Here is a 129,690-nt window from a genome sequence, read left to right on the forward strand (position 1 = left end):
TTTGTACCTTTGTCTTACTTTATGAATGAAAACATGCATCTGTTTAAAGTGTGTATGTGTACACACAAAGGATGAAAGAAAACTAGTAAAAATCTTTTGAAACTGAAAAAGTGAATGATTATGCTGTAAACTTGGCAAACTGGAGGATTATAGTTAAAATATCATTTTTTCTGTCGTTCAAGTTGTCAAACTTTTTAATGACTGGAATCTTTTCAGATGACCAAACTGCATGTTTTTTTGTAACAAAACAATAAATCATTTTAGGTTGTTTTTTTTTTTTGTAACTGTAGGATAACAGACTATAAGTATTTCCTGATTGCTGTAATAATAAATGCAAGGAGGTGTATCTTGATAAAGATGGGAAGATTTGATTTATGATACTATGAAAGCTGGTTTCTTACATAAGTTTTATGTACACACGCCAACACATTTCTTCATATACAACACATATAATGAATAACATGTATCAAAATATGCACCTTTTCTATGAACAGTGACTGTGATCTATGAAAAAAAAAACACCCAGCATGATGTATCTGAATATAAAACAGAAAATATGTCCTGATCAATGTAATTGAAGCTTATTTATGCTGAAATAAGTTATGAAATATGAAGTATTAAAAGTTTAAAACTGTGAGCTTGCCTCTATATTCATTCTTATTTTCACTCAAGACTTTTCACTCAAACTGTGCTTAAAAGCGTGCCAAAAAAAAAAAGAGAAGATTTTTTATTGAACTGTTAAGTATATTTCTTTATTGTCTTTTGCAGATATTTTCATTTTGATAAGTGTATAACTTGATCTATGCAAGAATTTAAAATTTTATGTTTTAAGGCTTTTAGACGTCGGAGAAATTGAAGACCTTTAATAAAAATAGGTTTTTTATGCCACCGCAGCATCTGCGATGCGGTGGCATATAGCGATTCACCTGTGTGTTTGTTTGTGTGTGTGTGTGTGTGTGTGTGTGTGTGTTATATAGATTATATAGTGAACTTAAAAAATCTTCTTGTGAAAAACCACTAGTCCAATTTCAACCAAACTTGGCAGGATTGTTCCTTGGGTGAAGGGCTTCCAAAGTTGTTCAAAGAATTTCATTCCATGCAGAAATCTGGTTGCCATGGCAACCCAAAGGAATTATAAGAATAAAATTTAAAAAAATCTTCTTGTGAAGACCCAAAAGGCCTAGAGCTTAGATATTTTGCATAAGGCATTGTCTGGTAGACCTCTAACAAGATTGTTCAAATTATAGCCCTGGGGTCAAAATTGGCCCCGCCCCGGGGGTCATTGATTTTCACTATGTACATATAGTAAAAACTTAAAATACCTTCTTGTAAAAAACCCAAAAGGCCTAGAGCTTAGATATTTTGCATAAGGCATCATCTGGTAGACCCTTACCAAGATTTGTTCAAATTAAGCCCTTGGGTCAAAATCGGCCCCGCCCCGGGTCATTGATTTTCACTATATGTACATATAGTAAAAACTTAAAACACCTTCTTGTAAAAAGACCCAAAAGGCTTAGAGCTTAGATATTTTGCATGAAATATTGTGTTGTAAAACTCTTTAGCAAGATTGTTCAAATTATAGCCCTGGGGTCAAAATTGCCCCCGCCCTGGGGGTCATTTGATTTCAATATATACATATAGTAAAAAAATCAAAAAAATCTTATTGTCTGAAGGTACAAGGCTTAGAGCTTTAATATTTGTTAAATAATATTTCATCTAAAAGGTACTCTACCAAAGTTGTTCAAATTTTGCCTCTTGTGTCAAAATTAGCCCCGCCCCTGGGAGCCATAGGTTTATCCTATATGTATATAGTTAAAACTTAAAAAAATCATCTTCTTTATATTTACAAAGGATAAAGTTAATATATTACACATGAAACATTGTGTAGTGAACCTCTAGCAAGATTGTTCAAATTATAGCCCTGGGGTCAAAATTGGTTCCGCCCCCGGGGGTCATTGATTTTCATTATGTACATATAGTGGAAAAAAAAAATTTTGTTTGAAGGTTCAAGGCATAGAGCTTTGATGTTTGATATATAATATCATTTATAGGTCCTCTACCAAAGTTGTTCAAATGTCAAAAATTGGCCCTGCCCGGGGGCAGTGATTCTCATTATGTACACGTAGTAAAAACAGAAAATAAAACAAATGTTTTCTGAATGGGAGAAAGCTATAGCTTAGATATTGGTGGACCTGTATCAAGATTGTTATTAAACCCTTGGGTCAAAATTATGCCTTGCCCAAGGGGACAGTGACCTACTTTCTTGTCCTTTGATGTACAACAATGACATTTTGACCATGTGCACAGTTTTAGTTGTAAAATTGAACTTTGACCTAGATTTTGATGATGTGACCTACTTTCTTGTCCTTTGATGTACAGCTATGAAATTTGAACCATGCGGTGGCATAGCATTTTTCTCAAATGCAATCTTGTTTTAATATGTCAAAATAAAAGATTGTTTCCACTGAAAGATTTTTAAGAAGAAAGTTATATTATTACATGTATTACTAAAAAGACCAGAATAAAGTGGAAATGGTATTGTCAATTAAATGAGCCTTGCTTAATCATTCTTACACAAATTAATCAATTAAAATATCTAGGTATACAGGTACCTACTTTCACACATTCATTCCTTTATTTTTATGGCCTTTTTATCAATAATAATATAATTTTCTTCTTTATGTTCTATCATGGGAAACAATTAGTCATTTTGACAGATTTAAAACCTACTTTTTCTTCCGGTCAATGATTTTACTGCAGTTTTACTCCATTTTTACTCATGGGGAACCTGATTCTGGTCACTGATTTGTATTCATACACCACTTTTGATCTATTATCTACATTGAACTTTGTGAAATGAGCTGTCAAAAATTTAATATCTCCCTCATTGAAAAACTTTATCTTTATCCAAAGTGAAACGTTTCCATTATTTCGGTATTTTGGGTTATTTGATGGTGGCGAATACCCGAGCCTGTGTCAAGTGTGAAATTTGAGTAAGGCCATAAATTTTTATATTGTTTGTTTTTCGGTAAAAATGAGGTCATTTGCCTTATTCTTTATACGTTATATATCTAAATCATACGATGTCTGTAGAGTGTATTGGGTTAACGTACATGTATGATTTAAGGTAAATAATTGACATAGAAAAGTCACTTCATATAAAAAAGATAGAACCCAAGCTGTTTTTTTTATACAAAAGAGAAAAAAAGAAAGAAAACTTTTTTTCTTTTAAAGGACAACATCAGCTTGTGATTTTTATATAAAAAAAAGAAAGAAAAAGTTCATATTTTTTAAGGAGAACATGAGCTTCAAGTTTTAAAGTCTGTATGATTAAAGTTTGTTGGTTTCTTATAGTGAGTGTTTTTGTTTTAAAGGATAAATTATTGTGCTCTAAATTTACCTGACAGCTTGAGAAATGTTATAAGAAAAAGTCTGGAAAATGGTTCAAAGTTGAAATCAGATTAAAGATTTTTTTTTTTTTTTTTTTGCTTGCATGGGTGATAAAATCATTTTTTCCCCAGTATCATGATTCATCTTTAGTCTTTGATTTATTATCTGTTATCCTTTTATATGGAAATTGGGAAAAAATTTCAAACCGTTACATATGTCAGGGGTTGAATTTAATGTTCAGTAAAAAATGAAAAACTCGTGTATTTTTTATTAAACTTTGAAATTTGTGAGTGCAGAATATAGAAGAAAATAAAGAATAAATTGATTATCAATTGCTTTCTCTGCTAGTTAAACCAGAAAGTTACCAAGATTTATATGACCTAACCACATTAGAAACTCAAAGGAAAAACAAACAAACATAAACCAGTAAAAGAATAATAGGATAAACAATCTTGAAATATTGCTCAAAGACCCATCCTTGGACTAGATGTAACTCCGACCTTTCTTCTTAAACCCCATCAACATTTAACCAGACATAAAAGAATGCTGACAGGAAGATTGGTATAATATATGTATCATGTGTTTCAATCATGTCTAATTAAGACTAATCAGTGGGCACCTGTTTTTATTTCCATACAGCAAACTTTGTTCAACAAGGTTCAAATGGAATCATTTTTCACCTAGTTTGTCTACACTGCAACTTTATAACTTGTTCATTTTTCTGTGTGAAGATTATTACACAGAGTAAATTACATATATAGATGTTTGATAATAAAGATGGTGTGTGTGATATGATCAGTAAGGTATGGCAGTAAAATTTTCACCACCCTTGTGAATAGGGACTAGGTCAGCCAAAATATGGAAGTGGCTTTAGTTATGAAATTCTGTAAGAAGGGGTAGAAAGTCATGTATAAAAGGGGGGGGGGGGGCGCAAGTCATGGCAACAGCCAAAGTCTGCCATATTGTAAATTTTGGCACCATTATTGGGAAAAAATCTACGGATTAACAGTATGACTTGGTCCATGTACTTTATTGAAAAAAAGTAAGATAGTTTGGTTTGATACTTAAATAAAGCCACACTATTCTGTTAATTTAGAATACTTAATAATTACTAGGTTCTTATGTCAGTTCAGTGATGTTTTTTATTTACATCAAAATATAATAAATTATATGTTGTTGGCAATATTTAACATTCCTCCTGCTGATTTTATCACCCTCACAATATATTGAACAAATTCTCTCTTGAAAAAACAAATGTTTATTTGCCTTGAACTACTGACTGTCACTACTATTTTAAAATAACATTTTGACATGATAAAAGTAACACCCCACCAAATCATATTTTTCTTACACTCAACAAAGCCATTGACTGGTGGTTTTTTTAGCTCGACTATACGAAGTATATGGAGAGCTGTCCTACTCGCCTTGGCGTCGGCGTCCGCGTCCAGATTTCAGATTAAAGTTTTGGTGCAGTAAAATATTTTTCACTATAACTTTGTCATTTCTTAAGGTATCAACTTTAAACTTCAAATATATGTTCCTTATCATCAACCACATCTTATGTGACAAGGTTCATAACTCTAGCACCAATATTTTCAGATTTATCTCCCCTTGAACTTAGAATTTTCCTTAAAAAATACTATTTTTTACTGTAACTTCTTTATTTCTTAAGGGATCACCCTCATACTTCAAATAAATGTACCTTATCATCATCCCCATCTTATGTGACAAGGTTCATAACTCTAGCACCAATATTTTTAAGATTTATCTCCCCTTGAACTTAGAATTTTCCTTAAAAAAAATATTTTTTACTGTTACTTCTTTATTTCTTAGGGGATCACCCTCATACTTCAAATATATGTACCTTATCATCATCCCCATCTTATGTGACAAGTTTCGTAACTCTAACACAAATAATTTCAGATTTATCTCCCCTTGAACTTAGAATTTTCCTTAAAAAAATATTATTTTTTACTGTAACTTATTTATTTCTAAAGGTATCAACTTCATACTTCAAATATATGTACCTTATTATCATCCATATCTTATGTGACAAGGTTCATAACTCTAGCACCAATATTGCAAGAATTATCTCCCCATAAACTTAGATTTTTTTACTAGAAAAATGTTATTTTTTACTATAACTTTTTTAGTTTTAAAGGTATCTACTTCAAACTTCAAATACTTATTCCTTATCATCAATTACATTTTATGTGACAATGTTCTTAACTCTTGAAGCAATTTTCACAGATTTATCTCTCTTTGAACTTAGGATTTTCTTTAAGAAATATTATAACTTCTTTACTTTTTAAGGTATCTACTTCAAACTTCAAATATATATTTCTTATCATGACACACATGTTGTGTGACAAGGTTCATAACTCTAGCGTGACTATTTCTAGAATTATTTCCCTTGATCTTGGAATTTATGTTAACAAATGTTATTTTTTTTACTATAACTTAATACATATTAACACATAATTGATTTTTCTTTCATAGTTTTGTCCTCCTTACTGCGTCCAGTATTTTATTAGTCGAGCTTGGCTGTCTCCTGTGACAGCTCTTGTTTACTTACTTGGGAAGAGACCTTACCCTCTTGATTTTGGTAAGTTCAGAGTTTTTGGGAAAACTGAATGATTCTAAAGAAATTTTTTATTCTGTTACCTTTTGTAGGCCTCTGCTACCTTTGTAGACCTCTGTTACATTTTGTAGGGCTCTGTTACCTTTTTAGGCCTCTTTTTGTAGTGCTCTGTTACCTTTTGAAGGCCACTGTTATAAAAGGTTAAAAATCATTGATTGACTGATACAAATATTAAATGTGTAATTTCTTGTGTTTTACAGGACTGGGTGACAGCTACAGATATAAGAATTGTGCTAACACGTATGAACACATTTGGTGACGAGATCTTTGGAGATCCCCGTGTATTGAGATCATATTTCTACGCTGTCGATGACTTGGCAGTAGGAGCAAAGTAAGATTTTAATATAATGTCTTAAAGCTACAAGTCATGCCTGCAGATGAATTAACGTATTTTAAAAATATAAAACATCTTAATGATGGTTCAGTGTAGAACTAAAACTGGTTGATAATAAATCACCTTAAACAGCACTGGTGTTGATGTAATGATGTGTTTCTTCTTTTACCTCTGATTAAGGAAATAACATGTAAAGAGTTTATGAAATCATCAAATGTAAATAAATGTGACCATTCTTTGCATGCTTAACCTTTAGAAAAGATAATGGTAAAATGGATTTTTTCATAATCAAGTTTCTTCTAGGTTACTTAAAGATTTATGATTTTTGTGTCGCCTTGAAAAGGTGACATATAGGGGTTACTTTTGTCGGCGGCGTCGGCGGCGTCTGTGTTGGCGGCGGCGTCGTCGTTGTCGGCGTCCCCTAAAGCTTGTCCGGAGCATAACTCAGTCACTATAAGTCTGATTGACTTCAAACTTGGTATGCATGCTCCTTTCAATAACCCGAAGTGCAGTGCACAAGAACCAGTACTCTGCAGTTCTTATGTTTTGAGTTATTGCCCTTTTTTAATTTTCATACTTTAATTTTGTCCGGGCCATTTCTCCTAATGTATAAAAGCCATGGACTTGAAACTTCATAGGATGATAGGTCTCATTAAGAAGAAGTGCAGTGCACAAGAACAGGTACTCTGCATTTCTTATTTTTTGAGTTATTGCCCTTTGTTTATTTTCATACTTTAATTTTGTCCGGGCCATTTCTACTTAAGTATAAAAGCTATGGACTTGAAACTTCATAGGATGATAGATCTCATGAAGAAAAAGTGCAGTGCATAAGAACTGATACTCTGCATTTCTTATTTTTTGAGTTATTGCCCTTTGTTGATTTTCTTACTTTATTTTTGTCCTGGCCATTTCTCCTCAAGTATGAAAGCTATGGACTTGAAACATCATAGAATGATAGATCTTATTGATAAGAAGTGCAGTGCACAGAAACTGCTGCTCTGCACTTATTATTTTTTTAGTTATTGCCCTTTGTTATTTTTCATATTTCATTTTTGTCCTGGCCATTTCTCCTAAACTACATTGTTCACAAGGCGACACATCCGACTCGCGGAGTTCTAGTTTTACCATATAATTATTTGACACTTTAAAATGTCATTTTTTAGGGTAGACTTACTCAAATCATTTCAGTATAATTTTTCTATATTGAACATTTTTCTAAATTACCAATAAAAAAGAAAAAAAAAGAAAAGAAGTATAAATGTGGAGAGATATGCTGCTTAAATGAAATAGTATTGCAATTGTTTGATGCAGTCTCCCCTGGAAAACATTTTGTCAGAAGCCTTGTAAGTTGTTATGTGGCTATATAAGAAATGTCCATTATCTACCTTTATAAAGCTGATTAACACATGTATATAACTTCAGACATAACTTTTTAATATCTAGTTGTTTATTCCTCTAGTCAAAAACATTTAAATATGATCTTCATTGTTTTTATCTTCTTTTTTGTGTGTTTTTGCATGGAGAATCATTTGAAATTTAGTTAAGAAATATAAAATATGCAGTAACATTGTAGTGTTTTAAATCTGTTGAATGTAGAACATATCTGCATAAATTATCCGTTAAAAATGATTGAAAATGTAAATAAGTTACATGATACTTTGAAAGATACATAATTAATTAAAGTAAACTTTGTAAAAATGTAATGAATTTATTTTGCTATGGTGTAAAGATTTAAATACAAGAATAATTGTCTATAACCAGGCTAGAGGCCTATCTTTCCCTGAAACACTGGTTAAAGTTTTATTTGCTACTCTTGTATGTATAATTATATCTCATCAATCACTGAAGGTATTGGCTTGTTACTGCACACATTTATTTTAGACCATAGTAGGTCATTTTCCAAAGCCTCTAGCATAGATTTTTACAGAATTATGGTCCTTGTGAACTTAAAGAACTTCAATATTCATGTTTTAGAATTTTAATTGAAGGTCTCTTTCCAAGGCCCTTTGTGAAATTCCTTCATTACTTTCCGTGACTCTAGAAATATCATGTATTTGGTATGAAAATTTCCTAATTCCATCATTACCTAGGCTTTTGCTTTACCATCAAGCTTGAGAATAGACAACTTAACTCTTGTTATTTGCCTATCCTCTTTCTCAAAAGTTATAAATATGTGTATATATACAATTGAATAAATAAGATAATATATATATGCTTAATTATATAGTTTGAATCAGAACAACTTCAAGCAGGTATAGGAGGGTAAAGTTTCCAGTATTTGTTGAATCATTATAATGATATGAGCCGTGTCATGACAAAACCAACATAATGGGTTTGTGACGAGCATGGATCCAGACCGGCCTGCGCATCCGCGCAGTCTGATCAGGATCCATGCTGTTGGCTATCAGTTTCTCTACTTGTTTTAGGGTTTGTAAGCGAACAGCATGGATCCTGATCTGGTCTGGATCCATGCTGGTCACAAACGCATTATGTTGTATTTGTCGTGACACTTCTCATATGATTTTATTTTTTCAGATGTAAATGTAATGGTCACGCAAGCAGTTGTGAGATAGCACCTAACCGAGAGCTGATTTGTGAGTGTGAGCACAACACCACCGGTCCTGATTGTAACATTTGTAAACCATTCTTCAATGATCGCCCCTGGGCCCGAGCCACAGAGGAAGAACCTGGGGAATGTAGACGTTAGTATTTGAAATTTAAATAAAATTATTTTTAAAAAATTATAAAGAAAAATGAAATTTAAATATGGCTTAAAAAGTTGAATGTTTAATGTAATTTTTCTCCAAACATAATTGAAAAGATAATATTTTGTTGATAAATGTTTTAAAAGAAATTTTCTTGTCAGAATATTGTGAGCTGTTACTGTTTTATCTCCTATGCTATTATACTATATTTGTGGCTTTAGGCCAAGATTACATACATGTATATTACATAGCTTGTTTTTTGACATTCTGATGTAACTTGATTTATTGTTGATATATTATATAAATGTGACAATATTGCTGGTATTTGCTTTCCTTGTATCATACATTACATGCAATATTTCCCAAGGTATGCAAACTGCTTTAAATTTAGGTCAGTGTAATTAATAAAGCTAGCATTAATTGTGTCAATTTGCATGCACATGTATTACCTTGGCATTAAATTTGCATATTGTAATAAATTAGCTACTAAGTTAATTGAATTGATTTATCCAACATTTGAAATAGTCCAATTCCCATGTTAAAGGATATTATGATAAAAACTTTGTAAAGTATTTTGATTTACACCTATTTTCACATATTTCATGGTCAAGTTTTTGTATTTTAATATGTTTAAGTTTTCAAAGGTAAAGTATTTTGATTATATTCTCTATTTTCACATATATTCAGCGTGTGACTGTAATGGTATGAGTGAGGAATGTTACTTTGACGAGGATCTGTACCGTGAGACAGGACACGGAGGTCACTGTACTAACTGTCGTGATAATCGTGGAGGTATACATTGTGAGGAGTGTCTACCGAACCACTACATAGAGCAAAGGACCAATAGGTGTACCGCCTGTAACTGTGACCCTACTGGTATGTTACTGGTATATTTGCTGAACATTTTGATTTGTCATCTTCTGATGATCTCCTCCTTTGAAATAAAACTTTTCTTATAATTTTTGGTCAGTAGTGGAGTTTATGTTCAACAGCATTATATTCAGAAAATAGATTATTAAATTCTTGGTATATTTTAATATGGCAGTAACGTTTGCTGCCACGTTTTAAAAGTTATGAGCTGGTCATTTTTAATAACAGAAAACTAAAACAAATGGAAATAGTGAAAAACTTCCATTTACTGAGTGCATAGAGAACTCTGTTTATTGTATAAGGTATTTGCTATGTATTATTACTATGTATAAGCCATGTTTAGCTTATAATGCAGGTTTGTTTAGAATTCCCTGCACATTTGTGTAAACATTGCGGATTGCTCTATAATTACTAACTGACAGGTGCTTTATATACATAAACATTATATTGTAATATTTATTTTCACTGTATGTAAATATACCTTCAAACTTATAGCTAAATGCAGCTTTGTTTTCCTATGTTTTGGAAAAGAGCACCCTTAAGTATGTAAAGTGGTCTTTTTTGTTGTGATTTGTGTTTTACAGATTATAACACAAAAATTTCTTTTTCACTGACCATCTGTCAAAAAAAAAGACCACAATTTATGTTTTATGTTATAGACATTCCATGAAGGTTTGATTGAATTAATGTATCTATAAATTTGCATCCAAAAATGATAATAAAAAAATTGCTCCCTTTTAGGAACTGAATTTAGCAAATATGCATATATTGTATATTACTGTTTTATGTTTAAATATTAACAGGGTCAGAAGATTTACAGTGTAATGACCAGGGTCAGTGTCAATGTAAGCCTGGAGTTACTGGTCAAAGATGTGACCGGTGTGAGGATAATTATTATGATTTTGGTATCTATGGTTGCAGGTAAACATATTCAATTCATTTATTTAACGATTACAGACAAGGAAATAGTTAGAGAACGATTATTTCAACAGAAAAAGAAGTTACCTAGTTTATTGAAAATATTATAAGATATTAATAATTTGATATTTTTATTTACATTTACAATCAAGTACATCAAATAGTATGTATTATTATGTATCTAAATACAGTCATTTTTTGTGTGTAAAAGGTACAATTAGATCAAGCCAGACATTTCAGTATTTCTTACTACATATGATATTGCCCTGGTCGTGAATGAAAAATGTTGCATTTCCACGGAATACCAAGGTTTATAGCAACACTGCTTAACATACTTTACTTCAGTAATGTAACTAATCAGATTAACACACTTGTGCTAACTGTTGTATTTCCTTTTTGAATCCTTTACAAAATACTGTGTAGTTCATATAGAATTAGTCGGTGCAAAGTTTAAGTTATCAAAAGGTTAATGTCTCTTTAGAAACAGTTGTAACAGTTTAAAAATGTTAACAAAACTGTAATAAGGGAAAAAGTTGTATTTGTATGTTTACATTTTACTTCTGACCTCTAAATTGGCTTAATTGGTATTATTAAGATCTGAAATTCGGTACTTTCTTATATATATGCATTTAATTTTTGTTTCTCGTATAAGTAGTCTTTTCTTTTTCATCCTTTACCTGGCTTCATGTGTAATGCTGACTTGCCCAGTTATGTATTTGGAAAAGTCTGTAGTGATTCAAATTTGAGCATATTACTGTTTAGAGACCTATCAGACTATATGAACGTGCAGAGTCCTGTCCTCTGTCCTGCATTGTTGACATAGACATGTTATTTTTGATTCAAGTTTTCAGATTATTTATTATATTTAATTAACATTTTAATTTGTCTGACAGACCATGTGGCTGTGTGATGGAAGGTAGTCTTGACAACCAACCAAGATGTGACTCTGACACTGGTGCTTGTCTCTGTAAACAGTTTGTAGAGGGACAGAACTGTGATAGGTAAGTGGTATATACCTCTTGTTAAATGATTATAGCTGGAGGATTGTGGTTGTATTACTATGGCTACAGGATTGTGGCTAGAGGCTTATAGCTGGAGGATTGGGGCAATGTTTTGAAAGTATAATTATCATGGTTCTTTGCATGAATTTAAAGTTACATTGTTGTAAGTGATAAAGCACTGCTGAATAATTTTTATGCATATTACAATATAATGATTTGCAGTAGCAGGCATTAATTGCGACAGTAGGAAGAGATTTTACCGTCCACTGGTAGTTTTTGCACCGTTTATGTAATAATCTTACAAAAATTGATGTTTTTTTAAAGTTCTAAGTCTTTAATTAATATTAAATAAGTATCAATATGGATAACACTTAAAAAAAAGGAAACAGAAATTGCTGAATTTTATCATTTTTCAATTCATAAATGTGTTTAAGAAGATTCTATTTTTTTACCAATCATGAAATGTCTATGGATATCATCTACTCATTGATTTATGTGAATTGATTGAAAAGTTTTGATATGATTGCTAAAGAGGGGAAAAAATTAAACAATTAAGCCATCAGATATTTTTATATTTATTTATGATATAAATAGCTGTCTCCTTGATTGATACTTTTATGTAGATGATATAAATAACTATCTCCTTTACCAGTTCTAGACATTCTCTAAATGGTAACTTATACTTGAAGTACATAAAAGTATTTCATTTCAAGTGACCACTTCAGATAAGTATCTATATAGGACAGGATTGAATAGCATCTATTCAATATCCACTTGACAAGGAATATGTTGTTAATGTATTTGTTCACCAATGGGTTCATTGAAAACACTCAAGAAATGATTGGGTGCTTGTATCTATTGCTAGCCTCTATTGAAATAAAATTGACATTTTTTTACCTTTAGTTACATTCTTTAGGGTGAAAAAAATTTAAAAAAATATTTACCAAATCTCATGTTAACAAATTTAATCAGATAAAACTGATGGTTATCAAGTATAACAGAATTTTTATAGAAAATGCTGGAAAACACATTTTTTTTTCTTTTGGTATTGAATAGTATCTGGCCATTTTACTTTGTATCTATGAACAAACCATTGTCAAGCTTCTGTAGTGATACGGTATTTCTTTGGTTTGATCATGGTAACTTGCAAGTATTGCAAAGTCTATGCAGTGTCTTTATTTCTCAAAATGTTATGTCATCTTGTCTATGTATGATGTTTTGTTTACTTATAATTCCTGAATTGCTTTTGATTTTCTACAGTCAAAGATTTTCAATTCAATAATAGAAAAAAAGCCTTTTAGACACTATATGTTAAATTGTTAATTGCTTTTTTAGATTTACGTATATATTTAATAACTCAGACACTTTTATCAAGGTAAAATACATGTTTTTTTTCTGCAGATCACTTAAATTTTTGTATATTTATTTATGTGATTTACTCTTTATTTGAATGTTAAAATGTTCCAGAATTAGCCGTTTGACTTTCAAAAGATCACTTAAGATACCCTCTCCACTAGGGCCACTCAATTTGTCAACCTGCCTCCTAATTTAATCTGTTTTAAAATTAATGTAAAACATTGCTATTATCTATATATTAAGCATGGTGTGTATATTTCAGATGTAAGCCTGGATATTTTGGTTTAGAGAAGGAGAACCCCTATGGTTGTATCTCATGTTTCTGCTATGGTCATTCTTCTATCTGTACTAATGCTACAGGATACTTCCCTAGACCCATACATACAGATTTTGAAACTGGTAACGTTATGAGTAATTCATGTAAAACATAACTGTATATTTAAAGACCCATTATGCCTCACAAATGCTGTCATTTTTTTATTTCTCAAAATCTTGTTATTTTTGGTATCTTGTTAAGTTTTCTTATGTTGTTAAATATCTAACATGCTCTTCATCCATAATAAGAACATTTTTCAGCGCATGTTTGACATTTCTGAGGCATAGTGTGCCTTTAATAAGCTTGTTTTGATAATAGATTAGAATATTCGGCTGATTAAATTTCTAAATTTATTAGTGTAAATCACAAAGTTTTCTGCAGACTTGTTGAAATCAGAGTGCTTTTCTTGCCTCTTAGAGCTTTGTTGATCTTGAAGATTTAACGTTTTGAAAAATATTAGCATTATCTTGTAGCTACACATTCTGTAATTTGAAAATCTACATTAGAAACATGCAGTATTATAATGGAATGTATGTGGGATAATTGAGCTTAGAGATTTAATTTAACCACTTAGTAGTCATTTTGTTTTTGTTTAACAGGAAAGCAAGGATGGACTGGAATAGACAGAGGTAACAATGAGATACAGACACAGTATAACGGCATACTACAAAACCTGGGTGTTTCAGCACCTGACGGGATTGACATGGTCTATTTTAATGCTCCAGGTATATATTTATTTTCATTTTATATCATAATCTACACAATTTAGCGTGATAGACTTGTCTTGGTATATAAATTTCAGATCTCCTCATTGTAACCTTAAGGGTTTTGGTTTTGTTTTTGCTTTCATATAAAAAAAAAATAGCCATTGAGTCTCTTTTAAAATTGCAGGGACATCAAGGCTTTTTTGGCTCTATGCTGGTAACATTATGTAACACTTGAGCTACTGGAATTTAAAGTATTTGATTTTGCCATAAATAAATTGCCAGGTACAAGAGCATGAAAGAAATATATAGTAGCTTAAGGGTTTCAAAAACTCTTGTGCTTGAATGATTAATTAATATTTACAAATTTTGTTGATATTGGTAAGATTTCCAGTGCAAGGAAAACATGTTTAAACAAAACAATCAGGTTGAATCTAATACTTTTAAAATTTATAATTGATATTTCAGCACGTTATTTGGGTGATCAGAGGTTCAGTTACAACCAGTTTCTGTCCTACAAGCTTAGAATAGGAGAGGAAGTCAGTGCCACACCTTCCATTGTTGACATCATTATCGAGGGAGCGGGGCAGAGAATCTCTGCACCATTCTATTCCCAAGGCAACCCCACACCAGGACTGGAGTCTGCTGAGTACAGGTTCCGTTTAAATGAGCACCCTGATTACCGCTGGTACCCACAACTTAAGTCCGAGCCTTTCCTGACAATCCTGGCTAATATCACAGCCATCAAGATTAGAGCTACCTACAGTAAAGGAGGTATGTCATCTTTTGTTTGGTAACATCGTATATCAAGATTATAGACATATTACCTGTGAAACATTTGTTAAAGTATTCCTTTTGTACCAATTTTATTTGCTATTCTCATCTTAGAATTTCAGCGATGCTTAGCAAATGTTTGAATAATCATCATTAAGTAAGTTGTAGGTTCTTATTGAGGTTCAGGGGGTTGCCAGTTGTCTGTATAACAAAGTGCTGTTTTCTTTAAGTATTTAAATTTCGTGTTCCATTTAGTTACAAAAAAATATATGTTTTGCATGTCTGTATTGTAATTTATATTTTGTTTTTATTATGTTTATTTATTTCATGGCAAGTAATTATATGTTTCTCAAATATTCTCATGTACAGGGGTAGGATTTGTGGATGATATACATCTAGACACTGCCAGGCGAGGGTTTAATGGTGAAGAGGAGGCGTCCTGGGTGGAGTCCTGTACCTGCCCAGAGGGTTATGTTGGCCAGTTCTGTGAATCTTGTGCCCCAGGCTTCAAGCGTGATCCTCCAAATGGTGGACCATTCTCATCCTGTGTACCATGTGAATGTAACGGACATTCTGATCAGTGTGATGCGAATCAGGTAAGATTATTTTGTTTGACTAGGGGTAAAAATAACTCATTGTTACCAGCTTTTTTGAATGGGGGTACACAGGGAAATAGTCTTGATAATTATTACTAGCATAGATATAGGGCATGGTTCAATAAAATATTTGGTTTGGGTTATTCTGCCTTCTGAAAATATTAGATAGTATTGTCTGTATTAGATTGATTTGAATCATACTATATGGATTATTTAGTTAGAGTGTAAATTTTGTATACTACACTGAAACAATATGGCTAAAGATAAAGTTTGTATTTTCCGTATATAAAGTACAGTTGGTGTTATTAAAAAAAAAGATATGCAAAAGTTAATTTTAAGAAACATTTCTCAGAAATAATTGTTGGAAAATTGCATGTTCTGTATGCAACACTTTAGACAGACTGAGTAAAAACTTTGAAACTTTTTCAATGTTGGTTCATTATTTACAGAGTAATTCCTCTGGAAAAAAAAACAAATGAGCAAATGATCTGAAATTTTGCACACAAGTTATTTGTCTAGATCTGCATCAAATCGAACATTAATCTCGAAAAGTTTTTTCCAGTTCTGTCATGTCAAAAAACCTCAGTGAAGTATTGGGAATTAAAAGTGTAGACTATATATTCTATAAGACATAATGAACAGCTGGGCATATTTATACATTGTTAAATTTGATATGTTATAGGCATTTTTTCTTCTCATTTCCCCTTAAAAAAACATGATGATAAATTTATAAAGAACATGTATTACTTGCATAGTAATTGTTTAAAATTTTCAAACTTACACAGGCCGATGTATTTGTAATGACAACACTGTTGGAGATTTCTGTGAGAGATGTGCTGTAGGTTTCTATGGAGATGCCAGGGAAGGGACGACAGATGATTGCCAGCCATGCCCGTGTCCTGGTCAGGGGCCATGTGTACAGTTACAGGGTGGTGAGATAGTCTGTACGGCTTGTGAAGAAGGATATGGAGGTAAGGACAGTATTTACATGCTGTATTTTGTACTGACTGGATTTGTGTGTTATATGTTAGACCTCCATGGAATAGAGGTTTAAGTTATTACCTTTGAATCAGTGTAAAATGCTTTGAATCTACAAGAAAGCTTATAATAGATTGATGGTTCTACTTTAGTTTTCCTTTCTTTGCTTTTATCTTTGATATAATCTCAAGACTTATATCATGTTTTTTGCTATTGTCAGTGAAGTGCTGGTTAGTTCCCATTTGACTCAATGTTTATATCATTGAAAACAGATCTCTGCTGCCTTCCCCAAAAAGAAAAACAAGGCTTAAAATAAATGTACATACAAAGTTATATTCTGATTATACATCTAATTTATTTACTTATTTTATTTTATAGGAAATCTTTGTGATATATGTTTGGATGGTTTCTATGGAGACCCTAAAGGTTGGTACGGTGCAGAGAGACCTTGTGAAAGATGTCAGTGTAATGGCAACATTGATCCCAATGCTGTTGGAAATTGTAACAGGTATGAACCAGTAATCTTCTCAAATACTTGAAAGTTAAAACTTAGAGCTGTGCAGAATTTGAGATAATGCATCTACATGTACCCCCCCCTCCCAAATAAAAAAATATGGATATTTTTTTGTTAAGTCATTTGTAATAGAACTTTTAGAAAGTAATATGATACCAATGGTTCATGTTATAAACGTGATAATCTGTATTATGAAAACTGCTTCATGTAAACATGTAAACAAGACATATTTATATATACAGATAGGGGAAATTGCTCTGTTCTTATATGAACCCGGTTTTCCAAATTTTATTAAAACTTACAATGGGGAATGTTGGCAGGTGGTTCGGATCTTTATTGTGAGGAAGCTATCAAGCTAGCTTACGAAAACGTTAGTGGTTCTACTCAGTTGCCCATTTGCACCTGAAATAATGCATAGAAGGGCACTTAAAGTCTTTCTCCACTAGTAAAGCTGGAAAGTGGCCACATTACCTATACTGTGTTGGTGCAACATTAAACCCAAAATTATTATTTTTTATGGTCTGGTTGAAAATATGGCGAACAAGTCTGGTATTGCATGTGAAAGAATGATGTTGAATATTTCAGAACAACTGGAGAATGTAGAAAGTGTATATACAGTACAGCAGGATTTTACTGTGATAAATGTTTACCTAATTACTATGGTGATGCCCTAGCTGATGAGAAGGGAGATTGTCAAGGTGAGAACTAATATTACTAAGCTGATTTTATTAATTGATTTACTCTCACATTAGTTACTTGTTATTAGAAGGTAATTTAACTACTCAGTTATATTTAAACTTGTATAATTTAATGTAAATTTATATCCGACTATCAATTAATCAGTACCTGAATTTATCATGATGTCTAGGTTTTGGTGACTTAAAGGTCCATTGGGCTGGATGCTTTTAATACTTTTAAATTTTTGTATATTTGTAACATATTAATAAAATATTTACTTACTTATTGTTGAGTATTTGGCTTTCATTTCATTTGGAACTTCAGATGAAGCTCAATTTATTATTCACTAATGGTATGATATTGTTTATTTGTTTCCAGCATGTAGCTGTTACCCTTCTGGCACCCTCACTGCTGGTGTCATCTCCTGTAACCCAGCAACAGGTGACTGTCCATGTCAGCCGAATGTTAGAGGGAGACAGTGTAATGAATGTGAGGAAGGTTATTGGAACCTCGACAGTGGACAAGGTATGTTGATATAGAAAACCTATCTCCAGAGTATTTACTATTAGGGGGAGAGATGGCCAAGTTGTTAAGGTGTCTGCCTCTCAACTTGGGGATAGTGGGTTTTAGTCCTACTCAGAATGCGATCAAGATTCCTTATATGACACCAGTACTGGTCAGTTCCTGGAAGTGAACTCCAAAGTGACTAATATAAGTTGCAAGAACTAGTTTCATAATCAAGCTAAAATAAATATGTTTTAACTAAGAGTATTTTACTGTTTAAAGTGGGGGTAGAGGGCGGAGTATAACAATCTGTGACAAAGTGTTTGATTCAATTACTATCATATTTATTCTAATTATTAGTTGCGAAAAGCACTATTTTCTTATAGTAGCATAAGAATTTACGTCGTTGGAATCCTATCCCAGCAATTCTTCTTCTAGGAGTAACTTTTCATAAACTGTATAATAGATTTGGTATTGGACAATTCTAATGTAAAACAAATGGGAGAAAAAACAATTGACAGCTTTAGATCACATGGCACTCAAATATTTTATATCATATAGATCTCACTACATGTAGTAAGTAATGTTTTATAACAATATTGATATAGTGTCTTTATTATGTTGTTATATTATCATATTGATTCAGGTTGTGAGGCATGTAACTGTGATCCTGAAGGTTCTCTCAACAACACCTGTAATCTCCTCACTGGACAGTGTGAGTGTAAACCAGGAGTGACTGGCAGAATGTGTGACCAGTGTCAGAGATTTTACTACGGATTCTCAATAGTAGGATGTACAGGTTAGCATGACAACATACTTTATACAATCCTACCCACCCCTAACCCCTTATCTAACCAAAACTCCTCTTATTCCCATCCACAACTTTTTACCTAATCCACATTTTCAACTCCTTACCAAAGCCCCAGCTCAACCCCTTACCTTACTCCCACTTCCAACTCCTTGCCTAACACCAGCCCCGAAGCCTTTTATTTTTTGCTTTATTTTGAAAGTTCAAGTAGAACTTTATGTATTGCAATAAGAAATGTACTCTTATAAGTGTAGTATCATTATTGTGTGTATTAAACATTGGCAAGTAGATATCAAGTGCTGTAGGATAATGATAATAAAATTATAATGTAAGTGTTGTAAAACAAAATCAAAATTTCATTTAGAGTAAATAAATATTATAAATGACTGAAACAGAGGATGTTGGTTTTTTTCATGTGCTTGAAATAATAATGTATATGCCATATGACCATATCAGTTATATACTGTTTTTAATTTTTTTTTATAGAAACAGCAACTTGATACACATACTTGTAATTCATTACCTGTTACTATTTATGACCTCTTGCTATGACTTTATGTCTTTTCACCATAATTCATTACCTGTTACTATTTATGACCTCTTACTATGAATTTATGTATTTTCACCATGCAGCGTGTAATTGTGACCCGGAGGGATCATTGGACATGCAGTGTGACCAGTATGGTAACTGTCCTTGTGTTGCTGGTGTCGAGGGTAAACGATGTGATAGATGTATGGAAAACAAATATAACATCACCGCCGGATGTATTGGTATGTATCATATACATTTGAGCCGCATCACGCCAAAACCAACGTTATGCATTTGTGACCAGCATGGATCCAGACCAGCCTGCGCATCCAGTTGGTTTTGTCGTGATGCGGGTCATTTAATGTCAGCTGTTAATGTATGTGAGTGGTTGTCTTATGGTTATAATTTCTGTTTCTCATCCAAATTGTAACGTTCACTTGTGGCTAAGGGGTCCCCTTAATAGTTGAAGCATCAGAATTGCATCCACCATTTATCCAAGAGTGAGGGTAATGGCACCTGGGGTTTATGCATCTTTTTAGCTCTATCAGGTGGGGTGGTTTTGACCCCTTGTGTTGTTTTGAAAATTGTAACACCTGAGGTTAGCCAAAATCATCTTTCCTGTTTCATCACCATATGACCTAAACTGTTGGTGCATGGTAAAATCAAACAAAATAAAACAGAGTTTAACGGTTTGAGTGTTATTTTGGTCCCAACAATGTTTTCTATATATCAGAAGTACTTGTTTGTCCCAGGAAGGGATGTTTAGAGAGTGATGCAAATAAGCTTCTACTCTCATAATATTTGTGGAAAATTAAATATGTTTCAACAAAATTCATGTAATAGACTTAATATTTGAATTTAGAAATATCTGTGGGTAAAAAATGCCTGTTAGTGAGTTTAATGGAGTCAGTTTTTGACATGATTTCATGGTCCAATATGTCACAGGGTGAGAAAATGTGTAAACTGACTGGGATTCAAACCCGGGATCCTTGCAAATGCTGTTACATGGCTCTACCAACTGAACTATCCAGCCGCTTACATATATTCTCCATTTTATAGAGAACAGTTCTAAACCATTTTAAATATAATGATTTAAATTTTTGCATTTATCAGTGTTTCCATTTGGATTTTTGCAATTTTTCGTATGATTTAACAAATACATTATTCTTGTTTCCGCAGATTGCCCACCATGCTACAGCTTGGTTCAGGAGAGAGTCAACATTCACCGTGGAAAGTTACGAGAATTGAACAATTTAATTTTGAACATTGGCAATGATCCTACAGCATTTAATGACACACAATTCCTAACTCAGCTTACGCAAGTCAATGACTCTGTCAATGTTCTCTTGGATGAGGCCAGAGGGGCTACAAGTAAGTGTATTCTACCTAGAAGTTGAATAAAGCATTGGTTTTAGCCACTAGCTAAACGTGTCTGATATAGAATTCGATTTGGGATTTTAAATTTCTTTGATGTGATAAAGGCATATAACCTTCTGAAGAAAGTTTGTGACTTTCACCAGGTGCTATAGTACCGATGAAAGATTGAAAGTTTAAATACCAGCAGAGACATTGATTTTGTTTTTAGTTTAATAATGAAACAGAAGAATATGAATACACAATAACTGAGATTCTAAAAGTCTTGTGGTTGAATAAGGATATTAAATACATAAGAAGGTATTCCCTTCCACAAAGACTGCCTTTTAAGGTATACAGAATACTTTCATAAGAGTTTTTATCACATACCCTTGTGAGTTTTGCTAGTCTATAAAAATGTAACTGCACGGTCTTGCATTTATTATGACATGACGTCATTTGCATTATACAAACATGTAAAGGCGTGCTGTTAGCGATATACAATAGGTGCATCAATGATAGATGATTCTTTTCTCAATGATAGATGATTCTTTTTCACTTTAAACAGTCTTTATTTTGTAATGTGTTAAATAGAATATTATATTATATTTGTGTAGGTTCATTACAGAATTTACTGAACTTGTTGAGTAGAAAAATATTTTGATAGCAAGAGGCTTGCGTAATATAATTTTACTCAACTTGTTAAATATACTTAGAATTGTACCTACACTCCTTCGATATCCTCTGTTACTACCTAAAATTGGTCTTATCTATGTGAGATGTGTTAAATTCTAAACCTGAGTTATATTACAGGTGATAATGGCACTATGGGTCAGCAATTACAGACATTGAAAGACAATATCTTAGAAATGTTGAACCGATGTGGTCAGATTACCAAAAATATCCTGACCGCCGGAGAAACTGCCCAGAGCAGCAATGACGATATAATGAAGGCTGAGGAAGCTATATCAAGGTCAGTACTGGTGCATTCACACCAGGGATATATGTCTGTCAGACGTGGGATTTCTGATATTGTGACCACTTCTTAATAGAGGCCACACTTTTCATTTTCCTAAGTAAATAATTGTGCAAGTTGATATTATTTGAGAGGTTTTATATCAATTATTTGAGAGGTTTTGTGTCACCTAAACTTGATATTCTCATAGCTTGTGTTTTATAAATAAGTTTGGCTATATATGGCTTTATATGATAAAGTGTCCTTTGTTCCAGCATAATAAAATCTTCAATTTTGATATGAATATTCTACCAGGTCAATTGAGTTGATTGTCTTCTTTGGATATAGAAAAATGAGCAATGTTTAGCTGAATTCAAATTATACATTCAAGAGAAATGGTGGATTTATTGATTTTTCTATTATCAAAACCTTTTAAAGTTTAAAATTAAATATATAAATAATGAAATTAACAAATTTTTTTACAGTTTACCGGTATATAGTATGTAAATATTAAAATTTATATTTAAAAAAAAAAGTCTACTAGTATATATTTGATGTATCTGCTATAACTAAAAGGAATTTAAACTAATGTAATGAATAATGCCGGAAAATCAGATATAGTCTTAGTTTCAGTAAAATTTTCATTTGTTAAAGCTGATTGAGATGTACAAATATTGATACATAATTACATGTTGTTTATAATGTAATTTGATTATAATGTAAACTTAAAGGGCAGAGACGGCATTGAAGGCAGCAGAGAATTATATCGATACAGAGGGTCAGGCAGCCTTACAGCGTGCTAAAGATGCTCTCAAAAACTTTGGTCAGCAGTCCGCTCAGATGACAGAAATTGCTACAGAATCTAAAGAGCTGTCTATGAGGTATAATTTGTTAAGTTTTACTTGAATTATTAAGCAGTTGATTCATATCTTGTTTTTAAAAATTGTGTTGCTAAATATCTTGTGACTTAAGATCTGATTTGATACTTGAGTGGTTTTGGCTGCTCTGGTTAAGATGGGAGTAATACAGGTTGCTCAGACTTGATTTGTTCAGGTTGCACTGTGAATAACTGTCCGGTATTTACTGTGGTTACAAATACTGTCAAGAAATTTGGATTCTTTTGTTGGAAAGCTAGCCAACTATCACATAGAAAGTCTATGTTCATCGTCTGGTGCCAGTTTGTGTCTGAAATATGTCTTAACATGTCAAGAAGGCTTAAAAAGTGCTCTATCATATTTGTCTTTAAATGAATAAATGCCGAAAAATCTAACACTGTTCTTTGATGTTATTTACTTAGGTATTAAATGAATATATGCTGCAAAATTTAATACCATTTATGTGATTTAAATAGATAATTAAGCAAAATTTTGGGACCATTAGACTTAAATGAAGAAATCTGATGTTTTCAGTCAACGGAGCTCTTTCAGAATCATAATGTTGTCAATTCATATTCTTATAAAATGTCGTAGTTTTCCAAAAAGCTGGTCATCTTGAATCCTTTAGGAAAAGTCATAGTAATATTCTTGTTTATTTGGTAAACAGGCAATTGGAGGAAGCTAAGAGAATTGAGATGATGTCTAAGAAAGCCATGGAAACTTCCAATGAGGCTCTCCGACTTGCCATGGAGACCTTACAGATGCCAGCAAATATTCAGCAAGATATCCGTGACATCAGACTCCGGTATGTTAGTAAATTAATATAATGCACTGATACAAAAGTTATGTTTTCAATCATTTTTTACTGCACCATATATAGTTGAAGCTCTGACCTCCTAAACTTGCATATACTTGCAGATTTTACCTCACAAAATATTTTCTATAGAGCGTAAAGTTGCAGATTTTACCTCACAACATTTTTTTTTATAGAGCATATAGTTGCGGATTTTACCTCACAAAATTTTCCACGGAGCCTATAGTTGCAAGTTTTACCTCACAGAAATTTTCTATTGAGCATAAAGTTGCACATTTTACCTCCCAAACTTTTCCACGGAGCATATAGTTGAAGGTTCGAAGTCATATAATCTTTTCCTTGGATCTATAGTTGCAGGTTTTCATCACAAAATCTCTTCCATGAAGCATATAGTAGTAAGTTACATGACAAAACAACTATTTTTGTGCCCCCACGTTAGTGGCGGGCATTTAGATTTACCCTTGTCCGTCCGTCCGTCCTTCCGTCCGTCCGTCCGTTCACATTTGTGTCGCACGTAACTCACAAAGTATTTGATCTAGAGTCATGAAACTTTACAGGAATGTTGATCAGCATGTGTAGTTGTGCACCTGGGTATTTTGGTCTGGATATTTTTAGTATTTTCAGAGTTATTGCCCTTGATTTAGTAAAATTGTGCAATTTTCAACTTGTGTCGCAAGTAACTCAAAAAGTATTTGACCTACAGTTATGAAACTTTACAGGAATGTTGATCAGCATGTGTAGTTGTGCACCTGGGTATTTTCGTCTGGATATTTTTAGTATTTTCAGAGTTATTGCCCTTGACTGAGTAAAATTTTGCAATTTTCAACTTGTGTCGCATGTAACTCAAAAAGTACTTGACCTAGAGTCATGAAACTTTACAGGAATGTTGATCAGCATGTGTAGTTGTGCACCTGGGTATTTTCGTGTGCATATTTTTAGTATTTTTAGAGTTATTGCCCTTGACTTAGTAAAATTTTGCAATTTTCAACTTGTGTCGCACATAACTCAAAAAGTATTTGACCTAGAGTCATGAAACTTTACAGAAATGTTGATCAGCATGTGTAGTTGTGCACCTGACCTGGGTATTTTTGTCTGGATATTTTTAGTATTTTCAGAGTTATTGCCCTTGACTGAGTAAAATTTGGCAATTTTCAACATGTGTTGCACATAACTCAAAAAGTATTTGACCTAGAGTCATGTAACTTTACAGGAATATCAGGGTTTTTTTCCAGTATTTTGGGAACATGACCCATACCCTTGAGATTGGGAATTTTAGCGGCATTTTGCCCAAAATTGGGAAAAAAAACCACAACATTTTCAAGTTTTCTGAGGCAATATATTCCTTTTCTAATATTATAGGATTTAGTTCACAAAAGTAGGTCTCTGATTTTCAAATTTTTGAACTGTGTTATTGTATGGTGTTTTGACTTTACACCTCCTGGATGTTTCACCCCTGGATGTTTCACCCTCAAAACCCTGGTGTTTTCATCACCACTTTTTAAATTTGATAAATATATGAAATAAATACCATTATGGGTTAATATTATATATAATATAACACATACTTGCAAACAATTACATTCATGAAGAAGATTTTTTTGACATAAATATAGTGAAATTTCCCTGGGAAAATAATTATAAATATGAGTTCTGAAAGAATTATCAGCTATAAGTCTACATGTATATATTATTTCATTTTTTTTTTGTTATCCAAAAATTAAATACCATAAAAATATTGATTAAATAAAATATGTTTTTATATAACAGATAAGAACAATTAGAAGTGTGAAACAATTTTGAATAAAGCATTATAAACACAGGTTTATTAATTACTAAATTAGCACCTTTAGAAGTGTGTAACTAATAGTTCTTTTTAGTTTTTATAAAATAGGAAATAAAATTATATGATGAAAATAACAGTGTTTATTTTAATGTTATGTTATTGTATTGTGCATACATTGTAGATATAGTAATTGACTCTGAATAAAATTTAGTAAATCTTATCATTTTGTTTTTATCTGTTTTTCATACATTGATACATATTTGGTAAATTTTATTTGAACAAGAATGTCATTTTTAAATAAAATTTCTTAATTATAAATTTCAAAAAACAAATATTCTCTCAATGTCTATCATGCAAATTTATATGATAATGAGTTATCTGTCATCTGTAGCTGAAAAAAACTCGCACAATTTGCAACAATACCAAACTTTTGCACCACTAAAAAACAACAATGCATACTTCAACTCGTATTTGTTGGAATTTAATAACATTTGATCATTGACAGGGACAACTGTATCTGATTTAAACTCGTCGCTAGAACTTTTAAAACCCCGAGAAGGAACATCATTGTGGTAACTCACGGTCACCGTTGAAGGATTTCCCATTAGTACTTGCAGTTTCATTCGCCGTTACCGTTTCAGAAGTACAACTCTTTTCCGAGAGAGTCGCTTGCGTAAACATTAAATCATTTTTTTTTTGTTTTTATCAGTGCTTTTTTAACGTGTGAAACATTTTGATTTACTTTCACTTTCGAAGGTCGTAGGTATCGTAAGACGCTCGATAAACTTATACTAAGAAATCAAGCGTCTACTTAACACGTGGGTTGTTTAGACGCCGGCTATTTGCTTAATTTTACGTTCCCCCAAAGATCGATTTTTAAAATTTTTTTTTTTAAGTTTTCGTTTTGGAATTTTTGTATCAAAATTGGGAAAAAAACATACTATTTTCAATTGGGAATATGACCGAATAACGGCTATAAAATCGGCCAAAAAAAACCCCTGGGAATATTGATCAGCATGTGCAGTTGTGCACCAGATATTTTCGTCTGGATTTATTTAGTATTTTTAGAGTTATTGCCCTTCACTTAGAAAATTTTTGCAATTTTCAACTTGTGTCGCAAGTTTCTCAAAAAGGATTTGACATAGTCAATAAACCTTATGGGCAGGTTGCTCAGCATATTTTAGATTTGCACCTAGGGTTTCGCTTGTGGATTTATCCAGTATTTGTAGAGTTATTTCCCTTGACTTAGTAAAAAGATTGATAGAACAGTGTCGCGGTGGGGGCACCCGTGTCCTAAGGACACATTTCTAGTTTTAAATGAAATATTAAATGGAGGTATGTTTATCATCATCCTCAATTAGTGAATAATTGGGATACTGTCATATGATCAGAGAAGTGTCATGGTATAACAAGATTTTCCCCCCTCTGTCATTGTAGAGCTGATGAAGCTGAGAGGAAGTATGATCGAACCAAGTTCTTTGCTGAGAAAGCATTGAACATGTCTATGGAGGCATACAAGGAAGCTTTAGATCTGTACTCACAGGCCACCTCTCTACAGCTGCCAGCTGTCAATGTCAATGAACTCCTGGATGAGTCTAACAGGATCAAAGAGGAGGTAAGTAATTTTCATTAACAGGTTTTTAAGGAAAATTGTTATGTTTGGTTTAAACATATTTATTTAAGCTTGATTGCGAAACAAGTTCTTGCAACTTATATTGCGAACTTATATTTATCACTTTCAAGTCCACTTCCTGGAAACAACCAGTATTTTTAAGAAGAAACATGGTCGTGACTCAAGTAGGGCTTGAACCCATGATCTCTTGGTTGAGAGTCAGACACCTTAACCACTAGGCCATCGCTCCCATTAATTGGTGTGTGAAGGCCATTGTCATGGAATTTTTTGTCATGTTAAAAAAATTGTTACATAAAAATTAGTTTTATGCTTCCAAATTTATATAATGTAACATAGTTTCAAAATTTTGATATAGTGTACCTCTGCTTAATTTGTATATGTTACACAAAATTCGGAAAAAAAAATTAACTCCGAGATAAGCTTCTCTTTGCTTATTATGTGTAATATTTCACATACTAAAAAGTGGTTTATAAAGGTTAGCTTTGTCTAGTAGAAGATGAGTAATGTTAAAAACAAGAGACCTAATAATTGTCAATTACAAACATTTTTAGTCAAATTGCATTATGGTTTGCTTTATCAAAGACAATAGATATCTAAAAACTCTGGTATGTATAGAACTATTGTCTATAAATAATTTTACAGGCAGCAGAAATTAAGCGTGATGCTATGGAATTAATTGCCAAGAATGAAGATTTATTGAAAGAGGTGGTTGACCAGAGACAGACAGCACAGGACTTACTTGATAGTGGAATTAAACATCAACAGGTACACTTTCTGTTCCTTTAGATGTTTGTAAACTTTAGTTGCACTATAAACAACTTAAAAATTTTGTGAAGTTTACTTCTCTAACATACTTATGCATAACATGCAAACATGTCATTGAACATCAACAGGTGGTTTGAAAAGTATTTTGTACAACTTTTTGGTATAACTTAATGATGGTGACTTGTATAACATATAAGTTAATGTTAATTCTGATCTCTAGAAAATAATAAGGAGAATATCTCATTTACTTTTTAGTTTAGTGGCTTGAGTTTTGCAGGGAATTTTACCTTCTTACCATGTCTTATGAAACACCTTTGAAGATGTCATGAGTGAAAGTGAGTTTGAGTTAATACAACACTGGCACCAGAAGCCTAATGGTTCAGGTTACAAACTTTGAAACACTTAATGTTTAGGTTTAAATCCTTGCTAGAGGCTTTAAGTTCATCCAATATAGAAGATATCCAGTTTGCTGATGTAAGGAAAATGTTTCTACTAAGGTACACGCTCATGCATGGAGGGGGCACATATGATCTTCCTTCAGCAGTTTAAACTAGAAAAATCAAAAGTTGTCATGTCATCTTTACTGTGTCAGTTTGATTAAAAATCCCCCTCAAGTACCTTCCCAACACCTCCCATTCCAAGTCCCCCGCCCCCCTAAAAAATAAAAAGTTTAAGAAATAAATATAACAGGTATTTATATAATTTTTTTTCTCCTTCACAGAGGCAGATGGATTATTAGCAGATGTAGACAGTGCCAGAGCTAAGGCAAGAAATGCTGTTGAAATGGGGGAGAGAACTTTGAAAGAAGCTAATGAAACTCTGCAAACTCTTCTAGGTAAAACATTTTTTGTTCATTTTATTAGTCTTTTGATCATCGTATAATGACGTGTGAAAAATATAACCCTGTAGTATCTTTAATTCTATAATTAAAAAGTTGATAGCAGTTGACCGTAAATCAGATGACAATTATAGTAGACGACGATTATTTAGCAGTATAAGGGTTGAAATGGTTTGAAATAGCTATATTCTTAAATTAGCATCATTAACAATTAGTACGTCCTTTAATAACACAGATTACATAATAAGCCTACAGCAATTTAATACAATTTGAAAACCCCCTTACCATTATAATACGTTAGTCGTTATTACTGTAGACGAAACAGGTCATAATGCAGGACACATATCGTAGCAGGTGAGTGAAATATTCTGCGGTTTTTATTTCTGCGGTCATGAAACTGACCGCAGAAAACGCAGAAATAAAGTCACCGCAGAAAAAACCACTTATACGGTATAACAGGTATTTATATAATTTTTTTTCCCTTCACAGAGAGCAGATGGATTATTAGCAGATGTAGACAGTGCCAGAGCTAAGGCAAGAAATGCTGTTGAAATGGGGGAGAGAACTTTGAAAGAAGCTAATGAAACTCTGCAAACTCTTCTAGGTAAAACATTTTTTGTTCATTTTATTAGTCTGCTTCAAATTTTGACAATTTTTTGCTTTACTTTCTGTGTGAGCTGCAACTAACCTATAGAAACTTTAACCTTTCTGGCAGTAGTCATTAGTTTAGTGATCTGGAGCCAACATGGCTCTGTTTGAAACCTTTATTCTGCTTATATTGGGTTTCCATGGCTGAGTGGTTAAAGCACTTGACTTAAGACCAAATGCTTCTCATGCATTTATCTTTGGATTCTTTCATGTGAGAAAGCTATTTTAGGGAACAACAGCGGTTCTACTCATGTATCTGAAATAATGCACATAGAGGCACGAGAGGTCTTCCTCCATCAGTAAAGCTGGAAAGTCGCCTTATGACCTTATATTGTGTTGGTGCAAGGTAAAACCCATTAAAAAAAAATAGAAAATAAAACATTCTGCGTAATAATTGTCATCATTTTTAGAAGGAATATTATGGGTTTAAGTCATGTAAGTCATTAATTTTATACTTGTTAGTTTGTAGGTTTAGACAGACTGTAGAAACTCTTGTCAAAGAAATAGTTTCCAATGTATGTTATAAGATAAGAAGTTAATAGAACTTATTAAAGTTAAATATACTTGTACATAATGTATATACAAAACTTTCACTTCCAGGATTTAACCAGGTGGTTCAGGACAGTCGAGGTAAAGCTGAGGAGGCCCTGAAGGAGGTTCCAGAGATTGAGGCCCTCATACAGGAGGCGGAGGATCGCACACAAGACGCTCGTGATGCCCTCAGTGGCGCTGAGAGCGATGCAAATGAGGCATTGAGTATTGCAGAGGAGGCTGAACGTGTGGCTCAGGGAGCCTCCGATGTAAGTGAATGATATTTGTGATTGTGTTTGTGAGTTGTAAAAAACTTAAGGATATACTATGCTTATCTTTGGGTAAAAAAATACTTTTTTTTGCAAGATTTAATTGAATTCTAGGAAATTATTTCTGAATTTGTCTTTTTTGATAACTATATTACGAAGGCTGAATTCCCTATTACTTGTCTAGTTCATTTGGTCCTTCAGTAAAAAAAAAACTTGGGTCTGAATTTCTTATTCTTTCTTAAGAGTGTCATGTAACCAAAGCAACAAAAACAGGATTTAAAAAAAAATAGGTCTTAGTGTCCTGTCCAGTATTACAAGTTTACACATAATGAAGTCAACAAAAACTTAAATGAATGGAAAATTGTGGGTGAAATAAAAATTATATATATATATAATTTCTAACTACTTGTGCTAAGAAGGACATACTGCAGTTGTTTTACCTGTATTAAACTGTTATTTTTGACATATTTTCAGGAGGCAAGCAGGATTCGTCAAGATGCACGCAGAACAAAAACAAAAGCAGAGGATCTTAAAGATCAAGCTGATCTCCTAGCTGATGATGTAAATGAATCAGAGGAACAAGTTAACAATCTCAAAATAGAGGCTGACAATGATAAAACATTGGCAGAAAATGTAAATATAACCTGTTACTGTATAATGGATATGTTGTTTCAATATCTTGTGGGTATAGGTGGAGGGGATGAGGATTGGGCCGCATTTTAACGGGTATTGTACATTGCTTGACTAAATACCTTGCAAACTGCTTCATTCATCTGGGGATATTTACAACACAAGCCAGTTTGCCATTATGCATGAAGCATAACTCTTTGGTATTCTTGTCATTTTGATTTACTTGAATTGGCATTTAAATATAGACATAGATTTGCCTTTAAAAATTGAATTATTCTGCTTGAAATATTTAATTAGGTTGCCTTTAAATATTGACTTATATTGCCTTTAAATATTGACTTATATTGCCTTTAAAAATGTACTTAGAGAGCCTTTAAATATTGACTTATATTGGTTTTAAATATTGACTTAAATTGCCAACTTGGACTTCTATTGCCTGTAAGTTTGTGACTTATGTTGGTTTTAAATATTGACTTAAATTGCCAACTTGGACTTCTATTGCCTGTAAGTTTGTGACTTATGTTGGTTTTAAATATTGACTTAAATTGCCAACTTGGACTTCTATTGCCTGTAGGTTTTGACTTATATTGCCTTTAAATATTGTTACAGGCTTTGCAGCAAGCTGGACAAGCTAAACAGACAGCTAAGGACGCTGCTGACAAAGTTGCTGATGCTCTTGCCAAGGTTGAAAACATCAGTAGCATTCTAGGTATGTGAGTTATAATGTTTCAGAAAAAAAATACCATTTTGTATAAATGTATCTTATCCAAATATGTGTATTTAAACCTTTACTGAACTTTGCGGGTGCCAACTCATGCCTGAAATAATGCACAAAATGTCAATCTGAAGTCTTCCTCTGCCAGTAAAGATTGAAAGTCGCGATTTGACCTATACTGTGTTGGTGTGACATAAAACACAACAAAAAGAGAAATCTTTTAATTTTACTACATTGTATGTGTTTCGATCTAATTATTGGTCAGATGAAAAATGTAATCTTATTTCTATAGTGAAAGCAATTTAATTTTATTGATTATTGTCATAGAATTTACATACTTACTGTTTACCAGAAACAGTGTTAATCTGTTAAAACTTACTTTAATTATTTATCTTACTTGATTGAAAAAAAATGAAACCTATATTCCTAACAGCTACATTGAGAGATTTGGACACAGCCGAGTTGGATAGACTAGAAGTAGAACTAGCTGCAGCAGAACAAACTCTAAAGGACGCAAATCTTGACAAGCAATTTGTCAGTCTTACCAACGCAAATGATCAGGTTAGTAATTCTACACACTTTTAAAAAAGAAAACATGGATATTTGTTTTAAGCATAGGTCTATTAGTCTACAAATCGGAACATGTCAGATTATTAGCTAGAGAACACTCTAAGCCAACAGTGGCCAACAGTCCTCAGATTGGCAGGTAGGTTGGTCATGACTTGTAAATTATCCCTTTTCATTTCAATGCAGGTCACAGTGAAATAGGATACAAACTGTTATTATTTTGTTTGTTGGTCATATCTGATAAAATCTTAATCCTAATCTTAAAACTGATTTGCTCTTTGCTATGTTTGGATATTTTTATATTGATACTTACCCAGCTGCATTAGTGTAATGGATTTTCCCAGATTTGAATCAGTCACAGTCCATTTTAAAGTTTAACAGATTTCTGTATCAAAATACAAAACTTGAGCTTCCGCTTCATATAGAGCTGGTCAGACTGCGGGAATGTGCAGGCGTGTTTGGCTCAATATTGGTAGTAAAGGCTAACCACTCACTGATTCCAGCAGGTCTAGGGTTACTTATGTTTGTGTGACATATTTTCAGAAAAGCAAAGCCCTTTTGAATTGGTTACTTTGATCAGAGAAAGAAATCAAGCTGTTCAAAGGATTCCAAATTTAACTTTGTGTAAAAATTTTAATATAACTAGTCTACCTGTTTCTTGACCTTCTTTATTAAAAAAGAAACATATAAAATCATATTCTGACATTTTTTTATTTTAGGTAAAGATGTATGTACAAGATTACAGACAAGATTTATCTGATCTTGAAGCTGATGTGTTGAATATCAAGGATATTATGGAATCTCTGCCAGATGGCTGCTTCAAAAACATTGATATTGAAACTCCTACAGCACAGTAGATAATGACATTGTTCATTGTAATATAAACACTGATTTAATGTTAATCATCATGTACAGATTGTCATAGACTTGAAACCAAAGTGTCGCTATTTTTTACTCATTATTCATTGGTGTTGACAAGAATCTGCGTGTGTTTTTTATTGTCAATCTTATTGACATGAGCACTGTGTAATCAAAGAAATTGTGATTTTGTGAAGTTAAAGAGAAAGCCAATGTATGTCTTAATGAGAAAACTTCTGAGAAGTAGTTTGTTTTTGTCGTTTTTTTTTTCTTTCTTTTACATAAAATGCTAGGATTTGTTGTGGCATTACTGAAAATCGTGTACATAGATTTTTTCAGTTGTCTTATAGTTTGCCATCTTATATTGAATGATGCCCATTTTATGTCCTTCTGTATAGATATTTAAACTTATTGATAGAAACATATGTCATACATTGCCTAGATATGTTTAATCAATGTTGCATGCGTATTTATGGAGTGTATCATATACTATTGCAATCTTTTTTTTTTTGTTACACAGAAACAGATTTACACCAAAATGCAAGTGAAATGGTAAAATCCAAGCCCAAAAATGTTAACATCAAATATTTTACAAATCATTTCAGAAATTCATTAAAATTTACTATTTTGAAATACATGTACCATACATTGAGAAAGAGAACATTTTGGGGAGAAATGAAATCTACTTTTCTGATATACTGTACTAAAGAAGACAATAAAAAAGGTTTTATGTTTACTTGCATATAAGGCATGGTTTTGTCTACTTTGTGTTTTAAGGCATATGCTGCATGCTGCGCCTTATAAGCAGGTGAATATGAAAACAATAAACAGACACCTTGTCTTATAACTTGTCAGTCTAATAGATGAGTAATTAGTGATTCAAAACTTTCTTATAGGTGAGAAATAAGTAATACATACAGAACTGTCTTGTTACTAAGTAATTACTGATATATATAACTGATCAACATTTACATGTATATTTATATGGCCAGTATATATGTGTGTATGTATAGTATATGTTCAATTCATCGTAAATTGACTGGTGGGTAAACTTCTATATCTAGTGATATTACGCTTGACCCTACCCCATTGACCATTGATCAAAATGTGGCAAACAGGAGAAAATGAACTGTGTAACTTGCATGTCTTTTTTGTATGATACTGTATAATTCAATTTTTACATCTTAGGTTTATACAATTTTTGAAATAAAGTTTTGTATTTACTTTCAAATTGAAATGATCTGTGTTATATATTTGTTTTATTTTGGAACAAACTAAACCAGGACTAATATCTAATGATTATGTACTGAATTTTTTAACATTAAAGTAGCTGAATTTGTATGGATAATTTTCCTTTTTTCGTGATTTTTTTTTATAAGTAAAGTAAATTTTGCAGCTTGACAAAAATATTTTTAGCATAAAATTTCGAAAAGGAAGTACAACATGCGTTTTACTTTCAGACACAAAAGGTTGTTCAATTTACATGTTGTTTTTTATCTCTTGAATTTGTATGAACATTTACATTTTTAAACAAAAATAATCTTTGTACGATATATATATATAAACAATTTACAGTTTTAATTTTATATTTGACATTTTACAAGTGAGATATTAATAAGTACATAAAAAACAAAGTTTACAATGAATCTATGCAATATTTCTGTGATCATTTTTTGTTTCATGTAATAATAGATCTAGTAAGTTAATTCAAATCCTACAGACTAATGAATCTCTTTAAGTAAGACGAGTCTTAGTAACAACTAGCTTATGGAAGGTCTGTGGTTCTATCAAGTGCCTGTTTGTACCTGAAATAATGTCACCTTATGACCTTTACATTACTGATGTGACTTACAACCTAACAAATACAAGCAAGAACTGTTTGAAAAGTGTATATTCCAAAAAGAAATTTTAACGTAATTTCATTTTCAAATCAATTATTTGACATCATAAACATTTTAAATCTTTTTACTTTTTGTGTATATTTATCAATGAAAGTTTCATGTAATGAAATAGAACTAATTATTTGTAAACATTCATTATGACAGCACAGGAATGTTTAATAAATGTATTAAAAAAATATGTTTAGGAGGGGATTTGTTCCCCATGTTATAAACGTCATGTAGAAATTTCTTTTGGGGAAGAATATGGAGAACGTTTTGAAACTAGACTCTTATCTGTATAGAAACCCTAACATTTTATCATTAATATGTAACTGTGCCAAACTTCATGTTCTGTGTTGTGCCTTTAGTGAGTTGCATTTCTTAACATATTGTATTTATGTACAGGTATGGTGTATATTTTCATTACATGGAGCCAAGGTATCTGACTCTTTAGGGAGGGATTGTGGGTTCGGGTTTTTGTTAGGGTAATGGCGTTGTATCTTAATATGCCACCAGTACTTGTTTATTAGGAGAAGTGGACTAGAAAGCGGTCAATATCAAGCTTAAAACTATTATTGCATTTTAGCTGAAACAATAGATATTTAATTCATTTTAAACAAAATATTCTATGCTTAAATATCTTGGGTTTTACTCAGGTGCCTGTTTGTGTATGAAATAATGCACAGAAGGGCGCCTGAGGTCTTCCTCCATCAGTTAAGCTTGAAAGTCACCATGTCACTTCTACTGTGTTGTTGCTATGTAAAACCAAACAAAAAAAATTAGATGTCTTGTCAGTTTTGACTATCAGAGTGTAGTTTATATAATATATAATGTGGTAACTACTGATTTTCAAAACACACCAAATTAGTTTTGTGTTGAAAATTGTAAACAACGTTCATAGAAATAATGAAATTTACACCAAACTGTCCTAGAATAGAATATCTTGAGTTATTTATATATATATATAATTATATGCTTACGATTTTTTTTTTGATTTTTTTTTATTTTTTTTTTATATATATAGATAATTGTGTATTTTGTATGATAAACTGTAATTATTCTATTGCTTTATAAACATAAGCTTTAAGAGAAAAGATGTATTAAATGTATAGGATTTTAGAACCATGAAATCAACTGATGTTGTTTATAGATGTGTTAGATGCGAGATCAGCTTATCATTTTATAAGACTGAGACTGTAGAGTACAATCTTTTATATACCATCACTTGTCATTTGTATGGTTATTATTTTTACATTGTTTTTCTCATCTTCATCAAATGTAATGTTTTTTTCCCAGTGCCTTATTTTAAACCTATATCTGACAAAGTTTTTTTAAAACGAGTGTGTGCTTCTAAACTTTTTGAACCAGTCCATTGTTACAGTGTGTGTACTGGGGAGGGGCTGGGGGTGTGGTGTGGCGGAGGGATGGTATCAAAAGTCAGTAGCAAAGTCTGGTAAGACGGCACATACAATGTACTACATGTAGCTCTATATGTGATGGTATGGTAACATCACTGTAGTATCTTAAATAAAATCTAAAACTTCTTACTTGAAAATCCAGTTAATGATTTTAATTGTCATATTGAACTCTCATTACTGATTTTGTAGTATGGTTTTTTTATAACAAAGGGAGATAATAGATATTTTAATGATGATGTATATAGAGTTTTCTTGTTTATTTTTATTCACCTTTTAAGTTACAATCACAAATTTAAGTTTTTTTGTCAGTCTGAAATATTGATAACAACATATTTTGAAGTCATGTTATTTTATAATTATTTTTACTATTTTATATGAGTTTTAAGACATCCAAATTTTGATTTAGGGTAAGATTTTATCATAAAGTAACATATACAGTTTAAAGAGGTGCCATCTATATCTCCAGATCTCTATGCAAGCAACAAACATAATGTGTTTCATATGAACACGTCATTTTAACTAGTGTAACTAATGATATCACTAAGCTTTTTTCTAAATAATACAACATTATCCAAATTTGATTAAAAATATATGTGTACATATATATGACATCATATGATAACTATATGTATGATGTTATCCCACAGATTTTGTCAAATATTTAGTATCACAGCAAATGTGATGAAACTGGGGAAAGACTTTTTTTTGGAAGTTTAGAAATGTTATCATCATTGCAAGAGATATATAAATAAAATATTTCAGTGACAATTTTAGTAGAATATAGGCACTTATAGGAGTGTAGTACATGTGTACTCTTGAAAATTTTGATGATGTTGTTTGAAACTTGAAACCATCATTGTGAACCTTATACTGCTGTATTACCTGGGAATTAGTTACCTCTGTTTTATATAAAGAAATGGTAAGAAATGATACAAGGGGAGTCACAATGATCTTCCTAGTTAGTTTGGTCTGGAATTTGTGTATTGATTTTTTTTCCTCCATATTTTCTCCAAACAAGCTTTATGTTCTGAAATAATTGCTGTTTTAGCAATGGTTGTATATATACCTTTTTTTTCTGTTTGCATTTGCTTTACTGTAGTTTTCCCCCTTATTTTATAAATAGAAACAAATTACAGGAATTGAAAGCAATGAAATCCATTTTTATGTCATAATGAAAACAGAACTGTATGCATAATGATAACAAGTTAACAACATAAAAATTCTCTTTCATAAAATATATATATTAAATATATTAGTCACTATCTTCATTCTTAGAAAATGAAGAGTTGGTTTGGAGATTTTTTTCTCAAGTTTTAAGATTATGCAAGTCATAAAAAAACGCTTTTGTGTTGATTTATTATATTGATAATTAATATGGGTAAATTGAAATATTCTTTATTTATTTTACTGATATTTCATTGGTAGTTCCTAAAGAAAACCCACTCAAGTTGCGAATTATTTGTTATAGATCTATTCATTTAGTTTGTTCTGTAAAATCATCTGACACAAAACTTATTATTATTCTTCAGTATACGTAAAAAAGTAAAAACGCAACATTGTTTTTAAATTTAAAAAAGAGAGAAGAAGCGGTGCTATACCATTAACAGTTTGTTTGCTTATTTTTTTAAACTTTATTTATATTTTATTTTATATAAGTGTATACCATACTCTTAAACTGAATCAGTTTGTAATAAATTGTACTTAGTATTCTAGTAAATAAAAATCTGTGTATTAGTGTATACATTATTATAGTAAAATTAGTAATTTGGTGATACTGCAGAGTTACCAAACACAAAATGTGTTCTTTCTACCAAATTTCTATTCATTTAGGTGATCATGTTATCTTACCTACTCTTGGACAGAGCTCAAATGGGTTAACATGTTTTGTTTGTTTTTCAAAAAAATCTGGTATTTTAGTTACTTACCTGTTTGATTCAGTCTCAAATTTAATCTACCTCTAAACTGTGAAATTTCCATGCAGAGCTTCTTTGATTAGACACTACTAAAAGAAACTATTTATAAAAAAAAACAAGTATCAAAAAAATAACCTAGAATCAAGAAACAGGTAATTTGGATTATTCATGACAATTATGCTTGCTTTGATTTTTATATCCCTGTCTGAAATTTTGTATTAAAATAAACCATTGTTAAAATATCTCTTGTTATTTATATTTTATCCTTGGAGGGTCCAAATTGTTGCTACCTGAAATACAAATTGTTGCTGCTGCCACGAGTCCAAATATTTGCAACCTGGAGTTCAAACTTTTGATATCTGGAGACCTGGTTACGAGGTTATAAAGAAATTCTCTAAGTCTCTCTGATTGGTCAGAAACTGTCATAGAATAAACACTGACCAATGAAAATTGTGAGAATTCAGACAGAACAAAAAAAGTTTTATAACTTGGAGGTGAAATCTTACTGCCTGGAGTTCAAATAATTTCTGCCAAGATTCTATGTAATACCTTCTGCACACTGTCCACTTGGTGCTGTATACAACAAATAATTATTATTGTAACATCTGCAATGATAATCTTGCTCAGTTCAAAAAATACTAGGATAGATTATTTTTATGGTCTATAGACTTAAGCTAGTGTGACAATATTGTTGTGATTTCAGATCCCAGCTGTCTAGGTGTTTCTCAAGCGGTGTGAGGTGGCCCTGATTCCAGTTTTTCCAGTCCTACAAGTGACTGATGTACAAATAAATGAACCTTGTCCCAGCATTCGTGGGTTTCTCTCAAGCGGTATGAAGGGGCCCTGATTCCAGTCTTACACTTGACTGATGTACAAGTAAATGAACTTTGTCCCAGCATTCAGGGTTTCTGTTAAGCGATGTGAGGAGGACCCTGATTCCAGTTATTCCAGTCTTACACTTGACTGATGTACTAATAAATGAACCTTGGTCATTTGGTGGCTCTGCACTTGGTAGATGTAAAAGATGTCTGGCTTATATAATGTTGATTATAAAGCATAATTGTGTTAAAAGTCACATTTTGCCCATCCAAATGTAAATGGTTGGTGAACAGGTAAAAAATAAAATAACATGCCATTTGTCATTGTCAGTTATTACTATAGTCAATCTTTTGAAATATATTACTAATTTATTTCAACTTGACAGCAAAAATTGAGTACAATGTCACTGATAGAAAATAATTTTGCAGTGGCAAGGAAGCTATGTGCATTCTGTTGATTAATTCTCTGTTATGTGTTCCATTTAAAAACTTGTTTCTTTTTTTGTGTCGCCAGTTGAAAAGGTGACATAAAGGGGTTACTTTTGTCGGCGGTGTCGTTGTCGGCGTCCCCTTAAGCTTGTCCGGAGCATAACTCAGTCACTATAAGTCTGATTGACTTCAAACTTGGTATGCATGCTTCTTTCAATAACTTGAAGTGCAGTGCACAAGGACCGTTACTCTGCAGTTCTTAATTTTTGAGTTATTGCTCTTTGTTAATTTTCATACTTTAATTTTGTCCGGGCCATTTCTCTTGAACTATAAAAGCTATGGATTTGAAACTTTATAGGATGATAGATCTCATTAAAAAGAAGTGCAGTGCACAGGAACCGGTACTCTGCACTTCCTAATTTTTGAGTTATTGCCCTTTGTTAATTTTCATACTTTATTTTTGTCATGGCCATTTCTCCTAAAGTATAAAAGATATGGACTTGAAACTTCATAGAATGACAGATCTTTTTGATAAGAAGTGCAGTGCACAGAAACTGCTGCTCTGCACTTACTATTTTTTGAGTTATTGCCCTTTGTTAGTTTTCATATTTCATTTTTGTCCTTGCCATTTCTCCTAAACTATATTGTTCACAAGGCGACACATCCGACTCGCGGAGTTCTAGTTTTTTGTTGATATGCATATTCTTGCCTCTGCTTAGTAAGTATATTACCAAAAGTAATCCTTTGACCTGGTACAAGGTCTTAAATCAAATCTATACCAATGCTCAATTTAAAGGTGACCTTTACCATGTCTGCCAAAGTTTGAAACAATTAATAAATCTAAAAATGTTAATGTAAATTATATGTTTCTATGGATATTGACTGTAATCTTTCTATATGAGCCATGAAGAATTCCACAGTTCCATAGGACAGTACTAGATGATGTAAGTCTTTTGAGCTCACCTATCACAAAGTGACATGGTGAGCTTTTGTGATCACTTTTTGTCAGGCATCTGTCCGGCGTACGTCCGTAAACTTTTACTTTAAACGACATCTCCTCATAAACGGCTAAGCCAATTTCATCCAAACTTGAAAAATTGTTCAAATAATTTAATTCCAAGCAGACCTCTGGTTGCCATGGCTAGAGTTTAAATATTTGGCATGAAACATCTTCTAGTCAGTGTCTACCAAGTTTGTTCAAATAAACACCCTGGGGTCATAATTGGCCCCGCCGGGGGGGGGGGGGTATTGATTTTCCTTTTATGTATATAGTAAAAACTTAAAAAATCTTGAATTAAAAAGCCCAAATAGCTAGAGCTTAGATATTAAGCATGAGATATCTTCTAGTGGGTGTCTACCAAGTTTGTTCAAATAAAAGCCCTGGGGTCAAAGTTGGCCCTGCCCCAAGGGGTCATTGTTTTTCCCTTTATGTATATAGTCAAAACTTAAACAATCTTCTTTTAAAAAATCCTAAGAGCTAGAGCTAAGATATCTGGCATGAAACATCTTCTAATGGGTGTCTACCATTTTTGTTCAAATAAGGGCCCTGAGGTTAAAATTGGCCCCGGCCCGGGATCATTGATTTTCCTGATGTGTATAGTAAAAGCTTGAAAAATCTTCTTTTAAAAAAACCAATTAGCGCTAGAGTTCAGATATTCAGCATGAACTTTCTTCTTGTGAGTGACTACCAAGTTTATTCAAATAAAAGCCCTGGGGACAAATTGGCCCTGCCTAGAGGGGGGTCATTGTTTTTACATATATGTGTATAGTAAAAACTTAAGTCAGAGCTTAACACATCTTCAAATGGTGTCTACCAAGTTTGTTCAAATAAAAGCCCCTGGGTTAAAATTGGCCCCGTCCTGTGGGCCTATATACAGGTGAGCGATTTCAGGGAATGTCTCAACCTGCTTATATACTTATATTCTAAAATTAACAATTATGTTGTGAATTTGGAACATATTCTATAATGAAGTTCTAGCTAAAAAAATTTAGAAAGATATAGTGGTTTTGAACCATGAACAAGGAAAATAATTATCTTCACGATGTGTTGTTATTACGATACACCATCCGGGCCGGAGAGCTACAACAACAACAACGCCGATAAAAAAGGAAATCTAACAAAGAAAATTTGGTATTGCTGGACTTTATGATCATCAGATACAAAAACATTAGGATGTGTTCCTATATGCAGACATTTTTATTGCAGTTTATGTTTTGATTATGAAATTATAATCGTATATCTACTTGTTCTTTATCGATTGTTTTGTTTATCACCTTCATCATGTTCATCTTGCCGATTTTGCCAAAAAAAAAATACGTGAATTGAAGAATTAGCTGTTAGAGTTGATAGCAGAGGATCGCTGGATCGCTTAAATTAAGTCATTGTTTTTTCCACATTGTGACTGCAGTACTTGTACGAAAGTTCATGCCAAGCTAATGTTGTGCAACACCAAAAATTTAAAATTATTACATGTATCAAAGATGAGCTGCCCGTTGAAATATAGTCGCTGTAAAAAGTGCCTCCGGATATAAAGTGTCTTAAGGATACATATTTTATTTTGCCAAAAGTAAGAATTTGTCTGAAAGGGCAAGTATCAGATTATTTATCCAGGGGTTTAGTCCAACTTACTGTACTATGCAAAGAGATATTGAGCTATTTTGTGTATGGGTAATATCTCTCCTGGAAGCGACATTCAGACCCAGATCAAACATATTTCAGAATTTAGCTTTGTCAATTTATTTTGACTATCCAGGAATTGTTTGTTTGATCCTCTGGCAAGTCCAAGTTTTTCTGTGACAAATGATCTCAGACTTTGACTGTTGGTCACTTGTGGTAATTTCTGGTTAGTTATCAGGAAAGCCAGTTAGCCTGATCATTTGCTGATATAACCAAAAATATTTTGTTAAAATTGGCATTAGAAAAAAAATGTCTCGGGATTGAAGTATTAAAATTAAATTAGATCTATTTTATTTTTTAATTAGGGGGAAATACATACATGTACTTATAAATTAGGGTATAGAATTGGGCCATTAAATTTTGTCCCCAATTATCATCATCATACACATCATCATACACAGAAATGAGAATTCTGATATACAAGTACAAACAAGTTTTAGATAAGACCCATCGTTTCATGAAGACCAGTTGTTTCATGTGTCCATCTTAAGTTATTAAAACTAAAAATGCTGATTATTATTGATTTGATTCACATTTGTACCAAGTAGGAAAAGTAATGCAGTAAAGTAATTATCATTTATAGTTTTATCTAATTGTAGCCAAGAGATTTTTTCTGACTATTTACAGGTAGATTGTTGACTGTTTGATATTGTATACATACATCTTTGTTTGAAAATAAAAATTTGTATATAAAATTAAACTGTCTTACTTATTTCTTTATTGTTTATTGATTTATTAATATGTTTGTTTTCTTATTTTTAGGGCACTGTGAAATTGAAAACTAAAGGACGAGGGGCAGAAGAGAGGTATATGTCTAGTGGAAATACTCGCTCCAACTCAGATCTGAAAATAGTGAAAAATGACTCAAAAATTTATAATAGTTATTTGAGAATATTTATCAGAGATGAGAAGGTCCAGTATTCCTCATTAGACACTGTGGGTTATACATTCTAAGCAGAAGTTTGTGAAGTGTTGATTTTCCTGCTTCATTGATAAATGTTTAATACAGTTTACAGATGTTTAGTTTGGCTTTATTCTGTAGACTTGTACGACAGCAGGAACCAACAAATCAGGACCTGTTGCTTAGAATGAATTCAGTTTTGTGTATGAATTTTAGTATAATAACTATAGAAACATTATATTTGGGGGGAAAATCATGCTTTAAATCACGATGTTAAAAGTGTTGTTGAATGATTAATTGACACTTTACCAAATAAAATTACAAAAGATATCTTTTCCCAAAACTTGAATTAATTAAAGTTTAACTTGGATTATATCTGGGTATTTTTTTTGACAGCCTTAATTTTATTTTGGAAACGTATAAAAATGTTATTTGAATCTATAGTTGTTTATTTTGATGTTTAAGTGTAAGTAATAGAGTGTCAACTGATGATTTACTTTGATGGACATGAAAAAAGTAATATAACGGTTTATACATGAAATTTAAATGCTTGTAAATCTGTTAGAAAGTATAAATACACCATGTCAATTAAATATGACTAAGATATTTAGTTAAAGGCACAAACTTGAATACAGCAAGTCTGCCCAGTTGAAAACCTTAGTATTAAATAAAAAATGTCATTTCTCTTTTCAATGTGCATGATTTCACAATAAGGTTTGTTTTTTTCATACAGAAAAACTGAAATTTTGATAATATTATACCTCTCTCTTGAGCAAGAAAAAGATCATTGTTGGTGTACCAAGATCTATTTATTTTCTGGCTTTATTCTGCTCAGAATTTAGATTTATACACTTTCATAGGATTTCATTATACTAAATTTCATAAAATATACATGTGGCACTGTAGGCAATTAATTAAATGAATGATACTGAAATGAAAAGAAAAAAAAATATTATCTATTTTCACCAATTCTCTAACTATAAGATTTTGAGGGGGAAAAATCAGATCCTTTGAAATTTAACAATTTTTATGCTGGAAAGTTTACTCGTGAACTTGTTGATCATCACCAAACTTGCTATAGATAGGAACTTAAGATAGTTTCTTTTTTTATAAGTATTTGTCAAAAATATGTATTTAAAATTTGAAATAAGAATACAACAACAATGAATTATTATCGTAAAAGCAGCAGATTATTGTCCACTCTCTAATGGATAGATCCCTATATGATCTTAACATGTCTAATTCAAATTATCAGATTAGTGCGTTACAATAAGAATTCCACCTTAACGAGCACATGCTGGTGTTTGTGGTTAAATTGATTATTATTCAAATGAGCCGCGTCGTGACAAAACCAACTTTATGGGTTTGTGACCAGCATGGATCCAGACCAGCCTGCCCATCCGTGCAGTCTGATCAGGATCCATGAGGATCGCTTACAAACCCTATTACAAGTAGAGAAACTGATAGTGAACAGCATGGATCCTGATCAGACTGCGTGGATGCGCAGGCTGGTCTGGATTCATGCTGGTCGCAAACCCATTATGTTGGTTTTGTCGTGACGCGGCTCAAATAAAAGTCAGAGTAGGGATCCATTCATCTTTTATATATGATAACGTTTATCTTATGAGAAAAATATTCTTTGTGTTTGTTTAGTTAATTCAAAGGTTTCTTTTATGGTCCTGGAGGAAGGTAGTCTAGTACTGGTGTAACTCTCCAGGAACGATGGTTAGGAAACTAACCGCCTATATGACTGAAATACTGTTGGGAAAAGGCGTAAAATGAAACAAACAAACAAAGGTTTCTTTACAATAATCAATATGAACTATTTTTGAGGTGTGATACTGTATTGGGCCAGACTTCCTGCCAGATACACATTTAAATCTAAAGGTCATTATTTCATTGACGTGTATACATTTTCTACTATCATCTTTCAAATTTACTTAGAATGTAAAACTTTTAATAACATTAATTTTACATCAAGAAAGCCTTTGTATAAAGGAAGATAGATTGAGATAGGTTTGAACTGGAAAAAAAAGACTGAATAAAAAAGCCAAAGCCATTTATTTATAAGTATAATTATGAAAATTCATCAAAAAATGTACTGGGATTTTCTGAAGAGAATTGTAGAAAAAGGTGAGTAATTATTAATTTTATTTTAAAACTAACATAGTCATTATAATAGTATATAGCTGTTTTATTAGTCCTCTACCGGTTTACCAGAGGGGACTTTAGGTTTACCCTCCGTCCGTCTGTCTGTCCGTCCGTCAGTAATTATGTGGCTAGAGGGACAATAGGTAACAGTTCTTTCTCTTTGATGTCATTCATTCTGTAATGCTTTTATGTGGCTATTTTCTTTTGTGTGGCTAAAAAGAACAATAGAGAAGACAATAGAGTAGCCACATAATTACTCTCCTGTTTGAACGTCCGTCCACAAAACTGGATCCCGCGATAACGCAAAAGTACTGAAAATATTTTAATGAAACTTGATATATGGATAGATGGCAGTATGGAGATTATGATGATGCACGTCTTTTTCTTTTCTTCCTATGTTGAAAATTCTGGTTGCTATGGCAACAAATAGACTGAAAATATGGCAAATTTTACACATAACCTGGATCCCTCGATAACGCAAAAAGTACTGAAAATATTTTTATGAAACTTAATATATGGATAGATGGCAGTATGGAGATTATGCACGTCTTTTTCTTTTTTTCCTATACTGTAAATTGTGGTTGCTATGGCAACAAATAGACTGAAAATATGGCAAATTTTACACATAACCTGGATCCAGTGATAACGCAAAAAGTATTGAAAATATTTTTATGAAACTTGACATATGGGTAGATGTCAGTATGGAAATTATGAACATCCTTTTCTTATCTTCCTATGTTGGAAATCCTGGTTGCTATGGCAACAAATAGACTGAATTTCAAGATTTCTGATTCTAGTTTTTAAGTTTTTTCACTATAAGTTCTTTATTTCTTAAGGTATTTTCTTCAAACTTTAAATATAAGTTGTTAGTCATCAACCACATCATATGTGACAAGGTTTTCAACTCTGGGACAAAATTTATCAGAATTACCTCCCTTGAACTTAAAATTTTCATGAAAAAATATTGTTTTTTTTTTTAATAACTTCTTTTTTTCTGAATGTATCTACTTCAATCTTCATATAAATGTTTCTTATTATCACTCAACTTTTGTGAGAAAGTTCAATACTCTAGCAAGACTATTTCCAGAATTATGCCCCTTTTGAACTTGAACTTTGAAAAATTGGTAATTTTTACTCCAACTTCTTCAATCATGATAGGATTTTCTTCAAACTTCCACATCATAATAATAATTATGACAAGGTTTATAAATCCAGAATAATCTCCTCCTTAAGCTTTTAATTTTTCCTATTCGTTCTTTTAATTTTCATTTACTTCAAATTCAAAATAAACATTCACTATTCATACCTTTATGACTAATTGTTCTTTGTTACACTCACATCATGTATGACATCTTGCATCTTTATTTCAACAGTTATCTCCTTTTTAAAAATTTTGCTTTTAAAAATGTTATATTTTGATAACAGGGATGTTAAAAAAATAACTTTAGAGTGTCCTTCAGTCCGTCTGTCTGTCTGTACATAAAAACTGTTTCCTGTGATCACTTTTAAAGAACTTTTTCAACAAATTTACTTAAAATAGAAACATAAGTGAATGGCCAATGAATGTTGCTGGGGTTCTAACCGGTAGGGGACTTATGGATTGCTTGCAATACTATGATAATTGCTTGTTTATCAAGTTATTTATCAACAGTGTGATTGTCAAAGTCAGATTTTCATATCTTTATCTTACCATACATATATGTTCCTAAATATAACTACTTGACTTGTTCAGCTTTGAATGTGAGACCTGTTGCCAGTGGAGACAGTTCTATACTGGTGATATATTCTTGTATTGTTGTTGGCACTTACATGGTAAACATTGTTTGACATTTTGATATAAAAAAACATTCTAACTTGTCCATTAAGCCATAATTATACTGGTATCTGTATTTGTTTAGGTTCAAAATGATTCTGTAAAATTTATGAAGCTTTTATATGTTGTCTGAGATGAGATGCAACAACAGAATTTATCTAATTACAGCACTGCTAGCTACAGAGTAAAAGCTAAGTTTGTGACTTGCTTTTAGTATAATTATTACTGCAATATGTTTGCACTGAATATTGACGTAGAAAGATTTTGGCACTATAATTTCAACAGTTTTGCTATTCACAGTTAAACTATGGCATATCCACCACCACCCCCACCCCCTGGGCCGATGAAGCGACCCTATCAGGGAGATTGGGCACCACCAAGACCAGCTAAGGAGCCAAGGCCTCCTGGTACAGACGATTTCTCGCGTGGTCCAGGGTCTCAGTGGGGTTCAGGCTATTCAGAATATGGGTACTATGGCTGGGGAAATCCCGACTACACTGAAAACTTTAGCTCAGATGGTTACCGTGGTAACATGCAAAGTAACAACATTAATGTGGATTTTACAGATGACTACTCTGCATTTTATGGAAAAGGTGACTAAAATTATGGAATTATCTATTCTACCTGGCTTGAAGATGAAAAAGACGTCAATATTATGCAAAATAAGTTTTGAATCCTCAAGATTTACTTGACAAACATTAGGGGGTTATTACAGCTTTTGTCGAGCATTAACATGCTTATAATGTCCTTTGCTCTGAAGGCTAGGGCCTAGGTGTGGGTATGGGATGTAATAAGTCTGAGGACTTCTGTAGATGTTAATGTATGAAAAAAGGTGCATGATTAATGTTATTTTCGTGTATAAAAATGTACATCAAAAGTACATATTCTGTAATTTGTATAGAAAATACATTGATTGTGCCATGCTTTTCATGTGTTATTACAATGTCATTTGTCAGTTATGCTTTCAGGTGTCATTGCATTCAGCCCGAGTCTAAATATACAAAGACTTTCTCAAAAACTGTACTATCAGGTTTTCATATTCTTATGGTTTAAAGAAGAATTATCTCTGTTATTTACTAGAATGTTTTCTCACAAAATATTGAACAGCTATTTTTTTGAAGTTTTGGTGATAAATTTGTGCATGCATAAGCAGCTGAATCCAAAATTTACCAACACCCCAGTTTTTCGGTTTCAGTTTATGTCTTTTCTGTTTATGATACAAATTCTTTAAATACTTCATTATCCTTTTATCATTATAAGATTCTAACAGTAACCGTGGGAACGGTAATCAGAGAGGAAACAACAGGGGCAACTTTGCTGGAGGACAGTTCCAAAAGACACAGGGTGGTGTTCAAAATAGAGGTCAAGGTCATCTGAATAGAGGTCAATTCAATCAAAACAGAGGTCAAGGGAATCAGAATAGAGGTCAAGGGAATCAAAATAGAGGTCAAGGGAATCAAAACAGAGGTCAAGGGAATCAAAATAGAGGTCAAGGGAATCAGAATCGTGGAGGTCGAGGAGGAAATCGTGGAGGGCAGAGGGGACAGTTTAGAGGGCGAGGTAGAGGCATGCAAAGAGGTTTTTATGTATCAGTTAATGCAGCATAATTTTGTATAAACTTTCATCCATATATAATTTTAATGCATGACTATTTGAAGAAACTGGAGCTCTCCTGTATCAGGGTAACACTGGTTTAAGGTTTACATCCAATTTCTTTTATCATATCTCATCAACCATTAAAAATATTTGGTTGTAAATTTACATGTTTATCTAAGATGATGAAAATGCCTTTTGGTATATATCAACAGCCCATAACTAGATAGCTTCAGTGATCACTTAGTGAATAACTGCAAATTGTTGTATGCATGTAACAAATGAAAATAGATAAATAACATCTGTCCTTTGGTATAATATATGACTTACTAATATATAAATTGACTCTAACCAATGCATTGTTGACTGTCTGTATTGAATGTGTATGATATTTTACAGGTATGCCGCCAAATATGTTCAGTAATCCACGAGGTAGAGGCAAGGGAGGTAATAAGGCAGCAGTTTTAGCAGTTGTCCCCCCTGTACATTCTCTAGCTTCAGCTAAGCCAGACATTCTTGACATTCAAAATATGTCACTTGCAGAAAAGGTAAATTTGCTTACAAAAAACAAACATTTATTTAGAATTTCTGTGAATCTGTCAATTAAGGTTATGGAGGCATATTGTATTACCCTTTTCTGTTTTAAGAAAGTGTGTGTCCGAAAAAAGTATAATCTTTGTGTCTTGATTATAACTTTATGATGCATAATGGGATTTCAAAATCAGTTGGTTCATACGCCGACCTTAGGTATAAAACATGTTTTGTTCAAGACCCAGGTCTCTAGCTCACAGGTTATAGTCACGGCAAAGGATGGAACTTTGTGTAATTAATTATCAAGTGCTAATAGAGGATGTGTCTGGTCCATAACTTGCATGATGGGATTTCTAAAATGAACTAGTACACATGATCTCCACATGTAATATACTGTATATGATGTTTTGCCTGTAAAGGTTGTGCTTGACTGCCAAATAAATTACTGATTGTATTGTCATTGCTTGATAGATTGTAGAAATATTTAGTGTGTGTCTTCAATCATTCAGATGATGTGTGGCATGTAAGACAAATATCCACACAAGATATGAGCCGTGTCATGACAAAACCAACATAATGGGTTTGCGACCAGCATGGATCCAGACCAGCCTGCGCATGCGCGCAGTCTAATCAGGATCCATGCTGTTCGCTTACAGACCCTATAACAAGTAGAGAAACTGCTAGCGAACAGCATGGATCCTGATTAGACTGCGCGGAGCGCAGGCTGGTCTGGATCCATGCTGGTCGCAAACGCATTACGTTGGTTTTGTCATGACACGGCTCATATAAGAATTTAATATGATCCAGATGTTTATATTTTTCAGAGCAAACTTCTTTAAAACTATATGTAAATTATAACTAGTGTTTTCATTTGTATCCATTTACATTACTTCTTCAACTTAATGCAATAACTGATTAACTGCTATAAAATTCATAAGGAGTTATTCAGTTATTTGCACTTAGGCGATGACTTGCTTTTATTGACAACTAAGATGAGAATTGTTTGTATATTTCAGTTGCACAGATTTTGTTTGTACTTGAAAAATGATGACTCTATCAAGATTAATGCTATACAGACTATAATGAATGCTATAACAAGTTCTAAACTTGGTCTTAAGGTATGTTACTTGTCCATACATGTTTTATTACCAAACGTCACTTTTGTTGTGCTTAATCATGAAAATCATTTCTACTGTAATTCACACTGTACCATGCTCTAGCATGTATAGAAGTTATCAGTTACTTGCATAAGTGAATGCAACTAGTACTGGTAAACTGCTTGACAGTCTGCCAAGGACCGACTATGCTCTGGTGAATTCAAAGTGGCTTACTGCTGTGATCCAGATGGTCAGCTATCAACATCACCACAAATATATATGTAATTCTTAACCTACTGGAACCAAAAAACTATTTTTATTTGTTCTTTGTTGGCAGGCTAACTTAGATATTTATTTTGATAAACCCAAAACTGAAAATAGCATAGTCCGAAAAATGAAAGCATCGCACTTCTGTTAAAGGTTTATGTATGTTAATGTCAAGATAGCATTTCTTAAAGTTGTAAAGACACTGAGGCATTGTTATTTTTACTTTATGCATGATAAAACTAACATAAGTTAGACTGTAAACTTTAGACAATGTATTGTGTATGTTTTATTGTCAGGCGACTTACGAGTCAGAGGAGCTGGCTAAGGTAGCAGGGAAGGCGATGTATACAGGTGTTTTAAAACTTGATACAGTGTTTTTAGCACGTGCTATCAGACCGAACAAAAAAGAGCTGAAGCAGGAAGTGTTTCAGAAAGCCCTCAACGTGATGCTGAGTATGACGGTTGCCGAGATTTATAACCTGGTGGATCCAGGTGCAGATGCTATAAGGTAAATTAACCTGTATCCTGTTGAATTACCATAATAGACTTGGGAGAACTCATATTTTTGAAGCAGTCAATGATAGATTTAATGGATAGATGAAATTATGGATGAAAATAGAGATACTTTGGAACTCTGCAAAAATGGGATTTCCCAGCTAATTTCCAGGTACAAACAAACTTTTACAGTTACAATTTAGTAAATATACTGATAACTAGCACAATGTGTTAACCATTCAATTGAGAACGGTTGATAGTGGAGTTTTAACAGTAAAAGTTTGTTTGTACCCCAGGATGAGATGGGAAAAAACGACATTTACCAAGTTCCAGATAATATCTTTTGTAAAAAAACCTGGTTTCAGCTATGCTTCCACTTTGATCAGTCACCATTTATCCCTTAACACAGAAGAGGCGACTAAATAGGTTTGAATTACTGGAGTCTATGTTTCTCTTAGCTCCAGCAGGTGAGATGGTTTTTGCTCCTGGTATTGTTTTAAGTTTGTTACACCCAAGGTAAATGCTTTGAGCTTACATACAGACTTTGATATGTTCTAGAATCTTTGAGTCTTATCATATGGTTTAATAAGTTCCTACAAAAGTGTTCATGATATATATATATATTTATCACATAAACCGAGGCGCAGGAGTGTAATAAAGCCATTTAATAAAAACGATATTACACTAGTGTAATAACACTTTGACGTGACGTCATTTGCGCTATATATAAACATAGCGTTAAAACGCGCTAATGTTAGCGTTTCGCTATAGGCGCGTCAATGAAAAATGACTCTTTTTAACAGTTTACTGTTTCTTATTTTATATATGTGATAAAAGGAATATTATATTCGTGTAGATTCAATACTAAATTTATTGAACGAGTTGAATAAAACAATATTATGCTCGCCAGAGGCTCGCATAATATGATTTTATTCAACTCGTTCAATAAATTTAGTATTAATCTACACTCATTCAATATCCTCTATATATGTACAAATAATTAATGTAATGATTGTAGAGAGGAGCTGGACAGACAAATGAAGGCAGAAGAGACCTTGAAGTTAGATATTGATGACACAATTAAGGAGTGTGAAAGTGCCGAGGCCAAGTCTCTTGTGGGCGGTGACATTCAGACCATTCTTAGCCAACTAATTAGTACTATAAAGGTGTGTTTGTATGTTTCCTTTTCAATTTTAAACCTACTTTACCAAAATTCCGGGAAATTTTTTTTGGGGTAAAAAAGGGTTTAAAGGAAATTTTTCCCAAAAACTTTTCCTAAACCAAAAAAATTTTTTTTTTTTTTTAAAAAACCAAAGGGGCGATTTTAAAATATTTTTAAAAATTTTAGGGGAGGCCCAAAATTTCTTCAAAAAAGCCCGGGTAAAATTGGTTTTGCCCGGGGGGTATTGTTTTTAAGTTTTTCCCCCCCAAAAAATTTTGGGTTAAAACCTTTTAAACGGGACAAGATATTTTCTTAAAAACCTTTAAGGTTTTTAAAAAGGTTTTAAAAAAAGGCCCTTAAAAAATTTCCCCCCATGTTTTTCCCCCTATATGTACAAAAAAAAAATTTTTTTAAAGGTTTTAAAGGGGAGCTGGACAAAAAAGGGGCCGGAAAACCTTAAAGTTTAAATTGTTCAAATTTTAAAGGGGGGTAAAATTTCCCCCGGGCCCCGGGGGGTCATTAAAATTTTCCAACAATAAAAAAATTTAAAAAAAATTTTTTTTAAAAGCCCTTTTAAAAAATTTTTAAACAAAAACATTTTAACTTTTTAAATTTTTAAAAAAACCCTGGGTCTTAATTTATTTTTTTTCCAAATTAAATTAAAAAACTTAAAAAAATCTTTTTTAAAGAAAAAAGCCCCATTGGGAAATAAACCCCTAGGGCTTCTTAAAAATTTGTTTCAAATTAAAAGTTGGGGTAAAAAATTCCCGCAGGGGTTTTAAAAATTTTCCCTTTTTTCTAATTTAAAAACTTAAAAAATTTTTTTGCCCAAAAGAAACAAAATTTAATTTTCAAAAATTTTTTAATGGGTTCTCCAAGGGGCCAAAAAAAATTTTTTTGGGAAAAATTGGGCCCAAGGGGGGCATTTTTACCCCCAACCATTAAAAAAGGCTAAAAATCCCTTTTAAAAATTTAAGACAGGGTTGTGTTGACTAAAAATTTTTCAAAAAATTTTTACCAATTTTAAAATTAAAACCCCGGGTAAAATTTTGGGTTCCATCCCCTTTGCCAAAAGGAAAAAAAATTAAAAAGAAAAAAAAAATAACAAGGTTAAGAAATTAAACCTTTAAAAACTTTTTTTTTGGGGTTAAAAAAATTTTTTTTGTTAAATTTTAAATTTTTTTGGGTAATTCCCCGCCCCTATTTTTTCTTTATTGACCCAAAAATTTAAACCCTTTTTGAAAAAAGAAAATGTTAAAAGTAATATTAACAGAAAACCTAAAATTTTAAAAGGTTCATTTTCCCCCTGGGGTCAAAACGGGGAAGGGGCATTGAAAAAAATTTTTAAGAAAACTTAAAAAAAACCCCTCCCTTTAAAACCCCCAATTTGAAAAACTTTGGAATTTCCCCAGAAAAATCCCTTAAAGGGGTTTTTAAAGTTTTATAAATAAAATTTTTTTTCCCTTGCCAATTTGGGGGGGGGGGGTTTGGTTAATTTGGCCCCTGGGGTTAACCTTTTTTTTGCATTTTTTTAAAGTTTTTTTAAAATTCTTTTACTTAAGTTTGGAAAATTTTGTTTTAGTTTTGGGTTTTAAAGAACTTTGGGACTTTTGTGCCTCCGGGACCCTTCATTGAGGAAATTTTTTTCAAATGGGTAAAAAAAGGTAAAAAGCTCAAACCATTTTTGGGCTTTTGGGTACATGGTTTTTAATTGAATGGGCCCAAAAAACCCAATGAAAAAAAAAAAAAAAATTTAAAAATTCCCAAAACCAGCTGGAGTTGAAAATGATTAAAATTTGTCATTCTTTTGCAGTTAAAGGTTTCTTTACTATTGGTTGAAAAAGAATTGGAATTTTAAAGGGGGACTGCCCCAAATTAAAAAAATTGTTTACACGGGTTTCAGAAAGGGCAAGAAAGGAGGGGGGAAATTTTTTGCTTTAAATTGTAGTAATTTTTGTATTTTGCTCATAAGTAAATGTATGTTTTAAAATTTTTAAAAAGGAATAAATTTTTCTTTTAAAAAAATAAATAAGGAACAAAACTTTTTAAAATGTACATTTTACTTATTCTTCAGTTTGTATTTTTTCTTTTTTAAAAATATTTGGATGGCAAACAAATAAAATGAAATTTTGACATTAAAAGAACGTTTTTGGCTGAATTAATTCGAAGTCTTGGAAAATCAATTCTTTTAAAAGGGAAAACCCAAATTAACCAGATTGATGTGGTTTTCCATGCAAAAGGGGAATTTTTTCCTATTTTTATATTTAAACTTGAAAAGGAAAAAAAAAGACCCAAAAATTAATACCCATTAAAATTAAATTTTCCAGAAAGTTTTCATAATTTTTAAGTAAGTTTTTCTTTTTTCCTTTTGGGGAAATAATGACTGATTTGTTGTTATTTAAAGAAAAACCAAAATAGTATTCCCCTATTGATTCGTCTTTGCTATAATGTTTCTTATTTTTATTTATTTCCTTGTGTTTTCTTAATCTTTTTCTCTAAAATTTGTTTTTAACATATTTAATGTGAAATTCGAAAAATTGACTTGGAAGGGGGAAAGGGGGAGGACAAACCTTACAATTTTTCTGTTTTTGTATTTTTTCATTAAATAGACTGTCTTTCTGGGGAAAAAGTCGGGCTTTTATGATCACCTTGTTTTTTTTTGAAAACCTTTAGTTTTTTACATAAACTTGGGGAAATTTGGCTTTCATGGGCGGGTTTTTGGGAAAAGGGGTATAATTCTGATAAATTTATTTTTTTTGGAGTTTGCACCTTTTTAACCCTTTGTTTTCCCCCTTTTATTTTCTAATTGGGGAAATTTCCCAACCCCGAGGGGGGGTTAAACTTTGTTTTTATTATAAATGTTTTATCTTTTTAAAAACCCAATTTTTAATTTTTTACTGAGGGCACACTCACGACGTGATTGTATGGTAAAGGTATATAATATGGGATGGGAGATCCTGACATCTACAGATGTTGATACATTGATCACCCAGCATAGACAAATTACTGACGAAGAGATCAAAGACCCAACATTACTTGATGTCTTAATAAAAGGATCTGGTGAATATAATTACAGTATTAACTTGCCTTCCCCAAAGCCCCCAGGCTCCCAACTCAACATTTAATTAAGAACAGCTTGTTTATAAGTAAATCATGAAAATAAATCTTAAACAAATTTAAAAATTAGAAAAGTTTAAAAAATTTAATTACCAAAATTTGGAAAAAAAAATTTTAAAAAATTTGGGTTTTTTTAAAAAAAACCTTAAAAATTTAATTAATTTTCCTGTTATTGGGAATTTGGGGAAATTTTCAGTAATTTTCCCCCCAAATTTTTTTACCCAAATTTTCAACCCACCCTTTTTTGAATGGTTGGTTTTAAATCCCAATTTTTAAATTTCATTTATTTTTTTTAGCTTAAAAATTTTTTTTAAAGGGTTTGGGTTTCAAATTTTTCATTTAAAAGAAATTTTGGGGGTTTTGGGGGTTTTAAAACCCCAAATTTTCCCCTTTTGAAATTTAACAAAACCGGAATTTAAATTTGATTTAACCCCTTTTTTAACCCTTAGTTTATGGGTTTTCCCTTTTTTATGGGAAAAGCCGAAATAGAAAACAGACAAATTGCCCCCCCCAAAAACCCCGGTTCCCCAGGCCCCACCCTTTTTTAGGAGAATTTTTTAAACCCTCCCCAAGGTGGCACATTGGGTTTTTTTAACTTAATTTAGTTTTTTTCTTTAAATCTAAAAAAAATTTCTTGTTCCCCCTTTTTTTTTAAATTTTTGACAAAAAGCAAAGGGGGCATTCTTTAAATTTGGGGTTTTTAAAAACTTTTAAATTTTTTTTTTTTCTTGGTTTTTTCACATAATGAAAAACCAAAGGGCCAAATTAACTTTTTGGGGTTTCTTTTAATAAAAATTTTGCCCCCCTTTTTTTTAAACCCAAAATTTTAAAGGAATGGGGGAAAAATAAAAGAAATTTTGTCAACAAGGAAAACAGGTGTTGTTTCATTTTAAGAAAGTTTTCCCCAATTTGCCCCACAATAGGGAATTTTCCCCGAAATTTAAAGTAAACCCTTTTTATATCCTTTTGGGGGAAGGGGCAGGGAAAAATATAACAGGTTTTTAAAAAAAACTAAGATGTTTAATAATCTCTTTTTTTAGGACGGACAGTAGAGTCGAACACAGCTGGCCTGAGGAGGTTTGGGTATGACATCAATGATTTAGAGGATCGTGACATAAAAGACCTAATTATCATGGAGCACAGTGATTGGTCAAAAGATCGTATGAGGAGTGCCTTCTGTATTTTACAGTTCAGCTGCAATCAGAACGGTATGATTCTACAATGGGAAACAGATGCCCTTTAAAAAAAGTTTTCGGTAAAAAAAATATTTTGAAAAAAAATTAATTTTTTCCTGGGGGAATTTTCAGATTAATCCTTTTTCCCGAGAGAGATTAAAAAGAACTCTTTTTTTGGTACCTAAAAAAATTTTAGTAAAATGGTAGTTTGGGGGCCCAGTGGTTAAGGGGATGCCCTTCCCAAACCCAAAAATTTATAAATTTTTTGGCCCCAAATTGGGGCAAAAACAATGTATCATCATATGACATTAGTACTAGTGGGTTCACACTCTAGAGTGGTTTCAAATAAACTTTAAGCTTTGATCATAAAGAAGCTAGATTAGATATGTTTAAACATAATTAGATAAACAGTTTAGAAAATTATCAATTTGTTAGCTTGTTTTTAGCTCTGCTATTCGAAGAAAAGGGAGAGCGATTGTACTCACCCAGGCATCAGTGTCACACTTTAAGTCTTTTGCATGCAAGTTGGTATCTCTATAACTACTGAAGGGAATAAATTGAAACTTTACACATTCATTTGATTTTGAGAGTATAATAGATCGCTGTCCAAGGTCCATAACTGTAAAACATGGATTTTAATGAAATTATAGTCCCTTTTTGAATGTAGAAAATTTTACATTATCCTGGATGTTATTTTACTATCAAGAACTGAGAACAGTCAAGCATGCTGTCTTGTCTTATTGTTTCTTTTAATTGACAGGTAGGAATCTAAATCTGATATTGTACAAATAATACCCCCCAAAAACTGCTAGCATTGATGAAGTTCTTAACAACAACAAAGTTACTTACAATTATTATCACTCTTTGAAACTAACTGTAATATTTATGAACATGTATACCATGTATGTTTATATATACCACTAGATGTGTGTTATCAGTACAGAAACAGATTATGGGTGACAGTTATGGATCAAAGAAAGCTCATGCAAGAAACCTGGCAGCTACCGATGCCCTATTCAAGTTATATGAGACACAAGATGTCATCAGGGTATAACAGATTATTTTTATGCCCCCGCCATGTAATGGCAGGGGCATATAGTGTTACCCTGTTCCGTCATTCCGTCATCATCAGTTTCCGTTCATTTTCTTAATAACCCTTGCACATATTGAACTCAAATTTGACATATGGATATGTCATGAGAAAATACAGGTCAAGTTCGAAATTGGTCATGGTTCGATGACTTTTGGCAGAGTTATGCCCCTTTTACATTGAAAATAATATGAAATTTTCAGTTTCCGTTCATTATCTCCCAAACGGTTCAAAACATTCAATTCAAAATTGACATATGGATATGTCATGAGAAAATACAGGTCAAGTTCGAAATTGGTCATGGTTTGGTGATTTTTAGCAGAGTTATGCCCCTTTTACTTTGAAAATAATATGAAATTTTCAGTTTCCGTTCATTATCTCCCCAACGGTACAACACATTCAACTCAAACTTGACATATGGATATGTCATGAGAAAATACAGGTCAAGTTCAAATTTGGTCATGGTTCAATGATTTTTGGCAGAGTTATGCCCCTTTCACTTTGAAAATAATATGAAATTTTCAGTTTCCGTTCATTATCTCCCCAATCGTACAACACATTTAGCTCAAACTTGACATATCGATACGTCAAAGGAATGCGCAGGTCAATTTCAAATTTGGTCATGGTTCGATGATTTTTGGCAGAGTTATGCCCCTTTTACTTTGAAAATAATATGAAATTTTCAGTTTCTGTTTATTATCTCCCCAACAGTATTAAACATTCAACTCAAATTTGACATATTGATACGTCAAAGGAATGCGCAGGTCAATTTCAGATTTGGTCATGTTTCGATGATTTTTGGCAGAGTTATGCCCCTTTCACTTTAAAAATAATATGAAATTTTCAGTTTCCGTTTATTATCTCCCCAACAATATTACACATTCAACTCAAATTTGACATATGGATATGTTTTTTGAATGCGCAGACCAAGTTTGAATCTGGTCATGGTTCAATGATTTTTGGCAGAGTAATGCCCCTTTCACTTTGAAAATGATATGAAATTTACAGTTTCTGTTCATTATCAACCCAACAGTGTTACATATTCAACTCAAAATTGACATATGGATATGTCAAAGGAATGCGCAGGTCAAGTTGGAATTTGGTCATGGTTCGATGATTTTTTGGCAGAGTTATGTCCCTTTCACTTTGAAAATAATATAGATACATCTTAGGAATAAGCAGTTTAAGTTTGAATTTGGTCGTGGTTCAATGATTTTAGACAAACTTATCTTTCCTGAATGTTGGAAAAATTTTGAACTTTCAGTTTCAGCACTCATACTTTTGTGGAAATGTATATAGCCATTATGTTGGCTACAAATATGCAATATGCTATTTTTAAAAGGTTAAGACTGAATAATTTCAGTGCCTTGAACATTGTATAAAAATGGTTAAGAGTGAATAACTTCAGTGCCTTGAACATTGTATAAAAATGGTTAAGAGTGAATAATTTCAGTGCCTTGAACATTGTATAAAAATGGTTAAGACTGAATAATTTCAGTGCCTTGAACATTGTATAAAAATGGTTTGTGTTAACATTGAAAAGTTTTAAGGGCTTTGAACTTAGAATGAAAAAAATAATTTGTGCAAACAAATTTGGAACTAAATATTATAACATTTGAAATTTTGGCTGCATGCGGGGGCATCCGTGGCATGATGACACATTTCTAGTTCCTTTAAGTTTTATAAATTCACAAGGAATATCAAATGAGCCATGTCATGACAAAACCAACATAATGGGTCTGCGACCAGCATGGATCCAGACCATCCTGCGCATCCACGCAGTCTGATCAGGATCCATGCTGTTCGCTATCAGTTTCTCTACTTGTTATTGGGTTTGTAAGCGAACAGCATGGATCCTGATCAGACTGCTCGGATGGGCAGGCTGGTCTGGATCCATGCTGGTCGCAAACGCACTATGTTGGTTTTGTCATGATGTGGCTCATATTTATTTATAGCTTGTCTGTTTTAAAGAAAAAAATCTGAGCTATTTTAATCTTTGTTGTAGTCAGCATCATGCAAAAACTTTTATTCAGCCTATTGTTCAGTTATTTCAAAAGTTATCTACATAAAACTTTGAATACTTGCTTATCATGACAAATTGCAGTTGCGAGACATGGAGTATACTTTAGTTTTTAGTGTTTTTTTTGGTCGAAATATTCGGCGATATTCGGCCCCTTTCCCCACCTCTCGGAATATATATTTTTCCCCATGAAATTGCGAAAATTCCCCACCGTCAAAAAAATAAACCCAAACAAGAATCAAACTGAACTGAAGTCACTCAGTTAATAAAGTTGTTAACTAATTTCAATTAGTTGTTTTATTTATTTTATAGGATTGTTAAAAAATCATGTATTTTTAGTCTTTTTATTGAATATTAATAACACTGAAAATTCCCCTTTTTTGGCATTTACGCGCTATTTTTCCCCACCCAATGGGCACTGACCCCCTTCCCCCAAAACTGAAAAAAAACACTGGTTTTGGAGTTATGCCCCTTTTTACCTTAGAATTTTTGCGCTAAACGGAACCATGTGGTGTTCTTGTTATCACTTGATGTCCTTTGTTTCCAATGTAATATTACAAAACCATTACTTTCATATTTCACATGTCAAATATTAATGCCATGCCATCATTAGACCCGGTGTAAAGTCAATTGGTAATGATTATGTTTAAAATGATGAATTTGTCAGGAATATTATTAAGCTCACTATATGTGTCATAAAGTAACATGTAGTTTAAACTCATATTTTAAGAATTGAAAGAAGAGAACATTCACTTCAGTTTTAAATTCATGTCATGTACTTGAAAAGTTCGACTTGTTTATTTTGTTCAGTAGTATGAAAACTTGATATAAATAAATAATTGCTCGTGCCTGCAATACAGGGCACTCGAGGTCTTACTCTGCCAGGAAAGTTGGAAATTCTGACTAATCTTAACAGTATTGATGTAACTAAAATCCATTCCATAAAATTGCATTTGTCTATTATTTATTAAATGTCATTAATGAAGTGTTGAGTCTAATTTCTTTCTCAGTTTTTTTGTTATTTTGAAAGTGAAATTCTTCAAACTATTGTGAAACAGTTTCAAATGCAAAGCAAAACAAATATCTATTCACATAGAAGGTAAGTGTTCAAGACCTTTTTTGCTGTAAAGAATGAACATGTTCAGTTGACGTAATGATTACAAAACAACCTTTTTTCTCTTCATATTTCAGATATCTCCAAGAATTGACGATGAGAAGAATTGGATATCTTGGGATACTATAACAGCAATGGCTGAAAAACTTAGAAATGAAAATGTTGGTGAAGAGCCTATTGTTAAAAATGACGAGTTCGGAAATCCACTGCCTGATTCATTTTTAATGACTGTACTTAAGGGTAAAATAGATGAATTCCTAGCACAGAAAGTCCAGGATGAGCTCATATTTGGTCTAGGGATAAGTCTGACAGAAGGTAGAGAGGTGAGAAGTTACGCACTTAGTCACAAGTTGAAGTGTGACACAATGCAGTACCAAGGTCAACCCTACTTGCTGATTTATGAAAAACTTGGCTGGAAGAAACTTGTTGAGGTGTTAAAAGGAAGGGACAGACCATATGGAAAATTCATCCTTGTCAACCGAGAAGATTTACCAACGTACGAAGATGTGAGGAATAATATCTTGAAAGAATTGCCAAAAATTGAAGTAGAGTTCACTAGAAAAGTAACAGAGTCTCCTGATGGTGAAGTAAACAAGGACATAGAACCTAAAGAAGAGGAGGATGTTAAAATGGACAGTACATGAGGGACAGTTTTTAGCTCGAATGAAAACCAGAGTTGTTGTCATCACACACTCCTTTGTGTTGGTGTTGATTAACCTTTTTGGTTAATGTTTGTTTATGGTCATTAATTTTAATACTTATAAAGCTATTTTATATAAACTTTATATGTGAATGCACCTTGACAAGTTCTACTTGCAACACCCATTTTAGATTAAAAGGTCAAGGACACTGGTCACTTAGACCTGTAATGAAAGATACAAGTGGCCATTGACCTAGAAACTTCAAACTTTGTACGCAAATGCACCTGTATAAGTTCTAGCAACCACAATCGTTCACTGGTCAAAAGGTCAAAATGATCAGTAAACTTTTTAGATTAAGTTTTAATATTACTTAAATAATGACTTTAAAACTTAATATGTGGATGCATTTGAATGAGTTCTGTCTATCACAGTCATTTTTATCAGAAATCTTGGACTCTGTGACTTACTTTATTTCATGTCTTTATTTTATAGAGAATGATCAGTTTACTATCCAGCAGTGTGATGAAAGAATAGCAAATTCTTGGGTACTTTAGTAAAGAATATTTGTTGTATATTTGATAGATCTTTTAGGATTTTGACTAGCAATGAGTGATTTGAGGGGGTTTAAGAATTTACTGTTTTCCGGATTACATGTATTTTACATTTATATTTTGCTTGCCTTGCTGTCTAATTGTTTAAGAAATTTAACTAAAGGATTATGTTAAAAATTATGTTAAAGAGTAACATACACAAGTGTTTTATGCATGTTTTTTTTTATCTTAATGAAATTCTATTACAGAATTCATTGAGGATTTAATTAAGGATCAAATTGTAATTGTTTTAAAAGGTAATGTGAAGAAGAGTATAATAAAATATATAGATGACTTGGTGTTTTTATTGAACCTTGTTATATTAAGGGTCATTGGTTATTTGTGTTATAGAATATGTTATGCTATATCATCTTTATTATACAACAATACCACAATGGTTATACTGGAATCACTTTACTGTGTTAGTTGGTCTGAATGATTTGTTCAACTCCACCATATCTGCTTTATAAATCCTATACCCATTGAAAGATGTTCTTTTCAAATTTGGCTGAAATGTTTACCTAAACAAAGTGATTGGCAGAATCCATGCCTCTCTTGTGCTTGGTCAAGGACACACAGGGCAAATTGTCAGACAATATTGTATCCGCTCTATAAATTGTATACCTTTTGAAGAACTGGACTGAAATGTTGACATTGACAATGTGATGTGCCAAACCTTGCTACCTTTGTGCCGAGTCAAGGTCAAGGTAAAATGACCAAAATGTAAAGTATCAGAGAATGTCCATGTATAAACTGTACACTCTGTCAAGAACTTTCTTCATTCCTTACCTCCTAACTTTTGTGTTATTATTTCTTACAGCATATATGTGTTTATCTGGCTCTTGAACAATAATGATACCTTGTTTAAGTTAAGCATTAAAGCTTCATCACAAGTTTCTTGTATATTTATTTTCTGTTGTAAATCTTTAAACAAGTTCTAATGAATCACTTTAATTTAGTAAACAATTTAATTGAAATGTTCAAAAAGAACTCGAGGTACACATATCAAATTAGTGAAGTCATTCTCTTTGATGTTTAATTAAAGACACAATAGAAGTGAAAAGTAAAATGCAAGGAAGGAACTGGTGGCTATTTGGTACAACCAGCTATACTGGAAGAAGATATAACTATACGCAAGAGTGAACCCTGGAAGAATTGTCGTTCTGTTATCTAGCAGGATTGTTGTATCACAGTATGTTCTCTATCATGGAAGAGCTTAAAAGTACAAGGCAAAATAAGTGTATTAAGTTAATAAGCTCTTTTAAAGAATAGAAATATGGTTATAAAAGAAAACATCTTCAATTAAACATGCAAAGTATTGCTTGAAGTGTGATCATGTTTTCACATTACTCAAACTACTAAAATATAAATTTATTTCCCTTCACAATGCACAAGTATGGGCTAGACTGAGTCTTTGTATGGCGATCAGGTTTGGTTTTTTTCAGGGCATAACTGAAGAAAGTAATGGAAGTATCAACTTGAAGCTTGCAGGGAAGTGCGTAACTCTTTTGCATATTTTTTTTTTAAAGTACTGTCCTTTCTAAGTATTTATATTGATATATTTTTAGATCATATTAAAGTAAGATTTTATCAACTTGTATCAATTTTATAGATAGATAGATTGCTTAAAAGAAAAGGTACTGGTTAAGAACCATATGTGCATAATTGTATGAGTTATTTTCCTTTGTTGTAAACATCATTTTAGTCATCGACTTTCGTTTTCACACCAGGGCTTTGATTTAAATATACATTTTATAGTGGTTAATTACGGTTGTGTTTCTTTTTTTTATACAGGAAGACCATTTAGGTGTATTTTCCTTTATAAATTAAGTGATGAGAAAGGTCAGTGTGGAAAAGGTCAGTGGACTTTGTTCAAAATTAACCATGTGGTTTAAGAGGTGTTGTTTATAAGAGATAGTTAGCAACACAGGTGAGCTAAAAAAAATAATTTTTTTTTAATGGTATAATTTAGTTGTCCCATACCCATCAATTAGTTGTCACACTTAAACTATTTCTATGGTGCACCGTGTTATTGGCGGGGAAACGAAGATTCTTACGTATTAAAGCTTTTTCTGTTAAACGATAGCGATGTATTCATGAAAGATTAGCAGTTTTTATAAAGGGTGAATATTCTCCACGTATTTCATTGTATAAGAATACCAACTCAACCCGTTGAAGTAGGGATATGATTCTGTCTTGTATTTTCGCGAGCCTGTAATTTGCTGTCCATATAAATTCATACAGATTCTGAAACTAAATGTGCTCCCTATAATTTTTCTGCGGATTTCAGTGGAAGCAAGTTTAATATGTAGTATTTTATAGAATATTTTGCATCCACATGCCTATTGTGTCTACTTTCTGTCACAGACACTTTGGGTGGGTAGTTCTGGCCTCCAAAACTTTATAAGCCGCTTTTTAACATTTTTGTTTTTCATCTGATGCGGCATTAAAGTTTTGGATTAGACCCGTTACGAAACCTTACCAGAATAACATAAGTTGATTTATTCTTGTTTTTCACTTGCAAATACACTTGACCCAATCAATTCTTGTGCATTTTACGATAAAACAATCATTTTTATATCGTTCTATACCAATTAAAGTATCAAAATATTAATACCGTCATTAAAATTGCCTATTTAACTGTAAAATATCAATTTACGCCGACTACAGTTGGCCATGACATTCAGGTGCCACGCGAGATCTCGTATGACGTCATTCGCGGGAACAGATTTGAATAGAGTCGTGTACTATATTTAGAACATTTTGTTGACATGATTTCGATACTTTTATTCAAGATTATGTTTTTATTTATTTTCATTAATTTTTTAGCACTTATAAATACGATTGTATTGAATATAAAAGTCAGTAAATCACCTTTTTCAATATCTTTAAAAAAAGTAATTTATAAAAATATTTGAGGCACATGGGTTCGTAAAGGTCAATCTCGTAATCACGTGATCAAACATTTTGGCAATATGGCGGCCAAGTGCCGAAAATTTTACCTGTCGGAAACTATTAGGTAGTTTATGTTCGTAATAATATTTTCATTTGTCCATTCTTGACTTATCAACAGATTATATGTAGTTTTATCAAGGTATGCTTCAGTTTACTTCATGGCATGTTCGATGAATAAATACGAGCGTGTCAGATTCCTGGCACGATTATTGGTGGACTTTCCCTATGGGGTTATCTTCAGCGTTCACGTCATGTCATAGTATATAAACGGGTACGCTGAAGACCTTAAGCTAGGGGTGGGGAGCTTGAAACGCCTTTAAAATCCAAATAAAATGTATTTGTCAATCCCAGCACATGTACTGATCGTAAATATAAAAAACTTACTATAAGCCGTTTTGAAAAAAATCATATTTCTAATATGAAAAAGGAAAAAGGTCAACAAGGCAAAGGCAACGTTCACAGGACGCCGCCCCCGGACACACCCAAGCAGGAAACCCCCAAGCAGGACCCAGAAGGCACCAAACAAGTACCTGGAGTGGACACAAGGGCGAAAGGGGCGGGACATGTAATGTGAAATAATATAAACAAAAACAGGCCCATAAGGGAATTAAAGGGAAAAGGGCTGTACGGGTGAAAAGGTGGGTGGGGGGGGGGTAAAAAGCCTCAAAGTGAGCTCGATTTTCTCTTACCGTAAAATAGTTTAAAATAATCGTTCATTTTTATTTTACATTTTCCGTTTTAAAATTGTCTTTCAGTATTTTATACACTGCTTCCGTTTATTCTGGTTCCCCCTTTCTATTATGGTTCTTCTATAAGTGCGCAGGACACCAGTCTACGCTTTCGTTTTCAATCAGAGTACATCGGCTTTTATCGTTATCTTTTAATTAGAAAAGTTGCGATGTGTCCAATTGGGTACTTCAGACAAAAGTTTCAAAACCATCACTTAGCAGGTACACGCGGTACTGTAAAGTCGCTCATCGAGCTCGCTATAATAATACATAAGATAAAAATGTTCGCGGAAAAAATCCGCACACCTACCGTCATCATCACCATGTTTTTTATTCCATTTCCAATATTTTCACATAATCCTTTGGTCCATCGACACAGAAGACATAATTCCTCACAATGATGGTCAATTTTGAACTTCAACGGTAATATAAACAACGCAACAGCCGAAATAAACATCAAGATTATTGCCGTTTTACTTGATTTATAAAATCTTTCGATAAATTCAAACGTGGGCCCAGCTTTGCCGCGTGCAAAAATGTGCTGCGCTGTGAAGATGGGAACCAGTTGGCTATCGTAAAAATGTTGGTTCCCATACTTCAAAGCGGATTGTATTTGTTCACGGCAAAGCTGGAAATGGGTTTTGTTATAGATCTTATAATTAGGACTAGTCATGGGTCAAAATTTTGTCATGGAATTGAGAGCAATTCATGAGTCAAAGTCCCGATGTGTTGAAGTTTTTACGCAAGTCTCTTCATCTTCGATTTACCAAAGTTCTACTGTAATTCAAACAATATAAACAATAAACTTCTTTTCCAGATTTTCAATAAATAAAAGATGGCTGAGAGACCAGAGGATCTCAATCTTCCAAATGCTGTGATAACAAGGATTATAAAAGATGCTGTATGTTCCTTTATTTGAGCCGCGTCACAACAAAACCAACAATATGCATTTGCGACCAGCATGGATCCAGACCAGCCTGTACAGCCAGATCAGGATCCATGCTGTTCGCTTACCAACCCTATTACAAGTAGAGAAACTGATAGCGAACAGCATGGATCCTGATCAGACTGCGCAGATGCACAGGCTGGTCTGGATCCATGCTGGTCGCAAACGCACTATGTTGGTTTTGTCGTGAAGCGGCTCATTTATAACTGTAATAGGTAGAGTAATAGGTCTATGATTTTGCTTGATTAAGTACATATTAAAGTGTTTTACTTATCAGTGTTACTTATTAATAAGTATTTCACATTTTGGCATTTGCTAAAAATAAAGATAGCTGTCAGTAGTTTTTGATAGAGACCGCGCTCAATACATTCTGAAGCACTAATGATATACTGTTTACATTATCTGAAAATTAAAAATTTCCATATTTTATGTCTTATTATTCTGATGTTTAGAAAGATTATTAAGTGTAAAAGAAAAAAAATGTACACATCTACTTTAAAAAAGAATGTTATTATATTTATTATTATAAGGTGTTGTTCACCGAAACGCATCAATAACAAAATAATAATATTTTGAAAAACTGTATGTGTTGTTGTTGTTGTTGTTGTTTAAACGTCGTTTCACATTTACTTTTGTAATAGTAAATACATCTTTGATGATAAAAAAGGACCCTGAGTTGGTTCACTATAAAACCTGGTTTCAGGATAATTTAGCAATAAGAAAGAATTGATACTGTTGTCACCACGCAATATTTTATGGGCCTGCATATGATATTCTGTCTTCATTTAGAATTAAATAACTTATGTTGATAAAGTTATCCCTTGAACATTTTTTATAAATGTCCCATAATGGTAATTTCTTGTAATGTCTATAGATGTTATGAAAGAACACAATGTTTTGTGTATGACTGTATGTAATATGTATGTGTAATCAATTTCTTTTTCACAGATTCCAGATGGAGTTAATGTGTCAAAAGAAGCTCGACTTGCAATCTCAAAGGCAGCCAGTGTTTTTGTATTGTATGCTACCTCATGGTGAGTTTCTAGCCTTTTCTTTATCTTTGTATTTTGGGGCATCTGTGGTAGAGTGGTTAAGTCGATAACTTTAAACCATTTGCCTCTCACCGCTGTGGGTTTGAATCCCATCAAGAAGCTTTAGTTCTTCTGAATGGGGAAGCTATCTAGCTAACTTAAGGATTATTGGTGGTTCTACTCTGATGCTCGTTTGTGCCTGTAATAATGCACAGAGGGGCGTCTCATTGAGGTCTTTCTCCAGCACTAAAGCTGGAAATCCTCTATGACCTTTACAGTGAAAGTACAACGCTATCTAACAAACCTGATGATCGATGATTCTACTCCCTGTGACAACCTGTACTGGAAGTAAATAATTGAGGTTCACCTTGGTTCCCTACAACAGTAAAGCTGAAAGTCATCTAATGAAATAAACAATGATTGCACAACTTAAACTTGACCAAAAATACATGTATATAATATAGGTCATTGGTAACTTATAGTGAAATTTATCATACTGAAGACTTACTCAAATTTCATTTAATCTTTAGAAGATTATTAAAGTATGTGAAATGAAAAAGAACTTTGCTGACTGATTTGTTTTACCAACAATCCTGCGTTGTTTCAAGTATAAAAGTTAAAAATTGTATAATTAATAGCTGGTCCTCTTCTAATCTAAGGCTTCACTTTTTTGTTCATGTCTATAAGACAAGGTTTGGCCAAAAATTACATCTGACTTGTTAACCTAATGACATATTATAAGCACTTGTTAACAATAAACAAGTGTTTACACCCAGGCCTTGACATCTATAAATATGCTTTTAGTAAACTCTGCCAGGTAATGTAAAGATGTAAATCACATGATGTGCTGCATTTCTCCATGTTGTCAATTTATCTTTTCAGTTCCAATAATTTTGCATTAAAGTCCAAGAGAAAAACAATCACAGCTAAAGATGTTTTGGATGCACTTGAAGACATGGAGTTTGATCAGTTTGTTGACCCACTGAAAGAGTGTCTTGAAGGTTAGAGATAATAGATATTTAGTCCAAGGCTCAGGATGAGCTATTGAGATAAATTAATGTTTGTCCTCAGTCTTCCGTCATCACTTAGTTTGTTAACACTATAATGGCCACATTTTTGTCTTAGTTGTCACAAAAACTTGGTGGGGATGTTTGCCCCAATAATTGAAGATCACTTTCCAATTACTCACACATGGATTTTATGACTGAATTATTGTCATTTTGAATTTAAAAGATTTCTGGGTTACTCATAGTTAAGCCTGCTGTTCTACTGACAGCTCCTGTTTTTTAGGCATTAATCTATTTTTGAGCCGCGTCACGACAAATCCAACATAATGGGTTTGCGACCAGCATGGATCCAGACCAGCCTGCGCATCTGCGCAGTCTGATCAGGATCCATGCTGTTCGCATTCAAGCCCTATGGCAGGTAAAGAAACTGATAGAGAACAGCATGGAATCTGATCAGACTGCGCGGATGCGCAGGCTGGTCTGGATTCATGCTGGTCGCAATCCCATTATGTTGGTTTAGGCATTAATCTATATTTTACTATTACATAGGTGAGGACTGAACCAATGGCTCATTTACATTATGTAGCTGACTTAAATAACATATCTCTTACCTCTGACATTAGGGATATTACTGGTAAATTTGTGGAAGCTCTCACTACTGTGTCCCAACTTCCCTGGGGTGTACTCTAATCTAAACAAGCTTCTAGAACTGTGATATATTGTACAACACAATAAATTACACAGATGAGTAAATAAACACAAATTGCTGATTGTTTATGCTTCAAATTTTCCACAGAACTCTTGCATGAATGTCAATTCTTTTTAAAGTCTTTATCAATTGACAAACTGATTTACTGTAAAGATAAATTTTGTTCCTCTGAATTACAGATCGTCATTACATGTTGTTCTTTTTAGCTTTTAAGAAAAATCAGCAAGGCAAAAAAGACCAGAAGAAAAAAGAGAAGGAATCTGTGAATGTGTCAGGCAGTGGTGATGCTGAAGATGAGGGTGTGGTTGTTTTAGAGGAGGAGTCAGGGGAAGATAATGGGGAGGAAGGTGGGCAGGAAGGAGGAGGAGCTATAAATGGAGGGGAGGGAGATGTTGTGGAGATTTCAGATACTAGTGAAGATTAGTGGTGTTGTAAATTGTAAAAATAATGAAACAAGTGTCCCTTGATATTATGAAGTGCTGAAACAGTAACTTTATAATTGTGAAGAACTGAAACTATGAATTTATATTGTGAAGACTGAAATAATAATTCCATATTGTGAAGATTTGAAACAATAACTCCATATTGTAAAAAACTGAAATATTAACTTAATATTGTGAAGAACTGAAATAATAAATTTATATTGTGAAGAACTGGAAAGATAACTCCATATTGCATGTATTGTGAAGGACTGAAACTGTAACTCCATATTGTGAAGAACTAAAACAATAACTTTATATTGTGAAGAACTGAAATAATGAATTTAAATTGTGAAGAACTGAAATAATGACTACATATAGTGAAGAACTTGAGCAGGAACTCCATATTGTGAAGAACTGGAAAGATAACTCCAATTATGAAGGACTGAAACTGTAACTCCATATTGTGAAGAACTACAACAATAACTTGATATTGTGAATAACTGAAATAATAACTGCATATTTTGAAGAACTGAAATAATAACTCGTAGCATAGCACAACAATTCATTTAGTGTTAATTTTGAAAAAGACTGACATGTAAAAATGTTGACGGCCTTGTATTTATTGTATTACTTGAGGTGTGCTTAACTATGGTGTGAAATTTTGTGTTGTTCATCATTTTCAATATTTTGGAAAATTGTCAGCTCACCATAAATTTTGTTTAATTTGTTGTTTATTTAAATGCATGTGCGTCATGTTGATTGTATTAAACCCATGATAGCTTGATAATTTTGATATTTTATTTTAAAAAAACAACAACAAAAAACATTGAACATGGGTCATTAGGTTCAGAAAAGTTCACTGTAGAGTCTGACAGATAAACTTTTATTTCAATATACGGCATGTTTTTACTTGCTTAAAGTCTGTAGAGTCAGACAGATATTCTTTTATTCAATATACAGCATGTCTTGTTTAAAGTTTGTTAGGCAGAATTTCAATTACTGTGTTGAACTTGACCCTTGTCAATACCCTGATTTTAATTAGTAATGATTTATCTCCAATTATACTTAAATACAATGTTTTTAAGATTCTGTGTGAATTAACAGGAGGGTCAAGTTATATGTTTCAGTTTTTTAAGGACATGCTTTTATGTTAATTTGTAAATGTATTTAATAACATTCAAACACTTGTAATTATCAGTTACACATTAAAGTCAAACTTTCATATTCAAAACTTTGTAAGATTGATTTTTAGCTTGACTTTTTTTTTTTTTGAAAAAAAAAGTAGAGGTATTGTTAAAGTCATGGCGGCGTTGCCGTTGCAAACTTGTACCTGGATCATAACTTTTTTATTTCTTGGTGTATTGTCTTCATACTTGGCCACAACAACCCTTTGGACAAGACCTTTCAGTAGACCACACTAACCTTGACCTTCATCCAAAAATGACCTTGACCTTCAAGGTTAAAAGTCCAAATTTTGCTTGTTCATGCTGTTATTGGCTGTAACTTTGTTATTTTTGAATGGATTGTCTTCAAACTTGAACATAATAATCTTCAAGGATATCCCTTAAAAATAACCCGACAGTCTTTGACCTTAACTCATAAATGACCTTGACTTTGAAGGTCAAATTATTGAAATATTCATTTTTTTGGCTATTATTGGCTGTAACTTTGTTATTTTTGAATGGATTGTCTTGAAACTTGAACATAATAATCTTCAAGGATAACTCTTAAAAATAACCCGACAGACCTTGACCTTAACTCATTAATGACATTGTCTTTGAAGGTCAAATTATTGAAATTTTCATTGTTTTGGCTGTAACTGACAGTAACTTTGCTATTATTGAAGGGATCAACTTCATATTATAACAGAACATTCTTAAGGACCAGACCTTGTTGTTTATCAAACCCAAATTTGCTTGGGCTCTTTAATGACCTTGACCTTGAAGGTTAAATTACTGAATCTTTTCAGATTTGTGCATTAAATGACCATAATTATATATTTATTGGTGTGTGTGTGTGTGTATATATATACCATCATCATCATCAACAACAACAACAACGTATATTGCGTGTTTCTATTTTAAGAATTGCGTGTTTTTATTTTTAGAATTGCGTGTTTCTATTTTTAGAATTGCGTGTAACTATTTTTAGAATTGCATTTTTTATTTTTAGAATTACGTGTTTCTATTTTTAGAATTGCGTGTTTCTATTTTTAGAATTGCGAGTTACTATTTATAGAATTAGGTGTTTCTATTTTTAGAAATTGCGTGTTACTATTTTTAGAATTGCGTGTTACTATTTATAGAATTGCGTGTTTCTATTTATAGAATTATGTGTTACTATTTATAGAATTGTGTGTGTTTCTATTTATAGAATTGCGTGTTACTTTTTATAGAATTGCGCGTTACTATTTATAGAATTCCTTATTACTATTTATAGAATTGCGTGTTTGTATTTATAGAATTGCGTGTTTGTATTTATAGAATTACGTCTTTCTATTTATTGAAATGCGTGTTTCTATTTATAGAATTGCGTGTTTCTATTTATAGAATTGCGTGTTTCTATTCATATATATATACAAAATAGATAAACAAAACTAATGTGACAAGACAGACCAACTAAATTTATAAAAAGGAAACGTTAAGATTTGTTCAAACCTTTTAGAAAAAGTAAAAAGTCGAGCGTTGCCCCCGCCTGGCGGTGGCTCTTGTCTTATTGTGTCATAGTAAAATAATAGTCAAGATATTTTTCTCTGTAATTTAGTTACATGCTAAATAGAAACCTATTTTTATTTGTGTCAAAGTTTTAATTGTAGTTCATAATATGGGTATACTTTAACATTTTAAGTGGATGCCCATTGTTGTTGTTAATCTTCACCGCCAATATAGGCGAACCTCTGTGTAGTCAACAGAGTGTAACAATAATCCTCCACCGAATATCACTACATATGTACAGTTGCACTTAAATTCACAGTTCCTCCCGCAAAGTAGATATATATCATATACAATCTATATACACCGATTCTGTAAAAATATACTTATGTTTGTTGCACCACCGTGTTGATTACTCTGCCACTATTCCTTATCCTCTTTGGCTTGAGCAACAGTAACAACTTGTATCTTGCTGAATGAAGAAGGTAGGTGAGACGTCGGCATTGATATTAAAGTTTGTGTAGATTTTCTGGCTTAATTCTCGGGATATTTGTGCAGTCTAGAATTATTCCAATTTGTTGTTTTGAAGAAAGGTCATTAAAGTTTTCTCCAGTTAATATTGTGTACTCTTCTTTAATTTCACACAGTACTAATTTACGCTGGGGTTCAAGGATTTCGCAGTCAAATAGGAAATGTTTCGCTATTTCCTAGCTGACACACTGGGTATTAAATGCTGCTCTATTACTTTGCAATATATATGTTGATGTAAGTAGCTTTAACTTGATAGGAAATCTATTTATTTCCCGCATAGAGTTACCTTTTGTTGTAATATTTGGATGGACTTTTCCAGGAGTATATTCTATATTCATGAATTGCAACGATTTGTATAATTTTGCTATACTAATTACTTTCTCTTTAAACTTCAAGACAGTTTTGAATACTGTTTTTTTTTTCCATACACTTTTTGGAGGATGATCTAGGTTTTGGTTGATGTCACCAAGTTCGTATTTCCAAAATAGCTTCTTTACTTCAATGAACCAACTGGAGCTATTCATACTTTTAACTATTAATTGTCTTCTAGCAAGTTTATTCTCAACACTACTGATGACAGATATTATTGAAGAAGTTCAAGATTTTTATGTGTAATTGTCTTGACTGGTAGAAAGCCAGAGAGTAAATATGGAGCAGGATCTGCAACAGTTTGCGGGAGCGATAATATTTGTTTTTTTATTTGTTTTCTTTTGAAAAAGTTCCAATTGTAATATATACTTTTGTGGTGGGATTATAACCTCTAATCCATATAATAAGACTGCATATACATAAGTTTTTATCAGGTGTAACGATTTTTCCGGATCAAGACCATTTTCTCCATGAAATCCGGCAGAAAGTAGACTAAATGTAGTACGTCTTGCCTTTTTGAGATTCTCATTACCAGTATGTGTGATTGTTTCTTTAGTCGATGTGGCTCGTTAAGTACCAAGATGTGTTGCTTTATTTTCAATTGGCATTACGAACATAATTAGTGTTTTGTGTTTGCCTATTTCTAAGATAGCGCTTTTTGCAGGTTGTAGCATATATCTTTGTTTTAAACTATAATCATAAGCTATTTTTATCAGTATTTGGGCATCTTTAGGAGTTGTACTATCCAATGTAACTTTGTTTGTTTGTTTGTTTCATTTTACGCCTTTTTCCAACAGTATTTCAGTCATATAAGCGGGCAATCTCCACACAGTGATCTCCCCTTAATTCTTCGGCGTAGATCTCTGCCACCAAGGTCCCAATATATCAGAATTTCTGATATACTATATTTTTTCAAAAATTGTTTTATCTACTGCTTTTATCTATCAGATAAGTTTTCTCGCTCATTTATTTAACAATGTTTATGAATAAATAAATAAATAATATGAATATATTTAGAATAATTTAAAAATTATGAATATATTTTTACCGAAACGATATTTGATATTATTTTTTAGCTTTTGAATTTATTTTTCGAATATTTTGTATACTTTCGATAATTTTTTAATAAACTTATGGAACGTAGGCACTAAAAGTAAAAAAATAAAACAGAAAGAGAAAAATAATTTAGATTTTCTTTGTTCGATATTATACATTTGAATTTACGTTACGCATGTGCTTTCATCATCATTGAATAAATTCTAGGTAATCACTGTGAGGAATAAGCGCAGGTAGTTCCTAACCATCGTGTCCTGGAGAAACAGTACTAGACTACCTTCCTCCGCGCTAAACTACACAAAGTAACAGTTCATCAGCACAAAAGTAGCGGGACATGCTACGTCTACCAATAATTGAATACCCAAGATGAATGAATGTTGTAAAACGATTGCAAATAGAGGATCAATATATATGATTACATAAGATCAGCACTTGCGAATACCCGAATAAGTGCTGTGCATATAGTAATATGTCAAGATTATATAGATAATGAATCGAATTGAAGGATGCAATGTATCAATTTCTAGGGGTGTCATCGAAAGGATTTCTGTTGTATCTGATATATCGGTAATGAAATAATCGGCAATACAGCGAATATTCATAGATTGCCAGGACAAAATTTAGCTTTCAAGTCTTTTTTTAATTTGTTTTAATATGCACGTATAATATTTAAACATATGCATAAAAGATAAAAATAAACTATGAAAAGTGAAACTTAATTTCTTTATTTATATTATAAGCTTTTAATGAACATACTAGATAGGATGTTTTAAAACCTTTTCCATTTTACTTCCGTATGTCCTGATGCTATGCACGTACAGTAGTTACGAATATTATGCTAAATCCCGTTCCTTGCCGTTCCGAAATGTAAAGTACTGTGATTACATGGCAAAAATTTACTAAGTTAAACCGGAATAAATTATTATACAATAATATGATAGTGAGCTTGAATATGAAAGTGATATTCACGGAAGATAGAATATTGACCGAGGCGATAGCACAGAGGTCAATATTGATTTCTGCCGGTGAATATCACATCATGTTCAATGGTTCACTAAGTCATTATTGTTATATATCTATATGACATAGGCGAAGAATTTTTTAAAAAAATCACAAAAGACACCTACTATAATGTATTACGAGGTTCACAGTTTTGCCTCGGTTGAAAGCGCGAGGAAAAAAACGCACGTTTAGGGTGCAACGACTACGCGAAACGCTAGCGCATAGCAAAAATAATTCAAATTAACTCATCATGCAGCTGAACCTTAAGATAGTAATATGATAACGAGATAATTGATATTTAATCGAAAAATATGCAATCAAAGAACATCAACAATTATTTTTAAATTAACAAAGCGTAATAAACAGTCTACGGTATAATGAATCATGTAGAATATGAGTCTCAATCTATTTGTAGACTTGGGAATAGGATACTCGTAGCACAACGAGTAATTATGATTGTATCACAAAGAGTTAATGAATTGATACTGTTTAGGACAATGAGATCTGCAGCTAATTAGATTCATATAGAATAATTAAGACATGTAACATAAAGTATCATAATTTACAAGAAATCATCTTACAAAAATTTTCTTGCGATTTTCCGTTTTTAAAAAATCTGAGATGGGGTGTCTTGACCCCACTTAGCAAGACTTTGCGATATTACAACGAATAATCAGTAGCATTCGTTAAGACACGTGGGAAGTAACTCTGGTGTAATTTCCGTTTCGTTTTAGATAATAAAATGTAACAGTCATTTGTTCATGTTTAATATGTGGTATTCTGATGCCTGCTCAGAGCGCCTAAGAATTTGAAAATAAAAGTTCAAAGATTCAAAAGTTGATGAGTCTTGTTATAAATAAAAACTTATGTGTATCCTCTTATTTGACGTTCGATCTATCAGGGTACTGTAGTGTATACCTATTTGCTAGGAGTCTACGTAGCTAGAAATATGTGTGCATTCGATATACGCGAATACTTTAAAAAAAAATGGAATCATATCGAATCGTATAAGAAAGATCAGTTACCCAGGATAATCGATATGTGAATTCATTACACCCCATAGATAATCCCAATCAATAAATACTGTGACTACAACGCGAACAGTCTTTTCGTAAAAATGTGGGTCTCGTACTCCAGAGCATTCTATTTGAAAGAACCTGCTCTCATAAAGAATATGCAAGTGTAAATGTACTTGTGTTAATGCCCACAATATGAACAGGTCCTATGATTAGAGTAGGCGCTTAGCCTTTAGAAAATGCTAACAGTGAAGACTCGTTTTTGCATTACAGTAGCATTAATTAAGGATATATTGATGATGATAAATTACGTTTTGAGATATGTAATTTACAATGATATAAAAGTATTAGTAATAATTATTTGAAATTAATATATATATGAATTCAATGTATATGTACATATCGCTATGTATTATATACGGAATTGAAATACACGTCGGTCAGTCAGCCAGTCATTCCCACTGCGAGACAAATAATCAATGAAGATTAGTTGAATTGTTTTTCCGTCGGAATGATAAAGTGGTTAAGGAATATTCAAACAATAGTTATATTACAATGAGATATAGTATTTTACAAAGATGCCAAGAACGTATTAAAAAAACGAACAACCATTAACTTACCAAAATGTTGAAATATTAGAGAGAAATAAAGAAAAAAAACCGGCATACTCTGTACTATACAACACGTCACCTGGACATTTTGATAATAATATACCCTGAGCACATACCGTATTCATTCCTATTGTGTTGATATACGGTCAGTGTAAGACAAAATTAATATTAAATCACAATCTATACTGTGTACATGCTCACGGAAGTTACCGAACATTTTTATCGAATAATCAATAATAGTCATGGATGCAGTGACGCTATAATCAATCACGATATGAGAAAAGAGAGTAGTTAATAAAAACAAACAATACAAAGGGTGGTCAATAAATTTTATATAGGCGACAAGGAAGGGCACGTCTTTTGTTTGCAACAGTAAACATAAAGAGTTACTAATACCATGTTTGCCTAATAAAGGTTAATTAAGTACCTTGACCTCTAAACGTATCTTAGTTTATCAATTGAGGTCCGGGTAAAGGAAATATCGGGAACATGATAATCATCGTCAATAGCATTTCATTTCATTTAATGGCAGATCGGCATTTCAAATGTCTTTGACCATTCAAAAATACTAAATATGGTCAAGACATACAGTTTACATAGATATTACACAAATTACTGAACATTTAATCTTTGAATAATAAGTAATCACAAAATATCAAACATTATTTAAATTTTAACTCACAAAGAAAATAAAATCTAAGAAGCAGCAATATTTTCAAGTGTTAAATTTCTCAGTTTATAAGCTTCCGTAATAAACTTTGATTTTTTACAGTACTAGTTGTATTTATGTCATAAATCATAATATTTATTACAGCATAGATTCTACTGAAAAAGAAAAGAAAACAACAACAACAACAATAATATCAACTGTATCATCTGTATGAAATGATTCTTTTCCCGGTAACCTCGACTGTTCAAATATCATAACAATATACCCATATACTGAGCAGTAAGGTAATATCGTTCTGTACAATGGAAAAAATCAAATTGAATTTTTTATCAATATTATATTTCTCTGATGGTGATATACTAAGTAAATGTTGTTCGCCTGAAAATAATGTTTACTCAGTCATGGATGGAGAGGGAATTTTTATTCCTTGTAAACTATGGTGGCATATTTCTGCCACCAGATAACCTAATAACTAACTAGTTAATTAAAAGGTTAACTAGTTACGTAACAAGTTAACCTCTGAATTAACTAGTTAGTTATCAGGTTAACTAGTTACGTAACTAGTTAATTTTTTCAATAAATAAAAGATCATAACAGGAAATAAATGCATGTTAGTGCCTACAACTGCCATCCTCTTATTATATTACCAGCTTAATATTAAGAGGTAACGTAACTAGTTAAGAGGTTAACTAGTTAGGTATTTACAGAATTAGTTAACCTATTAACTAACTAGTTAATTAATAGGTTAACTAGTTAGGTATTTTCGTAACTAGTTAACTTATTAATTAACTAGTTAATTAATAGGTTTACTAGTTAGGTATTTTCGTTACTAGTTAACCTATTAATTAACTAGTTGTTTAAGAGGTTAACTATTTACGTAACTAATTAACCTCTTAATATTAAGCTGGTAATATAATAAAAGGATGGCAGTTGTAGGCACTAACATGCATTTATTTCCTGTTATGATCTTTTATTTATTGAAAAAATAACCAGAAACAAATTATCCTCGAGCCGGGCCTTAAAGTGAATAATCAGTTAAGTAAATAATGGGCATATACATGTGGGTATTTGCGTGTACTCTATTTTCTGAAAATTGGATGGATTTTATTAGGATCGTACATGGATAGTTATTTTATCTTATAAATAAGGTTTGTAGTTTAGTTTTATGATCTGGAATAAATAGTGTAATTATAATATTTTTTGATAAGCGGTAAACAAAACAAAATTCAGATAAACCATGGTTTTTAGCACTTCTGATGATTTGTTCAAGAAAACGGAAACAGTTTACGTGACTTCGTGAAGTTGAAATCGTGAATTCATTAAGTTGAATCGTGAATTCCGTATGTTGAAAAGGTGAAATCATGAAGTTAAAATTGTGAATTCATGAAGATGAAATCGGGAATTCATAAAGTTGAAATGTCCCCACCGGTCTTTCGTGAAGTCGCGTGACAAAGGACTTTAAACTTTGGTGGTTTTAGCTAGTATTCCTACTTGAAAATAACATAATCACCATAGGATATGTTGCCTACTTTTTAAATTTGTCTTTTGACGTCATGTCTGTGCTATGCTATGCAGGCATCATAACCTCAGATCCCGTTTCAAAATTCCATTTTATTTAGTTTGCCCATTTTTTTCTCGTTTAAGGGCCCCCGATTCTTTTTTTTTAAAATTTAAATTTAAAAAAATTTTTTAAAGTTCCAACCGTTTTTATGACAGTGATAATTAAAAGGAATTTTTGTTGCCCACATAGATATACATGTACATTTTCGTCATTACCGAGAATCAGAATCGTATGCGTACACTTATGCTAGTACTTTTAATCTGTAGCATGTAGTTTTATTAATGAACTTACATTTCCATGGCTTATGATTTGTTGTCATTAATGAAAAAAAAAATTAACAAGGCAGAGCGGCGTTCACAGAACAAATGAACACACATTGAAGCGACAACAAATCATAAGCCATGGAAATGTAATCTGTTGGCCAGTCAATCAATGGAATAAAGGCGGCACGGAATAAAAATTCCATAAAATATCGTTTCAATTATATTTTGTCCAAGCCTTTAGCAGGATTTCACAAGAACAAGGTGGAGCTTTTCCAAAATTTTGAAACAAAGTCACACATTTTGTCAAAGTACTATTAAAATTTGCACCGCTCGTTGTGAACAGGTTCAATCAAACCATGGCTGCCATTTTATTTTAAATGCTGAAATATCCGTTTGTGAAAATTTGAATTATTCTTGCAATATGCAACCAGTCATATTTAATTTTTGCATGGAGCTTAATTGAGCTGTGGGAATGATACAACAACGCGATAAACGATAGTACGATGGTGAAAACGCGAAATCACGAAACTACGATGGTGAAAATGCGAAAGCACGATGATGAAAACGCGAAAGTACGATGATGAAAACGCGACAGTACGAAACTACGATGATGAAAGCGCGATAAACTATCGTGTTTTCACCATCGTACTGTCGCGTTTTCACTATCGTAGTTTCGTGATTTCGCGTTTTCATCATACGGTCATAAAACTTACCTCAATTTAATTGTAAAGAATGATACAGAATGTAGTCAAGCACCCCCCGCCCTATCAACGAAAAGCAGGCAAAACAAATAAAATGATCTTGCTGAACCAACCTATTAATAATTAGTTGCAAAAAGAAAGTGTGCACTTGGTAACAGAGAAATTGTGTATACGTACTGAAGCAAAATATTGGCGTATTTGGTATCAAAGTTTGCAGAAATGCATTGACTACTTGATGGCTTACATTTAATTGAAATTTGATTATCATCAGAACTTTGGTTAATTGTAATATGCTGAGGGATAAAACATGAAAGCTGCAGAATTGTGTCTTTTATAATTACTTTTATGCCGTAGAATACTTGAATTTTTAAATGGAACATCATTTAAACTAAAGTCCATATATATAGAATTACGTCAGGTCCATGTAGTCTCGAACATGATGTTCCACAGATGGGATAAATGCAACATACACTTGATTAATGGTCACATACCGAGACATAAAAGCGTTAAAATAAACAAATATGCAGCTTTTTATATTCAACCTACGCTATTTATACGAAACAAAATTCTGATAATAATCACATTTCATTAAAAATTAAAACATTGTATGGTTAATAAATTTCTATAAACCTTGATAACAAATTTGTAGAATGTATATTAGATGTAGTATTATTATACAAAATTGAAAACGAAACCTCATTTTTAGCTGAAATTTCATTCAAAATAAGTCTTCTGTAAAATGGAAATAATGCTCTTGCATGTCGACAATGCATACGGAAAACATGTGTCAGGTACCAGTCCAAGTTGTATAAGCTTATCAGTCAGTCAAGCTCGGCAGAAAGATATGATCACTCATTTTGTCATTTTCTCTAGGATGCATATAATGGTTCCATTGTCCTCCCGTGCATCAAAATAGTCACAAAAATCGATTTGCATACATATTTAGTATCATTCAGTAAATTTACTGAATTCAAAAAACACCTTTTGGTAGGTAATAACCTTTACATGAATGGTGACATGCCGGGGGGCGGGGGGAGGGGGCATACTCGCAGTGTCTGAAAGGGCGGATGTACCCTCATTAAGCCTAGAATACATACATACTACTGTATAATTTTTAAACATGATTATGAGAAGATCAGGCCCTGGCGCAAACCTCGACTCAATTAAATAGTGACGTTATCATACAAATTATTGAATCTTTAGCAATAAAGTTCTCAAATGGTTATGCAAATTATGTTATATCTCGCAACTCACTTGATACTTGATACTTGATAGAGAAGATATGTGTCAAATTTAGTTATACTTTGGAAAGATTAATGACCATCCTACTTTAAGTCCCTTTACTTGTTACCGGTCCACAAAAGAGTTGAACAGATAATGTTGTGTCATGTTTTTAAGATAAAAAATGGCCTATCTCCAGATTACATGTCTGAACACTTTATTTCACAAGATTCCGTACATAATTATAGTACAAGATTTAGTCTAAAGGGTGGGTATTGTCTACCTAAGGTCAAATGTCAGGGTTCTAAATCCTTTGCTTTCTCTGGTATTAGATTATGGAATGATTTACCTGTAGAGTTAACGGAGATCAACAGGTTACAAAGTTTAAAGGTTGCCATCAAAAGTCATCTTATGAACAGTATTTAATTTTTTTACTATGTCTTTACATATTTCGGCTCAGAATTTTAAATTGCCTGCTATTTATCTTTTTACAATTTTAATAATGTGTTTTAAATCCTAGCTGTAAACAGGAGTATCATTAACTCAAGATTTGACTGTGATATACATTTTTATGATTTAATATTAGTCATTTTTTCAACCTTTCTTCTGTGTTACTTTAAATGGTATCTACTTTGAACTTATATATAATTGTTCTTTTTCATCACTCATAGCATTTTTGACAATGTTCGTAATTCTAGCATCTTTATTACAAAAGTTATCTCCTCTTTAGTTTGAAAATTTTGCTTTTATAAATGTTATATTCTGGATTCAATTTAAATGTTTAAATATTTGCCCTCTGTCTGTCCGCCCCTAGAACTGTTTTAAAGAACTTTTCTAACAAAGTTACTTAAAATAGACAAATGTTGAAACATAAATTACTTGTATACATATTCTTCCTGAAAAAACTGGATCTTTTGATTATCGGTTTTATACACATAATTTCCTTATTAGACACTTGCGGCTAATAGTGAGGAACGGGGATTGAGGATCGAGGACAAGTTATATAAAGGGATAATCTCAAAATAATCTAACATTTTATAATAAACGCGGTTTCTAAGTACCGGATAACACAAGCATTGGCAACGATAATTTGTGTTTGTATTAGGTAATATTGCCTTTGTCCTGAATAGTATAATTCCTGTGGCTTTATTTCAGGTCGGTATATTCTATGAGATGTGCCATCAATAGCCCTAACTGCCATATGTACACGCATTTGTTCCATAAGAACATACATCGTTTCAGTAAAACATTTTATGTATCTTTTTGGTTTCCAAATAAAAACATGGAATTAAAGTCCGGATCCCGACTTTCACTGACGATACATTTATATCGTTTTCAAATGATGTTGATAATATCATAAAAGTCGGATAAGATCGTTACAAAAAATGTTCTGAACGATAGTGCTCTGTGCCTTTTGGGATGTCTTATCTAAAGAATAATGTAAGTGTTTCGGGTGTCTTCCAACGCAACTCAAAGAATTTGGAACTATGTGTGCAATGAAATACATTTCTGCCAATTCAGTAAGAATCGTGGTGGGATTACAAGCAAAAATCGTACCGAAATAAATAATCCAGATGACCATGACCATGATTCAGAAAAACGGTAAAACTATATTAGTATTCACATCATAAATCAGTTACCCTAAATCTTCATCAAATTCCCAATATATTTAGACATCGTTCACTTTCAAACCCTAGGTTAAATGCAATAAAATTCATCAATGTGTATCTTACTGACGCATTATGCTGTAGCATTATGCGGATGTATTTTTAATATTCCATATAAAATTTATATCCCTCGGAAGCATTAAAAACAGCAAAAATCATGAAATTGCAAACTCGGTGAACTGATTCTGTACATGAGGAATAATAGAAGTGCAACATCCCTCATGCCCCCTAGCACCGGCTTAAGCGGTACTCAACTCTCAACACTCAAAAGTCCTGGACTCAATTATCCCTAAGACCAGAAAAAATATAGCAACACTGAAGTGAAGTACGGGGCACCTCTTTCCAACTGCCACACACGGCACTTGACACCTGCTGTTGTGGTGTATAAATATCGCGAAAAAGTCCGATTCAGTAACTCATTCCATTTCAATTTCACTTTTCTATATTTTTAATTATTGCCAGCGCTTTAGGCTTTGAGCTTATTAGAAAAGATCCGAATTGACTTAGGGAACTTGGCATCTGTTTGTCTTGTAGTAACAAAAAATGGAAATTACTATTTAAGGAAAGGAACACTGTAAATTATCCTGGCCTTTTTCAAAGTACAAAAAATGTATTCATGATATGTGTTGAGATGACCCCTCAATATTAGCGTAACTGTTCCTCGATAATCGTTCACGACATTATGTCGCAAATGTCTAGCAGCTAGGCAGGTAAACATAACACATTACTATGATACAGATAAACAAAGAACTCAAAGAATTCAAGCTCATTAATGTCTTCTATAATAGCATAATTAAGTTTCCATGGCCCTTCAGAATGTTGCTTGGGTTCTAACCGGCCGGGGGACTTTTGTATTGCTTGCAGTACTTTGAAAATTGCTTGTTATTGTTGTACCATATCGCACTAGAATTGAATATACTTGTTTAAATAATGGAACTATTTTATCTATTGTTTTGAAAATATCAATGCAATACTGTGTTGTTGTTTATTAACAAATACTAAAACATATCGTTTCTCTGTGGCTTTTATACCTACAACACATTAATGGTTTAGTGAATAAGACATGTGCCATTTTGACATTTCGTGTTTACTGATGGATTTGGTTCAGACTTGGACAAAAAAACACATCTTGTACAGTAATTCCAATATGACTTTGGCTTTTTTTACATTTACTTGAAAAGTATTTTGCTAACTAATTAAAGCTGATAAAATGTTACCCTGCTTGCAGTGGCATTTGCTGAAAAAGTTCTTTCTTGGCGCTGAAATGTTTCTTGTTATCTTTTTAAAACGAGTATAGTTTCATAAAGCATTTATTAAACAAATAACTAACTTTAATAACGGACCTCTATCACCTGTGTCTCAAACTTGTCATCAATAAATTCGATACAGTTGCCACAGGGTCTGGCCATTTAAATCGTCCTTGTGTTACTGCAAATGTTCATGCACAAAAACAAAAGGCGCATTAGCGCTATTCTTCCATAAACGTTTGTATACGTCTAATTCGTTGTTTCCGCGTATTGTATCTGCTTTTCGTTCAAAGAAACCATTTTTTCATGCTTTCAACGTGCTTGTCTTCAGTTCAGTAAACTATATATATACACATGACGCTGTTTGCCACTCATATTTAAAAACGTGTTCTCACGAAATTGTGTCCTGTAATACCTGTTGTCTTCTCCGTTTATCAATTTGAGCGTTAATGCAATAATACACATTTTAAAATATAGAGAAAAGGAATCCCTAAAGAAAGTCCAAAATTGAAAATGTTGCAGGCTCGGTTTGATTGAGCTTGTCTATGGAAGTACTGGAAAGTGCAAGCTACTTTCTACGCCCTCTAGCGACGAGTTTTCAACATTTAAATGCTTACATTAAACATGTAATGGTAAAAATTTTGTCTTGCGAGTAAAAGTGCATGTTTATCTTCCGATCTCTGTATCCTACTTGGGAGCCTATATACTAGTATTTTAACTTGCACCTTACTTGCGATAACAGGAAGTGGACTTGTTTGAATACTGTGACTAAGCAAGTGAAAATTACAGAACACTAAAAATTCCTTTGCCATCCGTATCATCCTAATTCAATGCGTCAGTTTTGAAGAGTATTCAAATAGGCTAGAACTACTGTTATCTGCATTGAAGCCCCTGAATAGTAAACTGTTTTTATACGCCCGAAAGAATTTCGGGAATTTCGGCGTATATTGTTATGCACCTGGTTGTCCGTCCGTCCGTCTGTATCTTTTTAACCGGTGGAAGGAAATTAAAACTACGTTGCAGAAAAATGTTAACCATGATGAGACGATGTGCAGAGCGCAGGTTTGCCCTTTCTCAGGTCAAGGTTACACTTTTGTATCAATATCCAATGTATGTCTCCGCTTTGTATCTTTTGAACCAATAGAAAGAAATTTAGACATTTTGAGGAAATATTTGTATGTCCAGAAAACAAGTTTTTGCTTCATAAGATCAAAATTGGCCCGCTCCGATTAATTTATTTATATAGACTTACATAGGAGTTTTCGTGTCCGGTCTGTTAGTCATTTTGTATCAATATCACTATTTTATGTCTGCTCTTTTTCTTTTAAACCGATACTAGGAAATTAACTGATTAAATCTATTTGGCAGAAATATTTATATTACTGAGATGATGTGCAGAGCGCAGTTTTGGGCTACCTCGGGTCAAGGTCAAGGTCACACTGACTCATTCAAAATCCTTATACAAGTTTATATATTACAAAGGGATATATTATTACAATGTATAACTTTATTGATCTGTTTCCTCCCAATATCCCTTTTGGAAAGAAACAAACAATTTTAAAACAATACTCGAAGCCGGAGTAAATCTTTTTAAAATGCAAAATTATGTTATTTCTATTTCTAAGTTTTCTGCTTGAATAACAATGACATGATAATTATTTCTGGTAGCTATTAAGAAAATACCTATGTTTATGCTCCCGGAAGGGTGAGCATATAGTCGCCGCTTTGTCGCCCGTCCGTCCGTCCGTCTGTCCTTCCGCTATTCTTGTCCATGGCATAGTTTTGAAATAACAAGAGGTATCAACATGACACTTTGTAGGTAGATAAATCTCATTTAGTTGATGTGCAGTGCACAAGAACCGTAACTCTGCCTTGCCTAATTTTTTTTATTATTGCCCTTTGTTTATTTTAACACTTTGAACTTTGTCCGGGACTTAACTTTTAAACTATAAAAGGTATCAACATGAAACTTTGTAGGTGGATAGATCTCATTGAGTAGATGTGTAGTGCTTAATAACCGTAACTCAGCCTTACCTTATTTTTGAATTGTTGCCCTATGTTCATTTTAAGCTCGACTTTAAAAAAAAAAAAAAAGAAGTAGAGGTATTCTTATAGTCAGGTTGGCGTTGCCGTTGCCGTCCGCAAACTTGTACCTGGATCATAACTTTTTTATTTCTTGGTGTATTGTCTTCATACTTGGCCACAACAACCCTTGGGACAAGACCTTTCAGTAGACCACACTAACCTTGACCTTCATCCATAAATGACCTTGACCTTCAAGGCTAAAAGTCCAATTTTTGCATGTTCATGCTGTTATTGGCTGTAACTTTGTTTTTTTTGAATGGATTGTCTTCAAACTTGAACATAATAATCTTCAAGGATATCCCTTAAAAATAACCAACGAGACCTTGACCTTCACTCATAAATGACCTTGACTTTGAAGGTCAAATTATTGAAATTTTCATTTTTTTGGCTTTTATTGGCTGTAACTTTGTTATTTTTGAATGGATTGTCTTGAAACTTGAACATAATATATCATATATATATATAATATATATTATCAAAGATAACTGTTAAAAATATACCGAAAGACCTTGACATTCACTCATTAATGACATTGTTTTTGAAGGTCAAATTATTGAAATTTTCATTGTTTTGGCGGTAACTGACTGTACTTTGCTATTATTGAAGGGATCAACTTCATATTACATGTATAAGAGAACATTCTTAAGGACCAGACCTTGTTGTTTATATCAAACCCAAATTTGCTTGGGCTCTTTAATGACCTTGACCTTGAAGGTTAAATTACTGAATTTTCTCAGATTTGTGCATTAAATGACCATAATTATATATTTATTGGTGTGTGTGTGTGTATATATATATATATATATATATATATATATATATATATATATATATATATATATATATATATATATATATATATATATATATATATATATATATATAAAAATAAAAACAAAAAACACAGTCCATGAGTTAACTTATTTAATTATTTAATTATTTAAGTTAACTCATGGACTGTGTTTTTTGTTTTAATTATATGTGACTTTTTTCCGGCACTTGTTTTCATTTTTTGTATATATATATGAGGCACGACGCGAGAAAACCGGCCTTAATGACATTTTTTTCGAAATTTGGTTTTTCACATATTATTGTAGAGAATTTCTTTCTGAATATGACGGTGAAAACCGTTTTCAAATCAAAGGGTAAGTTATTTAGATATACCAATTTAACGAACGTCATATATTTGATCACTTTGTTAGCAAATGACGTCGAAAAATTAAATTTTGACGTTTAACGTTGTTAATTGGAAAATTAAAACGGCAATAATATTTAAATCTTAAGTTCACTGCATCAGTATGTTTAAGCTGTAAAGAAGTTAGTAATTAAGGTATTTAAACTATAGACTTCAGGCTTATTTCGATTTTAGCGTTGCTTAGCAACGTTGTAACAACACCCATAAGCGAGTCATACATGGCGCAAATAATTGTTTTTTCAACCATTACAACACTATATACCTTTAATGTGGACAAAATTATTCATCATCTTTAAGGGAATTTTTCATACTATATACTGCTTGAAAAACAAATATATATTGAACGGGAAGGTACAGGTGTGTTGGTGGGTTTAAGTATGCCCGGGTCACATAGATTGAAATGAGACAAATTTTTAGGTAAATACCAAAAGAAATAAATCAACAAAAGTATATAAGTCTACGTTTAACGTTTAATACCTATGAAAAAAATACATAGTTAAATAAAAAAGTTCTCTTTTTCTTTATAACAGTTTCTTTATAACAGAAACAATGGCCGTATATTTTAACAACAAACAAGAACAGTTCTGGATATTTAAATCTGCACTTAGCTGTTATAACAGTGCACCTTAATCACTGATAATATGATTAACTGTCTTGACAGACGAACACACGCACACTTCGCGACACTGCTGACATTCCCTATGCGTAATAACGCTTGACGGACACATGAACTGAACCGGAATCCGTGTTCTTTCAAGACTTGAATCAAATATTCCTCGCCTTCAGGTGTTATTTTGCCCATAACCACACACGGTTTGTTCGACTGGAACCGGAAATTTTCTATCAATAGAAAAATGATAAATATCAATATCCGTAATGAAAAATAACGCAAACTTATTTCCTTATATGCTTTAATAAAAATAAAAAAACTACATAATTCGGAGCACATTCACAACTCGGTAAGTTAAAAGAACGGAAGAGCTTGGACAGTTTTTAGAGCATGACAGTAAACTTGGTCACATGACTGATTTTCATTAACTGTAAATGTGTGTCAAATATTTTTTTTTTGTAAAATAAGACTATCCGTACATATAAATCTAATTAAACCAGAAAAAAAATGTTACAGAATTTCACATTAAAGTGTATTAGCTGGATATATGTTGCGAATTCCCTCTGCATAATATTTTGCTCCGAAACATTTTATGCTGATCACGAACAATATACATGTGGAGACATACTATGTAACAACAATTTCTATTAATATGTGATTACAGAACCATTTCCTTATGTTTTTTTCTGTTGTTTTTTTTTTTTAATGTTATTATTTGTTTGTTTGGGTTTTACGTCACATCGACACAGTATAGGTTATATCGCGACGTTCCAGCTTTACTGGTGGAGGAAGACCTCAGGTGCCCTTTCGTGCATTATTTCAGGCACGAACGGGCACCTGAGTAGAACCACCGACGTTCCGGAAGCTAGCTGGATAGCTTCCTCACATGAAAGAATCCAAAGTCCCTGTTGGGATTCGAACCCACAGCGGTGAGGGGCAAGTGGTTTGAAGTCAACGACCTTAACCACTCGGCCACGGACGTTTAATTTTATTAAGTATTTTAACAGATAGAGCTTATTACTCTTTAAGGATCATTTATACAGTATCTACATTGTCTTCATAATATAAAGTTAAAACTAAATCGAAGAAGAAAATAAAACTTCTTTGTAAACAATTAAAGAAACAATTAACCCTTAATTTTTTCATGTTTAAGATATTTTCTGAGTCTGGAGTTCTGAGTTTCAACATTTGCATTTAAATAAGATAAACATATGTTACCTTAAACCAATAATTGGTTTGAAAAATCCGTCTAGAACGGGTTTCCATTGTCGCCATGACAACTTGGGGTAACTTGTAGATGACATCTCTTTAACATGGGCCAGCTGTTGAAGTGTTTCTAAATTATGCCACCGGAATCTAATCTTTAGATGTGCGAACCCCGTATCAACTAAACACCGCGCATGTCCTTAAAAGAAAATTATTATTTTTTGTAATATTTGAAAGCCTTAATTACCTGCTGCGATTTGAAGTGCTTTTTAACAATACTACAGTGTTCATGATACATATATTTTGTATTTTGTCTTAACCAACGCAACCAGCCCTAAAATATAACGAATACTTGTTAAAATATAGTCAAATAAGTAATTAATTACACAATCTATACACAAATTAAGTCTTTTAACTTTAGAGAAAATAGTAGGACCAAGTTAAAAGACTGACATTTTAACTGTGTACAGACTTGGTAAAATGATAGTAAAATCCCTAAAATGTTAAAGCAATGGTATTTATTTGCTTTCAAACTAAATATACTGGTGCAGCAGTACTGGTATTTGTACTAATACTATATGAGTTGACAAGTAGTGGTTGTGGTATGTTAGTAGTATATCCCTAGTACTGATATATATCTGATTGTATAAGATGGTAGTTTAGAGTATATATTATATCTTGTCCCTTATATCATTGTAAATATTTTGCTACAAAATAAAAAAAAATATCAAGATAAATGTAAGATGGACAAACTTTTCCTCTGAGTCACGTGTGGCAACACTACGCCTTATGCACTCATTATATAGATCACGTTCCAATAAAATTACAAAAAGAATATCCTATGTAAAACATAAATTTGAAGATTTTAAAACCACGATTTTTGTAATCACGGTCATAGGAATCATGATATAGTCCGAATAAAAATCACATGCATTCTTTTAAATTCTTTAGTGTATTGAATCTTATAAAAATACGCTTGGAAAAAATTCAAGCATGGCAGATATTTGTTTAATTTATTTATTAGTGTATTGCTACATTATTGTTCTTTTCCTATTATTACAATTTTTCCTATTATTACCTTTTTGTGCGAGAAGAACGTGGTCCCACAGTGCTGTCGTTGCACTAGTGTCACATTTTTTCACGTCTGAATAATCAAAGTCAGTATCTCTCGAAAAATCTGTTTTGTGAGTTGATAGGTGTTCTCCCAAAATAATCCGAGTAGAGGGATTTCAGATCCTATGAATGACAAAAAATAATGAATAAAAAACGGATATAAAAATTTGGCATCAGCCAGGATACGAACTCGATTTGCTTGTATGTGAGGCCACTGCATTATCCACTGAGCTATTCTCTCAACAATTCTTACGTGTGCTAATTAATCAATAAAAGACAATATTAAATCTAAAAAACTTTTTTTTTCATTCCATGATGATGGACATATATTATTTTATTGCTTGCATATTCTAAATGAATTATAGAAACATATTCTAAATGAATTATGAAAAAGAGTATTAATGTAACTTGCGGCTGATTAGCAATCTAAATTTAGATTAGCCTATAAAATATGAAAGCAATTGGTAAACCCATACAATACAGTAGACATAGATCTAATTAAGATCAAAACAACGTAAATATATTCTATATAAAGGCACCGATGTACGTTGCCGATTAATTTATTCTTGTGTATTTCAAAGCATACTAGTCTTGGTGTACTGTGGATATACAGTACAGTACAGTAGTGAGTACAAAACTGTTAACGTCAGTGTTAAATTACCAACAGTAAATATTTATCAATTCGATGCTCTGATTAATAAACATGATATGTTTTTGTTGCTGTTTTTCATAAATTATACATTATAGACACTTACTTCTAACTCCTCCTCCATCATATAAACTTTTCTGTGAATCCTTACGATAATACACCTTAAAAACAATAACACACGATAAAAATCATTTCCGTGTTTACATGTGTATACACAATAAGAGTGACGTCATTTAAATCGCTGTAGTGCACATTTATTGTAGTGTCATTAAGACCGGTTTTCTCGCGTCGTGCGTCATATATATATTTACAACAACAACAACAACTAGAATTGCGTCATTGTTTCTATTTATAGAATTGCGTCATTGTTTCTATTTATAGAAATTGCGTCATTGTTGCTATTTTTAGAAATTGCGTCATTGTTGCTATTTTTTTAGAAATTGCGTCATTGTTGCTATTTTTAGAAATTGCGTCATTGTTTCTATTTCTTTTTTTAGAAATTGCGTCATTGATTCTATTTTTAGAAATTGCGTCATTGTTTCTATTTTTAGAAATTGCGTCATTGTTGCTATTTTTAGAAATTGCGTCATTTTCCCCCCCGATTTTTAGAAATTTCGTCATTTTCCCCCCCTATTTTTATAAATTGCTATTTCTAAAAATTGCGTCATTGTTGCTATTTTTATAAATTGCGTCATTGTTTCTATTTTTAGAAATTGTGTCATTGTTGCTATTTTTAGGAATTGCGTCATTTTTTCCCCCTATTTTTAGAAATTGCGTCATTTTTTCTATTTTTAGAAATTGCGTCATTGTAGCTATTTTTAGAAATTGTGCCATTTTTTGCTACTTTTAGAAATTGCGTCATTGTTGCTATTTCTAGAAATTGCGTCATTGTTGCTACTTTTAGAAATTGCGTCATTGTTGCTATTTTTAGAAATTGCGTCATTTTTTCTTTTTCTAGAAATTGCGTCATTGTTGCTATTTTTAGAAATTGTGCCATTTTTTGCTATTTTTAGAAATTGCGTCATTGTTGCTATTTCTAGAAATCGCGTCATTGTTGCTATTTTTAGAAATTGCGTCATTGTTGCTATTTCTAGAAATTGCGTCATTTTTTTCTATTTTTAGAAATTGCGTCATTGTTGCTATTTGTAGAAATTGCGTCATTGTTTCTATTTTTAGTAATTGCGTCATTGTTGCTATTTTTAGAAATTGCGTCATTGTTGCTATTTTTAGAAATTGCGTCATTGTTACTATTATAAGAAATTGCGTCATTGTTGCTATTTTTAGAAATTGCGTCATTGTTTCTATTTTTAGAAATTGCGTCATGTTGCTATTTTTTGAAATTGTGTCATCTTGCTATTTTTAGAAATTGCGTAATGTTGCTATTTTTAAAAATTTGCTTAATGTTTTATTCATATATATATATATACAAAATATATAAACAAAACTTATGTGACAAGACAGACCAACTAAATTTATAAAAAGGAAACGTTAAGATATGTTCAAACCTTTCTATGTTTGCGTTTAGAAAAAGTAAAAAGTCGAGCGTTGCCCCGCCCGGCGGTGGCTCTTGTTACACTTTGAAGTTTGTCCGGGAAAGAATTCTATAACTATAAGAGGTATCAACGTGAAACTTTGTAGGTAGGTAGATCTCATTGAGTAGAAGTGCAGTGCTAAAGAACCATAATTTTGTCTTGCCTAATTCTGGAGTTATTGTCTTTTGTCATTTTTATACTTGAACTTTTTTAGGGACATAACCCTTAAACTATAACAGATATCAACATGGATCTTTGTATGTAGATAGATCTCATTGGATTAAAGACCCTTAACAAAGCCTGGCCTAATCTTTGAGTTATTGCCCTTTGTTCATTTTTACACTTTGAACTTTGTTCGGGACATAACTCTGAAACAAAAGAGATATCAACACAAAACTTTATAGGTAGATCTCATTGAATAGGAAGTGCAGTGTAAAGAACCATAACTGCCTAAGTTTTAGAGTTTTTGCCCTTTGTTCATTTTCTCATACTTTTCTGTGTCCAAACCCTACTCGGGGAGCATCACCCGGTTCAACCGGTTCTTGTTTAAACATTGAAATTAAATTATAGCATATTGATATTGATGATATTTCAAAGAAGCCCAACTTCATTTTAAGGTGTCCTTTTTACTTCTTTTACGTTTGACTTTATAAATTTTGTTATCATTTACATATTATCTTAAAAGTTAAAGAACTATCGTCATTTCTGTACATTTTATTTCAGAACTCTCCTTTACATTTTATTTTGATCGTGGCAAAACTATCCATCACATTTTATCATAGAGATATCCTTAAAATGTTATTTTAGAATGATAAGAACTATCCTTTACACTTTTTAGAATGTTTAGAACTGTCATTAACTTCAATCTTGGAGTGACCAATGAGATTCACCAATTTCAATTTATAATTTTAAATGACCAATGAAATTCTTCTTATATTAAGTCTTTCCCTGTAAATACTACAGGAAGTCAAACTGATGACAGACGGACTTCGTCCGAAAAAGTGTTTAATTTTAATTTCATCATTAATATATGTACATGTATTTATTGGCTTAAAAATGCTAACAAATATGGTACCTGATGTTTTTCAAAGGCTAATAAAATCAAAACTACACGGTAAAAAGTATTTGATACTTTACAAGATCAAGCAATAGATACTTTTGAGAAGATTTATGGACAATTTGAAAACACCCCCTCACTTTGGTATTTTATAGGGATGTTTTAAGATAAAACTGTCTAAGTAGTAAAATGGTGAAACACGTGTAAAAATGGGTGGGGTAGGGAAACAGTTTTAGCTCGACTTTTTTGTTGAAAAGTAAAGGTATTGTTCTAGTCATGTCGGTGTTGCCGTTGCCGTCCGTAAACTGGTATGTTGGTCATAACTTTTTTAAGTCCTTGGTGTATTGTCTTCATACTTGGCCACAACAACCCTTGGGACAATACCACCTTTATGTAGATAAGACTAACATTAGCCATCCATAAATGACATTGACTTTCAAGGTTAAATGTCTAAATATTGCTTGTTTTTTTGCTAATTTTTGCTATTAGTGGCTATATTTTTTTTATTTTTGAATGAATTGTCTTCAAACTTAGATATCTTTTAGGAAAGACCTTTAAGTTGACTAGAGAGAACTTGAAATTCAGTCATAAATGACCTTGACTTCAAGGTCAAATGTCCAAATTTCGCTTGTTTCTTGCTTTTTGTGGCTATAACTTTGTTATTCTTGAATGGATTGTCTTCAAACTTGAATATAGTATTATTTAAGGATAGCCCTTTAAGTAATCTAGACAGACCTTGACTTTCACTCGTACATGACCCTGACCTTAAAGGTCAAATTGCTTAAATTTTCCTTTTTTTTGCTGTAACTGACTGAATATTTATTATTATTGAATAGATTGATTTTCTTATTAATACAGAACATCATTTAAGATAAGACCTTAATGTATATTTAACTCAAATTGACCTTGACCTTAATATGACCTTGACCTTGAAGGTTATACTATTGAATTTTCACTGAGTTTTGCTTTAATTGACTGTAACTTGGTAATTAAGAGATGGGTTATCTTCATACTTTGACAAAACAACATTTTGGACAAGACCTTCTTAAAGGCTGAATAAACCTTGACCTTGAGCATAAGGTGACATTGATCGTCAAAGTAAAATTATAAGGTTTTATGTTAAATTGCCATAATTCAGTAACTGCTAAAACTAGTGTGACAAGACAGAATTATAAAAAAAATAAAAAAGTAAAACTTAACTTTTTTCTTTACGATTTGATTAAATCGTTCTTTTTTTGGTTAGCTTTTAGAGAAAGTAAAAGGTCGAGCGTTGCCCCCGCCCGGCGGTGGCTCTTGCTATACATATTTCATCAATTTTGATTAATCATTTTGCTAGTGTCGATTGTTTGCTGAAAGTTATTTATTGTTTCTTAACAATAATTAATGGGAAAACATTTCCATTTTCAAAGGCCCATAATGCCCCAGAAACGATTGTATTTTTCCTTCTTTAGAAAAGGCTAACATGAGTTTTATAACATTTATGTAGATTTTAGAGCATGTTAAATGCGAATGCGTTTAGATTTTTGCTATTACAGTTTGAGTTTGATACATACGGAATTTTGCATGGCCAGAGTTTCAAACTTGCAATATGAAATCATTTATGTGTATATTTTTTATGACAGCCACACTTTATCCTTGCCTATCGTGGCTTATTCCTTATGAAAGCATGTTAAAAACGCTCAAAAGACACTTAAATTAAAAAAAAAATAGTTACATAGACTTGGAATTGAACCCCAGACCTCTCAATTGCTAAACGAGCGTGTTACCCGACCAAGTTATAATAAAGGCTTAAGCAAATCAAAGATTCTGAATTTAGCATACGTGATATTTTGTTCACGGTAAACCTGTTGTAAATAATTTAGCGCAACAGTCCGACATGTATATAATATTTCACTACTCGACAATCAGATTTATTTGTGTTATACGCGCTGAAGTGTTCGTTAATCGGCATTGCTAAAAATAGCGCTTTGTTTACGTGGATTAACTTTTCAGGTGCGTAACTTATGGTAGAAACTGATTATCGATTGTCGATTGTCCTAGAGTCAACATCCTTCCTTTATTTTTCAGAAAGTCTAAATTAGGCGGCATTTAATTCCGATCACAATAATCCGAAGCTTTACGGAAATAGCCGATGAAATTTTCAATGATTAAAATGATATTAATCCGCGTAATTTGTGATTGTACATTTATTGACATTTCTATAAGCCAAAGCTACTTTTAAACTTTGAATGCGTTATAATACGATCAAAAAATTCAATAAGGTTTCGAGAAATAAAAGATTTTGGTGCATAATGGGCCTTTAAAGCAAAACTATTTTTCACATGCAATAGTAAGCTGTCCAATTTTTCAGTGTATAATGACTAAAGAAATTTAAATTTGTTTTAATGACATATACCTTTTTATATTTTAGATTTAAATAAGTATGGATTATTCAAAGGAGACCTACAATTACTTTAAGCTGGCTCATATCGTTATTAGCCTTGTTGCGGAAGTAATGAGAGACGTCTTTAAACATGAATGGGACAAGCGATATCCAACGGCTCCTTGGGAAGATGACCCCAAAAGTTTAAATGAGTTCGCGAACATACAATCATCTCATGGTCTAACTGATAAAATTGGAAGGCGGAATTTTCGAGACCTGATGAAGACATCTGGTGACAGGAAAGAATGGGATGTCACCATTCTTTGTTATACGTTGCTATATTCAAAACCTATTTCATTAGAAATATCTTCTACTATTGGGGGTGCAATAGATAAGTTACGCAACATTAGAAATAATTGCATGCACATTAAAAGGACAAAATTGAGTGATGCCGACTTTCAGGACAATTACTCTAAAATCAAAAACGAAATATTAAAACTTTCACCTTTGTGTAAGAAGCATTTGTCCAAACTGAAGAAAATAAAACATGACACGCTTCCATCAGATACTATTGCAGAATTGCGAGTATCGATAGCAAAAGAAAAGAAGAAACTAGAATATGAAAAGTTTCAAAGACGTGTTATAACTGTTTGTAGTTTAGTGATAATCATAATTATGACATGCATCATATACCTTCTTTGCACTAATTTAATACCATCTGCTTTTCCCTCTTACTTTCCCGAACACCATATTCCTGGATACTTTCAAGGCCGTACACACGAAATAGAGGAATCAACAGCGGCGTTAATCTCAGGAACACGTGTAATTGTTTTGTATGGTCTTCCGGGAATCGGAAAAAAAACTACAAGCCTGGTCATTGGAAGAAACATAAAATCATTGTGGAGGCCATTTCCGTGGTTTTGCGTTTGTTATGTACCTCTGTACAGTATTCGTAAAGTAAGAGAAATGGAATTACAAGTCTTGAAGTCATTTTATGCTGAACGAGACATTACTTATGACAATATTGAAAACAGTTTCATGGAGCTGATGACAAAGAAAATAAAACGAAAGACACTCATCATTTTAGATGGAGGTACAAATGACAAAGGGAATGATTTGAAATATGTGATTGATAATATGTTGGATAAAAATGAAAATATTTACATTATCTTAACCGCTTCACAACCAATTCATTTCATTAAATATAGTGTTAAATTAATTCATCTAAAACCGCTTTCATCAGATGAATCAATACATCTTATAGATCGGATCAAAACAGGTATTCCAAACGAAATAAAAGAAACACTTACTAGATATTCAGCAGGCTCGCCCATTTTTCTGGAAATGTTCACCCATGTGATAAAAACAAAGCATAATGCTGATGATGTATCAGGATTACTACTGAAAGCTTCGCCAGTAAATGCATGCGAATCTCGTTTAGTTTTTCTAGAACTACTGAATCCTGTCGAAGAAATATTTGTACGCTTTATTTCTTTTTTTCCATCAAAGGTTTCTTTAACAGCTCTGAAATTGTGCAGTTTCGATCTTGAACAAGTCCTGACTTCGCTTACAATGAAATCAGTCATCAAACAATCAGTAGGGTCTAATGAAAGATATTTTACACTTCACGAATCCTTTAAATTAATGTTTGTGTGTGAACGGGATTTACAGCATACTTCTCTTATCACTGATATAAAGCTAAATTTTTGTTTTAATAAACACTTTATTAACGAGGCCAACGCAATTGCCCAAGACTTTTTATCACCAGCGTCAATGAAAATTGATATGTTAAGACTATTCGAATTGGAAGAAAATTTAAAGATAATGCTTGAAAATGGACGTAGCATTAAAGATTTCTGGCAACAAGAAAATATTCCAGTTCGAACCGAACTCCTTGGGACAGATTTCTACAATTTCTTTGTAACCGGTGAGTTACCTAATAAATATGATGGAATCCACGTTTACTCTTTGAAGGGAATTTACTACAAAATGCTTTACTATGTATCACCACTGTTAACATATGACGTGTTTAGCACAGTTTTTTCCATGCATGTATATTATAAGTCAGCAATGGTACTCAAAATTGACAGGGACTTTGATTTAATGATAAAAATGATTTATTCTCTATGTGAAAAGGGTGATATTTATTTCTTCCAGCATATGAATAAAAATGACGCCTCGATAACCATTATTGAAAAGAATATAAGGATGATAAACGACGAAGAGCGATGCGAAATATTGATTGATGCAAAAGATAAAGCATTGTGTTTATTTGTTTCTGGCAGATCTCTAGCTTTGTATCCACAAATGAAAATAATTTCGGAAACTGTTAGGAGTTTGAAAGATGTTAAAAAGGGCATTGAGTTGATTGATCGGTCAATTAAGTATTTCACTGCCCTCAAAATGGACTTGAAAGTTGCTGAAGCATTCTCTACAAAAGGTCTTGTACAATACGCAACAGGACATACATATGTGACCGACAAAATGCACTATATAAATGCGCTTAACATTCTACAAAATCTTTACAAGAAAAACCCAATTTTAGCTGCAAGTTACTTTAATGTTGGATTTTTGTATTATAATATGGGTGAATGCAATATACTCCTAGCTATCAAATACTTCAACATGTCCTTCAATATGTATCATTCAACATTGGGTATACATCGTCGGACAGCTTATTCAGCCTTCTTCTTAGGCAAAGCTTTGCAAAAAATTGGAAAGTATATTGAATCGATGTCGATTTTGTCGAAAGCTTATACTATACAGGAAGAAGTTATGCAAAAAGATAATGTTGTTGGGGAAACTACACGATATTCTGAGGAACTAAATCAAATGAAAACTCTTCATGACAATGCCTTAAAAAGCGCAAAGTCTGAATGCTTAAAGTCCTATCCGGTTGAATATTTAATGCATTCAATGTCTTTATTCGAAATTATGAAATATGGAAATTGTCACAGAGGTTGGGGTAATATTAACCTTGCAAAACAATATCTAAACTTGTCAAGACAGAAAATGATCACCTTGAGTAAGGACTCTTCAAATTATATTGAAATTTTAGACCTTCTTAATGACGATATTGAGGATTTTTTAGGTATACGCGAACGTTCAATAGGAGAACCATGGAAAGGACATTACATATTAGTATTTATATCAATAGTTTTATTTGTTCAGCTTTTTTATTTCTGCCGCCGCTAGTTTTATATAGGTCTTAATTCATACATATATATATTTCCATAGCAGTACTGTTGAGTTGTAAATTCATTATGTAAGTTTCATTATATTAAAAACAATAATTGATATATTTGACCATTCAAAATCTTATTGTGTGAAATATTCTGTTAACAATGTGTGTGAGCTCACCCGATCACAACGTGCTCGTGGTGGGCTATTGTGATCCAACTCCGTCCGTCATCCATCGTCGTGCGTCTTCACAATATCTTTCAACATCAGTTCCCTTGAAACTAATGACTGCACATTGACCAGTTTTTACAGGAATGATCCTTCTATGGTTCTTTTTTAGCTCGCTTTCTTAAAGAAAAAAGGTAAAGGTATTGTTACAGTCATGTCGGCCATTGCCGTCCGCGAACTTCAACCTTGATCACAACTTATCAAGTTATTTGTGTATTATCTTCTTACTTGGCCACAACAGTCCTTGGGACAAGACCTTAAAGTAAACCAGACTAACATTACCCTGCAGTCATAAATGACCGTGACCTTTAAGGTAAAATGACTAAATTTTGCTTTTTTTGCTGATTGTTTATTAAAGTGGCTATAACTTTTTTATTTTTGAATATATTGTTTTCAAATTTAAACATAATAATCTTTCAGGAAAGACTTTTAAGAAAAGAAAACTAGACATTGCCTTTGACTAATAAATGACCTTGATATCAAAGGTCAATTTTGTTAAATTTTCATTTTGTTTTTGCTATAGCTGGCTAAAACTTGATTATTATTTATTAATGAATGGATTGACTTCATATTATATCAGAACATTTTTAGGAAAAGATTTATTCTGTATATCAAACTCAAATTTACCTTGGCTCTTTTTCAATGAAATAACTTAGTTCCTCATGAAAGCTTATTTAGTGTCAGATGTTTTTCATATTTAGTAAGAATATAACATGCATGATCTTCCTTTGAATTGACTACGTACAGGTATGACACCAGTCTGACCATGTGCACAAGTCAGGTGTAGAATTTAGATCTGATATCAGATGACCTAGATATTGACCTAGTGACCTACACATATAGCTTTAGCTGTTTTTTCACAAATAAAAGTCTGTCCTCAAGTGAGCGCTATGGGATCATTGGCCCCCTTGATAATAGGAACTGAATAAAAAAAATACCAACACAATTTTCTACAATGTCGCTGTTTTTAAACCGTTGACGGATATTTATTATTAAAGGAGGCCTAAGTTTGAAAATCCTTTAAGTCTATTTTGCATTAACTGTCCTCAAAAGGATTTAATTTACGACTTATTATGGCAATATTGACCTGCTATATTTAGATATTCACTGACCATATTAGGTCAGTACTCGTGAAAGAAATCGTGCGGATTTTAAAGTATGGTATAACTTAAAATTGTTTATATAACGCTTCACTCAGTGACAAGGTGTTAGATGCCGTTTAAAGTAGGTTGAAGGTTCGATATATACGATGAATCATATAATTTCTTTCGTTTGAAGAACGAACGAATTAGCAGAAAATTATTTTCCCTTAAGGATAACCTATACACCGTCAGGATATTTAGTAAACCTTGACGTTTTGTTTTACATCGTTGAATTTTTTTAAAATATGGATAGTAAATTATAATGAATGAAGTTTGTTTCATTCTTAGGTAGAGTGTGAACAGATACGCATTTGTAAATTTGAAATTTCTAATTATATTTATGCATCATTGGCGGTAATGTTTCTTGTTTGTGTTTTATTAACATTTTACAACTCAAATTTGTTGAATGGCGTCAAAATGTTTTCGTTAAATAACTTGTACATATCGCCAGCACGTTCCGCTTCGCTGCACAAAATGGCCGCTAGAGCTATAAATAGAAAAATATTGTACGGCTTCCAGAGGTCAAATTGCTTGTTTTCAGGCTATGCTACGGACAATATTTTTCTAAAAGCGGAGATAATTTAAAAACACGGCTAAAAGAGTTATGGTTCTTTGTCACTGCACTCCGTCTCAATGTCCTCTACCACTGTGTGCATTATTTAAACAAATTATACCAATGGCTTTTATATTATTCTCCGGACAAGATAATTCACAAACGGGGTAAAACAGAGTTATGGTTCTTTAGTGAACTCGATGCCCACAACCACTGTGTGCAGTTTAAACAAATCATGTCAAAGGATTTTCAAGTTATGCTCAGGACAAGCTGAACGGACGGACAGACGGACGAGGTGGCGACTTTATGCCCTCCCTTCAGGAAGCATAAAAAAGCTTCCAAAAATAATGAGTCAAACTTACTTAATGTTAAACAATACGTGTACGTATATCTAAAAAGTCAACGCTTCATGGCTATAAACATTATTGTTAGGTTTTGCCAATATAATTATGATAGAGGCATTTGTTATTCGAAATTCATTGATAAATACATGACCTGATGCGAAAGTACATATAACTTTACTGTCTTTGTTAAACATGTATGTATTATATGTAAATATATGTCAAAGTGCATTTGATTAAACTTTTGTTATATAATCTAGATGACATAGTTATCATTGATGTTTACGTATTATGATGATATACATGTATAAGTCTAATAAAATGTCTATTCTGTTCTCTTCCTATAAAACGTAGGACAGCGACTTATTAAGAAGCTTATAAGATAGAAATGAATGTCTTAAAAAGATTCAGTCGTTCCTACGTCACTTCTTTTGAGCTGCTTTCTCTTAAAGGAACTCCACTGAAGTTCAAAAGCCCAAAGGAATATAAAATTTGAATTTCTTCCGTAGATCAGCTAGGTGCTGATGAATTAGGAAATATACCCAGATCGTATTTGTGTGCTGTTCTTAGCCCGATGGGAATGAAAAGCTTTGCAACGTTTTCAAGTTTGGGTCATTTTTTCCACAATTAAGATAACTTTTCGGCCAAACAGAGTGAACGAATGATCTGAAATATTGGTCTAGACCTATATCATTTCGAAAAGTTATTTCCAGTCTGGTCATGTCAAAAGACCTCAGTTGAGAAACTGCAATATTTATACTTCAGACCTAGTATAAATATTAAATAAACAAGGAAAAAAGGTTACATTTAATTTATTATATACTACTCAAAGTTTGAATAGGGTCATTTTTATGTCAACACTACAGAGTACATACGACATAAAGGGATCATTTCTCTTTCGTCTTTCTGTCTGTCCGTCCGTCACAAAACTTGTCCGGACTAGTCCTCAAAAAGTACCTGAGCGATTTCATCCAAACTTTACAGGAATGACAATTATCAAGTCTAGTTGTGCAGATCGGTTCAGCAGTTTAGTCCAGAGTTATGACCTTTAATAATTTTAGCTCACATAAGCTTTAAGGATCGTTGAATGTTCGTCGCCTGTCGTCCGTCGTCCATCTACATTCGTTCGTTTACACTCTAGTGATCACATTTTTACATCAATCACCAGGATGCCTGTCTAGAAATTTGCTCGTACGAGTTCGAACATGGGTCATCTCGGATGAAAAACTAGGTCATAGAAGCTGAAAAAAGAAGAGTAAGCCTTGTTAATACTCTAGTGGTTACTTTTTAGATCAACTGAGCATGCTCAGGGTGAGCTTTTAGGATCGATGATTGTCCGTCGTCCGTCGTCTGTCGTCCGTCGTCCGTTCACATTTAGGTGTTAACACTCTAGCGGTCGCATTTTTGCCTCAATCATAATCAAACTTGGTCAGGATAGCTCGGATGAGTTCGAACATGGGTCATCTCCGATGAAAAAGTAGGTCACCGGAGCTAAAAATAGAAAAACCTAGTTAACATTCTAGCGGTCAAATTTTTGCATCAATCATCATCAAACTTGGTCAGGATGCTAATCTAGGTGATAGCTCGGATGAGTTCGAACATGGGTCATCTCGGATGAAAAAGTAGGTAACCGGAGCTAAAAATAGAAAAACCTTGTTAACTCTCTAGAGGTCACATTTTTGCCTCAATCATCATCAAACTTAGTCAGGATCCTTGTCTAGGTGATAGCTCGGATGAGTTCGAACATGGGTCATCTCCGATGAAAAAGTAGGTCACCGGGGCTAAAAATAGAAAAACCTTGTTAACATTCTAGCGGTCAAATTTTTGCATCAATCATCATCAAACTTGGTCAGGATGCTTGTCTAGGTGATAGCTCGGATGAGTTCGAACATGGGTCATCTCGGATGAAAAACTAGGTAACCGGAGCTAAAAATAGAAAAACCTTGTTAACACTCCAGCGGTCACATTTTTTCATTCACATTTAGTTGTTAAGACTCTAGCGGTCGTATTTTTGCCTCAATCATCATCAAACTTGGTCAGGATGCTTATATAGTTGATAGCTCGGATAAGTTCGAACAAGGGTCATCTCGGATGAAGAACTAGGTCACAAGAGCTAAAAATAGAAAAACCTTGTTAACACTCTAGAGGTCACATTTTTGCCTCAATCATCATCAAACTTGGTCAGGATGCTTGTCTAGGTGATAGCTTGAATGAGTTCGAACATTGGTTATCTCGGATGAAAAAGTAGGTCACCGGAGCTAAAAATAGAAAAACCTTGTTAACACTCTAGCGGTCACATTTTTGCACCAATCATCATCAAACATGGTCAAGATGCTTGTCTAGGTGAAAGCTTGGATGAGTTCGAATATGGGTCATCCTGGATGAAAAAGTAGGTCACCGGAGCTAAAAATAGAAAAACCTTATTAACACTATAGCGTCACATTTTTTGCCTCAATATTCATCAAACTTGGTCAGGATGCTTGTCTAGGTGAAAGCTCGGATGAGTTCGAACATGGGTCATCTCGGTTGAAAAAGTAGGTCACCGGAGCTAAAAATAGAAAAACCTTGTTAACACTCTAGCGGTCACATTTTTGACACAAGTGTCATCAAACTTGATCAGGATGCTTGTCTAGGTACTTGCTCGTATGAGTTCGAACATTGGTCATCTCGGATGAAAAACTAGGTCACAGGAGCTAAAAATAGAAAAACCTTGTTAACACTCTAGTGGTCACAATTTTGACTCAATTGTCATCAAACTTGGTCAGGAAACTTGTCTAGGTCATTGCTGGGATTAAATCGAACATGGGTCATCTCAGATAAAAAACTAGGTCACAGGAGCTAAAAATAGAAAAATCTTGTTAACACTCTAGTGGCTACTGTTGTGATCCAAATATTCTGTAAATTGGTCTGAAAGTTTGTTTTGATAATTTCTAAGTCAAGTTCGAACATGGGTCATCTTGGAGAAAAACTAGGTCACACCGCCCAAATATGGAAAAACCTTGTTAACATTCTAGTGGTCACATTTTCGACTCAATTATCATCAAACTTGGTCAGGATGCTTGTGTAGGTAATTGCTCGGATGAGTTTGAAATGGCATGTGAAACTAGGTCACCGGAGCTAAAAATAGAAAAATCTTGTTAACACTCTAGTTGCTACTGTTTTGATCCAAGTATCCTGGAAATTGGTCTGAAAGTTTGTTTTGATGATTTCTAGGTCAAGTTTGAATATGTGTCACCTGGGTAAAAAACTAGGTCACACTGCTCAAATATGGATAATCCTTGTTAACACTGTAGTGGTCACATTTTTCACTCACCTGTCATGAGACTTGGTCAGAATGCTTGTCTAGGTAATTGTTGAGTTTGATGTGTCAGGTGAGCGATCTAGGGCCATCATGGCCCTCTTGTTTGACTCAATTGTCATTAAACTAGGTCATGATGCTTGTGTAGGTAATTGCTCAGATGAGTTAGAGCATGGGTCATTTCGAATGAGTAACTAGGTCAAAGGAACTAAAAATAGAAAAACCTTGTTATCACTTTTTACTCACTTGTCATTAAAACTTGGTCAAGATGCTTGTCTAGGTATTTACCGATTGTCCGTACGTCCGTTCGTCCGCTTTTATTGTCCGGGACATAACTGTAACAACAAAAAGTATCAACATGAATCTTTGAAGGTAGACAGATTCTATAAGGAAGATGTGCAGTGTACACGAACAGTAACTTTGCCTAGCCTAATTATTAAGTTATTGCCCTTTGTTCAATTTTATACTTTGAACTTTGTCCCGGACATAACTCTAAAACTATAAGAGATATCAACATGAAGCTTTATAGGTAGATAGATCTCATTTTGTAGATGTTCAGTGTAAAAGAACAATAAGTCTCCCTTATATTATTTTGGAGTTATTGTCTTTTGTTCATTTTAACACTTTGAATTTTGTCTGGGACATAACTCTCTGAAACAAGACGATATATCAACATTAAACATTGAAAATAGATAGATTCTATTAGGTAGAAGTGCAGGGCAAAAAACCATAACTCTTTCTTGCCTAATATTGGAGTTATTGCCCTTTGTCCATTTTTACACTTCGAACATTGTCCAGCCAGGACATAGTTCTGAAAGCATAATAGATACTTTGTTGGTAAATAGATCTTATTTGGTAGATGTGCAGTGCACGAGAACATTACCTCTGCCTTGTCTTATTTTGGAGTTATTGCCCTTTTTTCACATTTACATTTTGAACTTTGTCCGGGACGTAACACACTAGACACTTCTGATATATTTGATATCGCTTGACCTACAATGAATTGATGGGTCACGTGTGCGATCTAGGGCCATCTTGGCCCTTTTGTTGTCTTAAAAGTTCGTCCGGACTTTTCCTCTTATACCACTAGCGCAATTTTAATGAAACTTTACAGGATTGCTCTGTAGCTCAAGTGTTTAAATGACACGGTCTTTCAAGTTGAATAATTTTGGGCTGAGTTGTAGCAAAAGGGTTCAAGGTTAACGATGACACCGTGTTACAATTTTATATAACCTGTATTACAGCACTTGCGTCCCTTGATCCCTATGATTACATCACGAACGTTCTATGAACATTATATTTTCAAGAATATATCTACTTGCACTAGTTATTTAAAAAGCAACATGTTATAGCCACGGTCATTTAATACATACTTTGGCTTAATAGACGTGCTTTGTATTTTTGCATTCACATTGTTTTCTCTGCCTTAGCTGCTTCACTTCAAACTACATGTATGTTTAATGTATAATTTACATGTCTGTGATATATACTCAACAAAACTGTTAAAGTGCCATAGATTTGAATAATTTGAATTGTGATCAAAATTTAAAACATGAATTGTAATGCAAATTTTCGCATTTCTATAATTACTAGAATCTAGTCGGTCATGTGACTCTGGTCTTGTACTAGATTTTTAAAAAATGTTTTAACAATGTCAGTAAAAGCTATTCACTAAAATCTTAGTAACTAACAATTTAACAAAGGCTAGTTGGTTGCCTTAACAAACCTATAAAATAGTGAATTGATAATAAGATTAGCTACTAAGAGACAGTTTCTGGTCACTTGTTACTTTTACGGAAAAGGCAAGCAACTAGTTTCTGGCTACTTGTAAATAACTTGTACTCTTTACATACCTACAAATAATGAATTGCATATAAAATGCCGTAGTAATTTCAAAATGAATTACAAAAGTTGGCAAGTTGACTTTTAGATGGGACATTTTTTCATTTTGGTAAATGTAAAAAGCATCAATATTATTGTACTTCATATGTTCTTATGCAAAATATCGTATCCACGTTGCAAGTAGCAAGTTACCTGTAGCTAGCTTTCCTGATTCAAGTTACTGGTAACTGGCTACTAGAAGCTTAATTTCAAGTTACAAAAAAAAAACAGTTGTTATATCCAGCCTTTCCTAGAACAGTATCTAGTATCACGTAGTAACCTGTACTGTTAACAGTAGCTTGCTCACTTTATAAAATATTTCTATTTGTAGGTTTGTGAAGTTTATTGGGTTAAATGTTAGTTACAAGTAGACAGTTACTATTATAAGAAACCAGTTTTGGTTGGCAGTTACATGTCTATTTCGTAAGATAGTTTTCAGCTTAGTCGTCACATTGAAGGTTTTATTTTTTCATATAATATAAAATATAAAATTATCAAAGAATGAAAAACAAGAGTAATTATGTATATATACTCTCTCATTTCAAGCCCTTAATCATTATTTGATAATTTTACCAATAATTGGAATTCTAACAATGTTAATTGCGTTCTTTTCTAAATGTAAGAATGTATTAGTACATAAATATTATATGATTAACTTCTTGAACGTTGTCATGCGGAAGAAGTCCGGCTAGATTTGAAGGTTCAAAACTAATTGGTATTTGTTGTCTGGGCGCAGCAAATAACGACTGTCGCGGACGGATCTACTGAAACACTACAAAAAGAAAACAAGAGAGCCATGATGACCATAGATCGCTCCCCTGACCCATCAACCACGTCCATGCAATGTCTTAGACAAGCATCCTGGCCAAGTGTGATGACAACTGAGTCAAAAATATGGCCTCCAGTGTGTTAAAAAGGTTTTTCCATATTTGGGCAGTGTGATCTAGCCTTTGACCCTAGGTGACCCATATTCAAACTTGACCAAATTATCATCAAAACAACCTAGAAATCATAAGAACGACCTTCCTGATCAATTTCCAGGATATTTGGATCAAAACTGCAGCCACTAGAGTGTTAACAAGATATTTCTACTTTTAGATCCTGTGACCTAGTTTTTGACCGTAGATGACTCATATTAAAACTTGTCCTAGAAATCATCAATACAACATGCCTGGCCAATATTCAGGATACTGCAGCCACCAGATTGTTAACAAGATTTTTCTATTTTTACCTCCTGTGACCTAGTTTTTGACTGGAAAGCAAATTATTAAAATGTATAGCACTTGAACAGTTTTGTTGAGTATATATGATAGGAATGTAAATTACCAGACATGGTTGGCAAAAAATTGCAGTGAAACAACTAGGGCAGAGAAAACAATGTGGATACAAAAATACATAACACGTCGATCTATTAAGCTTGCACATGTCTTAAATGACATGTGACTTTTTTTACTTAACTAATGCAAGTAGACGCTTACCCCGATTGTTAACGTTATTGAATGACTGTAATACCATATATATTAATTCAGTATAAAATAAGCAGACCTTGTTTAGAAAGTGGCTGTTTCAGCAAATCATTAAGCACTCTGAGTAACTTGAAATTGTTCCTTCTAAACAACAAACTAAATTGTGAGTGTGTACGTTGACATTTTCTTGACTTTATTTGTACGTTGACATTTATGTAAGTTTGACAATAATAAACAAAACCCGGTTGAACCGGGTGATGCTCCCCGAATAGGTTTTTGACACAGAAAAGTATACCTCTTGTAGTTTCAGAGTTATGTCCCGGACAAAGTTCAAAGCGAAAAAATTCCAAACTTAGGCAAGACAGTTTTACTGTTCTTTGCTCATCTACTTACCTAATAAGTTTCATCTTCATATCTCTTATAGTTTCAGATTTATGTCCTGGACAAAGTTTAAATTAAAAAAAATGAATAAAGGATAAAAACTCCAAAATTTGGCAAGGCAGAGTTATGGTTTTTGTGCACTGCACATCTACATAATGAGATCTATCTACCTACAAAGATTCATGTTGATATCTCTTATAATTTCAGAGTTATGTCCCGGACAATGTACAAAGTTTAGAAATGTACAAAGGGTTATAACTCCAAAATTTGGCAAGGCAGAGTTACGGTTCTTCAACACTGCACATTTACCAAATAAGATATTTCTACCTACAAACTCTCATGTTGATATCTCTTATAGTTTAAAGTTATGTCCGGGACAAAGTTCAAAGCATTAAAATGAACAAAGGGCAATAATTCCAAAATTAGGCAAGACAGAGTTATAGTTCTTGTGCACTGCACATCTACCCAATGAGAGCTATGTACCTACACAGTTTCATGTTGATATCTCTTGTTGTTACAGAGTGATGTCCCGGACAAGAAAAGCGGAAGGACAGACTGACGACTGGACGGACGGACAAACAGGCGACTATATGCTCACCCTTCGGGGAGCTTAAAAGCACAGCAGGAAACTCGTTTTTTAACATTCAAATATTCTCTTATTCATTTTAAACGCGGAAAAAAATCAAAGACATGCGTATCGTTTATTAAGTTTACAGAAAAGTGTGTACGTTGTCATCGACAAATTTGAAAATGTTATTTGAATTTTCTCAAAACATACAAAACGCAAGACGACAATAAATGCATATATAGAAAGCATCGGAAATGCTGCGGTCGGTAGGTTATGTAGCATAATTTAAATCGACTGGACGGAAAAATAATAACGCGAAACAATTGCCTCAGCCGAGTTATTTTGGCTCATTTTGGCCGTATTCGTTGACTTTTTTTTACCAAAGTTGCTTCCCCACGGTGATAAAGGTTATTTGAAAAGGCTGCATGGTTATAAGTTTTAATATCTTGTATGGTGTCCACAAGCATTAAACACAGCTTGATAGCGCCTTGGTTTGCTATTTCTTGATTCAATTCATCGTCCCCTTTGTTTCTAAAAATTTTAAAACACAAACGGCAGGAGATCCACTCGGGTCATTTGGAATTAAATATTTCAAAGAATAACTACAATGTTGTGATATTGAAAAAATAATCAGCAACCTTGAAATCTCAAAGCATGTGTTACATTGTACGTCATTATTTTATGTTTATATTAAACTAGTGCCCCATAATAATCGCCCGATAAATAGAAATATGTTTTATGACGAATCATACACCCATTGCATCACATTAACTCTAAAATGTGTTGTTGCACATTGTTCATTCAAGGACATATATCATGGTTTTTCAAATGTAAATGACATTGAAAGACAATGAAAATATATAATGTATTTCAGACATCCACATGTGCTACTAATGACTCGTTTAATAGATCATATAAAGGTGACAACAATACATAGATGTTCAGCACGTATACGTAAAAAATTTAATTGACATCTGTCGAATGCGTTAAGGGATTCATGGCAGACGCGCAAAATGCTTAATGATAATTTTGAAAACCCGCCAATGTGTTTGCAGAACAAGGGAATGCTATGATATGCTTAACTTTGACTTAATGTAATCTTTAAAAACAACTTCAATTTATGTAATAGAAGCAGCTTGAGACATACCTCTAACTTTACAATTGAAAACTTTAAAGCTTTGTATGAAACAATGAGAACAAAAGAAGACAATCGAACACAAATGGGACACGTTATGCCCATTTGTAAACTTAATGAATACTTTCTGTTTAATGTAATCACGTGTCAGTCAGTTTCACAACAGTTATAAATGTCTCATGCTTACCCGGTATATTTTGGAGGGGTGTCTATCAAATCATATTGATAGAACTTACTTATCCTGAAGTGGAATTGCTGTAAAAGAGAAGGACACTCAAACACTGTTTTACTGATTCCTTGCTTCAAAATGACTCTACGACATATTGTCATCATTGGATTATGCGTCTATCTTTGTAAGTATTTGTTTAAATTAAACTTGCGCATAAATTCGAATTGAATTTTCACCTCAAGATGTTAAGAGATTAACCTTCAATTTGTTATGAAGTCTATATTACTTTCGTTAAGAAATCGTAATGTTGATATAGCTGTGTGTTTAACTGCTTAAACTTTGTTTAGCTGCATCTGGAGGTCTCTCCTGCTTTGTGTGAAATGGACTATAATTCATTTAAAAAAGACTTGTCAACGGCCCTTGTTGGAAATTTAAATTTAAATAAGTGCTGAAAATTAACAAGAGCCGGTTGAACCGGGTGATGCTTCCCGACAAGGTTTTGGACACAGAAAAAATATATCTTTGTAGCTTCAGAGTTATGTCCCAGACAGAGTTCAAAGTGCGATAATTCCAAACTTAGGCAATGCAGAGTAACTGTTCTTTGCACTGCACTTCTACTCAATTAGATCTATCTACCGACTTGCGCGCGACATGTCGTCTCAATATGGTGATCGTTCTTGTGAAATAGTTGTAAAATCTGACTTCAAAAAACGAAGTTATGGGCCAGACACAATTTGATTCAAGGTCATGCTGTGCCCTTCACAAAACCGTCACAAAGTACAGTCGAGTAAGTAAACTGACAAATATTCAACAAAACAATGAGACATAATCAAAGACATGATCAAACATTAATTCCATCATTGAACGTATAAAGTTTACATGTGTACTGAGAAAATAATATAAGGAGTATATTTGTTTGGTTTCTTTTGTTTTTTTTGCTTGTAAAGCAAATATATATTACACAGAGTGAACACTAGATGTAATATTTTCACGAGTTTCTAGTGTTATTGACAAGAAATACAGTGCGTCATAACTCTTGTTGATCGCTTCAATAATATATTTTTATTGGCTTCAGGTCTTTTTATAAAATCATGTGCATGATATGCAAAAACACAATAAGTTTAAGGTAGTCCACTGCTAATGCATAATCTCTTCTTTGCAAATAGGCTACAACCATTCAAATAGGCTACAACCACTTTGAAACTGAAACCGCATTGAAACGGAGGTGCTTTGGTTCAAACCTTTTTTTTCTTTGTTATATTATTTATGTATCTCTTAGATCCCTTACGGAAGAAATAAGTGTTTGATTTTTATAATATAATTATTATAGGTATTCATTTTCTAAATGATGCCAAATATAATAGCAAATATGATACTATATATTTTCAAAAATTTAAAATAAAAACTACATGGTAATAGTATTTTTATATTTTGCAAGATCAACCAGTATACTTTTAAGAAAATTGACGCAAACTTTGAAAACAGCCCCTCATTGTGAATTATTTAAGGGATGTTTTGAATAAGGCTTTTTATATAGGAAAATGGTCGTCTAAGTGTTAAAAGTTCGTGAAGTAGGGTTGCATTTGTATTCATATTAAAACATTTTGATTAGAGACAATCATTTTGGTCATGTCATTTGTTACATGAATGTTGTTTCTTAACAATGAGCATTAGGAGAAAAAAAAAGCAAGAATAAAGATCAACCAGGCAAATGCAACGTTCACAGGATGCGGCCCCCGACACACTAAAAAAAAAACATGGATCGGACATAAGGGTGAAAGGAGTGGGACATGTAATGTGAAATAATATCAACTAAAACTGGCCCATTAGGGAATTAAAGGGTTAAAGGCTGTAAGGGTGAAAAGGTGGGGGGGGGGGTAAAAATGGGTAAGGGGGGATGGAGAAAATACCTACCGTCAACGACAACCCAACAAGACAGACATTCCAAAGCATGTAAACATTCAAAACAAGTAGCTATACAGACATGAAGAAACACGTAAAGGAACACAGAGGGGTACCGCCTAGGAACGGTCAGTGGTAGTTAAACCACTATGGAGTTTAAACCGGTTTTAGGCGCGCGAAACCTCTCTCTTGGCCCCAATATGTTCCTGAATGACATGAAAGTGTAAATAAAATTAATCCCCGCCAAGTGAAATTCTAACAATGGTTATGGTTACATCAGACAAAATAAATAAAACACATACAAAATTATGTAAATATCCTGAAAAAGGTACAGCCTAATGACCATTACCAAAGTAGTCGATGCCTTAAAGGAAGGCAGAGCAACAAGAAAATCACCTACAAGGGCCCGACAAAGCAAGACAAGACGAACATTAAGACAATTCAGTCACAAAGGGCTTTAAGAATTGTCCATCATAGTGTCTCCCACTTTGTCCGTCAGATGTAATTAAAAGAGGAAAGCGTAGCGTCAAACTGTAAAAGGGTTGAATGTATGCCTTAAAATAGTTAGGTCATAACCTCTTTTTAATAAACCGTTTGATAATTTTAGTGAAGACGGCAGAAAAATTACTATGACCCATGATCCTACGAAGTTTGTAAACCACATCTCCATAGAAGTCAGGCTTGATAATACCTAGTCGTAAAAGAGTTTTTAAATTACAATTAAATTTTAAAACTAAGTCTGAATTACGATGGTAAAACTTTGTAAAATATTTACGCAATTTATGATAGCGATAACCTTGTTAAAAAAGTTTGTTAGTTATAAATCAATTGCGTTCATTAAAATCATCAACACGACTGCATGCACGTCGTGCAGTATGAACATTTTTTCATAATGATGATATTATAGATTATATATTATTTTTAGGTTCTTAATTTCTAAAAAAAAACCCTTCTATTAGCCCGGGAAAATGTCCATAAGTTATAAACCACACGGTAAATTGTATTTAAATGTTACATACATTTGAACTTAAAGGCATATTCTCAGTTTTACAGTTCCTTATAGTGCCCATTAGGAGTGGTTTAACTTATATCTTAAAGTGTATCCTGCTCTGTGTGATTATTGATTTTTATTCATTCAAAAATAAAAACTTACCAACGGCCAAGGTTTGAAATTGAAATTCAAATAAGTGCTGAAAATTGATATATTATTGTAATATATTTCTTTTATTTTTCTTGTTTTATTACATTTCAATTCAATGGAAACTGGAAAACAATATATGATTATATTAAGTGGGTGAAAAAAAGAAATAATCGCGATGAGAAATAAAGAAGTAATGAGGGATGTAAGTTATATCTTGCTGACAAACAAATCGTAAATGAGAATACAGAAAGTTATGTCCATGATAATATTATAAGGACATCTTTATTTTTCTTTTATATTTTTCAAACATGAATTTTCATGTCCTGTTATTTGTTTTTATAACGATTGTCTTTGTAATGTAGTGTATTATTTAAGTATTAATTTTATACTGAAGGTTTAAAGAGCACTGAAGGCCGTCACAAAAGACAGACAGGTTAGTAAACTTACTATCTATTCTGCAAAGATCAATTACGCAAACAACAATGAGGACTAATCAAACATTAATTCTATCATTGAACCTATATACAATTGACATGTTCAAAAATAGAAAACCGTGTTTTAAATGTAACGTTTTGTGATACTGAGAATACAGTATGTGCTTTTCTGTTAGAATCTAGTGTTGAAATATCTATATGAAAGATATAAATAAAAGGAGGTAATAAAGTATAAACGTATAAAGTTTGCAAGTGTACATAAAAATGACAAAATAATATATAGAGGATATTTGTTGGTTTTTTTTTGTCAAGTAAGATCAAGTAAGATCGAAATATATTACACAGAGTGAACACTTGACTCGTGACAAAGTGCATTACTGATGATAGTTACACTAGTTAAAATAAATGCTTTACATCCGCATTTAGATATAGTTCGTCTATTGTGTAAATTATATTTTATAATTTCACTTTAAAAGTATCAAAATTTAATTTTACTGTCCACTAAAAAGCATGTAATAAATGAATATTCCTAACTTGTTTTAGAGTTGTGAGAATAATGTTTTTTTTCTGTCTTACAATGTACAAGGCCCGTGTGATCTAGATCCGTGCCAGAATGGTGGTATATGCACGGTTGATGGTACAGATTACACGTGCAGCTGTACAAGACAGTTCAGAGGAAGACATTGTGAAAGTAAGTAGCTTGTATTATTGAGCAAATTTATTTTATGAAATTGTATGTTTATGATACTTTATGCTAACATTTTTGTTTCAAACAACAAAGAATAGTTACAAAAAAAACCTCTACAACAAACAAAGTTAAGCAATGTTCCCCTGTAGCACACAACAAACCCTTATTTGCTGTATTTATTATTAATGTAACACTTATTGCTATGGAAACCAGTGAGATGAATACTGGCTGGTAATTGTTATATGAATCCCGTTGCTCAATCAGATAAAATTTCAGATCGGCTTAAGTTATTTCTTGCATGGAGATCTGATTGAATCGGACTTTCCGAGAAAGCTATTTTTAGCCATGTAATCAAACAGTCTTTACAGAGAGGCATTGGACGGAATATCAAAATATAGATTTCCGTGAAATTAAATAAAAATGTTGACTTTTGTTAGAAAACAAAACTGGTATAACTTGAAACAATTACTAGGAAACTGGAAATAATAGATACAAGTTTTAATGGACACTATTGCTTTTCCAGTTAACCTGCTAGGTGTATGACCAACGAAATGTTTGTTCTCGACATTGTTTTTATTTTACCACGTTACGAAGTATAGCGGTAAAGTTTTGTCTGCACGTTACGATCGAATAAGCCGTGAAATTAGTGAGTGACCAGTGCTTGATTGTTTTGTCGCAAACTGACCTACTGAAATGAATTGATATATCCCTATTCTGATCTTTTATTTGAATAACAGTAGATCGAATCATAAACATGAACATGTAAAATATGTAGAGGTATAATTCTTTTTGTATCCACTAATCTCATAATAAGAATTGGACAGGTCAGGAACATATGCACTTCATGCTTAGCTTGAGATACGTAGAGTTATAGTCTACAGTTTCTAGCGTGCGCCCCATTCAATAAATACGTGCTTCAAATTTTCAAGTTTATAAATAAGAAATTTTAATAAAACTAAGAGGTTATTGAATGCAAGTTTTTATAATATTTTGTCATAAGGATGTGTTTAGTTGAAAGGTTGTTTTGCATTAAAGCTATTTTATTTAATATTTTCGTTTGAAGTTCACACACGTCGCTAAAGAAGGCTCTGAACTTGTTAAATTAAACACAGGTTTTATCAAAATAACATTCTCTGTTTGTTTTCCTGGACGTCATCTTTAACGATGATGCGAATGTTTATTGAGATATTTTTATATACTTCATTGTCATTTATATACATGTATTGTAACATATTTTGATATATTTGTATGGTTTCTGTCTTTATAAATGGTCTCTCGTAGCTACCGTGCAGCATTACCAGGCGAAATATAAGTTTGTGTTTTGTGTTACTTGTAGTAAAGGGGAGACGAAAAATTAAGGCCTACTCAGCGGTGAAAATTAGCATCGATTTCAAAATTGTGAAAGCTCGCCAATGATTGGCTGTTTGAAAAGTCACAAGAAGGTGACTTCCTATTGGTGTCCGTCATATCCTTGTGTGAGGCTGTTGGATTGCCCGTTGCTCAATATGTTATGTTCACCTTGATAATTTAAGTCAGTATATATATTTTTGATAGTGTTTAATACATTTTTATTTTATGCTTGTGAGTGGTTTACTGGTTTATCCGTGAGAATTTCACAGTAAAAAACTATAAAAATATAATTTCACACTTTTCAATGACGAGACTACTGTTTAAAGGTTTTCCTCATGTGATACCACAATTTTATTTTTGCTGACAATTCTAACAATGTGAGGGCTGTTTAGAGGAAAGCAAACCTGAAATTGATAAGTAACTTAAATTTCAAAAGTAATAGAAAGAAAAATGTCCATGTTAAATTACGGCTCCACCCTTGCTTGTCGCCAAATTTATTATGATGCTCTGTATGCTAGCATTTAGTCTTCGTTGAAGGAGGGAAGGGAACCAGACCAACTATAATCAATTTCACTTCAATACTGATTATAATTACTTCAAAGTCACATTAGTTGTCGGGAAACTATATTGTTTGGTCCAGGGTCTTTCAAATAGATCTATTTGAAAGACCCTGTTTGGTCAAACTATGTGTAACTTGTACTTTAATTAAAGTCCGTGTTCCTAGGCAATGCTGACATATTTTTTTCTGAATTGCGGTAATGATTTTCTTTTGTACTTCAGATTTTGTGAAAGAACGGGGTGACCTTTATTTAGAAAGAATTCTAAACAAAATCTTCCATTAGGCCAGGATTAATGCATGCATCCAATCAAAAAATAAATCATATAAGATTTGATTACTTTTCGAAGACGTATTATGCTCAAAATATTGATAATTATTACTACACAGTCTGTTATTACAGTTAAAATAAACATAACTTGTGAAAACACATGTATAGTAGTTCTGTCACATTTTGAAAACCAGGTGAACACGGTATAAAAACGTAATTTTAATAAAAAAAAACAGTTTTTTTATCTTTAAATAAATTACTTGCATTACTTGACCAGTAAATGGGAATGAAGCTTCATATTCTAAGTTTTTGCATATAATTTTTAAAATTATACATATTAATTAAGAATATTTAGTTTAAACAATATTTATTCTCAGAATATTTACATAATAACATTTGAAATAAATACACATACAAAATTGACAATATTCAAAGAAGAGGATTAGAACGAAAGACTAGGTCTTATAGAATTATTCTCCTTTTAGTTGTTAAATATTTCGGTGTCGAACTGGTGATGTATAATAGAAACAAATATATATGGAGTATGAAAAAAGTAGGAATTCAATTACATAAAAGAGAAAAGTGGAAGAAGAGTCTCACAATTATTTGTTATGTGTTAAATCGTTAAAGGAATATTTTAGTTTTTGCTATAAAAGACTGCACGTTAGAGAATATTGTTGAATCATCATCATCTGATAGGCCCGGGTTTCCGAAGAGAAGAATATCGAGATTGATATCAAAAGCTTGAATATTAATAAATAGTTCATTTCGGTACAAATTGTAGCGATAACATTCAAAGAAGAAGTGATGGTTGGTTTCGACTTGACCACATTCACATAAAGGTGAGGGATATACGTTTCTTAGAAAAAGATGATAATTTAAAGAACTGCATTTTGTGCGAAGACGTGTATGGAGAACCTGTAGTTTTCTGTTACCAGAGTAGAAGTATTTAGGTGTGCGTTTCCTGTTACGTGTTAAGAAGTTCTTGAATAATGAAAGTGTTGGTGAGTTCCGAACATCGGTTGGTAAGTTGTCCCAATCGCGTATAGTAGAGGGGGAAGAAAGGTTTGTAGTATAAAGAAGTTCACGCATATATTCCAGCAGTATTATCAGAGTTACGTAAATCATACCTTGTATTAGTTTGATCAGGAATTAAGGAAGAGAGAAAGTCGGGAGTCATATTGTTTTGCATTTTATAAAACAGAATTAATCTGTAATTATACCGTCTTTGTTCTAATGTTTCCCAATTAAGTTCTTGAATTAGGTATTCGACAGAAACTAATCTTTTCGCACCTGAAGCAATTAGCACATTCGTTCTGAATCTTGTCTAAGCTTTCGAGTTCATATTGTAAAGTATTTCCCCAAATGACGTCTGCGTATTCAAGAATAGGACGAATGAATGAAGTGTAAACTATCTCAAGAGATTTTCTGTCCAAAGAATATTTTAACTTTTGCATTATATTGACGCGTTTCCAAGCCTTTTCGGTTATATATTCAATGTGTAAATGCCAATTACAGTTATTAGAGAGAAAAATTCTTCCTAATGACTGACAAAAAAGCACCATATAACACGTCATGGGAGAGAGAACTATCATACATATCCTCAAGATTGTAAGAAGACTCGTGGTTTTGTCCTAATTGGTGAAAAAAGCACCATAGAACACAAAATGAGAGAGAAAGCTATCATATGTTATCCTTAGGGTTAGAGAGAAGTCATTTTTTTGTCATAATAGGTCAGAGAAAGCCCTATATTACACATAATGACTGAGAGAAATAGTATATATTATCCTTAGGGTTGAGACAGATGTCATTATGTTCCTTATTGGTGAGAGAAGAGCACTTCAAATCACATTATGATTCAGGGAATTAGTATTTTATTATATATTATCCTAATGGTTAGGAGAGAAGTTATTATTATTTTTCCAATTGGGCGAGGAAAGGGCACTATAAAACACATACTGTCTGAAAGAAATATTATATATTATCCTAACGGTTGAGAGACATGCCATTATTTTCCTAATGGGTGAGAGAGGAGCATTATATTACAAATAATGACTGAAAGAAATATTATATTGTATCCTAAGGGTTGGGAGAGAAGTCATTATTTTGTTTAATGGAAGAGAACAAAGCACAATATAACAAAGAATGACTGAGATGACGTTTATTTATTATCCCAAGGTGTGAGAGAGGTCATTATTTTGTTCTAATGGGTGACAGAAAAGCACCATAATAAGTAAGGGAATTATTATCTATTATCCTAAGTGTTGAGCAAGAAGTCATTTTGTTCATGACTGAAAGGAATATTACATATTATCCTAAAGGTTGAGAGAGAAGTCATTATTTTTCTTAATGGGTGAGAGAAAATCAACATATAACACTAAATGAATGACAGGACTATCTTATATTATTCTAAGGGTTGAAGGGGAGCAGTGGCCTAGTGGTTAAGGTCTCTGCCTCTCAATCCAGAGATCATGGGTTCGAGCCCTACTCGGGTCACGAACATGTTTCTTCTTATGACACCAGTACTGGTTTGTTTCATGAAGTGGACTCGAAAGTGATTAATATAAGTTTCAAGAACTTGTTTCGCAACCGAGCTTAAATAAATATGTTTATCCAAGGGTTGACAGAGAAATTAATCCTAATGGGTGAGAGCAAAGCACAATAAAACGAATAAAGAGTGAGAGAACTATCATGTATTATCCTAAGCCATTATTATCCTTATCTCACTCATTATGTGCTATGTTGTGCTTTGCTCTCACCCATTAGGCAGAATAATGACATCTGCCTCAACCCTTAGGATAATATATAATTTTCTCTCTTTCTTTATTTGTTTTGTAGTGCTTTTCTCTCACCCATTAGGAAATAATGACTTCTCTCTGACCCATTGTGAAAATATATTATAGTTCTTTCACTCATTACGGGATTTATATTGCTTTTCTCTCATCCATTATGTGTTTTGTAGTGCTTTTTCTCTCACCCGTTAGGGAAATAAGACATCTTAGGATAATATATAATAAATCTCTAAATCTTTTAGTCATTATGTGTAATTTGGTGCATTTCTCTCATCCATTAGGTAAAATAATGAATTAATATTGAAAGTTCTCTTAGCCTTTTAGTGTTTTTAAAGTGCTCTTCTCACACCCATGATGTAAAATAATGACTTCTCTCTCATCAATTAAGATATAATACAATAGTTATCTTTCTTTGCTATATGATGCTTTTCTCTTATCATTAAGGTCATATAATGACTTCTCTCCCAACCTTTAGGATAATATATTATAGTTATCTCACTCATTATCTGTTATAATGTGCTTTTCTTACATCCATTCTGATAAAAAAATCATTCATTTTTTTAAATAAAATGAATGATATCACCGCCATTTAACGTTGATTGTCGAACTTATTTTCACATTTTTAAAAGAAAGAAAACTTATTTGAGAGACAATAAATAAGTGTTCAAATTTTATTTCATCTCGTGAACTTTAAAAACAGTATTCTCACGAGAATACTGTTTTTAAAGCCCATTCGATGAAATAAAATTTCATCTTACACACAAACAAACAAATATCCTCTATATCATCCATTATATCATAACAGATGAGTTCCACACGTAAAACGTTTGACGTGACGTTACACTTTAGGCGCGGCAATGAAAATTGTTACTTCTTTCACTTCAAATAGCCTTAAACATGGGATTGTGATAAAGAGAATATAATATTCGTGCAGGTTCGTTATTAAAATTATAAAACTTGATAATTTCAGTCAGCATAAAGTTTTGATAATGTTTAATAAATTTTCCTTATATGGATCACCGGAATGATCATCGGTTAAATATTTCATGTAATACATGAGGATTACACATCACATGTCCTAGCACTGTGCAAGTCGGTTGCCAAAAGATGGGCATGTTTTTCTAACGAAAGTTTACATGCGCATTCAATCATGTCGCTATAATCAAATATCGCCATGCCTTCTTTCCGGCACAGACTCGAACTCGGAGCAAAAATACTTGCGTGCTCTTTAACATAAAGTGACACAAACGAAGCCGGTCTCGGCACAGCGTGGCTCAGCTGCCGCATATCGAAACCCGTTGAAACCCGTAGGTACAAATTTTCAATTTTAACAATTTTGTTGTGTGTTAACATTTGTTAATTTGCATTTGTTTTCTGATTTCCAGACCAATTACAAGTCCTAGTTGATATACAAGATCAAGATATTGTACAAGCTCCAATATATCGAATAGTGCCTTGGAAAGAAATAAAAATGTATTATACTATATCCAGATGAATTAAATGTTCCAGATCAAATACAAGTTTCAAATTAAAAACAAGTTCCAGTTGCAAGTTTAAGATCTATGATGTTCCAAATCATTTATTACTAGTTCCTGATGAAATAAAAGTTGTAGATCAAATATATGTTGCGGATCAAATTTAAGTTCCAGATGAATATACTTTTATGAAAAGATTTATATTTGCTGTGAGTAAAGAGTGACAAGGAATGATCTTTGCCCGTGATAAGAAATATATTTGTTATTTTGTACATGATTTACGCAAATATGAAGAGTGGGGGACATTATCACCTCACTGATCAATAAATAGAATAATATGATGTTCATGTTATGCTAAAACAGTATTGATTTTATAAAAATTAAATGGGAATAACTCATACACTCTTACAATATTTATCAATGGATGTAGGATCAGATTAAAAAAATCAAATCTTTTGTAATGACGATTTAAATATGTAAAAACTATGGAAGATAATCGCTGCCAAAATTACCTCCTGCTTTCTTACTGTGTAAATTGCAGATTCTATAAGCCTGCAACTTAATTCGTTCATTGAACCTTTAAAATGGCGCTGCCATAATGCATTCTCACATTGTAAATTGTAGTTTTTTTATTTATTGAAAAATTTACTTTCATCTTAGTCATGCTCACTGATTTTTAAGTCACAGATTTGTCCTTTTACTGATGTCTTTAGTTATGTTTTGTTCGTTATTGCAATAGATAACATTTACAAAACACATTAAACAATTATTTCTATCGAACACAAATAGTGGCATCGTGGCCGAGTTGTTAACGCGTCGGACTAGTAATCTAAGGATTGCTGACCGCGCGGGTTCAAACCCTGTCAGTGGCAAGCCGTTGTTTCTTTCAGCAAGAAACTTTACATTCATTGCTAAGTACTGGTTGGTTCCAGGAACGGATTCGAGAGTGTTTCAATAAACATAAAGCTTTCAACACAATCGAACTAAAATAAAATTGTATAAACTAAACTAACACAAATAGTTCAAGTTCTTCAATTAATATTTAATTACACATAAATAAATGAAAGTTTCTGTCAGTTTACTATGTGTATGAGACGTAAACAATGATAAACGGAAAATACTTTCTTTAAGCCTATGAAATGGAATAAACTTCTTTTTTAAAAAGCATTTTGCATGTGAACAACGAGGATATGAATTGCTGATATATCATAACAACATTTTTGTGCCCGCCTTTAGTGGGGGGGGGGGCGCATTTAGTTTGGATATATTTAGTATGTTTAGAGTTATTGCCCTTGACTTAGTAAAAATTTGCAATTATCAACTTGTGTCGCACGTAACTCAAAAAGTGTTTGACCTAGGGTAATGAAACTTTAGAGGAATGTTGATCAGCATGTGAAATTGTGCACCTGGGGTTTCGCTTGTGAATTAATATGTTGTGTCACAGTTATTGTCCTTGACTAACTGAAAATTTGCAATTTTCAATTTGTGTCGTGCGTAGCTCAAAACGTATTTAACCTAGAGTCATGAAATTTTACAGGGATGTTGGTCAGCATATGTAGTTGTGCACCTTGGATTTCGCTTGTGAATTTATCCAGTATTTGTAGAGTTATTAACCTTGACTTAGTAAAAACCGCTTCATTATGTTGTGTTATTTGGTCCTTGAGTGCTTGAGTTAGAATAAATCAACTTTGCTGCATCACTGTGAAGCTATGCACCTGGGATTTTGCATGTGGATTTTTTTTCCATTTTGTAAGAGTTTTTGCCCTTGACTTAGTATAAATTTGCAATTTTCAACTTGTACATGCATAGCTCAAAAAGTATTTGACCTGTAGGCCTGAAAGTTTAGAAGAATGTTGGTCAGCATGTGTACTTATGCACCTTGGGGTTCGCTTGTGGATTTATTACGTATTTGTAAAGTTCTTGTCATTAACTTAGTAAAAAAATTTTAGTTTTCAACTTGTGGCACATGTAGCCCAAAACATATTTGACCTAAAGTCATAAGATTTACAAAACAGTGGAGCGGGGGGGGGGGGAGTTGTAGGCACCTGTGTCCTATGGACACATTTCTAGTTCTTATTTTAATTGTAAAATTTCATGATCATTCGGATTATATTTTAGTTAGGAAACGGTTCGGTACTGTCAGTTGTAGACTCTCAACGTCTAAGAAAAATGTCTAAGATAACACCGTCTAGAGGTGTGCATATAATTTTAATCGCCAGACTACCGAGACATCGATTTGATTGACAGCTGGCGTCTGGTCAATTCTATTTACATGGTGATTTCTTCTCACTGCTAATGAATAGATAATACTTTATGGTAATTTCTCATTTCACAACTTAGGTTACTCATTCTTTGCTCATTTTGAAACATGATGTTGAATATTGAATATGACCATTATGATGTGTTTAGTTTTTGCTATACAATCCCTGTTAATTATGTTGTTCTTGTAACAATCATGTCAAATCGTGTAAAATTAATGTTTTTCAAAATGCACTGCGCAGTCATAAATGTTTACCTCGAGATAAAATGTGCTCTATATCGCAAACCAAAACGTACGTCAAAGCGACAGTTATAGCGTAGCATGTTATTCACTGGAAGAAGCTGCAAGCTTATAACGGATATCAATGAAACATAATATAAAGTTGCATTTTATCACCAGGCGGCGCTGCTGTTATGAATGTTCGATGGTTTCCGTGATATAATGAAGGACCCTTACTAGTTTAAACATTTACGCTGTTTGTAACAGACATATATAGAAATCCTTTCTCCTATTCCATCGGTATGTGCAGACAAAGAGGGCATTGGCAGAACATTTGGAACTTGGTCGAACTTTGCTTTAGATCCTTGAAGTCATACTTTCTTTTATGAAGAAGTTTGAGTTATGCTGTCGCACTACGGGGTTATTTTAAGTTGCCCAATTTCGAGGATTCAAGCCCCTAGTAGTAGTCGGGTTTTAAAAAGGGAGGCCCTTAAATTTGCTTGAATAAACTTCCATCATTAGGGCATTTTTTTGCGTAAATATTCTTTACCCAAAAACATTTAAACATACAAAATACTGTCTCTCCATCTTCCCTTCTTTGCAAAAATTTTTTCCGGGGTAAAAAGTTTTTAAGAAATCTGTAAAAACTAACATAGCATAGGTACGTTCAGTAAGGGGTCAGGACCTCCGTAAGGGTTTGAGAGTAAGGATCTTTTTTTTAAAAGCATCCAGATATAATGAAAGGAAGTGCCCTTTGTTTATTTTTAAATTTTTTCCCTTAAAATATTTCAAAACTTCAAAAATACCTGTTTTAAAAAAAAATTTCTTATATTTCTTAAGGAAGAGGGCCGGGAAAAGTTTTAAAACCATTCTTAAAATAACAGCATAATATTTTGTTCCGTAACATATTATTCTGTTCACATACACTATTCATGTGTCTTAAATAAGAGAAACAAACATGTTCGAGAATCGACCATAATATTAGGAAACCAACATAATTTTATCGTTTATGAATGTTGTCAAAGTAATTTATTAGATATAGCTTATACCATTTACACTTTTCTCTTACTTTATTTTTACGGAATGCCGTTAGGGCCAACGCCTATGAATGTGTTGATCTAAAGCGCGATAGTCGATAGTACGATGGTGAAAACTCGAAATCACGAAACTACGATGGTGAAAACGCGAAAGCACGATGATGAAAACGCGATAGTACGATGATGAAATCGCGACAGTACGATACTACGATGATGAAAAGCAACGCGATAACGGCTATCGATGTTTTCACCATCGTAACGTTCGCGATATTTCACCATCGTAGTTTCCGTTATTTCGCGTTTTTTTCATCATCGTACTGGTCGAGTATCGCGTTTCAGATCAAACCATTCATAGGCGATGGGCCCTACAGGCATTCCGGAATGCCGTTAGGCCATCGCCTATATGTGTTAATCTGAAACGCGATAGTCGATAGTACGATGGGTGAAAACACGAAAATCACGAAACTACGATGGTGAAAAACGCGATAGTGGCGATGATGAAACGCGATTAGTAGCGTGATGATGAAAATCACGACAGTACGATGGTGAAAACGCGATAGTACGATGATGAAAACACGACAGTACGATGATGAAAACGCGATAGTACGATGGTGAAAACGCGATAGTACGATGGTGAAAACGCGATAGTACGATGATGAAAACACGACAGTACGATGATGAAAACGCGAAATCACGAAACGAAGCCTTGACATTGTTGTCCGGGAGGGCTTTTGTCCGTTACCCATATGTACCATGTCGTACTTTTGCTTCTTTGTACGGAATGCCGTTAGGGCCATCGCCTATGAATGTGTTGATCTGAAACGCGATAGTCGATAGTACGATGGTGAAAACGCGAAATCACGAAACTACGATGGTGAAAACGCGAAAGTACGATGATGAAAACGCGATAGTACGATGATGAAAACGCGACAGTACGATACTACGATGATGAAAACGCGATAAACTTTCGTGTTTTCACCATCGTACTGTCGCGTTTTCACCATCGTAGTTTCGTGATTTCGCGTTTTCATCATCGTACTGTCGAGTATCGCGTTTCAGATCAAACCATTCATAGGCGATGGCCCTAACGGCATTCCGGAATGCCGTTAGGGCCATCGCCTTTCAATGTGTTAATCTGAAACGCGGAAGTCGATAGTACGATGGTGAAAACACGAAATCACGAAACTACGATGGTGAAAACACGATAGTACGATGATGAAAACGCGATAGTACGATGATGAAAACGCGATAGTACGATGATGAAAACACGACAATACGATGGTGAAAACGCGATAGTACGATGATGAAAACACGACAGTACGATGATGAAAACGCGATAGTACGATGGTGAAAACGCGATAGTACGATGATGAAAACACGACAGTACGATGATGAAAACTCGAAATCACGAAATTACGATGGTGAAAACGCGACAGTACGATGGTGAAAAGACGATAGTTTATCGCGTTTTCATCATCGTAGTATCGTACTGTCGCGTTTTCATCATCGTACTATCGCGTTTTCATCATCGTACTTTCGCATTTTCACCATCGTAGTTTCGTGATTTCGCGTTTTCACCATCGTACTATCGACTATCGCGTTTCAGATCAACACATTCATAGGCGATGGCCCTAACGGCATTCCGTATCTTTGCCAGGCGAAAACGCGACAAAGTGGCGATTTTGTGTAACTTTCGCTCCGCTGGGCGCAGGATAAAAAACACGATGATACCACAAAGTCACCATTTTGTCGTATTTGTTGTTTTCGCCTTCGCGCCACGTGAAGCAGAAATACAACAAAATGTTGACAGTCGTCTGTTGGTGCTTCTGTCCGGCACACGGCGAAGCAAAAGTACGACATGATTCTAATCAGTCACCATAGTTACTTCATATTGTGCATGCACGTGTGAATCAGTTTCACAGCTATATTTATATGTCAGACCTATGCTTACACTGCATATTTTATCATATTACTTGCTTATAAATTTGCTTTATTAAATCTTCCATTTTATTCGGTCAGAAAATCTAATCTAAATGTTAAGAAATCAAACTTCAGCTCGTTAAGAAATAAAAAAAATCGTTAGGAAATATAAATTCGATTCGTTCAGAAATCTCAATTCACTTTGTGAAGAAGCTATGTGTTTATGTCTGCACCATAACTACCTTATACTGACATCATGTACTGTAAACCATAATGACTGTCTTTAATATCGGCACTATGTACAATGCACTATTTTGTAATCTGAAACAAATATCGTCAATATGTAAAGTGATATAGGTTAAATAACGTATACATTTGCAAATTGTTCTAAATAACAACTAGCATGAATTTCTTCATATTTGATAACACTTTTACGTCTTCGACTGAACGAAAACTCTTTCCATTTTTAATTTTTGCAACTTTGCACTCAAAATAAGTTAAGATACATTTGGTGGTCTATCCTGATCTGTGGGATAATTCATTTTTCATTCATTCAAAAGACTTCTTAACGGCCCTGGGTGAAAATTTAAATTAAAATACGCGATGGATGTTTAAATCCATTTTTTATTTTCATTGCAATTTAGTGAAAACCGGAAAGAATGTAAAGTGACGCACTTATATGTGACTTAATGAGCAATTAATTTAATGAAAAAAAAAAAATCCACATTGAGTGATTTGAACTATACCTTTCTGACAAAAAGGGGAATCAATTATACAGAAAGACATTTTTTTAAATATGATAAGATTAAAAATGATGTTTATTTTTTTTTCCTTTTCTTTTTTAATTTCATTAATAAACATCAAGTTTTCTATATTTTTCAATTATTTGTGTTATGACTGTTATATTAGGAATACCAAAAAAAAAAGAAGAAGAAAAACCCACAAAAACCAAAACAAACAGATAAGTTATTTGATCTCTTTAATCTCTTTGATCTCGGTTTGCTTGAATCGAGCGTTTTCATGGGCGGGAGTGGTTCATGCAAATAACTGTCCGTAACCTTCAGTAAATAAGATATTGGTAAACAGAATGCTTCAAAATATAACAATAATAACTCAAATTTAAATTATTTTCTAAAGAATAATTGTTCTTTATTAATCGCTGTTTTCTTTTTTAATGTTTTTAAATTATTGTTTAAGTATTTAATTCATAAGCACAGATGGTCGTCACATACAAAAGACGGGTAAGTCTACTCATAAAAATTCATACTTTTAGAGACAAACTTCATACTGTTGATTTATATCTGTGTTGTTTTAACAAAAATACAATTTGCAAATATTTTAATTGGGAGCTTTTTATTAATATGCGGCAATTTAGCTAAATTTTTTATAAATTTAACCAAAGCAACGTAAATGCTATAAGTCTGTACAGTAAAAATTTAAATCGTTTGTCAAAAAATCACAGACAAATATCAATTATGCAGATAATTCATGGAAAGAATGACAAAACTTCTAACATTTATTCGATTTTTTTAACTAATATGAATATGAAAATGACAGCATGATAAAAAGAACCATCGCCGGACGGAGGTAACGCTAGATTTTGTTTCATAAAGAAAACAAATAAATGTGTTTAAAAAAATCTTAAAAAAGACAACAAATGGTCGTTTTGTCCAAGTATGAAAATATTCCAGTAATTAGTTATAAAGTTACAGCCAATTATAGCGATAATCAGTGAAATAAAATAACTTGACCTCAATGTCAAGGTTATACGTAAGTTTAGGCAATATAAGTTTGATTTACATGAAGGTACTGGCCTAAATATGTTGTGTCTTAATAGTTTATCCATTTATAAATAGAAAAGTTATAGCCAGTCACAGAAAAAAAACAAGAGAATTTCATTGTTTTTACATTGATAGTCAAGTAAATTATATGTTGAAGGTTACATCTGTATTATTCAATATGTTTGTTTGGCAGCAAGTCTTGTTATGTCCGAGATTAATCAAATTAATATATAAATAACAAAATTATGACATTCTTACCAAAAATTCAATCATCTGACCTTGACGGCCCAAGTCAGGTCAAGCTCGAAGTCAATGTCAGTTAACCCTTTTTGAAGAAATATAAAGTCAATCCGTTTAATAACAACAAAGTTATAGCCATTTTCAACAAAAAACTTGACCTTCAAGGCCAAGGTCATGTATGAGTTAAGTTCAAGGTATGTCTAGTTTCGTCGAAGTTTAAGACAATTTATTAAAAATAATTAGGTTATAGCCACTTATAGCAAAAATCAGCAAAAAAGCAAAATCTAAACATTTGACCTTCAAGGTAAAGGCCATTTATGAATAAAAGTCCATGTAAATCTAGCATATTTATTAATAATAAAATACGAACACATTATATAAGCCATATTCAATACTCCATTTAATGTTTCAAAATGAGCACAGACTGAATGTTTACAACCTTACTATCTAGTATTATATTTTCCATGAAATAAAATCTACAATTTACAATGTAAGAATGCAGCATGGCAAAGTCATTTTAAAAAGTTCAATGAACAAGTTCAGTTGTAGGCATATAGAATCTGCAATTTTCACCGTAAGAAAGCAGTATGTAATTTTGGCAGCGATTATCTTCCATACTTTAAACACGTTTAAATCTTCATTAGAAACGATTTGATTATTAAAAATCTGATCCTACATCCATTGATAAATATTATAAGAGTCTATGAGTTATTTCCATTTAATTTAATAAAACCAATACTGATAATGGTCAGGATTTCCGCAACTCTTCATATTGCGTAAATCATGTACAAAACAAGTAAACAAATTGCTGGGAAATGCAGCAATATGATTGTCACGGCGAAAAAAAACAAAAAAAAAACAAAAAAAACCCCCACACAAAAAAAAACAACAAAAAAACCCAGTTAAATATATTGATAAGGTATCTCCAAATAGCATTGTTTTTGAATTGACATGTTAACTTGTTCAGAAGGTTTTAAAATATCATAATCATGTAATTTGTTACAAGAGCCATGTTTATATGTAGTAGAGCAGAATAATTATCATTCTTGTGTACTGCATACCTCTCGAGTGTGATTTATCCACCTATGAAGGTTCATGTTGATATCTCAAAGGCCTTTGTAGTTATGCTCTTAAGTATGAAAAATAACAAAGGGCAATAACTGAAAAATAATGCACGGTAGGTTAAATGTCTTGTCTGCTGCACTCCTCCCTCAATGAGATCTATCCACCTAATAAGTTTTCAAGTTGATACCTCTAACAACCTTTTTTGAGATTATTATTATTTATTATTATTATTATTATTATTATTATTATATACCACATTTCTATAGCACTCTTTTCATAAATAATAAATGTTCAAGAGTTTT

The 129,690-nt window shown here is 32.7% G+C and overlaps 4 protein-coding genes and 1 long non-coding RNA gene across 7 annotated transcripts; 4 read left to right on the forward strand and 1 right to left on the reverse strand.

Moving 5' to 3' along the window:
• Positions 1 to 6,225: 6,225 nt before the first annotated feature.
• LOC132716440 (laminin subunit gamma-1-like) lies at positions 6,226 to 38,303 on the forward strand (the record flags this gene model as incomplete). Its single annotated transcript, XM_060699712.1, is given in 27 exon segments — positions 6,226 to 6,362; positions 8,901 to 9,067; positions 9,758 to 9,946; positions 10,744 to 10,861; positions 11,752 to 11,859; positions 13,478 to 13,614; positions 14,131 to 14,256; positions 14,704 to 15,009; positions 15,379 to 15,630; positions 16,391 to 16,576; positions 16,962 to 17,091; positions 17,683 to 17,795; positions 18,154 to 18,300; positions 18,926 to 19,078; positions 19,721 to 19,858; positions 20,796 to 20,987; positions 21,783 to 21,942; positions 22,656 to 22,805; positions 23,467 to 23,604; positions 26,834 to 27,011; positions 27,672 to 27,794; positions 29,122 to 29,236; positions 29,881 to 30,080; positions 30,555 to 30,713; positions 31,320 to 31,419; positions 31,859 to 31,986; positions 32,712 to 38,303. Coding segments are annotated over 27 exon segments (4,188 nt in total), but the record flags the coding sequence as incomplete, so codon positions are not given.
• Positions 38,304 to 41,334: 3,031 nt separating this feature from the next.
• On the forward strand, positions 41,335 to 62,036 carry LOC132716444 (uncharacterized). Its single transcript, XM_060699717.1, has 12 exons — positions 41,335 to 41,439; positions 42,748 to 42,791; positions 47,151 to 47,443; positions 48,111 to 48,428; positions 48,843 to 48,991; positions 49,991 to 50,092; positions 50,635 to 50,846; positions 51,852 to 52,007; positions 54,898 to 55,055; positions 56,153 to 56,351; positions 57,212 to 57,335; positions 60,589 to 62,036. Exons 3-12 carry the CDS (start codon positions 47,158 to 47,160, stop codon positions 61,153 to 61,155), a joined length of 2,271 nt encoding a protein of 756 aa, XP_060555700.1. The 5' UTR covers positions 41,335 to 41,439; positions 42,748 to 42,791; positions 47,151 to 47,157; the 3' UTR covers positions 61,156 to 62,036.
• A 1,674-nt stretch (positions 62,037 to 63,710) lies between these two features.
• On the forward strand, positions 63,711 to 70,771 carry LOC132716441 (DNA polymerase epsilon subunit 3-like). Of its 3 annotated transcripts, none has more exons than XM_060699713.1 (5): positions 63,711 to 63,865; positions 66,243 to 66,326; positions 67,320 to 67,405; positions 68,285 to 68,403; positions 69,325 to 70,771. In XM_060699713.1, the coding sequence occupies exons 2-5, from the start codon at positions 66,261 to 66,263 to the stop codon at positions 69,540 to 69,542; spliced, it is 489 nt and encodes a 162-aa protein (XP_060555696.1). In that variant the 5' UTR covers positions 63,711 to 63,865; positions 66,243 to 66,260; the 3' UTR covers positions 69,543 to 70,771. The 3 variants fall into 3 exon arrangements, with proteins under 3 accessions (XP_060555696.1, XP_060555698.1, XP_060555697.1); XM_060699715.1 differs by having other exon boundaries at positions 63,742 to 63,790; XM_060699714.1 differs by having other exon boundaries at positions 63,760 to 63,919.
• A 7,733-nt stretch (positions 70,772 to 78,504) lies between these two features.
• LOC132716442 (uncharacterized) lies at positions 78,505 to 100,318 on the forward strand. Its single transcript, XM_060699716.1, has 2 exons — positions 78,505 to 78,594; positions 95,964 to 100,318. The coding sequence occupies exon 2, from the start codon at positions 95,976 to 95,978 to the stop codon at positions 99,108 to 99,110; it is 3,135 nt and encodes a 1,044-aa protein (XP_060555699.1). The 5' UTR covers positions 78,505 to 78,594; positions 95,964 to 95,975; the 3' UTR covers positions 99,111 to 100,318.
• Positions 87,837 to 91,263, reverse strand: LOC132716443 (uncharacterized). The gene is made up of 3 exons (XR_009623806.1): positions 90,281 to 91,263; positions 89,215 to 89,401; positions 87,837 to 88,226 (listed from the first exon to the last, which is right to left on the reverse strand). It is a non-coding gene; the product is annotated as an uncharacterized LOC132716443 (long non-coding RNA).
• Positions 100,319 to 129,690: the final 29,372 nt, after the last annotated feature.

The sequence above is a fragment of the Ruditapes philippinarum genome, unplaced genomic scaffold (assembly GCF_026571515.1).
Source record: "Ruditapes philippinarum isolate M1 unplaced genomic scaffold, ASM2657151v2 ctg6262_1_1_1_1, whole genome shotgun sequence".
Classification (NCBI taxonomy): domain Eukaryota; kingdom Metazoa; phylum Mollusca; class Bivalvia; order Venerida; family Veneridae; genus Ruditapes; species Ruditapes philippinarum.

Bases quoted from the DNA above. Each gene is read 5' to 3' on its own strand.
- LOC132716441 (XM_060699713.1), top strand. From the start codon at position 66,261: ATGGCTGAGAGACCAGAGGATCTCAATCTTCCAAATGCTGTGATAACA. The intron at 66,327-67,319 runs GTATGTTCCTTT...TCTTTTTCACAG, and splicing joins CAAGGATTATAAAAGATGCT to ATTCCAGATGGAGTTAATGT. The intron at 67,406-68,284 runs GTGAGTTTCTAG...TTATCTTTTCAG, and splicing joins GTATTGTATGCTACCTCATG to TTCCAATAATTTTGCATTAA.
- LOC132716442 (XM_060699716.1), top strand. From the start codon at position 95,976: ATGGATTATTCAAAGGAGACCTACAATTACTTTAAGCTGGCTCATATC.
- LOC132716444 (XM_060699717.1), top strand. From the start codon at position 47,158: ATGGCATATCCACCACCACCCCCACCCCCTGGGCCGATGAAGCGACCC. The intron at 50,847-51,851 runs GTAAATTAACCT...TAATGATTGTAG, and splicing joins CCAGGTGCAGATGCTATAAG to AGAGGAGCTGGACAGACAAA. The intron at 55,056-56,152 runs GTGAATATAATT...CTCTTTTTTTAG, and splicing joins TGTCTTAATAAAAGGATCTG to GACGGACAGTAGAGTCGAAC.